This window comes from Mauremys mutica, chromosome 6, assembly GCF_020497125.1.
Source record: "Mauremys mutica isolate MM-2020 ecotype Southern chromosome 6, ASM2049712v1, whole genome shotgun sequence".
Classification (NCBI taxonomy): domain Eukaryota; kingdom Metazoa; phylum Chordata; order Testudines; family Geoemydidae; genus Mauremys; species Mauremys mutica.
In genome coordinates, this window is record NC_059077.1 from 92,550,738 (window position 1) to 92,694,916 (window position 144,179).

A 144,179-nucleotide genomic window follows, 5' to 3' on the forward strand; every position below is an offset into this window, starting at 1 on the left:
TCCAGTGTTGATGTTAAATATTTCAGACCATTTGGAATTTTCATGTCATTTAGATATGACTGAAATTCATTTTGGTGATTGTTCTCCCCCATGGGAAGTTTTTCCATGATAAAGAGTTAGTGCTGTTTAGTCTTGAGGCAGAAGATAGGACCTAGGATCTATTAAGGATTCTGCCACTGACTTGTTTTGTAACTAGGGGAAATTACTCAGTCTCTCTCTGCCTCAATTCCCCAACTGTAGAATGATGTTGCTCAGGTCATCATCTTTGTAAAGTGCTTTAAGATCCTTGAATGAAAGCTAGATAAAATACAAAGTAAAACATGATAAAATAGCTTCAGCCATTTGTCAATCAAAAATATGTAAAATATTTGTCCCTAGAACATTTACTTGTTTGACTTTCCTCTCATTTCTAAACAAGAGTCATATCTTAGTTTGACTGATCTACTTCAGTCACTCGGATTAACACCTTATCTGTTGCAGGGTCATAAGTTTTTTACTAATCCTCTAATAACTGTGTACCACTTTTAGATCTCATCCTATTCAATTTTAGTACTTCCCTTTTACACTGAATCTTAAATTTTGGACATGAAGCAGCCTCCTTAAAATTGAGCAACCTAGTAATAAGGAAGGAATTCAGAAATAGGGCAAAGCTCTCCAAATTTTATTGTAAATGGGGAACTATCATCAAGCAGGTGTGTTTCTAGTGAGGTCCCCCAGGGACTGGTTCTTGGCACTATGCTACTTGACATTTTTATCAGTGACCTTGAAGAAAATATAAAATCATCACTGATAAAGTTTACAGATAACACAAAAATAATGAAGAGGACAAGTCACTGATTCAAAGCCCTCTGGATTGCTTGCACCCAGATTACCAAGCAAACAATATCTGTTTTAATATGGCTAACTGTAAATGTATACATCAGGGAACAAAGAACATAAGCCATCCTTACAGAATGGGGAACTCTATCCTGGGAAGCAGTGACACTGAAAAACATTTGGGGTCAGGATGGATCATCAGATGAACATGAACTCCCATTGTGATGCTGTGGCCAAATGATCCTATGCGAGTCTGGCATACATAAAGAGGGGAATCTTGAGTAGGCATACAGAGATTATTTTGCCTCCATATTTGGCACTGGTGTGACCGCTGCTAGAATATTGTGTCTAGTTTGGGTGCCCACAATTCAAGAAAAACGTTAAATTAAAGAGGGTTCAGAGAAGGGCTTCAAGGATGATTAAAGGATTAGAAAGAATGCCTTGTCGTGAGACTTAAAGAGCTCTATCTAGCTTAACATTGGAACAATTTACCAAGGGCCATAATGGGTAATTGATCATTTTAAATCAAAATTGGTTGTTTTTCTAAAAGATCTGTCCTAGGAATTATTTTGGAAAGTTCTATGGCCTGTGTTATACAGGAAGTCAGACTAGATAGTCCCTTCTGGCATCTATGAATGAAGTTGTCTAAGTAAGCATTCAGCACTAGCAAAACTTGAGAATAGAAGCAAAGAGGATCAATTGAAATTATTTAATGTTGCTTACAAGATTTTTCCTGTAATTACTATGCAGAGCACTTACCTGAAATACCAATTAAAAAGGTAATCAATTATATATCTATTTTAAAAACTTCTCTTTTATTGCACAGGTCTTTTAAGTATTTGTGAGCATTTGAAGTTAAAGCAAAGAGAATTTGTGCTACAATAGGAGGTGTCAAATTCACTATGTATTTGTGCTAATTACGTGTTCTAAATATCTATCAAGATTATTGTCACTTATTTAACAGCTTATTTTTTGTGGGCTGTATTAGTTTCATCTATTACGTTACTGTCTCACTGCTTATGCTCCTAGTAATGAAAATAAGAGAACAAACTGGCATGATGAAAGGGCACCTATGCCATAAAAATATTATCACGATAGGAATCGACTGTGCCTCTTTTGAATGTGGGTTCCCATAATATGATTAAAGAACAGAGATGATTCATTGTGGCCCGGAGATGGATCAGGTACTGACAGATTCTACCAGTGAGCTACAGGGTGGTATTGGCATTGTAGCTAATGTAGAATGAAACAGTGGAAGTGCAGGGGTAGGCGAGACAGAAGAATCAGATACCAAAGGAAAATGTTGAATGTTCTGAATTACAAATGTTCTGAATTACAAACTGTGTGTGTAAGGGTCAGAAAAAGACAGAGGAGAAGGGAGACGGAGGTTCCACTGAATATTTTAGTGAGGTTGGTGTAATTTGGAAACCTATTAATACTTACAGATAGTGACACTCTTCTCTCCTTCCCTTATGCCTTCTATTTTCAATTTTTCCCCTCAGTTTTCCTATTGTAAGGATCGCAGCAGCTCATTACTGGGTTAATTCTATTGCTGCCTCTGGAATGACCTAGATGGCTAGGGTGGGGCCAAAGGTGTATAGATAAGCAATCTGTCTAACACTGTCCCACTGAGGAAGGGGTGTTGTAACCAGCAGAACTGGTGCTGGGGAAAGGTCATCAAGTGGCTTGAACAGGGGCACAAGAGACACAAGAAGCTGCAGAAACCATGCAGCTCAAAGTAGGTGACGCCTATTTAGCTCTCAAAACAAGTAGAGGTTTATTGGCGGAGGAGGTTTTTTCTTTCTTAGCTTGCATGTCTTTAAAGGGACCTGGAACTTGTTGGGGATAGGAGGCAGCTGTGCTTGGCTTCCTTGGAGACATGAGATAATCAAAATTGAACAATCAAGTGAATAGGAAGGTTTGGGTTCACTTTCAACATCTACAAATGACATTGCTGAATTCAGACTGCACACTGGCTCCCTGTTGGTGAATTCTAGCAACCTGAATTCAACATAGTGAGAAATGGATTGAGAGAATTCCAGTGCACCCAAGTATTAGATTCTAGGAAAGCAAATTTTGGGGATGACAAAATCTAGTGAGCCAGATCTGAAGCAAGAAAGGATTAAAACCAACCTAAAGATAAGCTCCTAAATCCATACTTAGGCTCATACATAAGGAAACTGCAGCATCACTTCCTAAAATTAGGCCATTTTTATTCAGGAACATAACTTTAGGTACCCAGGTATGAAATTTTTGGGGTGTCTCCAGTAGCAGATTAGCCACTGGGCACATACCCAGGGGCCCTAGCCAGCTGCAGGGCCCAGAGCCCTGGATGGGAGGGGAAAGCCCCCGCTCCCAGGCAGCAGTGCTGGGCAGGAGGGGCAGCATGGTGGGGGGGGAAAGCTCCCGTGACCGGCAGAGCGCCTCCCATGGCTTGCCACCCCAAGGACGAAGAAGTGGAAGAATTCTACCAAGAGCTTGAAAGAGCCCTCGTGCAAAAGTCCACTTACACTGTCACAATGGGAGATTTCAATGCTAAGGTCAGGTGAAGGAAAGCTGGCAAAAAGTCCATAGGGGGATACGGCAGTGGCAAAAGAAATGAAAGAGGAGAAAGGCTGATAACGATGGCAGAAATGAAAGAACTGCACGTGGCAAACACCTGGTACAAAAAGAAGATTGCAAAATGGTGGACGTGGATCGTGCCAAACGCGAAGAGTAAGAATGAAATCGACTATATTTTAAGTCAATAAAGGGTGCATGGTTCAAGACGTCTCTGTGGTGCAGCCCTTCAACACCGGCAGTGACCATCGCCTGCTTAGAGCGAAGTTGATTTTTGACGAAGTAATGGAAAAGAAAGCTTTACAGATGGCAAACAGGAAACAGCGCCCGAAGACATTCGATGAAGCAAAGCCAAAGAAAGCAATTTCTGGGTTTGACTGGAGCCAGATGGAAAAGTTTGTTGAGGACTATTGTATCTTTGCTGACAAGCTGAGACGTTGCCTAAAAGCAGTTGAAATTGAAAAGATGAAGGCGGCAAAGGGAAAAATCTTGAACGAAATGAAAAGCTTGTTAGAAAAGCGGAGAAATATGAAAAGGCACTTGGATAGCAACCTTGAGTACTCCATTCTGTGCAAGCTTATATGGCAAAAACAGAAGGACGACTGAGAACTTCTGGAAAGAAAAGCTCCTTAAAACAGCTGAATCATGGAAGAGCCTCAGGACTTGCAAGCGGGAACTGGCGCAGTATAGATTGAGCGTAACAGCATTGAAGAACAAGGATGGAGAGACAGTAATTAACAGAGCAGGGATGGAGGACGTCTGCAAGGACTTCTATACAGAACTGTTCAAATCAAGAATCAACATCCCTCTTCCAATGCTCCAAGAGTCAGAAGAACGTGTCCCCCCAATAATCGTCAGCGAAGTCCGAAGCACACTACACCAGATGAAGAAGGGAAAGCTCCAGGCAAAGACGGAATAACGTCAGAAATGATTTCCGCAGAAGGCGAAAAGCTTTGGAAGGCCCTCGCTTTAAGATTCAGTTGATATCTTGAAGAAGGAAAAATACCATCGAGCTGAAAGGAGTCAAATACCATCTTGCTGTACAAGAAGGGGGATTGAGAAAATCTTAAGAACTATCGCCCTATGTGCCTGCTCTCTCATATCTATAAACTCTTTACAAAGGTGATAATGAACCGACTCTCGCAGAGTCTGGATGAACAACAGCCGAGACAGCAGGCAGGATTTTGAAGAAATTTCAGCACGATCGACTATATATTTACCCTTAGCCAGCTTCTAGAAAGAGTGAGGGAATACAAACTCCAGCTGTGCATTGCTTTAATTGACTATGAAAAGGCCTTCAATAGAGTCAAGTTCAACGCACTATTAAAGGTGCTCACAGAGCAGGGCATTAACACACAGTACATCAGTTTGTTGAAGGAAGCAAATATTGGATGTACAACAGACATTCTCCTCAAAACTACCCTCCGTATCCCAATCGAGAAAGGCGTAAAGCAAGGACATACGATTTCACCAAAACTATTTACTGCCTACCTTGAAATGGTTATGAACAAGATCAATTGGAGGAGTGGTGTTAATATAAATGGAGAATGATTATCTCATCTCAGATTCATGGACAACATCGTACTAATTGCCGAAAGCACCAACCAACTGCAGAGCATGCTACGAAAACTCGACAAGAAAAGCAGTCAGGTCAGTCTGAAAATGAACCATTGCAAAACGAAATACATGCGATCAGACGTCTTAAGAAAAGCTCGAACAACAGTAACAGGAGAAGAAATTGAAGAAGTGGAACAGTACATATATTTGGGCCAAGAAGTTAATATGCGCCAAAACATGAATGGAAAACTCTTGCGAAGGATTCGGGCAGGATGGTGTGCATTTAATTATATCAAGGACATCCTCAAAGGATAAATTGACAAGACCACACATACAAATATCTTCAATTCAACAGTGCTGCCAGCCATGCTGTATGACAGTGAAACCTGGGCACTGCCGAAGAGAGAAGAACAGTGGCTGTTGGTAGCTGAAAGGGCAATGGAACGAGCTATGCTGGAAATTTCCCTTCTGGATCGTATCCCAAATGAAATGATTAGAGAATGCAGCGGTGTGAAAGATATTGTCATGGAAAGCAGATATAATAAGAGATGATGGGCGGGCCACATAGCACGGTTCACAGACAATAGGTGGACCGCAATCATTACTGAGTGGTACCCGCGAGAACAGAAAAGACCACCTGGTCAGCCTCCAAGAAGATGGGAAGATGACATTGTTAAACATTTCGGATGAACGTGGAGAAGAAAGGCAAGAATGCAAGAAGAATGGCGGATGTGTTGTAACCAGTGCAGTCTTAATGACAGCTGAAGACCGATCGATCCAGGTGATAAAACTCCCCGTATTCTGGAATAAGAGTGGCTTTTTTCAGTTTAACTTAAACGCCTTTCCGAGCAACACAAAATAAACTGATAAAAAAATCGAATAAGAGTGTCCACAAGGGAAAGCCTGTTGATATCACAAAGATTGGTTTAAGTTCACGCCTTAGCTCATGTTAACATAACTTTCTTTTTAGGCAAACTCTTAGTCCAAATATAATCAGTCAATAACATCTACTACAAAACGTCACCTGTATTGCTCAGCAGAGTGCTTTGAACATTCACACGGAGGGAAGCAACTCTTGCCATCTATAAACTGCAAAATATGTTTAATATTAAGATTTCTTAATTAAATTACTATGCTTGGGTCTCCTGTTGACACTGCTTATGTTGATTAAAAGATTTCCTCTTTGTTTAACAGTTCAGGCCAGCTGCAGACCTGCTGTTAAGCACATGCAACTCCACTGACTTCACACGGGTCTGAATTTGGCCCTTAAAAAGTAACACAAGATTTTTTCTTACTAGGAGCGGGCCCAAGCCACAAAAATTGGATTTCAAACCCCACAGAATCCAAGCATGTTCAGATCTGGAGTTATAGTTAAAGTCCATCTATAACTTGAGCACGAGGAGCCAAATTTTCAAAGTGTTTCCATAGCTACATCTGCAATATTTATGAGGCATCTGTGCATAAGAAAAAACACAAATTTAGTATTCAGCCTCACATGTACCTAATTTACAAGTGTGACTATCCTTTCACACATATAAAAGCAGGTTGTTATACTCCCAGCAAGAGAAATTAAGAAGAGTCTTCCAAAATATGCACCTGAATTTTCCAAATTTCTATTATTAAACTGTTCAGTTTTTCTCCAGTACAGATACCATCTGCATATATTTTATTTGCTGAGAAAGATTCTGATGAACATCTATGTAACATTGGGATCAGTCACTCTAAGATATCTAAATTGCTATGGTGTAAGTTGAATGTCCAAAGGCTAGTGTGAATATTATATGAAGACTTGAAATATTACATTGGCAATGCATAGAAAATATTCTTTTTATATTAGTATCTTTTACTTTAGGTAGCACCAAAAGTGTGCTAGGTGCTAGATTGTAAGGTACATGTGCAATTTCATTTTGACAGGTTAATTTATGTATTGCCTTCATCAAGCAAAGCATTCCAGTTTCGAAAGTGATCACAAGTCAGTACAAACTGAAAGGTTTCATATTAAAGAGTCATATTTTCATCAATATTTTCACATTTTCGCATCAAACATTTTTCTTGAAGGAGTCTGGCATCTACCATAACAGAACATCTTGCATTTCATTAGTTTGTTTTCGATAAGGCTCATTTACAAATGTGTGATATGGTAACACCTTGAAAGAAAAATGATGATACATTATGCCAAAAGAAGGCTCAAATTCAAGGAAGCTGGTATGAACAGTTTTCCTTGTTAAAATACATTAATTAGTGTAATATATAAGGAGAAGACAGAGCAGGGCATGATGACTGACAAGGAATATTGACACCTTTAAGGAAAATACCTTTGTTTCCAAAGCATCATACCACTGAGAGTTGAAAAAGCATCAGATGCCCCAGATTTAGTCAGGACTAAGGCAACCAGCTGTCTACTGGAGCATTTGGTTTGCTTTCTCTGATATGGTCTGGTAGCCACAGAACTGAACTAAGCCCAGTTGTATTTATTTAGACAGAATATATGGGCCAAAGGTGTGAACATAACCCAGTCACTGTTCAACATTAAACAGCCATAAACAAGGTTTGGGGTTTGGTATATCTCAGCTTGGATAGTACCCTGGCAAACATACCATTAAAAATCCTTTTAACATTTTATTAAAGATAAAGAAAAGAAGGAAAACAGTTAAAGCATTTGAAATGTAAAGTATTAAGTAAGGCTTTAACTTGAACAACATCCCTTGTTCTTGTTCTTTGGTTGGAGGGAGTTTTTAGAAGGGAAAAAACCCCTTGTTTAACAGTCTCTTAGATAGTATCTAGGATGGTAGTAAAAGAGAAGAAATTCATTGTGATGGGCTGGAGCTGTTGTTGTTAAAGTCTGATCATGTTTCATCCCAGGTGGTGTTTGGGATTCAGCTGGAACCAGTAGAGGTGGAGACATCATTTGGTCCCTCTCTCTGTCCCCAACCAGTCAGGGCATCTCTCAGGATTAGGATAAAGCTCCAGGGTCCCAGGAGATGGTGGAGGTGGCAGTCATGATGATGAAGCTCCCTCCAGTAGTCAATTTTTCTCCTCAAAGTCTCTTTCTTTAAAGCACCCACAAAGGAGTGGTGGGCAGAATAGCCCATTCCCTCATTCTTTTGTCCACCAGTTTCAGTTCACTGATTTCTTTCACGCTGATTCCATAGAGAAGGACTGGGCAAACTTTTTAGATTTGTCTTTCTTGTTCCGTCCGTAGCCCGGCTCCCCAGTATTGGAGCTGGGGGATCTTGGGGCCTGTGACCCAAGTTCCAGTTCAGGAGGAAATAGGTCGGCCACCCAGACTTGGCCATAGTTACAGTCCATGCACAAGCAGTCCCAGCAGAAATGTCCAGGCTGCCCAGATGCAAAGTTTCCCTCACCGGGCAGATCCCTCCTTGGTCTTCTGCACCGCCTGCCAGATTCAGGGAGAGGCTCTTCATAGGGCCAGCTTCACTTCCTAGGCTTGGGTCCTGGCAGAGGCAAGTTCCCCTATGTCACCCTCGAACTGCAGCCGTGGACTTGTCCTTCTTATATCCCTCTACCTCGCACTCCCTTCTCTGGTCTCTGTCAGCTGGTGTGGGGTCAGGTCTCTGCTATTGGCCCAGTGGTGAGTAGATAATTCTTGGATAACATTACAACCTTGGAGAGGGCTTCGGGGTGGTGTCACATCGCCCACTCCTATCTTCCAGCCCTCAGGATTTGGATAAACTGCTCCAAGATTACTCTTTCAGCTACCTGAGTTCCCATTTTCTCATCAGGCTGGAACTACTGCCAACAAAGTCCTCTTAGACACATGTGCTCACATTCTCCACCCCTCTGTAGCGGGTTTCACTCAGAGGCCAGCAGGTCTAGTAGGCAGGCGATGGCTTGACAGTCTTCCATGCCCAAAGACCTGGGATGGGCTTACCAGCAGTCAGTGAACCCAACTGTCAAACTGCAATCCATCATTCCCCAGACAGATTGGGGGGGGAGGTACAAGGACCCAGACCCAAGGGAGAGACACATGGAGTGACTGGAGAACTGTTTTGTTCAAGTAGACAGTTCAAGACTCAGAGCATGCAAAATCAAATTCAAAGGGCAAAATTATGGCCTCTCTTCCATGCCTTAGACACGTGGCTCTAGCGGTAAGATTGGTTATGCAAATATTTCTTTTCTTGAACAGCATGAGTAGGACAGTTTATTTTCAGCTTATGTTCATACTATTAAAATATTTCATTTTCTCAGCCAAGAGCTACTGTAGGCACAACAACTTATGTTGGCATAGGTGGTGTTTCATCCACTACCAGCCAGGGACTACCTACCTTTCCAGCCTCCAAGAGAGGAAAAGAGAACCACTACCTGGAAGCTTTCTTCCCTGGGCCTTGGGCAGCCAAAAGTGAAAGTTTTCCCATCCACACCAGCACCGTTCCTCTGGTGCTCCCATGCTAGTGTGTTCATGGGAAAGGGGAATGACATACTCCCCCACCCCTCACCCCCACACAGGACTCCTTCCTGCCTTTGACAGGCATCGGTTCTATCTACTTAACCCTTGCCCCAGCTTCAGTATGCTGCCCCTGCAGCCTTTTACTCCCCGCACTCTCAACATCTGTTGGGTGGGATAGCTGTCCCCATGTATTTCTAGGTCTCTTTTGAAGTGGGCAATTGGACCATGTCTCCTATTCCAGCATGGTGGGGAGGGGCATAAAAGTAAGATCTTTCTCACCTCCTCTCTGCTGGATCCATCCTTAGAGGCTGCCCCACATTGTCCCACTGAAGCAGTAAAGCTCTTGATCATGCTGCCGCTGCCACTGGCCTATTGACTCTTTGCTAAGAGATACCACAATAGTGCACATGGCCTAAAGAAAATCTTGCCTCAGGTCTCTCTCAAAGAGCCAGTGGTATTAAGTGTGTTTCAATCCCCTTGCTCCTGAACAATAGAGAGTGAAGAGGTAGCCTAAAGATGGCTCTTCTAGGATTTAGGTGGGGAGCGGGGTTGTTAGCTTTGTCTTTCAGGTACAGAAGCCTCATTTACAAGGGTCTGTGTTGCGCATGTGTGTGTCATTAAAAATCAAACAATAGAAGAATGCAAGAAGGCACGCAAGTGACCAAAACAAAGGATGAAGAAAATGAAAAGCAACTTTCTCCTAAAGTTCTACAGAACAAATCTTTTTTTTTAAAAGAAAGAATAACAAAATCCAATTATTTACAAAACTCAAAGTCCACCACAAAGATTGCTTTAGAACAATGATATAATAAATGGTAACATGTTGGTCTACTAGAGGAAGCCTAAGTTATTTGACCATTAGTATATTTAAACTTGCAACAACAAAAAATGCTTTCCCCACAAGGCCTTTTTGTATGCACTTGACATGAATTTTACATGGTTGAAATATCTGCTTTCAATTAAACAGGATAGAAAACTGGCTGCCAGGTCTCCCTATCACAACCACTGAAAATGACTCACAGTAAATGAGAAAGGATATGAGGAGCGACAGCCCATTACAGGATCGAGGAGATGAAATCAGATTCTGAATATCATAGCATTCATCTCTGACAGCTTGAATCTATTGTGAATACTAATACACCCAATACAAATATCATCCAACGTGCAATAATGAGAACCCAACAGAGATGCTTCAGCACATGCTGTGCGTGAACTTTGAGGGATGTTAGAGTTGGTTGCTAGGAACCTTGAGTCCTAGAGGAGAAGGTGACCAAGACTGAGGATGGAGAAGGGGAAATCCTGAGCGCCTGTCAGGAGCAAGGGGGTAATGTCTGATGGTAGCCATTTAGAGAGACCTTTGGATGGTGGTAGGGGAGATTACTGGTGGCCATGAATCTTGGTTCAAGCACAGATCTTGTTGGGGAAGGCGTAAAAGATAATGGCATGCTACCATGGTATACTGAGAGCCTTTGGAGGAGGGATCAGAGGAGAAAGAAGCTGGACTTTGGGTAGACCGGTCCTGAGGGTGTACCTAGGAGGATGGTAGGGAAGATACTGCAGAAGTCTGGGATGGGAAGCTACGTGAAGTACCAAGAGTTGCTCATGTGGATGGAAAGCTCTGGGGTGTGAGAATTCTGTTGGGATGCAGTGGCCCATAGCAAGGGACTATGCATGGAGAAGATGGATAGTGAGGAAAAAAAACTCTCGTAAGGTTCAACGTGTTGAGTTCAGAAATCTAAGTAGAAAAAGCACATGAAAAAAATCTGCTGAAATAACTGATAAAGTTACAAAGGTTTGTGGTTCCAAGACAGAAGACTATAACCAGAATGGGTGGAGAACAGTCCTGAAACCAGAGGACCAGTAGGATTATGCGTTGGACCTAGCACTTGTATCTCAAGTATTTGTTTGTAGTTTTGCATTTGTTTTAAGCTTTTCATGAATTCTCCTCTATTACTACAAGGAGACAAAGTAGGCATGTTGCATAGCCCAAAGAAATGCAATCAAAACAATTTAATTTCTCTCTCAAGTCTTAACAGTATTTCTTGATCACAAAAGAGAATACATTTTTAATAAATTGTTTTGATAATAACCAGTCCCCTTAAGGGAAAAAGCAACCTGCCTATTGCAGACCAGCAGAACTGTTGCTGTAACAAATGTAAATTAGTAATTCAAAAGCAGGAAAATTCATACTTTACAAACAGCTGTGTTACAAATCTACATATAATCCAAAATGCCTGTGTCTTCCCTCAATCTGACATTAGGGTTATTACACATTGCCATAATTTTCCAAATCCTGATTTTATTTAAGTTGTAGGTATCCCCTAAGATCTTCACACCATCAGGGCTTGCCTGTATACTTTTAATTTAGCAGAGATCAGTCTTAATGAAAAATATTCTTCAGCTGCTCTTGGCTTTAGACTGCATTTGAGTGAGTTATATATAGGGTTGACTATTATGGTAAACACATGCTCAGTTTGCATACTAGTGGGTGTATAGAAGAAACATTTGTAACCAGCCACCTATGTTGGTGATGGCCATATACACTACTCTATTTGCCAGGCCAGTATGCCAGGGAGTTGATACTGGAGTTTTGGATCATTTGTCTCATTACAAAAGCTGGAGAAGCTTTGGTCTAAGCATGGGTGTTAAACTGATTCAAGGTCTGGTTTGTGGAACTTTGGTCCACCTTCTACAGGGGAAAGGGAGTGTATAGGTTGGATGTCCTCCACAGTAGAAGAAGGACCAATCACCTTGGAGACAGGCTGCCTACAGTAGATAAGAGTGGGTTGGGTAAATAGCAAAATGGGAGGGTAAAAAGAGGGAAGATATGGGCATAAAAATATAAAAGTGTCACAGCACACTGTTACTAAAAATTGCTTACTTTCTCATTTAACCATATAATTATAAAATATATCACTGGGAATCTAAATATTGTACTTACATTTCAGTGTGTAGTATAGAGAACAGTATAATCAAGTCATTGGCTGTATGAAATTTTAGTTTGTACTGCCTTCATTAGTGCTTTTTATGTAGCTTGTTGTAAAACTAGGCAAATATCTAGATGAATTATGTACCCCCGGAAGACTTCTATATACCTCCAGGGGAACACATACCCCTGGTTGAGAACCACTGATCTAGATTACCACAATGGTCCCTTCTGGCCTTGATATCTATGAATCATGGCATTCCCCTGGCTGCAGGAAAGATTGCTTCCAAATCATGTTCCATCACTAATATATGGAGAGTTACTTTCTCCTCAAATTCCAACAGATAATGACTTCAGTCAATTCACAACACCCTGGATCTGCAAATGTTTGATAATGCCTTGGCATTATGAAAATAAGCACAGATCTTTCAACCAACACCATTTTCATTAGATAAAGAAATGAGTGTATTGTCATCCAATGAGTTCCTAATCACCAATCTCAGTGTGTACACACAGCAACAGATGCTAAAAAAGTCTGTTATGAAAAATACCACCACTGAGTGGGCTAACCAGTAATCAGCAAAACTAAATCAGAGCTTCAGATAAAAGGAAGACGAAGGGAAACAAATCCATTGATTCACCAAGATCAGATGTTATAGCAAGAAGTCACAACCAATATGTGTGACTGTTTTCAAAGCTATCAGAGCTCAAATTAGGCAAAAGTGATGTTTATGTTTCTACCACTTTTATCATGCCTAGGCTGGCCATTCGGGTTCACAAATCCTGCAGTATTATTAAAGGCAGGAATACCAAACCCTTGAAATGTACAAGGATTACCTTAAACTGTTTGCAGGTAGCTTTAATAGGATTAGTGTTTAAATGTATTCATATAACTGTTGGTGCTAATACCATGCATTGTATATATTTACTGTTCAGCAATGGCAGTACGAGATTACAAAGGTGAACATGCTGTCCTTTAAGAAAAGGAGAATATTTACAGGAGGAGAGTTGAGGAGGGGTAGCCAGAGTAAATGAGCTGCATATGGGGCAGATCGTGCAACCAGGTCATCTCTGCTATTCCCACAGGTATTTCTCTCTGCTACAAACTCCCACAATACCCTCCTCGCTGTGGCCCATCCTACCTCCAAAGAGACTCGTAGTGATGTAGCTCCTTCCCCAGCCCAAAGATGTTGAATCTGATGGAAAATATAAGTAGTGTTACGCTTCCAAACTCTGCCCACAAACTGAGCGCCACCCACTCCAGACAGTACAACAAATTACAGGAGATTGCAGATGTTCACAATATGATTGCAGAAAACCCTCTGGGTTCTGGTGGGCTCCTCGGGCTTATCTGCCCTTCTTTGGGGCTCAGATAACCTAATGGGGTCTCTTGGGTTCCACTCAGCACCTGCGGGGGATTAGCTTGGTTCCCCCCTTCCTGGTGCTTGGATAACCACCAGGCTACAGCTGGGACCATCTGCTTCTGCTCACTGTCAAGTGCAGAGGAGACTCAGATGCCCCACTGGGCTGTGCTCCTTCATGCTGGCTTTGTGATTAAAGCAATCAGATTGCCACTAATTACCCTTTTTTCCTCCACATTCTCCCAGCCTTAGCTCCCAACCTCACCTCCACACGCTCAGCTCACCCAGCCCAAGATGTCACAGCAGATTGTGCAGAACTTCAGAATACTAGCAGCCCTCTCTCTTCTTAAGTGCATTGATCAGGCATGAAATAGTTAACAATGCTGACATTTACCACCATTAAGCTTCAATGTTAACAGGTCAGTGAAACAAAGGGGGACAATTTACCCTTCTCAAAATTAGTCCTTCAGGCTGTTTGCAGAGTCAGGCAGATATTAGTTCTTAGGTTTTGTTTACAAGCATAAAGCTAGTATTTAAAAATGAAAGCTTAAATTCTGGAACACAAGATAGCAGCCACGATGGAAGGATCCTGGCTTGCAGAACTACCATAAGCCAATCCCACTGATTCCCTGTTAACCCTGCTGCAAATGCCAGGGAGGATCCATCCCTCACTTTAAGAATGTCCCAGGTGCACCTTTTCGTCCCACTCCCAAAGCCCTGGTCTATACTATGAGATTAGGTCAATTTAGCCATGTTAGGTCGATTTTATAAGCAATGCGTCTACACAACCAACCCCGTTCCGTTGACCTAAAGGGCTTTTAAAATCAACTTCTGTACTCCTCCGCGGGGAGAGGAGTAGCTCTACAATTGACCTTGCTGGGTTGAATTTGGAGTAGTGCAATTTGACAGAATTTGCCTCCAGGAGCTATCCCAGAGTGCTCCAATATGACCGCTCTGGACAGCACTTTGAACTCCGATGCACTAGCCAGGTATGCAGGAAAAGACCCGGGAAATTTTGAATTTCATTTCCTGTTTGGTCAGCGTGGCGAGCTCAGCAGTACAGGTGACTATGCAGTCCCAGAATCGCAAACAACTTCCAGGCATGGGCCGAACGGGAGACACTGGATCTGATTGCTGTATGGCGAGACGAATCTGTGCAGGCCAAACTCCAATTAAAAAGAAGAAATGCTAATATATATGCCAAAATTGCACAGCATGGTGGAGAGAGAGGCTACAACAGGGGGACACATCAGTGCCACATGAAAGTTAAGGAGCTCAGGCAAGCCTATCAAAAGACACAGGAGGCAAACGGTTACTCCAGGTCAGAGCCCCATACATACCACTTCTATGATCAGCTGCATGGCATTCTAGGGGGGGACCTTACCACTACCCCACCACTGTCCTCGGACACCTACAAGGGGGGAGTCTCACGCAACACGGAGGAGGAAGAGAAGGAGGAGGAAGAGGAGAATGCACAGCAGGCAAGTGAAGAATCCGTTCTCCCCGGCAGCCAGGACCTTTTCATCACCCTGGAGCCAATTACCTCCCAGAGTGAATTTTTCCCGGACTCTGAAGGCAGAGAAGGCACCTCTGGTGAGTGCACATTTGTAACTATACTACAGGGTTTAAAAGCAATTGTGTTTAATGTTTGATTTTCCCTGAAGAATTGGGATGCATTCGCGGCCAGTACAGCTACTGGAAAAGTCTGTTATGTCTGGGGATGGAGCAGGAATCCTCCAGGGACATCTCCATGAAGCTCTCCTGGAGGTACTCTGAAAGCCTTTGCAGAAGGTTTCTGGGGAGGGCTGCCTTATTTCGTCCTCTACGGTAGGACACTTTACCATGCCAAGCCAGTAGCAAGTAGTCTGGAATCATTGCAGCACAAAGCATGGCAGCGAATGGTCCTGGGTTTTGGTCACATTCAAGCAACATTCGGTCTTTCTGTGTTAGCTTCAGGAAAGTGATATCATTCATAGTCACCTGGTTGAAATAGGAGAATTTTTGTAAGGGAACAGTAAAAGGACCCCGTTCGTGCTGAGCTGTTTGCACTTGGCTAAAAGGGATCATCCCTGAGAATAGCCAGGCGGTGGGGTGGGGGGAGGGACGTGCTGCACATCCACCCCAAAACTGCGGTCCCTCCTTTTAAATGGCAAACCCAACCAGCATTGCTTGCTATGGGAAAGAAGGGGGCTGCAGTTTAAAACCATTCCCACATGTTATGAAGGTGGAAAAAGCCAACCTCACATACCCTTTGGCTTACCATGGCTGCCGGGAAACCAAATTCTGTTGCCCAGCCATGTGTGATGTGCAGGCGCTCAATAGAAAAGGCAAAATGTGACCTTGTACCTAAAGCACATGTGCTGTCTGCTGTGAATTGCTTGATTCACTGTGAAAGAGTCTCCCTTTTGTTCTTAGAAATGTATCATCTTAAATTTTACTCTCCCTTTTTATCCCCCTGCAGGTGCAAATGTTTCTATGTTCCCCCTATCATCTCCATCCCTGAGGTTATCGCAGATTAGAAGGCAAAAAAAACCACACTCGCGATGACATGTTTTCCGAGCTCATGCAGTCCTCCCACACTGATAGGGCACAGCTTAATGCATGGAGGCATTCAGTGGAAGATGTCAGGAAAGAATTAAGTGAGCACGAAGAGCAGAGGCAGGACACGATGCTGAGGCTAATGGGGAGAAAATGGACATGATCAGGTGTCTGGTGGAGCTGCAGGAAAGACAACAAGAGAAAAGACAGCTGCTGCATCCACTGTATAACCGCCTGCCCTCCTCGCCAAGTTCCATATCCTCCTCACCCAGATGCCCAAGAACATGCGGGGTGGGGGGAAGGCTCCAGGCACCCAGCCACTCCAGAGGATGGCCCAAGCAACAAAAGGCTGTCATTTAAACATCTTTGATTTGTAGTGTGGCTACAATAAGCAATGTGGCCTTATCCTTCCCTCCTCCCGTACTCCACGTCACCCCACCTGGGCTACCTTGTCAGTGATCTCCCTTTTTTTAATAAATAAAGAATGCGTGGTTTCAAAACAATATGGACTTTATTTCCTTTGCTAGCTGTGGTCGAAGGAGGTAGGGGGATTGGCTTACAGGGAAGTAAATTCAACAAAGGGGGCAGTTTTACATCAAGGAGAAACACACATAACTGTCACACTGTAGCCTGTTCAGTCACGAAACTGGTTTTCAAAGCCTCCCTGATGCACAGCGTGCCTAGCTGTGCTCTTCTAATCGCCCTTGTGTCTGGCTGCTCAAAATCGGCCACCAGGCGATTTGCCTCAACCTCCCACCCATCCATAAACATCTCCCCCTTTCTCTCACAGATATTATGGAGCACACAGCAAGCAGCAATAACAATGGGAATATTGGTTGCATTGAGGTCTAACCTAGTCAGCAAACAGCACCAGTGAGCTTTTAAACGTCCAAAGCCTATAGTTGAACTGCTCCTTACTACTGTCCAGGCTGCCTGTGTACGGCTTCCTGAGCCATGGGAGCAAGTTATCCCCAAGGATAACTATTGACATTTCAACACCCCAATGGTAATTTTCTCGTCTGGGAAGTAAGTCCCTTCTTGCAGCTGCTCAAACAGCCTGGAGTTCCTAAAGATGAAAACGTCATGCACCTTTCCCAGTCATCCCAATTTGATGTCAGTGAAACATCCCTTGTGATCCACCAGTGCTTGCAGCACCATTGAGAAGTACCCCTTGCGGTTTATGTATTGGTTGGCAAGGTCGTCCAGTGCCAAGATAGGGATATGTTTTCCGTCTGTCACCCCACCACAGTTAGGGAACCCCATTGCAGGAAAGCCATCCACTATGACCTGCACATTTCCCAAAGTCACTACCCTTGTTAGCAGAAGGCCAGTGATTGTATTGGCTACTTGGATCACAGCAGCCCCCACAGTAAATTTCCCCACTCCAAATTGATTCCTGACTGACCAGTAACAGTCAGGGATTGCAAGCTTCCACAGGGCTATCGCCACTCACTTCTCAGCTGTCAGGGAAGCTCTCATCTTGGTATTCCTGCACTTCAGGAAAGGGCAAAGTAACTCATGAAGTTCCAGGAAAATGACCTTACGATGCGAAAGTTTCACAGCCACTGGGAATCATCCCATACCTGAAACACTATGTGGTCCCACCAGTCTGTGCTTGTTTGCCAGGCCCAGTATTGACATTGCACTGTATCAACCTGCCCACTGGCGCCATGATGTCCCAATTGCCACATCCCATGCTTTCAGGAACATCTGTGTCCATGTCCTCTTCACAATCGTCCTCGTGCTAACAGCTCCTAGATAGGCTCTTCACATACTGCAGGATAATGCAGGAGGTGTTTACAATGCTCACAACAGCAGCACTGAACTGAATGGGTTCCATGCTTGCCGTGCTATTGTGTCTGCATGGGTAACCCAGGAAAAAAAGTCGTGAAACAATTGTTTGCCATTGCTTTCATGGAGGGAGGAAAGGAGAGAAGGAAGACTGACAACATGCACCCAAAACCACCCATGACAATGTTTTTACCTCATCAGGCATTGGGAGCTTAACCGAGAATTCCAGTGGGCAGTTGGGACTGTGGGATAGCTACCCACAGTGCACCGCTCCGTGAGTTGATGCTAGACATGGTATTGAGGACGTGCTCCGCCGACTTAATGCACTTAGTGGGGACATACACAATCGACTGTATAAAATTGCTTTCTAAAGATCAACTTCTATAAAATTAACCTAATTTCGTAGTGTAGACATACCCTTAGAAGGGCTTCCTATCTCCCCAGCTACCACTCTGTATCCTAGAAAGAGTAAGACTTCCCCAATCTCTGCTAGCATGCCTAACTTTACATCTGAAACGTCCCTCACTCAAAGGACATCACTTATTTTAGAGCCAAAGTTTTCTACATTCCACTCATGCTGGCTACTTTCCTTCATTTACGTATTTATAACACCAGAAATGCAGAGTAATGGATCTGGGGTTACAGGAAATGTTATGTACAGTAAAGAAATGAAATTTCAACTCAGTTACATATCAATGTATTAGCCACAAATAATTTAAAAAAAAAATCACAAATTATTTACATTTTTTTAATCATGAAAGAGGACTAAAATTAAGATGGCTGTCACCACTTTCTTGGAAATTAGTGCTATCTGAATGCTAGAAATGGTACATGAGTTGTCTTTTTAGCATGATGTGGCACGTTTGTTTGAATTTTTAAAAAATGGAAATAGAGGGGTTTTTTTAGAAACAAGTGATTGTCTGTAAACAGAACTGCTAGTAACTAACATGTCAATCAGAACCAATTTTTCAATTAATTAAAAGGTTATGCCATTAAATACCAGTTATTTGGTATATCTGGAATATTCCATCAATATAACTCCGAGAGAGTTTGTGTGAGGGGGCAGGGCTGTGGGTGATAACGTAAGTCAACCATTAATTAGTCCTATTAATTAAATGGATTTACAGACAAAGATTTGTGGACAAAGCCTGGTTACCTTACGTGATCATGTGGCAATTCAAAACCTGAATTCAATTGTCCATCTAAATGACCCATTAATGACTTAGGGGTGTATTTTTTCCACACAATGCACAGTCAACCTTTGGAACTCCTTGCCAGAGGATGTTGTGAAGGCCAAGAGTATAACAGGATTCAAAGGAGAACTAGATAAGTTCATGGAGAATAGGCCCATCAATGGCTATTAGCTAGGATGGGCATGGATGGTGTCCCTAGCCTCTGTTTGCCAGAAGGTGGGAATGGGTGACAGGGAATGGATCACTTGATGATTACCTGTTCTGTTCATTCCCTCTGGGCCACTGTCAGAAGACAGGACACTAGGCTAGATGGACCTTTGGTCTGAACCAGTATGGTGTGTGTGTGTGTGTGTGTGTTGAACAATTCACCCTAAAATACATTACATCAATCATTACAGTCATGAGGAGATCTTTGATTTTAACACTCTGGCCATTTTTACTACCATAGGGGTCATTGTGAAAACACCACCAGGCAAATGGAGCTGGTCAGTTAAATCTGTCACTCTCCACAAAGAAGCAAGTTTGGTGACATTTTACTAGTATGTGAATAAAGTTAAAGAACAAAACATTTCCCTCCAATTTGTCATATATTGTCCCTGTTCACTTCAGCTGTCATTTCCCCCCAGATCAAATATGCAGTAAAAGTCAAAGAAATTCGACTGATCAAACTCTTCCTCAAGCTATGGGGGGAGCAATAAGAATAGCAATTAACTGGGAATCACTCTCACAGTGCCTTGCGGCTTCTATTTTTAGATGGGTTTGTTTTTAAATCTGCTGTGAAGAAACATGTCTCTCATTAAAGAGATCCTGCTGCTAGGCACTTCCAAGGCAATCTGTACAGTCAGCAAGGAGGCTAGTGCTGCTGTTATGAACCGTTGGCTGTATACAGTACACAGCCATCACAGGTGTCAGTTGTGGAACTGGGGATAGGAGTTAGGATGCTTGGCTTCAAAAATACAAGCTTCTCCCACTTAAGCTAAAGGAAAACCTTTTGGTAATAGCATTAAAGCTGATCTCCAGGATCAGCCCTAGACACTTGCAGATCTTATTCCCACCAGGGTCCCCAACCCCATTGTAAGAGAACTTTCAGCGGAAGCAGGAATTAAATTGGGTGCAACCAATACTAAGCCAAAACATTATGCAGAACAATGAAATGGGTTGTTTTCCTAAATACAAATAATAGGCCTATAGAGAAGTGCACTGGTATCTCTGTGGTACCCAGGATTTGCCAGTCTGAGAGCTAAAGCACAAATTGCTATTATAATCTAGCTCTGACTGTTCAAGATTCTGCATCAGAACTATGGCATGATGAATCCTATCAGGGAAAAGAGAAATGGTTTTGAAGACATTAAGCTGGTTTTCTGAAAAGAGAGGGAAAAAGCTGCAAAGCAAAGGGAGAGAACTAGTAGATGTTAGCTAAGCTTTCCTAGTTGGGAAGCTCCAAGCAACTGCTGTATTATTTTACCAAATTATGTGTGGTTCATGAGGAATAAAAATAATCTTCTCGGGGGGGGGGGGGGGGAAATGGCAACTGAAAATTGTTGGATAAAATACCGTCTGATAGTGGAGACAATTCAAAGGGTGGATGGCTGCTACTATTTTGGGTTTTCTTCTCTCTCCTATATAAACAGCTACACATATAGACATATGCACATTTTTTAAAAAGTAGAGTCTATCCTACCGGAAATAGTTACTGAGAGTCATAACATGTCACAACGTGTTAGGCAAGATCTCTTGTTTAGGTGTTCTCCTCTACCCCATTTTATAAGTACTAACTGTGTAATTAGTATATTATAAGGCTACTCAATAATGAAATGTATTTAGAAGGGACATTTTATTCCCTGCACACTAAAGAAGTCATTAATCTCCCACCAGGTTACTTATGTTACAATGTAGGAACTGTGTTACTATAGTATGGCTTGGTTTTGCACTGACAGAATTATTGGTAAGTTTCCAATTACAGCAATTTGCACCTTGTCACAATGAGCAATCTGCCTATATTGGTGTTCTGCCTACAAAAAAAGTCACATAGAACCACATTATTGCTTAATGTGCTCTTTCCTTGTATTCTTTCAGAGCCAAAAAATTTTCATATTATTATGGCCTCAGTTTAAACTGGATCTCTCACCTTTTGAAAAAGCTCTGGGCCTCATTTTCCTCTCATTCATATCTGTCTAAATTAGCAGTAAGTCCACTGACATTCGTAGAGCTACACTAACATAAGTGAGAAGAGAGTCCAGCATTCTATCTTGGACACAAGACGGAAGCAGCAGGCCTTCTCTCCTTGCTGGTTGAGGTAAAGTAAGGAGACAGGCAGGCTCAGCCTAAGCAAGACTGCCCTTTCTCAGGTCTATTCTCCAATAGGATGAAGAAGAAAAGCATTTGTTTCTCCCCTTTTATAGGTGTTAGACTTGATCTCCTACTCCTGCTTCATCTTATTAGGAACATTAGGAAAGGAACAAACTCCACTACCCCCACTACTTCAGGGGGACTAGCAGAAAAGAATCAGGTTGTGAATAGCCCCATTCCCCTAGGGAAGGATCAAACCTGGGGAAGCCCCCAACCCACCCGTCAGTTTCTCTCATTCACTGGTGGAAGGATGGAGTTACAGTCCCGAATGCCTGACAAGGAAGGGAAGTATGCATGGGAGAAAATGACCCACAGGGAGTAGTATATGAAAGCAGGTTGGATAGGTCAGCACAGGTATTAGAAGCATGATTGTATCAACCCTGCCTGACAGATGCCATATCAGCATAATGACCCTCAAGTTGAGTCTGTAGAGCCATTTCTGGTTCCTTGTAGTGTTAGCAGGTCAAATGGCCTCAGAGGCTCAGAATGATCATGCTGCACCATCTTCACACTGCTTTGCAATAGTGGTATCATTGGGTGATGATGTCCTGTCTCAATGACCCAGGGTCACCCTCCAAACATACCATTCAGATGTCTGGCTCTGGCACTATTGTGGCTCTCTGTGGCTTGACATCTCTGCAAGACTCTGGCTCTCTAGTAGAGACCCTGCATTCAAAATGCAGACCTAAAGACTGATATTGTAGTGCCCATATCCAAACGCTGACAGGTGAGGGGCATAGAAGAAAAGTCAGTTTCCTATCTAGGATTATAGAAAAGGTAAAAGTCAAATGCTTTAGATAGTGTGAGTAAAGCAGTCAATTTGACTACAAAAGACAAAGTTCTGTCCTCATATTATGCAATTCCATTGATTTTACTGGAGATGCTTGGGTGTAATTTAAGATAGGGGTTAGCCACATTGGTTGTGAATGATCCCAAGAAGTTATACAATAGCATGTACTTTCATATACCAGTATAAATCCCTGAGGGGAGTGGGAGTTGGGGGAGGGAGGGCTGAGGGGGGGGGGGGTTCTCCCTTTCTTTTATTAAATTTAAACATCACTATAAAGTATTTGCTATAAATGCTTCCATTGGACACTGTGCAGCAGGAAAGTTAAATTATCCCAGGGGGGAAAAGTCCAAGCCTCTATTTAGCCAGCTTTCCTATATTAAAATGTAAAGGCTTTTAAAATACAGATTAATTCTACAGAAGTGTCTTTTTCTCCTTCACATCACTTACCAGGGATCATGAGAATGATTTAACTGTACAGCAAGTAGTCTCTGCACCTAGAACTTTATGATTTAAGAACTGAAATGTTATGGTCTTTCCCCTAGTCTCAAGTGGCCCAATTAAAACACTGAGTTGTAAGTAAGATCACAGTGCCCTCTGCTGAAATATGGAGCTGTGAACAAAAAAACCCATAACATTTCAAAATCACATCAGGCATGACATTACCATGGTTTTTGTTTGACGTGCAAACAGCAAAAGTGGTCTAAAAGGCTTTACAGTACCTGTGGCTTTCCCTTTACAGTAATGTTCTCGGGTACAACACTATCATTTCTCATTCTACATGGAGGCTATATCCACATAGCACGGTTTCAGAGAGTTCGTCTGACATTACTGATGTAGTAGTGAATGTGGGTGGGAATGACGGGGCCAGTAATATATATAACCTCACCTACCTTGTCTGTCTTTTACGGAGGCAGAGGAAAGTAACTGCAAATAAGTAACAGTTGATTTTGATTAGCAAGTATTGTATTAGATTATTGAAACCTTGATTATATTATCCTGCTGAAGGTGCATGTGGAGAAGGTAAAATTAGCATTTAATCCTAACACTTTGAAAGAGGATGAGGTTAATAATAAGTAGGCTTTTACTGACTGTTGGGTTGAATTTTTTCCAACAGGTTTGGGAAAAAACATGGACAAATAAAGATGGAAGTGGGGGAGCTGAGTCTGAAATAATGCACATCTAATTAGTTGTTTAAGGAAGAGTTATTGTTGACTAATGAGCTTTGGGTATTTGACTAATCTGAAAGCATCTGTTCCCACATCTGAAAGGCTGATCCAGGAGCAATATGTGGGGGAAGGGGGAGAAAGGACTGATGTCACCTATCTGGAAGCTTTTTGGTCTGATTAGCTCCTTTTTTCCTTCAATATATAGTAGATTCAGGTTGGTCTCTATAATGCTGGAAAGGAATTATATAAATGTTGATTGAAGACTAAGAAGCACTAGTACTAGGTTTAAACAGAACCTGGCACCAGATATTTGGCAGTATAGTATGGTGGTACCACCAGATGACCCCAAGCTCCTGAGAAAACGATTGAGCCATTCAGTTCTTTTCTATCTGGTGCTTAAGAACTTCCTAAATCTGTTCTGTAAAACAAATAATCTTTGCATCAGATGTGCTCTTTAGTACTGACATATGATATCTGGTGCTTTGTTTTATAAAAAGCTATGCTGGTTTCATTGTAATGAACCAGCAAAGACAGAGGAGCTGAAGAGGGTTGCCAATTTTGGTTGGACGTATTCTTGCGGGTTTCATCACATGACAAACTTTAATTAAAGATGAATCTTAATTCTTGGAGACTCCAGGGCAATCCTGGAGGGTTTGCAACCCTAGAGCTGAATGCTGCCCCGTTTCATCAGAAATCAGTTTGTCCCTATATAGTATGCATTTTCTCCATATCTGATGCAGCAGTCAGCAGCTTTCAAAGGTTTCTTTGGTCTTTTTAATACCCACGTAAATCAGAAGTAGATTTTGTGCAAGCAGAGCTATAAGCATAACACGGTTGTGCTGATTAAAATGTGGCACCCTTTCCTACTTAGAAAGAGGTGGCTGAGTCTGATATTTTATTAAATATACAACATACAGGTTTTGGTTGAGGATGGACATCTGTTGGAGATTTTCAGTAGTGAACATCTGGAACTTAATTCTCTAGACGGAGTGGAGCTAGAGACATGGGAAATCTCTTCTTTAGTCAAAGTCATTTGTGGTGCCTATTTTAATCCATCCCTCACTCCCCCCATATCCCCACCCAAGATATCCTTTCATTCGTATCCATGGCAACACCGCTTTGCATTTCTTTACACTGAAGCTCTGCAAATGGTGTTAACTCAGTTCAACCAAAGGTTATTCTAATTCCCTCCCTCATCGTTTCAATTTAGTGGCTCACATTAACCCAATAATTAAAGTGACCCCCTTCTATTAAAGCAGTTCCCCCTTAATTAGTTAATATGATAAGTCTTTTTGGTCTGTCTCTCCCTGTCTTTGACAGCAATTCTGTTTAGACAACACGCTCTGTTGGGCAGGCGCCAAATGGTAAAACAACAAAAGATCCCCACAGTAAGCATCAGCCAGAGTCCCTTCCTATGGAATTGAGATTACTGTAGCTATAAAACTCCAAGGGGATTTACAGCTCCACACAAAATGGCTGTTATCAGCAAACACTGTAGCTTCCATCCGGCAGATTATGCCAGCAGTTCCTGCTAACGCAAAAGTTGTACAGCAGGGTATTCCAATCCTGGTTTATATAAGCATAAATGTATGAGTCAGAAAGAAAGCACTACTTTCTTCCCTTTTGGCTGTGGAATCACTTAACTATTCCGATTTTGGATCGTTTTGCTATGCTCTCTCTTCCAGTCATTGCCTTCTGGTGAACGGTACAGATACGATATCTGCTTCCATAAAAGCTGTTTTGATGTTGGTGCTCATGTATGTTTACTGTGTACGTAAGGCCTTGAAATGCTCTGTGGGATCTTTTTCCTCTTACACTTGAGCAATTCCGATAAAGGAAATGTTTATTCTAAGTCTTCCTTGTATCTCTTTCATTCAGCACTTCCTGCAATATATGAACACCAGCCAACTGGTTGTACAAATAATGTAACTTCTTTTAATATAATGGCAATGTTCTGCAGTCTTTATGCTCATTTTCCCTTTAACAATTTCCTTAGTAAGAGAATTTCCTCCTTCCAGCTAACATCTCAACTTGAATAAATTTCAGCAGATATACTTTGACAACAAACTGATTCAGCTGGCTGCATTTGTTCTTCCTTAAGCAGGTGCCTTTTCATCCACATTATGATGAGAACATTATTAAATTGTTCTGTACTTGAGAAGTGTATGTTGAAAGCAGCATTAAATTGCTTCATTGCAATAAATTATGCTTTGGCATAACAGAGGAAGGAAATCAGTAGCCGCTTGTCCTTGTTGTGTGTGCTCTGCTGCTACCATGTCCTAATACACTTTGTGCTCTGCCCTGTTTTACAGAAGAAATGTTTCCTGCATGAGAACCTATTCCTGTTTATGACATTTTTTATCTGGAAAAAAAAACATTAACTTTCACCAACGTTCGTAGGCATTCTTTCTATAACAATCATCTGTCATCAGAATCAGAGCTGCTTCTCTTACCGTGTTCTCGGTATTCTGCCGTGGTTGCAGCTTTCTTTATGACTTTCACCACCACCACCCCATCAAAGGGAACCTCTGGAAGAACTCGACTGTCAGCTTGAAAGTGAATTGCCAAACTTTAAAACAAAAGAACTGTTTTAAGATCCTTAACAGAATAAATCAGTGAAGACTTAAACACACTCAGTAGTTACATTTAATAACTGGCTTGGGTTTTTAAAGAGCCTAAGGGAGTTAGGCACTCAACCTATTGAAGCTCAGGTTTAAAACCATGTCTACCTCACAAGTTGAACTGCTTTAGCTATAGTCTATAGTTAAAGCAATACAACCCCCCAGCCCTACTCCCCAGATGTGGATGCAGTTATACCAGCATAAGTGTGCTTGTTCTGGTATATCTTATTCCCTGCTACTGGGAATAGCTACACATTTATATGCACATTTATCCAGTGTAACTGCATCCACACTGAAGGGATGCTGGTATGCCCCTACCCAACATACTTTTATGGGTACAAAAACTGTGTGTAGCCCAGGCCTTAGGCTTTTTTGAAAACCTCACCCAGTGCCTTTATTACATATAGTGAAGATAAACTGTACATGAAGGGGCTTTACATACAGTGTAGGAATGCAGTTCCCTTTTGCACAATGAGGTAGGTAAATAAAGCAAAAGTAACAGATTAAATAGAGCAGAATCAAATACTCTGTCCAGTTGCACACTGCAAAATTCACTTATGTAAAGCTCAAACAATAACCCACATCAAAAACACTGCCACCCACCCACTACACGTATAGTTTCTAAGCCTGCACACACATGCTTATGAGTAATTGCTAAGACTACTCATGTGCATAAGTGATTGCAGAATCAACTCTCTCTATATATTATATATATTAGGGCTGTCAAGCAATTAAAAAAATAATCGTGATTAATCACACTGTTAAACAATAATAGAATACCATTTATTTAAATATTTCTGGATGTTTTCTACATTTTCAAATATATTGCTTTCAATTACAACACAGAATACAAAGTGTACAGTGCTCACTTTATATTTCTTTTTTATTACATGTATTCACACTTTTAAAAAAATAGTATTTTTCAATTCACCTAATACAAGTACTGTAGTGCAATCTCTTTATCATGAAAGTTGAACTTACAAATGTAGAATTATGCACAGAAAATAACTGCATATAAATAATGTAAAACTTTAGAGCCTTCAAGTCCACACAGTCCTACTTCTTGTTCAGCCAATCACTCAGACAAACAAATGTGTTTACATTTGCAGGAGATAATGTTACCCACTTCTTGTTTACAATGTCACCTGAAAATGAGAACAGATATTCTCATGGCACTGTTGTAGCCGGCATTGCAAGGTATTTACATGTCAGATGCACTAAAGTTTCATATGTCCCATCATGCTTCAACCACCATTCCAGAGGACACATGTCCATGCTGATGACGGGTTCTAATCGATAACAATCCAAAGCAGTGTGGACTGATATATGTTCGTTTTCATTATCTGAGTCAGATGCCACCAGCAGAAAGTTGATTTTCTTTTTCGGTTGTTCAGGTTCTGTAGTTTCTTCATTTGAGTGTTGCTCTTTTAAGACTTCTGAAAGCATCCTCCACACCTCATCTGTCTCAGATTCTGGAAGGCACTTCAGATTCTTAAACCTTGGGTCAAGTACTGTAGCTATATTTCTAAATCTCACATTGGTACCTTCTTTGTGTTTTGTCAAATCTGCAGTGAAAGTGTTTTTAAAATGAACATGTGCTGGGTCATCATCCGAGATTGCTATAACATGACATATATGGCAGAATGTGGGTAAAACAGAACAGGAGACACATATTTCTCCCGCAAGGAGTTCAGTCACAACTTTAATTAACACATTCTTTTAATGAGCATCATCAGCATGGAAACATGGCTTCTGGAAGGGTGGCTGAAGCATGAAGGGGCATACGAATGTTTAGCATTTCTGGCACATAAATACCTTGCAATGTCAGCTACAAAACTGCCATGCAAATGCTTGTTCTCACTTTGTGGTGAAATTGTAAATAAGAGGGCAGCATTATCTCTTGTAAATGTAAACAAACCTGTTTGTCTTAGCAATTGGCTGAACAAGAAGTAGGACTGAGTGGACTTGTCAGCTCTTGTTTTGTTTTTGAGTGCAGTTATGTAACAAAAAAAGTCTACATTTGTAAGTTGCACTTTCGCGACAGATTGTACTACAGTAATTGTATGAGGTAAATTGAAAAATACTATACAAATATTTGTAATCAAGAATAATATACACTTTGATTTCAATTACAACACAGAATATAAAAATGTAGAAAAACATCCAAAATATTTAATGTCAATTGATATTCTATTGTTTAACAGTGCGATTAATCACAATTAATTTTTTGAGTAAATCGTGAGAGTTAACTGTGATTAATCAACAGACCTATATATATATAAAAACACTTGAAGGTCCCATCCTGCAGTGAGAGAGAGAGAATCTGTGTTGTCTCTTTAGACTATAAGCTGCTGCACATGGACCATGATCTCGTCTGTGTCCTTTAGAACATCCAGGACATTATTATTAACATTTATATTGTAGTAGCCACACTTAACCAATATGCAATTATTATTAACACAGCCGTTGTAAACAATTTCATTTTTTATTTTTATATTGCAATCTCTTTTACCAAACAGATCTAAAGCTTGTCATAAACTTGCTGTCATTCTTTCCACATCACTCCAACCTTTTTCATGTGCTAACAGTGTTTCCTTAATTTACTGGCCTTGTTTTAGAAATCAGTTTACATGCCACTTTTAACCACGATATCATGCAGTCTGCTTTGGACTTTCCCTAGGAAAATTTAAAAAAACAACAAAAAAAAACCCACAACCCTCAATTAAAGATTTTGCCCTGAAAGTAATGAAAGTGGAGTAGCAAGTAGTAGAAAACTTGACAAAAAGCACCAGCATCACTTTTTTTTGTGTGTGGTAAGTTTCACATCACTAATTCATATCATGCTAATTATAAAACTCTTGTACAATAAGCACACAAGTCAAATTTAACAAGCTAGCCATTTAAGAACAGAAACCCAACCTTTAACCACAGTTTACAATGGGTCTGATATTAAACACATAGCATTGTATACTGAATAGGCAGCAGAGACTTATGTTTTCACAGTGGTTCTGTTCCATTTAATTCCCTCAACTTGGCTGGCTGCGTGACCCTGGCCTGGGGCCAAAGTCTACAGTTTGTTCACTTTCAATAGAAAGTTCTATGTATCTGTACAATGGGGAACACATAGCACCATTGGACTCACACTACATTCTGGATACCAGATTAATTGGAACAGAATTTGTGGGAGAAAGCTCTTCAGGGTAATGGCTCCTTTAAGACAGACTGATGGAACTTTAAAGTGGGTTGTATAGAAAAAGGAGTGGGGAAGAGAGAGCACAGCTGAAAAGGCATCACCATTCCAACTTCCCACAATGATTTGGAAATATCAGTGACAGAGAAGAAAGATGGGCCATTCCTCAGGAAAAGCAAGCGAAGCAGAGCGTTTGAAACACAAGAGATGGAGCTTCCTACTGGAAACAGAAACACTTTCTGGAGCAGAGTTCTGGTATCTTCTCCTGGAGATGGAAGTATTTCCCATCTCCTCTGTTTCAACTGAAAAGAGAGGGACAAAGGAGAGACTTTTAGAGTTAAAAGAAAAAAAATCAGTCAAATTACTTTTCATGGAGGAAAATAAATAGGTTACAGTAATGCATTATCTATATGTTCTCCTTAGTTTCATACTGCATTTTGGCCTGTCACATAAATGCTAGACATCTTTATTTTTGCTCTGTGGTTTAAGGTCACTCATCCCGAATTCCTCTTTAAAGTGTGTTACCACTGTCAGTTACAGGCAGATCCAGTGGTCCTCGTTAGCAGGGACAAATAGGAGACTGAGTGTTAGACTCACAGGCTGAAGCTAAGGCGTGCCCCATATTTCAAGTTTAATGGAATGTTGCACTGCTGTGCTGTAAACCATTTGTTAAAGAGTTAATCATAGACAAGCCTGGAGCAGACAGGCTTCTTTGAAATTTTTTGGCACATAATTTAAAATCCCCTGTGAGCTAGTCATACAACTTGTCACGGATATACCAACTACATTATGGTAACAAAAAAACTTATCAAGAGTGTATGTGTGGTGTGTGTGTGGGGGGGACAGGCAATATTTTAAAATTCTTTTGCACTGTATTTGTGCCGGTGGGTTTTGGGAAGGAAGGGTGGGAGACAAAGAGTCATTAAACAGGGTTGACCTCATCAGATGGAACGCCTTATGTCGCTACGTCAGTGGCTCTCAACCTTTCCAGACTACTGTACCACTTTCAGGTGCCTGATTAGTCTTGCCATAAGAGCTCTGGACTTGTGTTTTAACAAAAGACGGTGTGTTACATGTCAGAAGAAAGGGGAGGTGGGGCTAAGGGGATTCTGTCTGCAAGTCTGACACCAGGAGGGGTCACAAAAAACAGTTTTGTCAGAGGCAAAATTTTACCAACCTGTTAGATTATTTTACATAACTACGGGTATGTCTTCACTACTGGCCGGATCGGCGGACAACAATCGATCCAGCGGGGATCGATTATCGTGTCTAGTCTAAACTCGATAAATCAATCCCCAAATGCTCTCCCGTCGACTCCTGTACTCCAGCTCGGCGAAAGGCGTGGGCAGAGTCAACGGGGAGTGGCAGCAGTCGACTCACCGTAGTGAAGACACTGCGGTAAGTAGGTCTAAGTATGTCGACTTCAGCTACATTCTTCACGTTCCAAGGGTTTGAGAGTTGGCATGTCCTGTACAGAAATTGAGGTCTGTGGAGGCCTGGAAGACCATGCTTGTGTTGCCAGAGGCTGGTTGTTTCAGGGAATTGACCCGCAGCCGTCACAAGACTCCCTCATGCGAGCAACAGTTGAGGATGAGGTGCCTCAGTACCCTGGATACCACTGGGGAGCATCACATTTTAAGACAAGCAGCCAGGTCTGGGGATTAGGATACATATTCCCTTACCTGGAAGGCCCTTAGCAGGATTTTGAATGATAGGATCCATAATTAAAAGCATCACTTGAAACAAATACCTTGGACCAACTCCAAAGTAAATTTTAACAGTTTGATTTGTCACTGCCTTGCACCTTATATAATCATGCTGAATTGGTACAAAATACTACTGAGTCAGAATGGTACATCTGTGCACAGATGTACTTTACTCCTACACAAGGTGAAAGGCCCTGTGAGTTACAGAACAGGATTGAGTCAGGAAACCTTTGTTTCAATGTGGCTCATGCCCTGGCACAGTCACTTAGTATCGGGTTCCTCAGTTTCTTCTCTCCCCACGCCTCACTCTGTAAATCTGGAAGCATATACAACATACCTACCCTCACAAGTATATTGAGGCTTGAGAAATTAATGTCTGTAAAGTTTTTTGAAATCCTTAGACCAGAGTAACTACAGAAATGTATTTAACATAGAAAGAGAATGAAGATGGCCCATCATTTATTGCCTTAAAGTTGTCAGATATAAAATTTATTTATACTCGTCAAATGTTAGTAACATGACACCCTGGATTAAAAGGAACACACATTAGCACAAAGAAGTTTATTAGATCTAGAATGATTTATTGGCAGCAGTTTGAGGTAGCATACTCTGTAAAGTAACAAACAACCATAATTCAGCTTCTCTGCATTTTTCTCTTAAAGGCACAAGACAGCCTTTTCATTTGTTTCAGGAAGACAAAGCATACAGATTGATATCGCCAAAAAGATACTCATTTTAAATGCAAAATGTGAAGTATATTTAAAAGGAGACTCTCATATATAACAATAAGAATCAATAGTACATGTATGAAGAGAGAATAATTTGCATTAATTGTATTTAGAATTGTGGGTACAAGATAGTTCAACCCCTCCCCCACCGTGATGAAACTGGTCTTTGGGCTCTCTGAGATAGTGAAATTTATGTTCAAAGACAAAGGGCACAACCTCCTAAAATCAGTACCTGCATGGGTTGCAATCCTTCAGTGTGGCTTTCCCACAATTTGCAGAAGGATTGACTAGACTGAAAATGAAAAGGATCCAAACAAACCTAGTATATAACCAAAGGTAGGTATCCATTTGTTTATATTAAGAAAGATTCAGACCTACAGGTCAAGAAGCAGCCTGATTATAGCATGAATGAAAATACCACTAAATATAAACAAAATATACAATTAGAGTAGCGCAGACCAAAGGTTTGAGCTGTGGATCTCTCTCATCAATTTCAAAATACAGTAATACAAATTAAAAGTTTAACTTGCATGGTTCAGGTCAGAGATCATTTGCTCGGCACAAGTTGTTATGCTGTTTGAAAACTGAATTTTAAAGAGTTATTTTGTGTTTAAGTTTAATTTGAATTACCAGGAGATTTTCAAGGGGGTGAGAAAAGCAGTCTTCTCATCCTAGGCTGTAGCTGCTTTTGTAGTGGCCCCTGCACATCAGCTGAAGAGAGAGAGGCTAGAGGATCTACATAACTGTGCATCCACTGGCTTTGCCCTCACTCCAGCCCTACACCATCCCATGTATCCCCTGCACTCTGAGGCACAGGCAGTCTCTGCAGAACATAGATTCATGACATGCATAAGGTACAGGCCCCTGCACAGGGTCCTGGAATCCATCCTCTTCTCCCCGTGTGCAGTTGAATGACAGAAATTTGGCTACAGTTAGGGCTCTTTGTACCCATGTGGGTGGGGGAACAGGACTTGCCCCTTAATATCTGGAAAAGTGGGCATGGACCACAACTAGGCTTGGCAGGATTTGATTCAAATAGTCAGTAAACACCGATTTCACCTGACACACAGAAATAAATTAAAAAAAAAATAGCCAGTGGCAAGCACAGCCTCCCATGCCCCTTCAGGAATCCGGTGTCACTGGCCCCACAGGTAGGGTGACCAGATGTCCTGATTTTAAGGGACAGTCCCGATATTTGGTTCTTTTTCTTATATAGGCTCCTATTACCCCCCGCCCCCTGTTTCAATTTTTCAAACTTGCTGTCTGGTCATCCTACCCACAGGGAGCCCCCTCCAGCTCACTCATTCATCAGCTGGGAGTGTGGAGGCTGTCCCCAGGCAGGAGCATGCAACAGCAGGGTGTCTTCCCTTACAGCAGATGGCTCACCCTACTCCTCGTGGCTCTGGCCAGGGATCTCTGCTCTGCCCAAACAGGACTGGAGCCTCCCCAACACCTTGCACCCACTGTGATTCAGTATCCCAAGCCCTGCAGCTGCAAGGGAGCCCCCTGAGAAAATGGAAATTTAAAATGGATACAAATCAGTAGAAAAGGTTAAAAATAAAAACAGAGGCTAACAGTTGAGTTTACGACAAAACTGATTTCTGATGAGCCTACCCATAACTGGCCTGATTATTAAATGTGATCTCAGGAATGTGTAAAACAAACAGGAAAAAGGAAATGCAAAGATGGATTCAAACTGCTTAAGAGACAGATATTTTAATTAATTTTTTTTTTTTAAAACCCTAAGCAATCCAATACTCGCTACCAAAACTTCTCCAGGCTGATCCTTACAAGCATCCTCAATTCTCAGGCTACAAAAGTATTAAAAAAAGGTAACTGTTTTCAGTAAATACAAACATCAGAAAAAAATCTCTGAAAAACCTGTCTATACAAATAGTAATAAATTCTTTAACATTTTGTACAACTAGAAGGTGCACAGACTGGCATTCAAGCGGTCAACATAGGCATATGTCTTTATCAAAACAGTAAAATGGTTTACTTGGGATAAAAGTATAGTTTAAAATGCCATAAATTAAATAAGTTAGTTCACATTTTCTTCCAGCACTTAGTACATCTTAGTCTCTAATGTGCTCTTGAAGCTTGCTTTAAAAGTTCCAAGTCTTTCCGTTTGCTAGAGCTCACTCTGGTGCAGCCATAGTCTTCCATTTGTAAAGGTATAAACTTTTCTATCTGACCTAGGCCCTGCCCAGCAGGACTGGTAAATAGCTTAGCCCAGGAAGGTTTAAAGTTTCCTCTGAAGCCAAGAAAGGCTATGCTCCCTGCAATGAAACAATCCAGAGTTACAGAATCCGAAGTTAGACATGAAAGAGACACCTTTTAGATACAATTTACATGCAAACAGACATTACAACAAGATGACATAGGAGAAAATAAATTCCATTCCCCCACCCCAGATTTCCTCATATAATAGTAAATGCAGCCATCCTCACACCCAGCCAGACACTATGGTTTTAAAAGCCATCACACCACCACTTTTGAACATTTTAAAACCTTAAATTAGTAGTTTTCCACTAACTTCTTTATTATAAAATAAATAGTTTGACATCATCTTAACTGGAAACAACTCATGCAACACTGCAAGAATTTGACTCATCATAAGGAATTTAATAAAAGAAAATGTATGAGAAAATTAAACAAACCCTTGTTTTGAAGATGAGCTGGTTTGGCTGTTCCCAAGGACATTAAAGCTTCCGAAATATTAAGGTTTCTTATGTCACCTCTTGTGCTTAGTAAAACTATTGATCTGTACCAGAAAGAAAGTAGTAAGATGAGGAAACTAAATATTTATTATCACTGCTACTTATATACTTTCCAAATTAGCTTGATTATTCTTCCACTGTATTTGGGGCAATACTTATATAGAGCGCTGATCAAAAATGGTTGGGAAATTTTTTTTTTCCCCAGCTGAGAAGTGTCCTGTTTTAGAAAATGAAATTGTGTGAAAAATTGTGACTTAATTAAAACTTTTATTGAAATGTTATTGGTGGTTACAAAAAGTTTGTCTAAGGAAAATTTAGTAAAAGAAAATGTATAATGCTTTCAAGAAAAAGTAAAAAATTCTGCAAAAATGAAAAATGGACCCATTTTGAAATCTTTTAAATTAAAATTGCAATTTCTATTTTGTGAAGTTAGCTTTTCATTTTTCAACCAGCTTTAGTGTAGGCACCTTATTAAAACGGTTTTAGTGACTTTTTATTACTGTCAATGTATAAATAGAAATTAATAAATCTTCAACTTATTAACAATAAAGCACTTTTGTCAAAATTCTCATGCCACAATGTCCTCAATTAGACCAAGGCTTATTCTTCTTACCAGTGTAAGCTAAAAAAAAGGTGATTATGTAGTGTTTCATTAAAATGAATCCTTTGAAAAGGAAAGCATATTTTTGGGATTTAATCCAAATGTTTAAATTTACCTGGTCCATTTTCTCAAATGTAGTGAAACTGTTCCTTTAAATGTTTGTGTGCTTCTACTTACGCCCTCAATCTAAAAATGTTTTCATAGCAACGTGAAAAGTGAGCTAGAATTGTCAGCCCACAAATACTGTTCTCTGGCAAGAGTTTGACTATCATGATAAAGCACTCCAGTGTATTTCGTACTCCAGTTCAAGTCTATATTTCATGATACGTATTGTAAATAAATGGATAGGTTTACAATAGCATATACCTTTGTGGAATTCCTGTTTTTAAATATTCGTCTATGCTTTTAATGTTTGCTTGAAGAAAATTTTTTTTTTCTGTCACAGTGCCAACACAGGCATCAACTACTAGGGTAAATACACCCACATCTTTGAAGGGAAACTTATTTCCATTGACCTGAAGTGAGAAAAGACATCATAAATCACTGCCTGCTTTTGCCAGCAATTTGCAAGTACAATAATATTCTTCTGCTCCTGTCAGTTGGCCACATTTATCATAATTTGATTTATAGACACAGTAGTGTCCTTTTTGACAACCAATAATTTATCAGAGATTCTCCATTCTTCCTTTTCCAAAAAGACCTGGCTGATGGGACGACTTTATTCCTCAAGGAGCCTTGAGAATCACCTAGCTTTTCCTCAGTTCACTGTAATCACTCTCAAGGACATGAATCCTATCTCAGCCACCACCATTCTTCACAAGGAATGGAGGTAGCTCACTTGTCCTGAGACGGTGCCATGCAAAGACTCAACCACTCCCTCTGTGCACAAAAGCAGAGCATGCAGCCTCCACAGTTGATTAAGTTGTACTATATTTAACAAAGCATCTTACTGAAATTGTTGTTAAAAATAAGCCACATAAAATCCCTCACAAGCTTGGATTTGTTATGTTACAAACACACATGCTGTTATAGCCTGCACTTCTCTGCCTAAATAATTCAGAGTTTTACTATTTCACTAACACAATATATGCATTACTCTATAGGACAAATATAAATTAAAATTGCACCCTTGGGGTGCTGAGAATGCCTGCAAACCCCCACCTCCAGCATCACATACAATTCTCTCTTGGTTCCCAAGTGGAAAAATGGCAACAGACCAAGTGTTAAGTAACATTACGTCACCACATTTATCACCACTGAATTGGAGTGTAAACAAAAAATAATGACCCCTCTCTTCTAATCAGTTTCGAAGGGCTTTAACAGAACAAAATGTTGGAGGACTGGTACTATTAGGTAATAGTCTGTTAGTATAAGAGTTATTTCACTGCTTTGGATTTAACCAACATAGTACCGAGTACCCACCAGTTCCCACTGGCTTCAGCGGAAGGATGCTCAGCACAAAAGTGGTGCTCAGTATGATACAAGATTGCACCAATGTGCAGCTGCCATAATTCAAACTGCTAAGGAAAAAGTGGTTAAAGGAGGCCATAAGAATACTTACAGAGATAAAAGATGGAAGACTACTTTGTAATTCTACTTTGCTGAGTGACTGAATCTGCACAAGGAGGTAGGTTTTGTGAGGATCGCTGGTAAATGCCATCTAGATGTAAAAAATAAAATGTTAACGTTTACACTCCCCCCCGCTTTCCCAGAAATGCTCAACAGCAAGTCTTATTTTAAACACTAGACAGCATACTGATAATCAACAATTATTCTGATAGACACTCTAGACTGCTAACTGGAAAAAACAAGATTAATAAATCAATATAGTGTCAGAATGCATGGATACTTTTAGACTGAAAGCTCTTCAGGGAAGGGGAGCTATATAGCCATAAAGTGCCTAACAGATTTTGGGTGCTATTGTAATATAACTGTATTAGTATGGATGAAAACCAGCACATTAATGTATTCAAGTCTGAGCAATGGCACTTGGTTCTTACAGCATCTCTTGGTGTCTTGCCCCCAGGCTGTGCTGGGCATCAGTTTCTGAGCCACTTCTGCTTTTTTTGGTAACATAGCAGAAGTATGAAGTAACGTATATGTTGGAAAAAAGGAGCAAGACAGCAATGAAGACACCAAACAGGTGCCTGTAGCCCTAATCTTGTAATCTTTATGCTAGCGATATTCCCACTGATAGCAATGGGAGTTTTTCCTGAGTAAAAATTGCAGCATTTAGACTCACATTAATAGTTAGCATTCTGGGGGTGATGGTAGTCTGGGGAAGAAACTGTATGACAACAAACTGGAAACTGAAAGATGAAGAAGTGATGAATAAAGTATATCACCATAAAGCAGACTTAACTGTAAACATTACATTCACAGAGAGAGAGAACAAAACCTGGCTCACTGCAGTGAAATGAGAAGGGTGACAAAAAGATCTAAGTGGCAGAAAAGAAATGGTAAAAAAAGTCATGAACTTATTTTTCATGTTCTGTTTTTGTCATGGGAGACAGAGAATGAGTTATGGCTGGGGTCCCCAACCTGGCGCCCGCTGGGGCATCTAAGTGTGCCCGCGTACCGGTCGGCAGACGAGCATCCGCCAAAATGCTGAAAATCGGTGGCGACGCCTCTGGATGATGCTACTTGTTGGTGGTATTTTGGTGGCGACGCCTACTGATGTTGCCGCTTGTCGGCGGCATTTCGGCGGATGCTCATCCGCCGCCTCGGTCCTCTGTGGCTCATTGTCTGGCGGGCGCCAGACAAAAAAGGTTGGGGACCACTGAGTTATGGAACGCGATAGGGGTATGAACATTTTATTGAACTGGAAAGAAAATACATTTTCCCTGCCAAACAGAAGTAAAGAAAAGGATGAGGAAAATCCAGTTACTACAAAAGGGGAAAAAATACGTTATAAGTAGAGAAGCCAAGCTCTTTAAGTCTTCTCTTTGAAAGAGCAGAAAGGAAAAATCTTGAAAACATGTTACTGGAACAATGGAAGGCTAAGCAGCAGCACAATGGGTTAGATCCTCAACAAGGGCCAAATTGCATCTGATGCAAGTCAAAGGATGGGAGGGACAGCTACTAATGGCCCCCCAAGGGCTGAAACCACAGGCAGTGTTTGGTTGTAGGGACATTCCAGCCATGCCCCTTTTCCTCTTGCTATGCCCCATTTCCCTGCTACTTCACAAAGGGAGCCTGTTTGTGGCACTGAAAACAAGTATAAGGTCAGCTTCTCTGAAGTAAACAAGGACTGGGAAAGCCCTAGAGATCAGGCTGTAACTCTCATCATCTTAATTGTCTCCAATCTCATCTGTTTTATCATTAGAAAGACCCGACCCCTCAAAGAGGTTTATATGAAACTGGAGCAGGGCCTGATGATTTAAGTCATGGTTGTCCATGGAGCAATACCAGAGACCATGATTCTGGCAGCAGAGTCTGAGGGGGTCATAAACTGCTCTCTGTAAATATCTCACTAGTGTTCTACCCTCAGTGACCAAGCTCTTAGCTGTTTTCCTGTGTGTGTCTAGTAAGGAGTCAGTGCATGCTTAATTGAATACCATAATGCATAGCTATATCTGAACAGGGCAGCTTGATACATCTCTACCCCGATATAACGCTGTCCTTGGGAGCCAAAAAAATCTTACTGCATTATAGGTGAAACCGCGTTATATCGAACTTGCTTTGATCCACCGGAGCGTGCTGCCCCACCCCCCGGAGCGCTGCTTTACCATGTTGTATCCAAATTTGTGTTATATCGGGTCGCGTTATATTGGGTTAGAGGTGTAATTTACCACTTGGAAGCTCAAATAAGCAGAATAATAGAGTTTTCCTCCAACAGCCTCCAGTTTATGCCCCTCTCTATCTCTATCTGAAGACGCAGTCAGGGATGCACTGTTACTTTTGCAGAGTTCCTGGGCTACAGAGACCAGCTTTGAATTAGCCAAGGGACATTACAACAAACAACAACAAAAACTGAGGACCCTCCAAGGGTACAGGAGGCATACAGTTAGCTCTTTTTGGTACTGGTAGTGAGGACAGAGAGATGTGTTCTTTAAGCTTTAAGTCAAGCAGTAGCGGTATAGCCAAAAGCCTTGACAGAGGCCCCCCCTCTCCCCCCGCCCCGTCATGATAGGGGAAATCAACTGTCAGAGGTATGTGAAACAGCAATGTGCCGCAGTCACCTGGCACCAGAGCCTCAAACAGAGGAGAATTGAGACTAATAAGGAGGCTCCAAAAGTGACGTGTTTTTGGAGAAGGAGAACAATGCCCCATTTGGTGGATCAGAATGCTGCTTCTTTTCCTTCGTCCCTGAAACAGGGACACAAAAAGATTTGGAAGCCTGATTCCTCAGAGTTGATCTGTGCTGATTAGAGCATTGAGGGAGATTTTGATGGGGGCTGCAGTGCCAGACATCAGGTGAGAGGCACAGGACCAACAAATGTGTGCTTTGGGGAGGTCATTCTTAGGCTCGACACCAAAGCTGGGGTGGTAGGGTGTGTCTCATGACTCTTTACAGAAGACCTCAGCAAAGAAGAGGACTTGGAAATTCCTGATGGAGTGCTAGAATGATCCGGTTGAAGGCTCAAACAAGCCAAGTGCCCCTACAGTTTTAAGTGCCTGTCCTTCCTCATCTGAGGAGTGAAGTCATGGTAAATTTTGCATTGGAACCCATGAGCTTCTCCCAGCAACACCAGGCATCAAGCACGTATGTCCCTCCCTGGAAAGATGGCTGAAGAGGATGCACCCCTTTTGAGTCCTCTACAAGATCCTAGTATGACACAGCATTGGAGATAACACAAGGCGAGTAGCCCCAACTACTCTAAGAGACTATAAGAAGACACACTAACTACCTTGCAGACAGAAGAGGCAGTTCCATTTAGCTCTCTGTGGCAGTGAAGGAACTGAGATGGGTGTGTGTGTGTGTGTGTGTGTGTGTGTGTGTGTGTGTGTGTGTGTGTGTGTGTGTGTGTGTGTGTGTATAAACAATGTCGTCATATTAGCATGAGAGCACTCTCTAGCAGGAATGGCTTTGTTATTTACAGTTCCATAGCCTCACGCTAGACACACCAAAATCCTTAACTGAAAATGCAGAGGCCCTTGAAGTACATCAATATTCAGGTTGAAAAACACTACAGAGGGCTGTTCCCTTTGGACTTAACATTTTTTTTAATTGGGTCATTTTTGCAAAAACTTAAAAAAATAAAAACAAAAACAATTTTGAATACATTTGAACTGAACTGAACTGACTTACCCTTTATTTAGTAAACAATATACACAATAGTAGAGCTTTCTTCCAGGTTATATCTGCTTCTGAAGTGTTTTCACTCCTTCATGAAAACCATATTTAAGGCAATTACGTGGAAGTTAATATCTACTGGTAATTTACATTCACGTTTATGAATTTTTTTTACCTGGGTTGTGCCACAATTTTTACACTGTGCAGTAGTTTTGGCTGGCATTGGTTGTAGAACAGTTGGTGCTTGGTAGTACTTTGGATAAGCTTTTGTCATGCAGTTACTGATCTCTTTTGACTGAACAGTGGCCTGAATCTTGACCCTTTCACATCCCTGAGCTGAACAATAACTGTGACCGTCCCTATTGTATTTGGCTTGAAGATACAAAAACAGCAATCTAAACACAAAACAATACAAGAGATTAGAAAACTAGTTGATAAAATACAGAAATTTACATAATCAAAATCTCCTCAAATATACTGATTAGTGAACATAGGAGACCTCACACTGCAAGCTTTTCAGGGACAGGGTTTTTGTTTTTGTCATGTGTTTTTGTTTTCTAAATCTCCGTAAATTTACATGCATCCGATGAAGCAGGTATTCACCCACGAAAGCTCATGCTCCAAAACGTCTGTTAGTCTATAAGGTGCCACAGGACTCTGTGCTGCGTAAATTTACAGTCCTCTGTAAATGTTCCATAATAACTACTATAATAGGAAAGTCTTCAGTGATATATATTAGAACTCTCCAACTGTTAGAGAAGTCATTATGACAGGATTTGTTTGAACAGAGAAAAAAAAATTACCCACCATAAATCACCACCCATCCTCCCGCCCCAACCAGTAACTTTCACACCAAAAATCTTAACAAATGTTCACTCAACTTGCTATTTGGCAATTAACATATCAGACATTAACGAAAAAAAAACCAGTGCTCTTATTGTACAATATGCAAAAATATTAGTGTAATTTAGAAAATAAAGAGCTTTATTGCTCTGAGTGTGCATAAAGCCCAATAAACACATCCTGACTGGAAGACTGTTATATTGATAAGCTCTACCAGCTTTTCTATAGTTGCTTGTCACTGTAGTTTCTAGATGAAAAAAGAAAACCTAATTGATATCAGACTACATATATCTGTTTATCTACACAAATATCTCAAACTAGTTAATAAGAAATCCAAAAAAATCTTATACTAATATTCTGATTATAATTAAAAGAAGGGAACAAAAACAAAATAAAAAACCACAACATGCAAAAAATGTATACATAGTTGTTTTTTTCTAGGGAAGCTTTATTAAGGTCTTCAGTGGTAACATTCACAAAAGTGCTTAAGTGACTTAGGAGCCTAAGTCCCATTTTTGAAAGTGACAAGCCTAAGTGCCTAAGTCACTTTTGAAAACTTCACTCCATAGTTTAAGAAAATGTGTCTGATTCCTTCTGGACCAACAGGAATTTTTTTAAACTCTGTTGAAGAGGGCAAACATTTACATTTGAGCCATACTAAACTAACAAAGCAGTTACTTGCCAAAAGGTACCTCTCTGTGGTATTTGAGATACCACAGTTTCCCCCATTCTTAGAATAGGAAATAACTGCGGCAGCTGTGGTATACGTTTACAAGTGCTGATCTGATGGCCACTACATTTATAATTACAAGTTATGTAGATTACTCTTCCAAATGTCCATGGCGACATGCTTAGTGTTTCTCCATAAGATTTTCCTTCTTAAGCAGCCATCAGAGCCAATTCTTAACACTACTGAACTTGCAATTTTACTATTAAAGTATCCTTTTATTATCAACCTATATACAATTACCCAGTGCTGTTGTCAAAATAAAACTTCTTCTCTGATCGATTTTTCTGCAGCTCCATCATCGAAGTTACTGATGTATAGTCCTCCACACTATAGAAAGCAGATGTCTGCCTTTGAAAGACATCAAATGTTACTTGAAAAGTTGTGCTTGATGGATAACAGAGTCCAACCCGAATCCAGTCATTCCTGGAAATAGAGTGAAACAAAATTGAAAACATTCATTTGAGCAAGTTTCTTGTTTTTGTGGTTGTGGAAACAAATAAATAGAGTATCAGAGACAATATTTTCATTTCAGTTTATTCAGCAATTTCAGTTCAATAACTAATTGTTCAAAGTTAAGACACCATTTGGGAGCCGAAAAAGCAGAAAAGCTGTTTTTCTCTTCCAATCTATGAATAAAAGCTGTATGTGAGAGGAGGAGGTCCACTAGTTCTAAAATATTGAAGGACACTGTGACCAGAAACTAATGACAGATAATACTTCCTGTGTTTAATAAATCAGTGTTTTGGTAAAAAAACAAAAACAAAAACAAAAAACACTTTTTTTTTTAAATGTAGCCAGCACATTCAAGGTAGTTTTAGTTAATAAAAAAATTAAATGTTTTTGTGCATTTTTAACTAAATTTCAATTTCCATCCAAATTGAGCTTGACATGGCTCTCAAGTGGGGGGTGAGGGGGTACAACCAAAAATCAAATCATCCAACTGAAAGTTGAGCATATCCACTTAAATATAGAGTATCCTCCTGGTTAGCAAAAAGCAGCATCAAATTCAGTGTAAAAAGGTAGATTTAACTGCAAATCAACATGTTTTAATGATTATCAACCAATGGGGGAAAAAATGATTTTAGGAATGTAACTAAAGTACAAATGCAAAACATGAAAAAAATTTAAATCAAGATTTCCTGCTTGCTGATTTAAATCATGATAAAAATTTCAATGATTTAAGTCACTTTGATTTAAATCAATCCACCTTGTTTGGATACAAATTTTAAGTTTTCCAGTTTGACATACAGCATCTTATTCAGATGACTTAACAAGGCCAGTGATAGGTCGAATCATTTGTGGTTCTACTCTGCACAGCTTCAAACAGTAATAAAGCAATAGGGCTTTTCTTTAAATACCACTTTACAGCGTTTTCTGTATAGCTCTACACAGCTTTTGGCCTAGGTCTCCAGTACAAATTTTGCTTTTAATATTTTCTATTTCAAGTTCCAGTCTTACTCGTGGTTGTAATTTTGAATGTATCCCAACTATTTCTGCAACACAGTATTCCAATGGTGTCTTTTGTATTAGAGGCAAAAATGAAAGGAAACATACTTGTTAAAGTTAATGAGATAAAGAAAAGTGCTTTGGGGAGCTTGTCCATTCCAATGTATCGTATAGCCCTTCTGAAGCATCATTACAGGCTGGTACTGTTGAAAGGCAGCTCGCTGGTTAATACCTCGGAGTGCCATGGGGCTGAAAGGGTATTCGTCTCGTACTATGGTCATAGTAAGGTTCTGTGGGTTCCTTGTCTGGATGTATAGCTTTAAAAAAAGCATTAGACAGAAGAGGAGGAGAGATTTGAAGTAATCTGACGATTTTTTATCAGTTTCACTAGAAACAATATATATGAGGGAAAATACAGATAAACAGTGTAAACGGAACCCCTAGAAAATTAGATGTCATGCCTAGAGGCCCCAGTGAGCTTGGCACTGTGCACACAATTAAAGACAGCCGCTGTCCTGTAGAGTTTACAGCCTAAATAGACAAGGCCGGCAATAATTTTACCCATTTAACAGATAGAAAACAGAGGGATTCAGTAACCTACTTAAAGTCACACACACAAAGTCTGTGACAGGCTAGGAATTGATCCCAGCAGAGGGGTTTGTATTCAGAAAACTATATTTCACATTTTTAATATTGTGAGAAACAGAACTGCAAGTATAAGAAAACTCCCACACTTAAAAGTTTTGGCCAACAGGACTGCGGTATGCAGATGATGGCAAGTCAAATCACTGCATAAAGATTCGCTTTATTACATTTGCTATCATAATCCCCTCCCTTCCCCCAACAAGTTGTTCAGAACCATCTAGAAGGCAAAGTAAGTGCAAAATAAATTTTTAAAAACCTAAAGAGGAAGGGCATTTCAGGGTTTTGATATGTTTTTCGTCAAGTCTTGTCAATATATATAAAATATAGAATTCACAAAACTGCAACAGTTCCAACCTGTGCATAGGTCCCACTGCAGACCACACCATTCCATTGTGTAACATTAATGCATTTTGGATGTCGGATCAGGAAATTATCCATTCTACCAACATAAGTGTCTTTGTATTCAGCCACAGAACCATCTACATCATGGAATATTGAGTTCTTGTCACCGTCCAGCTCACTGTCTTCAAACCAGGGACCAGGTTTACCAAAGAAGACTTTCAGAGAAACCTGACCATAAAAGGGAAGTGAAACATTCCAATTAAGTCTCTCACACAAAGCCACTAATTTCAGTAGTGCTACTGCATATATACAGTTAGTAACACACTGATAAACATTTCCATGTATGCAAAGACAATCAGGAGTCTGACAAGGTTTATGAGCTGAATAACTTCTCTAACAAGGACAACATAGTCTTGCAAAACAGAATTTCATTATTTTGTAGTAGACACAGTTTTCAGTTAACACATGAAGCCCTGTTGGTTCAGGCTTCTGCTAAAATGTTTCAGAATTCTATGTTAATATTTATGACTGCAAATTCATTATTTCAGCTGCCTCAGGTCCTAAAGAATCTTGTCTCATTATTATCATTACACATCTACAATCACTTGTTTTTTATCTCAAAGCAAGCATTAAAAACCCAAACTAAAACCCCATTGTTGTCTATACCCTGTCTCCACAGCTGAGTTTGGGTTGGGAGGCACCGGTCATTGTTTTCATGCCTCACTATACAGTTCTGTCAGCAACTGCACAGCCTAATAGGAGTATTCTTCACTGTACTATGAATTCTATATTAGAATTCAAAGATTTAAATAACTCTTGTAACCAGAGTAAGCAAGCAAGCAAGATAAAAAAGAAAAGTTAGTTTCCAGAGTAAGAGAATAAATATTGGTAAATGTAATTGGCTACAGAGAACAGATTACTCTAAAATTAATGATGTGCAAATTTCAAAAAAAGTCTGGAAGCTCTGTTCTGAATAGAAGTTGGGACTGGAAACTCTTTGGGCTAGAAACCTCACACAAACAGGCACTTGTTATTTCCTGAACTTCCTGGTAAGCCAGGAATAGTACAAGAACAGCACTTCTCATGAGATTTTAGTACAATCATTTCTGGCTGAAATCAGGAAGTTCAAAGGCATGTGTCAATGGAGGAAAGTATAGTTTTCAACCCTCAAAGGTCCAATTCAGTCTTAATTGTAAGCCAAGGCAGGAGAAGCTGGTTGACATTTTATCCAAACCCATCCATCTCAATGCTAGCATGGGACAGACAGCAAAAATGGGAAATGTAGGACATGCATATGTCTCCTAGAAGTTGCTTAATCTCACCTCCTCATCTGCCAGCCTTTTCAATGTTTCTGGAGCCTTCACCTTAAATGTGGCAGACACCCCTTCTCCAAACTACAACTCCCTTGCTCAGCAGGCATTACCTGGGGCACCTCAGTTTGGGCACATTCACCTGAAGAGAAGCAGGTACTTGCAGGGAAGCAGGGAAAAGGCAACCCAGGCCCAGTGGTGGCAGTCAGCACAGAAATGGGGCAGGTGGAGGCAATACCGAGAGTGCACATAGGACTCCCCTTTGTTTGAAGAAATAGGAGGACATCACCAAAATTCTCTCAAAATAAGTCTCCTGCATGGGACACTGTACACAGAATTCATCCTTCCCCACTCCATGAAGTCTCCCTTTTCCACCCCATCCACTGAAAATGAATTTTGCAATAAGCTTACATTTGTATCAAACTTAACGAGAGAAATGTTGTTTTTAGGTGTCAACTGCCAAGGGTTTTTCAATAGGAATCCAATTGCACTGGTGTATCTATCAGCAGTTGGCACAAAGTTTTTGAATGTGCATTTGGTAAGATGAATGGGTCCATCGTAAATCTGAAAACCTCTGATTGGAAATGTCCTGTTAAAAACAGAATATGTTTAATACACACACACATGCATACGTGACCTGTTAGAAATCTTGGTTCAGGGTCCCTGAGAGGCAATGCTTCCCTTCATTTAAAAGCATTAAGAATGCAACGCTAAGACAATGGTTTGTAGAGTGGGACACTAGAGACAAAGGAAGTCTTCCCTCCACTATTTACTTACAGGTAAGAACCTACACTTCAAATTCTAGAATTAGAAAAGGGAGCCAAGCTGTCTGCAGTCCACCCAACTATTCCCCTTTGCCTCTCCCTCCTAGGATGCTGTGGGACCCCTACAGAAGTGCCCAATTGGGAGTCCCATGTGTTTGGGCAGGCAGGGAGCCTCAGGTTTCCAGACCATCTTAAACTTCTCAGATGGCCCACCAGCACAGAGGTGCCCTAAGCTGAATCTGCCCTACACCTTCTCCCTTCTTATGTGAGGCAAGAGGTGCTATCTGGCTGTGGGTGAATAAGTTTCCCAAGACAAGCCGTTGGGGAGATGGAGCTTGTCTGACACAGGGAGGGGAGTTGGAGCCAGGGATGGGGTGCCTCAATAGGCACCGACTCTGTGGGTGCTTCAGGGCTGGAACACCCACAGAGAAAAATTTGTGGGCGCTGCTCAGCAGCAGCCACTGGCAGCCAAGCTCCCCCCACACCTTTCACCTGCCGGTGGCTCCACTGACCAACAGCTGTTTCATGGCATGGAGGAACCTCTAGGAGGGAGGGGGAAGAGCGGGAATGGGGCACGCTCAGAGGAGGATATGGGGAAGAGATAGGATGAGGGAGGAGCGGGGGCAGGAAAGGCGGGGTGGGGACATGGTGGAAGGGGTGGAGCACCCTCTGGCTAAAGGGGAAATCAATGCTTAGGGGCGTTCCTCCCCTGGTTGCAGCAGATCCTGGCAGGGTGGGTTCCCTGAGCGCCTGTGCAGTGCTAAATAGGCTGCTGCATGGCCACATAGCTTATAAGGAACTTAGGTCCACAGAGGTCCCCAATCTTTACAGAACAATTGGAAGGACCGTGGCCAACTGAGGCCCTATAAGACCGTGTTCTTGTTATGAACAAAAAGAGTGTGATGAACTTGAAACCACAGAGAACTCCCTGGGTGGGTTTTGAAGAATTAATCACGTGACTGAGTCTACGTCAGAGTTGGGGTGATCTCTGGTAAGCTTATTTGCATACATGTATGTTTTTTTGTTGTTTTTAAGGTTCCTTCTGTAGTGCTTTTACCTTAAGAAACAAATATGTTTACTTAGAAAGAACTGTACGATAGCTAAATCACTGGGGCTGATTATTAGTCTCTGATATTAAAGCAAGCCGACGTGCTTAAGCAGACTGGCTTTTGCTGGGAATAACAGTGAAGGCAAGGAAATGTCCAGCCTGGAAATACACCGGTCAGAAGGGAGAGAGGAGTGAGTCTCCATGCAGGAGAGGAGACTGTTGGGGAGCTGGAAGCCCATAGAGGGAGAATACAGGTGCAGTTGCCCTAGACCGTGACACTGTTAAACCGATCGCCCAGGAGACTGAAGTCCTTTTATTCATTAAATACTGGGCAATATCAGTGAAAGATTTCCCACACTGCTATGTTAACATGCCTTAACTGTGCCTCTGGAAGGACCACTCCTCCATCTGAGAGGATCTACGGAGGGTCAATAAAGGTGCAAATTAGCACCAACTGTGGTAATAGTTTTTGGGATGAGAACACCTGTTCACTGGAAACAGGACTGAGATGGTCAAACTAATTTGACAAAAGCTCCCCACCTTCCATCAGACTAACAGTTTTTAGTCACTACTATTCTTGGCTGGATTCAAACTGCCAGCCCAGAAGCAGAAGGTGATACATTCTGTCATCAAGTCCCCAAACCATGCAGACTCCCTTGTAGCCATGTTTTATCTTGGAGTATTTTTTTATTCCATGCAATGTAATACTAGTTCTAAATTTATAGTGCTATTTTCAATCAGACTGAAAAAGTAAATTTTGGAAAAAGCAACTTTGTTTTGCACACTGAAACACTTACCGATTTCTAGGGAGAGTGCGATTTTTATTATCTATTCCTCCAGTTCCTGAGTATTTGTTTTGGCCACCGTGGAAGCCATAATTCCTGCTCTCGCCAACAAACAAAGATTCTGATACTTCCTGGCTGGAGCCTTCATCTTTTGGGAAGCTTCCGTCACTATCAAAATGAAGTCCAAGATTACTGATATGGTACTACAGCAAACAGGAAAGTTATATTGTTCTGAAATAAAAAGACATCCTACAAATTCTAACTATTGTTTATCTTTATCTAAGCAAAGCAGGCTAAGCCTTTTGTTTAGAAGTGTATTGCAATATACAATTTAATCCCTGCTTTTCAAAAATCCTAGCCTTAAAAAACAAAAAAGTCAACTGTATGTGCATTAAATCAATTAATTGTAAGTATTACATTTTGTTGTTCCCCTTGACCTCCTGTCCGCTCTTTAAAACTTGTATTTTCAGTATTAAGAACATTTTAATTATACAAAGGTGAAAAGCTAGGATATTGGCAGTGGTTCTCAAACTTCTGAACTGGTGACCCCTTTGAGATAGCAAGCCTCTGAGTGCGACCCCCCCCCTTATAAATTAAGCACACATTTTTATATATTTAACACCATTATAAATGCTGTAGGTGAAGCAAGGTTTGGGGTGGAGGCTGACAGCTCACGACCCATGTAATAACCTTGTGACCCCCTGTTTGAGAACACCTGTTGTACACTCTCCTAGAGTTCTGGTCATGTCATCTAATTATCTAGTATCATGACTCGATGTATCAGAGCTTCAGCAGAAGTAGACTCAGGGTCAAAAGTGGTGAGACATTCCCCTTATGTAAACCCTCTTGGCCTTCTTGTTGTCATTTTCACATTTGTAATTTTTTTACATTTGGGTTTCTAAATAGCCCCAGTATCACGTCTACTACATATTCTTTGACATATACTGTGAAAAATTAAGCTAGGAAAACTGAACATAGCGATGAAATCCAGTACAAAAATACTCACCTGGCAAAAGTTAAACCTATTCCATTGTCAGCAAACCTACAAGAGAAAATTATTTTTGAACAAAGCAAATTTCAAATCATGTACAATACACTTAAATGTTCATGAAATGTGTATTTTTATTTTGGTTTCTCAAAGGATCAGAGCAGAATCACTTCAAACTGGATCGAATCTTAATCTATGTATGAAACGAAACTTACCAAAAAAAAAAAATCACCATTGCTATTATACTTAGCGATTTCTGGTGTTTTAAAATGAATATAACTGTTTCTATTTAATTTTGTTTAGTGGCAATATGATAGCTTTAGAGAAACCTCAAATATACTAAGTCAAAAGTTTTAAAAGTACTTTCTATGGTCTCTATTAATATTTGGATTTAACTTTTCTCTATCATGTCATTTCAAATCCTTGTTTGCTTCCCATTTAAATGAAATTCCCATGTAATCTTGCATGGACTTAGTTTCAACCCATTAGTGGAATGAGACAGTTGAACAGCTTCAATAGTTTAGCTCTGACATTCTCTCTCATAATCCTACTTTAATATAGGCTTTTCCCGACTTTACAACTCACCACTTCTTCTAGCTTTTATACCGTTATCCAAGAGAATGTCTTTTTATAGCACATAGAGGTTTGCTCTTGGATACCTACCCAGAGTTCTGAATGATGATGTCCCCTCCTCTGACCCAAGACCCATGATCATTGTTTTTAAAAGCGATTAGTCTGTCAATCAGAGCAGCAACTCGGGGCTTCTCAGGGTCGGCATCTTGATGAGGTCGAAACCTTAGAAAGGGAGGGAAAAAAAGAAAAAAAACACCTGAAAGGAAGGTATTGGATTTATGCTCTGTGCACACATACACTGTTGTGATATATACCAAGATATAAACGCTTGCACTCACTGAACAGGCAAAATCAGCTCCTGCAACATGCCTGAGGCAAAAAGGCCCACGCTGAAAGATGACAGAGACTAGAACCCTAAATTCACTATGAGTGCCCCCCCCCCAAGTCTCCATTCCCACAACAGTGTCTTCAGAGATCTGACCATCCTATTCTTGGGAAGAAGCAATAAAAGAGATGGAGCATTAAGCTTCCCTTCCCTTCCCAGAAGGGCTAGGATGTCTCCCACTATGGAACCCCATCCTATTTTTCCTGAGCTGCGACTTCCTGTTCCCCAGCTCCTTTGTCCCACAACTTGAGTCTCACCCCCTTCTTCTCTCTTGCCTTCCCTTGTGTCCCCTTCTCCTTAAAGCATTAATCAGAGGGGATGGAAAGAGAGAGGAGGAAAATTGACACTGCCACTGAAAGGGCACGTGGGGCTGCGGTTGCACTAGACAGAAGGCTGGAAGGATGGGTGCTGACTGCTCCCTCCTATACCTCTCAAGTGCACCTAATTTTATGGAGTGCTCTTCATTGGGGTAGGATAAATGTTTCTCCACTCCTCCATACCTGCTGCCCAGCTGGTCCCACATAGTGGCAGCTGCAGCCTATTTTTGACTCAGTGTAGCAGTGTACTACAAACACAAAAGCAACAGGGAGGATGGAAGAAATACCCTGAGTACAGGCTGGGGGTGATGCCAGTCGGGGAGCCCATGAGAGCCCAAGGGGCTTAAGGCATATTCGGTTCCCCTGTTTTAAGCTTACTGGAAAAGTGGAAGATAATTCATACCCACTCTGTATTTTTACTGATTTGATCACAAAAGTAACTAGACAGAATCAAAAAAGGTACAGGTATATTTGTGGAAGGGTGAAAACCCACAAAATAACTGCTATGAAACTTGGCCCAATCCTACACATTAGGGAGCTCTCTGCACCAATTCTGAGAACTTAGCTATTTTAAAATTTTAATATGCATTCAATAGTATTGAAAGAACAGATTTTACCTCGCATTGTTGTCCAGACAAAGATATTCCCTTGGATCCTCAGCACTAGCATTGGTGGTTTTTACACCTTTATCAATAAATAAGCCAGCCTGAAACAAGTGAGGAAAGAAACAAAATTTACCTGACCCAGCCCCAGATAGCTTTACAAAATTATCTTTCGCGATAAATCTGAAATTGAGTTCACAAAACAGTGAGTCACTACGTGTATAATCCTGGGTTTGTTTGTTTTTTTAAATGTACTCTCTTTAGCTCTCTATTTCCCTTAGCTAACATAGCCTGGGGAAATATATCTCAAATAATACTTAGTGCTATCACAGGACTGAAAATGTTCATGGAAATACTATAGTTTAGAATTCATTAAAAACATTTGAAATCTGTTATTTTCAAAATGCAATTAACTCTTCTACTGCATAGTTACCTCACAAAAACTTGAAGTCTTGGCTTAGAATATTCCCTACCTTCAACCACATTTTAGTATAAATAGGAATGTGTGATTTGGTTTAAGCACCTCTATTATAATATACTTCTGATTTGAATACACATTTGTCCAACTCTCAATAATTCCCTTCAATTTTCAAATAGAACTGTTTTTAATGTACAGCCCCCATAAAGTTGTGCATCCATGCTGTGATACTGTCACTGTTATTTGGAGCAGGAAAGACTATTATAACCAGAAAAGTAAAAAAGAAAAAAAAAGTCAGTTTCTAACATCCCAAAGTATATGGTATGTAAAATTTACTGTTTAGGACTTGACTTTCAGAGAACTCTTACGTCACCTTTAAGCTAATATAGATGGGTAAAGAAATACCTGGATGGTTTTAAGTATCAGAGTGGTAGCCTTGTTAGTCTGTATCCACAAAAACAATGCGGAATCCGGTGGCACCTTGAAGACTAACAGATTTATTTGGGCATAAGCTTTTGTGGGTAAAAACCCACTTCTTCAGACACCTGGAAGAAGTGGGTTTTTTACCCACGAAAGTTTATGCCCAACTAAATCTTGTTAGTCTTCAAGGTGCCACCGGACTCAGTGTTGTTTTTCTAGATGGTTTTATAAAATCAAGATGTAAATCACCATACAGAGCAGCTACATTGAAATTATAATGCTTTTTACTGAAGGGCTCACTGTGAATTTATAAGGCAAAAAATATAGAGGAGACACGATCTTATTTTGTCAACTGAATTTTACTAATTTAAATAAATTGGAATGACTTTCAATGGCTCAAGAGTCCCTTGCGTGTACCCACTGGTACCATAGATCTGAGCTGTCGCCAAACTACCATATGAAATGGTCTATGGGCTTCTCAAGTCAAATACTATGAGACGATAAAGAAGCACTTGAAATGTGTGTGTTAATGACCCATGGAAACAGGTCACTGACAGTTTATGAACTACAACTTTCAGTTCATAGCCACCCTGATCTGTGGTTCTCAAGGATCATTGTACTTCAAAGCACCAAATGACAGCCTTAAAACACTGAGCAGTTTCTCAACATTGAAATCTGAGATACTAACAATTTCTGTCAACACATTATGCAAAAACTATAAGTTACGGATTTTTGTTTTCGGTGTAATTCAACAACTCCCCACCTTTTAAAAAAGAGAATATTAAACACCAAAACTACTTTGAGGATGAGCATAACAAGAGACTGCACAAGTACCTGATTATACTATGTACTGCAATACTAGACAACCAATTTCAAGAAGAGCAAGCTTTCAGTCACCTCTCTTTGCCATTATGATTTTTTTGTTTAATCATGCAGGTCTTAATATTGAGATATTATAGTTATTAAAGCCCAGGTATCAAGCTATTAGTACACTACCTTAAAATTAGAATGAACTCTGTTGTTATAGAAGATGCCTAATGGTGTAAGCTCTGCTTTGGTTTCAGGGTATAAACCATGAGAATCTCCTGTTGAACTCTTGTGGAACAAATACCATATTCCAGCATCCTGCAAATAAGAGGGTGAGAACACGTTTTAAAAGTGACAAATGATCTGTCTAGCGCCAGCATGTTTAAATCATCATTACTGCTATATTGACTTCTCCAACAAATCAAATGCATTTTAAACGTAATTTACATATCTCAAACAATAATTAAATGAAAACACAACCGATATCCTTTCACAATGAATTCCACATTAAATCGCGTCTGAAAAAAGAACTGACTGCAGTATAACTAAAACTTTTTTTTTTTTTTTTTTTTTGCAAAAAGGCTGTATACACCATTACAAGGTTACACAGAAAAAGGAAAATTTTAGCCACAAAAGATCTCCTAATTTTGAACATTTCAAGTCTGAACTCAAAGTCACTAGGAAAAATTGTAACCTTTTGCATTTCAATGACACATTACATTTCTGTGTACTCAATCATATTTTTGTTCAGCTAGCTAGCAAATCATTTTATTGTAGAATATATACAAATATTTTCCACTTATTTGTCTTTAAGAATTGCTCATCACTATGCCAATATCAAGATTTAATGATACAGCCAAAAAACTCACAAGAGCTTTCAAAAAAATTGAGAAGTCTGGCCAGTTCACAGCTCTGAGCCAATAATATGCAGCAATTATTTCACACACCTCTCCATCTTCTCTCAATTCCCCAAGCAACCACTCTTAAAAAGGTGACATTTACCAGTTAGCAGAAGCCTGCAACCCTCCACCCCGTATGTTACCCTGCATGAGAGGTGGCCAGGACACAGTAGTTGAATAGAAGCCTCTGCAGTCCCAGTACACCAGGGGAGAGTTCCATGCCATCTCTGATTGTGTTAATATGGTGTGGCTAAAAGATCTGAGCTCTTAAGTAAAACCCTCCTGTAGGGAATGCTCAAGTGCAATAGGGATGCTCTAGCCCAAAAGGCTTGAATAGTGGCTATAGAGCTGCTGCGTTGTACCCTACAATTTGCCACTGGGGAGAAGAGAATGGTTTTAAGTCACCAAAACCCTGCTCGTGTTCTATATCTGGTGATAGAACGGTCTCATCATTCTAGGATTTGTGTTCCGCTTGTCACAGCATTTTAGGTATCCGTGTTGAGAAACAACAGACTAATGCATAGCCAAGACAATTAACACACCTTAGTCCACTGTAATAAAAAAACAGCACAGCTATTTTGGATTCCACTGAATATGACCAAAATTTTAAGTCCTGAACAGTAGCTACACAATATAAACTACAGAAAATATCGAAGCCTTAATATTAGCATGGATGTATTCATAGGATCCCTTGTTCACAAATGATTCACTATACACACTGTCACAAATATATTAATAATTCAGAAAAGGAAGAATTATCTTCTATTCTCTTCAGAACAGAGATGTTCAGTAATTTTCAAAATGCCCATTTAGAAGAGACAGCTTGCATGTAAAATGCCATTGTACTTCTACACATAAAAAGAAATACATCTACACGTGAAACTTTGACATGCCTACCTTTTTAATAGTGTATGCCTTAGTTATCTGAAATATGAATAGTTTGTGTCAAAGAATATCTATGTGCCTCACCTGTGAGCCTGCTGCTGCATTATTTATAAGATGATTGTTGGGATGAGCAATCCAGAATGTTGAAACAGCCCTGCAATACATTATTCAGAAACAATAAATAATTCAGACGCTACAAATGGTAAAATCCCTACAGAAAACTTAGCATTCATATCTAGCAAATTAGTGATAATTTGACATACAAAGCAAGTCTGTCATGAGCTTCAAGTAAGAAATCATGAAGAAAGCCATATTTTCCTAAAGAAAATTGTCTCCATGTCTTTCAGAAGTCCTCCTGCAAGCTCTTGTTTAAGTGGTTAAAATACTACATGCAATGATAAACCATTTTGGTAATAAGTGGCATAATCTTATTTGGCTTTTACAGAAGAAATCAGATACCTTAATTTATGAATTAAGCATTAAAAATGGTTGTTTCAGAGAGTCTGGTACCCTTGCATGAAAATAAGGAAATAGCCTGAAGAGAAGTCTGCTGAATCAGGTACCATATCAAGTCGTGACTGTATTTCAAACACAGTTTTTCATATATTCTATTTGTGTTTTTCAGATTGTTAATGCTTTTTTCTAAATAGCAATGTTGTATTCCAGCTGTCCACCTTTGGTAGCCTACATAAAAAAAAAATCTTGCATATTTGTAGAGCAACAAGAGATTTTCAAAAATGTAATTACTGCAACTAATTTGATTTTCTTTTCTTAGCCAGATACTCACATGCAGTCTGTGGCTGGCACTGGAACATAATTCCCATACACTTTATCCTTAATGGCCATACACATGGTGCTATTCCTGTCTGTGGGAAGAAGAGTGCCTGGTTTGGTGACTAGTCCAAGGTTGTGGAACAGAATATTCCTCTGTTCAATGCCATCCTCTATGAAGAAACAGTGGCCTAGTGTGTCATAACCAATGGTGTCCTTTATCTGCAGAAATACAAGTTCATTATGTCATTAGCTATAGCATTCATTGAGATTTATTTGACAAGTGCCATTTAGTTTTACTATCTTGGCATAACTGCAAAATGAAGTTTCAATATCAGCAATAATGGCTAAGTCAAATGTCAAGTTTTATTTGTTCCCCAGAGACTTTTTCTGAAGATGTTGGCTCACTGTAAAGCTCTAAAAATTCAATTAGAAAGACCAAGACTTGTCACAAAAGTCACTGTTTACACCAGGTAATTATGTATTAACTTTTTAGTCATGTCGTGCACATTTAAACTGAAAAACCGAATAAAGTATTTTCACACCGACTGTGCTTTGTAACATTTACTTTCAAACAATTTGAAATGGCATCTCTCTCATGGCACCTACCAACAAGCCATTAGTCGCATGAATTGTCACACATCTGGAGAAACAATGATGAATGGAAAGGCCTTCCAGATAAGTCCTGAAGCTATAACCTCCTTTTTCATCCACATCCCCACAGCGGTGGAAGTGAACAGGGTAACTTCCCATCAGTTGCTGGCCCATTTGCCTCAGTTCCACATGGGAGAGATGAACAGATGTGAAATTCTTCAAAATCTGGAGTGTGTAACAAGAAGATTTGACTGAATAATCAATTACACTTTTAAATTGGTACAAGTTTAAATTTAAAGCCACAGTGAACTGATTTCCTCCAGGCACAAACAAGTACAGTGGAATATTACAAGAATCAGTCTGAAGAATCTTCGTGTTATGATTTATATCCAGATCTATAAAATCAGTGACCTTCAGAAACAAGAGACATGCACATAAGCAAAATGTTCATGTTACCAAAACAAAAAGTTTCATCAGGAATTTTATTGCTACAGCAAGTCAGTTTTAAATGGCTCTTACTGGAATTCTCACAAATCACACACTCTTTATAGACAGCTAAACGGCATTCAAACAAGAAAGAATTTTTCTCCTTATATACACAAAAGTTGTATTGATTTAACTAAATTGGATTAGAAATTGATTTAATTAAACGTGCAATCATATGGACACTCAAACTGGTTAACTAATTTAAGTATCTCCACAAGGGGATTGCACAGTTTAGAAATGGAATTAACTTGGTGCAACTTTCTTGTGCACATAAGGCCTTAGAGAGATAATAAAATCCAGTTACTAATCTGATCCTTTAAAATGACTCCTCTGATTACTATAAGCAAGGGACAAAACCTGAACTCTCACTATAAGGGACTTAGCAAAACCAGAAGACTTCTAGACTTGCATTTTATTACAACATTCCTTGAAGCAAATACTCTAGTTTAAATTTCCAGTAGAATTTTGTTATAACTGCGCTTTCAATTACTCGAATTCCCAAACAATTCTCCGTTTGAATCCCCTTTACACCACAAGTGAGGATTGTAAAGGAGTAAGAATCCATTCTGCATCAAAATGACACACTAAACTAAAACTAAAACAAAATCCAGCTATACTAGCTCATGTGTGGCCAACCTTCACAAAGGAAGTTACTATGCAAGTCTTTGTCTACAGCTCTAGCACTTTTGTCAGTAAAACTTCTGTTGGTCAGGGTGTGAAAAAAAAACACACCCTTGATCGACATAAGTTTCACTGACCAAAGTGTCGGTGTGGACAGCGCTATGTCAGCGGGAGATGTTCTTTCACTGACATAGCTACTGCTGCTCGTTGGGGGTGGGAGAGCACTCTCCTGTCAGCATAGAGCTGCTACACAGGAGCAGTGCCACTGTAAGATCTGTAGTGTAGACATAGCTTAAGTCTGCAGTTTTAGATACAGAGGTGCTCTTTTGCTACGTGACAATGGGCAATTCCCTCAGAACTATGGACTTTCACATTAAATTGCATAATTGGCTAGTACACAGCTAAGTATTGTACATCAAAGTTTTTAAGGTTATGGAATTGCACAAAACAATTGGGCAACTGCAAATATTTCTTCTTCCTTCTGTCTTAAAAAAGTAAACTAAATGCAAATGCTTAGAGTTATGTGAAGTTAAGTTTGCAAATTTAACAACAAATCAAGAACTTTTTAAGTTCTCATTGTAATATTAACTTACCCACATTGCACATTTGAGGGCTTGTGAATTAGATGGTCAAATATAAATACCTTAACACACACAATTACATCTTGTGGGCAAGTTGAAGAAGCAGTGATTGACCATTTCAACTTTTTAGCTGCTGAGCTTAGATTTACCACCTCGTCTCTCTAATAGCTTTATTGAGAGAGACAAGCTTTCGAGCCACACAGAGGCATTTAGGACCACTGTAATGCTGAGGGCTGACAGAAATCAGGCTGGCTGTATTTGCTCCCAATTAACACCAGTTGAGGATCTGGCCCTTAATGTTTAAGCACCCACAGTAATGAAACATTAAAGCTACAAATTAAGGCCTGATTTGGATATCTAGTACACCACTTATACCATCTTTCCATGTAAAGGGGTCTTATCAGCCTGTAGTTTCTGCTGAATCCAGACAGACATTTTAACTAGTTGTAACAGCCTATTTTACCCAAATGTACAAAATTAACAAAAGCTGAAAAATGCTTAGTGGTAGAGGTTTTTATAAACAAATGCTAATGTAAATTTAGCAACATCTGCCCAACTATTCAGAAAAGACTCACAAGAACAATTTAACAACTCTGATGTCTCAGAAGAATATTTGTTTTCTGTTCCATCTTCATCCATCTGAGGGGCCCACTCAATTTGAGTTATTGCAGCAGTCAAAGACCGGCTTTGTAATGCTCACAACTTGTCAACATCCTTCTCCACTGCATTATCTTAATCACAACAGAAAACTTAAAACCCAATTTATTCCCCTCCCACAAACAAAGGCTGCAGCACAAGAGACTGTAGGTCTTTCCCACCATTATGAAACTTAAATCTATACCCCACACTTAAAAAAGGAGACTAAGCCTGTGACAAAAAAACCACAGTGAAAGCAAAGCAATTTGCATTTAAAAGGATGAAGCCTCAAACATTTCTAACATCTACTGGACACCACCATAACACCTCAATCACTCCTTGCATTTAATCCCATTGGAATGAATATGACAAGTTTCATCTTTAACCCAGCTTCCCAAACTGTGGGTCTCAACTCCAAATGGGGTTGCACCATCAGCAAAGGGGGTTGAGGCGATCCCTAGTGTGGGGAGGACACCATTCTACTCTGCACTGTGACCTTGCATGTATGGTGTGTGTGAGGTCACAGTGCATGGGGGACACCATCTTGCTCTACAAAATAGTATCCTCCATACAGCATGACCTCACATGCATCATAAATATGAGGTTCCGCTGTGCGGAAGAGTCATTTTGTAGAGCAAAATGGTGTCCTCCATGCACCATGACCTCACGTGCAGAATAATGTTCCTTCTATATATCTTTATTTTAATAAGTGACTCTTGGTTTTGAGTGCCCAACAGGAGATGCCATAAAAGGGCCCAAATTTTCAGATGGTATGTGCTCAGCACTTTCTGAAAATCAAATTCCATTAAAGTGTCTCAGGTTGGGTACCCAAAACCAGTCACTTTTGAAGATCTTGCCCTTTGTATATTAAACCATCAATGCATTGAACAATACACAATATAAACATAAGCAACAGGCTTCTAATAACATTACACATATTAACATTTCTTTGTCCCTGATTCTTCAGTCTAATTCTTGGCAAATGAATTCCAGTTTTAGGAAAGCGGAGAAGAAATATCGATAGAACCACTCAGTGATAATTTAGTGAATATCAGGTTAGTGGATATTGAAACAAACTAGCCCCACCTCCCCAAATTTAGAATTAATACTTTGGCTCAGAAGCCATCCTCAATGTAACGAAGCTACTTAAAAGTTTTTCAAACCTTGATTTGTCCACCAAATGTATCATAATTGAAGTATTGACACTGATTGCCAGCATAGCAGGACTTTTCTGTCTCTCCCTTGATTAGGATATTCCTAGTGAGAACTCCAACCTCTGCCCTCATGTCCACTCCATCAATGACATCTCCCATATGAAGGAACTGGGGATTTTCTGTTAAAAAAGTCAGTTCAAGAAAAGAAAAAAAGCATAGATGACCAACTTAACTTCTCATCCATTAAAACCAAAAATGCAACTTGTTAGCTTACATAATATGCTCACTTAAGCAAGTAGAAGATAGGGCAGGCAAGACTGTATTTTAAAACCTCTTGGAATACTGGGCACCTGAATCCTAATGTTCTGATTGGTTAACAAACACTCCTCATCAGAGATGAAGAGTCCACTAGAGCAGAGAAAATACACATCACTGGCAGGTGATAAACATCAAGCAACAAATACCTGTTGCCATGGGGTTCTGTACAGAGGGCAACACTCTCTCCACGAGGCAGAGGGCTGCTGAAGAGGAGGCTGGGTACCAGGAACAGCAGCAGCTTTCCTATAGCCAGGTTTTTAGATTGTAGCCGATTTAATGATACCTAAGCACCCAACTGTGCACTGAGAGAACTACTAGGGACTAGTATCCTCCCCATAGGGGAAAGGAGGGGGGGTCCTAAGGAGGATGAGTGCTGAAGCTCCCCCAATGAGACTGAAAAGAGGGCGGCAGTAACCTTCCTTTAATCAGGAAATAGAAGTGAAGAAATGGAAAAGATTAAGGATGTTTAAATTATTAAAAACATAACTTCAAAAAACAGTGAGATTTCAAAGGAGAAGTTGCTTTAAAAAAAAAAGTATCAATTGGCTAATCTTTCCCACCCAGAATAATCAGAAAACCTGGAAGTGTGAGATAACTGATTAGTAAATTCAAACACCTTTTCAAGATCAATGGCCTGGATCCTGCAAAGACATGTGCACATGCTTAGTCTTACTTGCTGTGGGTAGCCCCACTGACCTCAGTGGGACTCCTCACAGTATATAAAGCAAGCCTACATGCAGAACAGTGCAGGAGCTAATTCAGCAAAAAACTTTAAACACTCATTAAAAAACTAATGAAAAAATTCCCAGACTCGTTGCTCCATTTATTTTTCTGACTAATTTGGCTCCTTCCTAAACGGGAGAAACAATGCCATCACAGTTAAAAATCCTAATTAAAAGGTCTTTAAAAATTTTTTAAAAACCCAAGAACAAAAGCTTTCATCTATTTTGGTCTTCACACACAAATTCCTCTGAATTTTTCCATTTATCTCTGTATTTAAAGGCAATTTCTCCCCTCAACACAAATCTGACATCTCTGTCACAGTTGCCTCTGACTGCTACAGAAAGAGTCCAGCTGAAAATTTTCAATAGGAGCACTTCTCATACTATACCTGATGTTATGTAAAACTGACCAGAAGTGGTACTTTTTCCTTGCAGCTGACAATCTTTGCTCATTCTCTTCCCCACCTCTCAAAAAAGAATGATGGAGAGGAGACAGGAAAGAAAATGGAGGCATTCTTCAAAAAAATATTTTCCCCTAACTTCTGTATCCTACAAGTATTACATGGGCTACCAGAATTTAAGGAAGGGAAATACTAAAAATTTTCCTTTTGGTGGCAAACTAAACTATCAAATTGTTTCACTTTTTCATGTTTGTACAAGATACAAATAGCAGGTAAGAAGAGACCTATTCAAGGCATAATGGAATCATACTCCCTTTCCCCACCCCTCCAAACAGGGGAGAGAATTTGGCTTGACAAGTTTTGCATGACTTAAAAAAAAAAAAAAAAAAAAAAGCCTTGCGGCAAAATAAATTTTCCCTTTACTGTCTGCCTTACTTGGTTTCAAACTACTAGAAAAGAGCACTCGAGTTAATGCTGAAAAGTAGTAAGATCGGCCAATTTACCATTTTTATGAAAGTGCTAATTTAAAGCTCCGAATTACTCTTCCTTTCAGAAGGTGAACACATTGTACTTGACTCCCTAGTATAAGCCCTGTAAAAAATGTTACTGACAAGCTCTGTAAGAGCAACTCTAGAGTGAATCATACATGGACTAAAAGGTACGTTTTCCAAGGTGAAAAGTATTTATAAATACTAAGTTTAGAAGGTGACTGAAATACAACATGATTTCATATAGTGAATTACACACTGTATCCCAAATTTTGAGTTAAAGAATAGCTTCAAAGTGGAAAAAAAAAAGAGGGGGACAGACAAGGAATACATTTTGGATGATGTGAAAAAACACATGGCGATTCAGTAAGGAGAGGAGATACAAAAATGCTGTCCCAGATGGCAAGACAGTACACTTTTTCACCAACACTGGAAAGACATTTTCAGAACAAGAAAGAGGAAATTGGATCCAGAACAAATAGGAAGACAGACCTGTTTAGGAGGGGAACAATTTGGTTGTACTTCTTCCATACATGAGAGCAAATGAGGAGCAGCATTCCACAGATGCTGGAGACTGGAGGCTAGGACTCTGAGGCTAGAGAATTAAGTTCTTATAGTCAAGATGAGAAGATAACATGTGTTTCACCGGAGGCACAGAGGCAGTAAGAAACAGAGTTGCAATCAGAGGAGAAAGAGGAAAGTTCAGGAAGTAAGGATGATATTATGATTACAAGCAGTGGAAACAAATAAGAGTTCGGAGTCTAAAAGAGAAAGAGGGGAGATAAGAGCTGTGTTTGAAGGTGCTCATATTGTCCAAGGCAAAGTCATAAATCTGAGAGGCCAACAGGACAGACAGAGGTATCCCTAGGTGTCAGATTATATGGTGAGTTGATCAATGTTAAAAATGATAGCTAAGGGTAACGCCATGAGATGAAGAGGATGAAAGCTCAAGATCTGAGACTTGCACGCCCCTCCACAGAGGAAAAAAGTTTTGGCTTGAAGGGGGAGCACAGAGGCATAAGAAAACCAGAGATGCCCATACAGCAGTCTCAGAGGATGGAGTGGGCTGCAGAGGCAAAATGGGGGGTGGGGTCCATGTTCCCTCTGCCCAATTTTTGCCAGGGTTTGCTGGCCCTGCTTGGTCACATTGTGCAGCCGTGCCCATGCTCTGCACGGCAACAGCTAGAGCTGGCAAACTGGGAGCTGTACTGTTGCTGTGGGGAGAAGCAGCAGCACACAGCTGGGAACTGCAGAGAGGGGCTGCTGAGAGTAAGGGGGGGGGGGACGTGTAGGCAGGGGCATAACGCAAGCTGTTGGGGAGGGCACTTTAAATTGTGGCCCCCCCCTCACCCCGCACTATCAGCAGGCACAAGTCATCTCTGCACTGCAGAGAAGTCAAACAGAATGGAGTCGTAGGCAATAAAAAAGGAAATGGTCAACTACATGTAGGCGAGACATTTCTGTGTTATGCCCAGAACGAAGACAATTTGCAAACAGTCAGAGATCCGCTGCATGAGAAGAGATCTGAGATATGAGTCACTTGCATAAACATTTTGCTGAAAAAGAAAAAAAAAGATTTACAAAGAAAATCAGGGTCAAAGGAAGGTTTTAGTTAAAAAAAGGGAGAGAGAGAATAAGGATATCTCACAGCACATTTAAAGAGCTAACAAAGGCACTAAGAGCAAAGGAATTGAAAATCACAACAATTCAGGGAGCAAAGGTGGGGAGACAGAACCAAATGAGAAAGAAGGAAGGTGAGAAGTTATTTTTAGGACCAGATTGTTTGAAATATCCACTGAGAAAAAGTAAAAAGAGGAAAAAGGAAAAGAGGCAAACTGCAGTGTTAATGGGTGTGAAGTTAACATTGTCACAAATCAGGACAACTGTATACTAAAAGAATGAAATGTATTCCTCGCATATAGCTGGGGAAAGTCTGGGAGGGGAAGGAGAGATGGATGAATGGTCTGAGCCTGTCACTGGGAAGAGTTTACTGTTCCCAATATAAGAGGCCATTTCAGGGCATTATCCTAATTAGTACATATTACAGTCACATTCTACATACCTTACATTTTCATCAGTCTCCTACCTTTGACTTTGACCTGATATCTGCTACACTCTGGACAGGGAAGGAGAGTGAATTCCTCTGCTTGGTACATTGAATAGTCGGTGCTTGCAACTACAATCTGGTCTTCAGGCTCCCACTTACTAACATCCTCCAACAGATGTAGTATCACTCCATCTATAGCCTCTACCTGGAAACCTGAACGTGGGACACCTAAAAAAAGGAAAAATGATGCATGCAGCAATATATAAAGCTATAACTTCAAATGTCATCTACTTTACAAATACTTTGTTATTTTAACTAATAAGGAACTCAGATATTTAACTAACATTTTCCAAAATGTAAGAAGTCTTCTAGTATGGTACTGCTCTGAAAAGGGATTATGTAAAATGGCCTCGAGGGCTTCGTGTTTGGTGAGTCTGATTCAGATGCAATGATCTCATTTTACTAGTAGAAATGATAGGCTGAAAGGCAGAAAAACTTACGTGTACAACCTGGGATTGGAGAACAAAGCCGAGCACTTTCCTTATGCACCACCACCAGAAGAAAGACTTGGCAAGCCAAGTGATACTTGTGCAACTACACACCCTTCACTGAGTTTGCACAGATGCAGGGACTCAAATTAATTCTGTTGATACATGTGCAGGAGTAGAATACAGCTCTAACTCACTTAGCAGTACAGAGCCAGTATGGCTAACAAATAAAAAAGCCAAACATACTTGTTACTGAAGTGGGCAGATACAACTCAATATACATATTCAACAGATGGTGCCATTTTTCCATAGTCACTTTTCAGAGAGACTTTAAGCAATTCAGAACCAATATTTTGGTCATTATGAAAGCAAACTGTTAATTCCCTTCTCATACCTTGCCCATCACCCATAAGAGTATAATCTCAAAAAGAATAAAAGATACATAGTAGCCCTCGCAGTGAGGGAAAACATCATAAAAAGAACTACCGGTATTTTTAAATTTAGATCTTGTTAGACTGAAAAAGATGTGAAACTCCTTCACTTTAAAAGTGATAAGTTAATTCAGTTGTTCCCAAACGTATGATGCTAGAAACTAAATTAGTTTTCTGAAAGCTGCCAGGGAAGTGAACTGCCTGGCAGAGAAGTGATGTTTAAAAGAAGTAAGCAGGACTCTGGAAGAGAAAGTGTGGTGAAATGGGAGTTTAGTGACCCCCAAAATATGACCAGACAAAGAGAGAGTCTGGAGCTCCATAACTTCTTGGACAATTTAAGAGAACCATTCTTAGGAAATTAACAGTTCCATATATTTATGGAACTGGAGTAGGGAAGATCCCTGAGGAATGCAAACTCAGACAATAACAAGGGATAAACAAAGAACAAAAACTTATTGGGAGATAGACCTTTCATGGCAAACATCCTGGATAATCAGCTGAAGAACAGCATCTAACACTAACATAACCAGTTAGGGTATCCCTGACCTTGAAAAACTAATCCCCCAAGCATATCTATCTCATAAGTCCAGTAGACCTTATCTGCATGGGTATCCCTTCAGTCTGATAATTAGTCCAAGAATATTAAAGGACAAAGACCAAACTGCAAACAGACGAATGTGACTGTACTGAGCCACTGGTTAAGAGGAGAGTTTTGTAAATCCAAAAATCTATCAGAGCTCCAGTATAGAGGCTTGGGCTGTGTCTACACTGCCACTTTCAACAATAAAACTTTAGTCATTTGGGGGGGTGAAAAGACACCCCCTCAAGCGACAAAAGTTTTAGCGCTGATACAGACAGTGCTTTATCACCAGGAGTCAACAACCCCCTCGTTCGAGGTGGTTATTTTTTAATCGCTGGAGAGCTCTCCCCCAGCTGCTGCGGCCACGATGTAACATGGGTAGTGTAGACATACCCAGAGACAGATACACCTCTACCTCGATAGAACGCTGTCCTCGGGAGCCAAAAAAATCTTACTGCGTTATAGGTGAAACCGCGTTATATCGAACTCGCTTTGATCCACCGGAGTGCGCAGCCCCGCCCCCCGAGAGCACTCCTTTACCGTGTTATATCCGAAATCGTGTTATATCAGGTCGCATTATATTGGGGTAGAGGTGTATTCCTTGGCTTTGTGATGAACACAAAGGCCTTTACTACCCATGACAAAGATGCTACATCAAGGCAGAGCCATATATTTAATGGGGATCCTACAATGCCCTCACAAAGTACAAGGGGACTTGCGGATATTTATAGGTCACAGGCCTTGGTGAAGATTTTCCTGATCAAAACTAGGCTGCAAACAGCCACCAGACTCAGTGACCTGCAATCATTTTTGTTTTCTAAAAGAAATAATGATAAGATTGAGGGTTAGCATCATAAAAGATGACAGTGAACTCCTAGTACCGATAACATTTATTGCCAAGGAATTTGACATCAGAAGCAATTTCCTTTTTCTAATCAGCACCAAGGCCATGGAACTAAGAATAAGAAAAGCAGTTAAGGATTCAACACCACCAAAAATATTCGTGTGTGTTCAGATACTGACTACTACCAGACCAACAGACTGTCAGAAGTATGCATGTCAGAATAATCCAACTAATCAGAGACACTTTTGTGAAAAATAAAATCAGCAATGCTTAAGAATTCTCCAAACATCACAAGCAACAACAACAATTAACACAATATTCTATTAAGACTAAAGATAAGAAACCAAAAAGGCAAACATGGAAAAGATATACACCTCTACCCCGATATAAGGCGGGCTTGCATACAAGGTGGTAAAGCTCTGACACGTTGCTCTGTGCAGTGTGTTAAGGGTGCTGGGCCAGGTTGGGGCCGAGGGGTTTGATAAGGGGCAGAGGGTCTCGGGGGCGATCCAGGGCTCCTCCCACCAGGGTCTGGGGGGCAGGAGCTGTGGGAGGGCATCTTTGGGGGCCCCAGAGTCCCAGACTGGCCCAGGGGATTGGGGAGGGCAGGAGCAACCTGCTCTGCTTCCCTCGCCTCAGCCCCAGTCGTGTTGCTCGGGGGAGGGTGTTTGGGGGATGGGATCCCCCCGCACTCACCAGCAGTGGCGGAAGCGGAGCAGCCCGGCCCCAACCCGCTCCACTCTGCCAGCTTCCTGCCGCAGGTGAGTATGGGAGGGCGTCCTTTCCCCAACCTCTCCGCACTCACCTGCGGCAGGAAGCAGAGCACCATGGCTGGGAGGTGGCGGAGTGGAGCCGACTGGGGCCAGGCTGCTCCGCTTCCCGCTGCTGCCGGTGAGTGCCTGTCAGGGGGTGGGAGAGATAGGGGTCGGAGCAGTCGGGGACAGGGGGGTTGGGTGGGGGTGGGGTCCTGGGGGTGATTAGGGATGGGGGTCTCTGGAGGGGGCGGTCAGGGAACAAGGAACGGGGGGGCCAAAGCAAGTTTGATATAACGCGGTCTCACCTATAACGCAGTGAGATTTTTTGTCTCCCGAGGACCGCGTTATATCGGGGTAGAGGTGTATAAAAACCCACAAGCCTGTCAGATCTCCAGCCTCCAGTAGGTGATTTTAGGTTTTAGTATTTCTCCAGGATGCTTGTATAACTAAGTTCTTTAATTTAAGTATTAAGGATACAGTTTCCTGTGTCCCCTGGATGGTATGTTGGATGCCCACAGCACCGAAGCAGAGAAGGAGATTTACATTTTAAAGTTTTCATTTTTGATACAAATCAAAATACAAGGGAATGTATTTCATCCAAAAGTTAGGCAACATTAATGGTAAACAGACAAAAATAATTGCAGTAATTAGGAAGTTAGCTTGCATTAATAAAAACTGTTCTAGAAAATAATCAATACACATTGTTTTTTTAAAACAATTTTGCCTATGAAGATTTTAGGGAAAAAACAAACACACACAAATAAACTTTCCTACCTTCATTCCATTCACTAAAAGCTCTCACAGCAAACTTCTGACCATCCACTGTGAAAAATTCTCTTTGAGCAAGAGCTTTTCCCCCAGTGCTATGATTTTCATAGTCTCTCACAGATTCATTACAGGAGGAATTTCCACCACCTATAACACCAACTAAAGCCCAGGCTTGCCTGCAAAAAAAAAAAAAAAAAAAAATCCTCTTAAATTAAATTCTTTGCAAACAGACACTGTATACAACAAACATTTATTCTTTTGCTTCTTTTCCAAAACTCTTTAAAAATATAATTCCAAAATGCAATAGAAGAATGGGACCTCCTCATGCAAGAGATAATTGAAGATATTTGGTTGTTCCCATATGCAGGCTGGAAAATGCTCCCCACTCATTTCTACTCCCCCCGGCCTCCTCCTCTTCTTGCTTTATTTTTTTTAGGATTCCAGATTTCAGAAAAATATTGTTAATACTTTGTCCAGTGTCCTCAAAGTATTTTACAAACCACAAGATCATGTAACAAGTGTTATTTTGTGCATAAAACAAAGTACAGAGCGATTCAGACCTTGTCTACACTAAAGTTTCCTACTATGGTAGTGCTAGAGTATAGCAGTTAAGGCTTTCAGACAAACCTGCTCTAACCAGCCTGGAGACCTGTCTCCATAATGCCAAATCCACTACTGAAGCGGAACTCGCAGTATTAACAGGGGGAAGTTTTTAGCTAAATGTATACATATACAGTACATACACTTTACACTGACCCCCCCTAAATGACTTGTCCAAGGCCACAGTGAGTCAAACAGGAGACTGAAACAGAAGCCCAGACTTCCACGCTCTACTTCGCCACTTTCACTACATATCCTCTCATATAATGTGCTTTCCTTCATCGTTAACCCCTGCGTTTCTTCATGTGTTCTGCCCTTTAATCAAAACTGGGGTCTGACTTATTGGAATTTATAAGCACAATTATTCTGAGATTCCTCTTCCTCACTACACCCCTACGTACTCCAATATCACAGACACCTGAATCAAACTTTCCAGTAATTTTTTTTAAAAAGAGTATTGCAAGCTATTGAAATTGGAGTACGATGTTGTACACATAGCAAAACCTGTTAAAAAGGGATAACATTTTAGTAAGCATTCACTGTTCCATGCTATGTTTATTACTTGCATAGTTAGCACTCTCAATCATCGGTTTGAGACAAAAATCCTATTGTAGCTCTGAGACTCAAATCAAGCATGGTCACATCACTAAGTCAGCAATCCTTATTCCTAGGACTACTAATTAGATGATTAAAAATCTAATTCTGATAAATACCCTATTATACCAAACAGAATCTGTGCCAGCCAGTCAGCTTGCTGGATGGCCAATCATTCATAATTAAAGGCAAAAATTAAAACCTTCAACCCAGACACTAGTTTATTCATAAGCATAGACTTTTTTTTTTTAAAACAAGTATTTTTACAGGTTAAATCCCATAACTGCTGTATTCTAATCTAATCACAATGATGCAAAGAATGTTACACTGAACATGTCTTTCTATAGCCTCACTATCCAAGTCAAAATAAGCATTTAACAGAAAGAACATTCAAAGAGATACTGTCAGACTGAAGATCTCTTATTTTGTGTGGGAGGGAAGTCATCTTAACTTTGCTTTTTTTTTTTTTAAACTGACATGAGACATGAGTGACTATTACTTGCGAGTGCCAGCAGAAGAGACATGGACTGTCACTGTCTTCTGCCGCTGGGAGAATGGGAAACAGAATTTTATTAAGAAGGGAGTCTCAGCCTACCTGTGAAAGCAGCCAGGAATCAAGAAGGGGAGGAATGGGGGGAAAAACCTCCTGCTCCCTCCCGGCACATGAGATAGGGAATTTCTCAATTTCAGATGAACAAATGCTGATACAAATGAGGAGGTACAACCCTCCCCCATCCCGCACACCCCAGTAGGTCACAGGACAGATCTGGGCACCTTGAATCCGAGGGGTCCTCCTCCAATCACTTCATGCTCACAGGAAGAGATGTAGGATCCCAGGTGTCTGTCTACACAAGGGCACAACCAACCTCTGACTGAGTCTCTACTGTATCCAGGGGCCTGGTGCATATTATGGTATGCTCTACTGCCCCCACATTTGCTGATCCTATAAAAACTTCTGAGGCTAGAATCCAGACTTAGGAAAGCCTCCCAGTCCCAGGTGACTAGATCCTTCTCTGAGGTTTCAGAGGGTTCTTTCTTGCAGGAAAGGCCTTTAAAAAGGCACCCAAGTCACAAGGATATTTCTAGGACAACAAACACTAAATGGTATTTTGTCAAGGCAAGAAGTTGGAACCCTGACATTTTTCCAGAACTGCTGAAGCAGAGGGAGCATAATAGACAAAGTCTGAATATGGAGATGTGACGGTGGGAGGGGGAGGGCGCACAAAGACACAAAACCAAAGACACACTATTGACTTACTATTAGATAAATATTTTAACAATAATATTATTCTAACAAATCCCAATGCAAGCTGGAGATTGGGTTCTACTCAAGCTATCATAAAAAGAGGAACAGACACAGCTGGAGACTCAGAGATTTTATATCCTTGGCTTTCGAATGCACACTCCCTAATAGGCTACAACACACTTTCAAATGGGTTCCACCACCAGGGGGCCGGGAATTGTGATCTGTAGAGACCACATGATGAAGGAGAAGTTGAGATGCCAAGCAGATGCAGTGTCAAAATATTGGTTTCTTATTAATTGCCAGAGAAAAGTGCTGACAACAGAAGAATGCAGCAGCTGTCTGTATCACTTTTTACTCTCTCTCTTTTCTGTGAGGCAGGGAGGAAGTTAAGTTTGTTTGGTCTGATTAGGGCCCCTTTTTTGAATTTGGTTTCTAATTTGTCACTTTTTATCCCAGAGGTATTAGTAACATGCATCAGATGCCAACAACTGCTTTTGATTTGTGCACTTAAAAGAAAGACAAATTCTGAAAACATGCACTATATTTAACATACAATTATATTTAAAAAGTTATGAAGATTGGTGCACTAGGAGTACGTGTTAAAATTCACTATATATACACAGCTATAAGTGTTATAATAAGCACTTACAGGCCTTTACACTGTTAAATAATGTACTAATTAATCCTCCTCAATACTTCTGCAAGGGATTACCCGTAAATAAGACAATTATTTGCATACTGTACCAGTGTGCAGAGCTTTGGAGGACAGATCTAGGGTGAACAGTGTTAGATTGTGAAAAAAATAGCATACTTTCTTAAGGTTTCACAAATCCCTGTTCACAGGATATCTACATCTAGTGGGACTAAGTGGATTTGAAGTGAAAACAAAATTATTTACCTGTAACTCAATCCTTTGACAAGCTTACTTCCCAGAAGATTTTGAATAGTGAATCTGGTTTCGTCCAGGAGATTTTTAGCAGCTGAATCTCCCACAGCAATAGCAACAATGCGGCCAGGATCCTGACCTTTTAAAAAATCCTGAAGTCTCCTGCTTTCGTTTTGATATTCATGGGTATCAAACTTATCAACAACCAAAACTTGTGCTGTGTCCTGGTCAATCACTCTCACATTTAGCCCTCGGGAAAAATTCCTTTCAAATGCATAAGAACCTGAGGCCAGCCCTGAGGAATACATAGTCTTGGACAGCAAAGTCCATGATAACTTCTGAGTCCCATGCAATTCCAGTGTTCCATCAGAGCCAACACCAATAAACTTTTTGCCAAATGTTGGCACATGATCACCTTCATCTGATTTGCCATACAAGATTATAGTTGCTTTGGATTTATAGCGACAGTTCTGTGCTCCAATATGAAGCGCTCCACCATCCTTTATCAGGATAAAGCGAGTTTTCAAAGTGATATTTCTGGATCCATCTTTATCATCACCAAAGACAAGCAATCCTATAGGAAATAATATTTCAGTATTAAGTTATGTTTTAAATAAACAGATTTTGCTTTAAAAAAAAAGTGTAAGCCAAACCTTGCAATAAAAAAAAAAAACCTAAACATTAGTGGAAGTTAAATCATTTTGGTTTCTAAATGGATTTAGGAAAGGGAAATGGGTTTTATAGGAAGTCATATGTTAAAATCTAACTGGAACAGAATTGTAACTTCTAGTATAATGACATTTTGACAAGCCGTCTTATAGTTTTATTAAGAATGATAATTGCTAATCTGTTCTGAAGAAGTGGTTTTTTACTTACGAAAGCTTATGCCCAAATAATCTGTTAGTCTTTAAAGTGCCACCAGACTCCTTGTTGTTTTTGACACCACCATACAGGCACATTGGCTGCTGTGGGCAGCTTGCATGTGGTGTGTGTGTGTGACAACCAGGGTCCAGACATCCCAAGGGGCAAAGAGAAGGTTTAAACTCCAGCAATGAACAGTTAAAACAACTGACTGCATACTGTATTATTGTACTATAAAAAACACACATCAGGTAAGGTCTTTTATGAAAGCTTGTAATGTACACAGGCTGTGGGTATGAATTTACATATTTGTGTATGTAGAAAACTGCTCAGTCTGTGGTGCACTTCAGCTATCTTTCAGCAGGGCAGTGAGTAGTTAAGCAGGGAGGGGCATCTTCCAAGCCTGTTGTTTATACAAAACCCCGCCTCAAGAAACTATCCATTGTCCAGCCCAGAAAAAGACAATGATGGACCATTAGAGTTAAGGGAAAGACAGTGAGACAATTTGAAACTGAAAAGAACATCCTGGCTCCCCACACTGATTAACCATGAGTCACCACGATGGGCAGGAGGAGTGGGGGATTAAAGAAGCCTTTTAAAAAAGAAGGCTTTGAATTGAGGGGGTTTTAATCCAGAACTTGGGGAACAGACTCAAGGGGGAATAGCTTTTGGGGGTGGGGAAGAATTGCTTTAAGGCAACAGGTAACTCTTATTAGAAAAGGGATTTTATCTTTAATATGAACGTGCAAAAGCCTGAGGTTGCCTTTTTATGTTGATTTTCCATGTGACTTGTATATGTCTGCCTTCCCCTACTAATTCATCTTTGAATCTGCATTTATTTAAAAAAATATTTAGTTTTATCCCAGGCAGGTTGCTGCTGTGCAAACTGTGTGGAGTGCATATGCCTAGGGTAGCAGAGAACAGTTTCAGGCCTTCAGGGGTGACGAGCCACAGGGAAACAGTCTGAGTGTCCAGTAATTAAGAATTTGAGGAACAGGTATTTGGGAAAACTCGGGACTGGAAGAGCTGTTGGTGTCACCCTGTAAAGAGTAACTAGGCTGGTGAGACCTTTTGTTTGTGAGCTGGCTACTGGGTGTCAGGGAACGGAACTTTAGCTGCACAGCACAAAGTCCCCCAAAATTTCCAAGACAGGCAGTGACAGAACCTCTGACTGATCTGTCTAGTCCCCAAAACATCACAACACATTACTCTTAACACACCGAGATATGCTACAGAGCCTAAGCATGTTACCAGTAGAGATGTGCAAAAATGTTAGTCATTTAGCACCAGACAACTTCACAACTCAAAGTGGTCATTTTCATAAGAACATAAGAAAGGCCGTACCGGGTCAGACCAGAGGTCCATCTAGCCCAGTATCTGTCTACCGACAGTGGCCAATGCCAGGTGCCCCTGAGGGAGTGAACCTAACAGGCAATGATCAAGTGATCTCTCTCCTGCCATCCATCTCCATCCTCTGACGAACAGAGGCTAGGGACACCATTCTTACCCATCCTGGCTAATAGCCATTTATGGACTTAGCCACCATGAATTTATCCAGTCCCCTTTTAAACATTGTTATAGTCCTAGCCTTCACAACCTCCTCAGGTAAGGAGTTCCACAAGTTGACTGTGCGCTGCGTGAAGAAGAACTTCCTTTTATTTGTTTTAAACCCTGCTGCCTATTAATTTCATTTGGTGACCCCTAGTTCTTGTATTATGGGAATAAGTAAATAACTTTTCCTTATCCACTTTCTCAACATCACTCATGATTTTATATACCTCTATCATGTCCCCCCTTAGTCTTCTCTTTTCCAAACTGAAGAGTCCTAGCCTCTTTAATCTTTCCTCATAAGGGACCCTCTCTAAACCCCTAATCATTTTAGTTGCTCTTTTCTGAACCTTTTCTAGTGCTAGAATATCTTTTTTGAGATGAGGAGACCACATCTGTACACAGTATTCGAGATGTGGGCGTACCATGGATTTATATAAGGGCAATAATATATTCTCAGTCTTATTCTCTATCCCCTTTTTAATGATTCCTAACATCCTGTTTGCTTTTTTGACCGCCTCTGCACACTGCGTGGACATCTTCAGAGAACTATCCACGATAACTCCAAGATCTTTTTCCTGACTCGTTGTAGCTAAATTAGCCCCCATCATGTTGTATGTATAGTTGGGGTTATTTTTTCCAATGTGCATTACTTTACATTTATCCACATTAAATTTCATTTGCCATTTTGTTGCCCAATCACTTAGTTTTGTGAGATCTTTTTGAAGTTCTTCACAATCTGCTTTGGTCTTAACTATCTTGAGTAGTTTAGTATCATCTGCAAACTTTGCCACCTCACTGTTTACCCCTTTCTCCAGATCATTTATGAATAAATTGAATAGGATTGGTCCTAGGACTGACCCTTGGGGGACTATCCAAGATTTTAAAATAGTGTACATTTTCAATGCAAAAGTATTTGTTGGAATGATGTTCAATTCTGAACGTTCCTAAAAGAACAGAACCATCAGAGTAAAAGAGCCCCATTTTTTAAAAGTACAAATGCTAATTTTCAAAGTTTTTCACTAAATATTTCAAATGAAATGCAAATAACGTTCTCACATTTCATTGCTTGGTTTCTGCACACATTACTAATGAAGAAGAGCAAGTGTTTTGATAACACCTGAATGGGGAAAGGGAAGTATATGTTTGTTTGCATATGCCAACTTCCCTCCCACCCAACACTGTCACACTCACCTACACCTGTCTAATGTGCTTTGGACATAAATCAGAAACGTGTTAAAAATGGGACATAACAGTTGATTGAAGCACATGGCTTGTTTTGCCATTACACACCTCCATCCTGTATGACTATAGAATGCACTGTAGCATCCATATTCAGACGAAACAAATCCCCCTTTTTGATGATAACTCTCTTTCCAGTATCTTGTCCAGGGTTCCAATTCTGAAGACGAGGGTTCTGATCTGGACAATTCTCTGCAATAACCAACTCAATTAAAAACACCACAAACACATTAAGAAAAGACATTGCCATATAAAGTCAAAAAACACAAGTCAGGGGTTGTCCTCCCTCTATAGCAACATGAAGGTTTCATTTATTAGGAACAAGTGGGTATAAGGCATATGATGTTTCTTTTTCAAATTAGATGGAATGGGATCAGAAATAATGGATGGCCTTGTTTTTCTGTTTTCCTAAATTTACCATAGAAGATACTGCAGTTAGTTGCATCAGGGTTCAAACTTACGCAGCAAAAACAGTGACAGGATATGTGAAGGCTGTCTAAGCTTTAGTAGAAGGAATGTATTCTTGTTCTTAAACTGAGCCACTTAGCGCAATAAAGAGCATTACAAAATGCTCCTGCCAAAAGGGCACCAATCATTTAGATACCAAGGTGACCTGTATGCTATCAGCTAAAGTTACAAAAACCTATAATTCTCTTCTCTCAACAACTGGGTTACGATTGTTAAAATAGCTGCCTACTGCAGCAGTAGAGCCCAGCCTCTTCATAGCACAGGGGTGGGGAGACAGAGATTGGAGAGACACTCTCTAAAGCATCTGGAAAAGGAGATATTGGGAGCAGGAGGGCAAACACGATAGATGCCAAGACTAACAGGCCAGCACCCAGTGTTGGAACAATGGTTGGATGGTTCCATGTTAATGGAATTAATCCATGTAGCCTTCTCACTTCTCCTTCAGAGACAATCAAAAGGGAATTTATTTTCAGAAAATAAACGGGCATGTAAGAATAGACAATTGTAAACACCCCATCTAAGGAAGTGGGATAGCCACCCTGTAATGAAGTAGTATCTATTCATCTCATCTTTACTGTGATCATTAGTATTTCTGATTTATATTTTGTAACTTATTTAACACCATACTCTCACTTCAATCCTTTTCTATACTGTGAATTCATATCAATCCTTTTCACAGGAGCCAAGATTTGACTGAGAAAAAGATTAACACAACTAAATATGTAAATACATGGCCAGAAGAAACCTAAGGGATAATATAAACTCTACAAGAAAACAAAGGAAGGAAACATCAGGGCAGGAGAGAGTTGTTTAGGGTGGTCCAAAGTAGTGATGATATAAAACTCAACAAATGAATGAGCTAAATAGCAGGAAGCATTTCCTTAATAGTAATATCTGCTAGACTGTTGATTAATCTCCAAAGGAAATGGAAGCCCCATTATTTCAGAATTGGACTGTACAAAGCTGTAGGGAAAACACACTGCCGGGGGCACCAAAGGGAAATGTAATAAAATGATCCAATGAGATAGTAAATGTATTACAAGTTCTATGAAAAGATCTATAAAGTGCAATGCTAAGGACTGTAACTTCAGTGCAGATATAGGAAGGAGGGGGATAAGAGAGCAATTCTAAAATTGAATGTTTTAGGATCTCCAATTAATTAGATGGTGACAAAGGAGATATGAACATCACAGGCACAAAATTAAGTTCCTCTAACATAAATATGCATCTGAATGTGCATCTGTTCTCTGATGACTGCGATGAAGAAAATTAAGACTTTTTTCCGCCAGCTGGTACTGCATTGAAAATCTTCCTTGACATTCAGGACAAGGGACCACAATGAAGCACCCAGCATTTAATATCACACAATATATCACCCTCCAACGTCATCAGTTATGTTTTACACAGATACACTTTTCAGTATATATTCCTGTTTTCAATTATTTGCAACTTTGGCAGATAACTATGCCAAACTAACCATTCAGGCTGAAAATTTTCCAGGCTGGGTGGTTGCTTGATTTTAAGTTTCAGCAAAAGCAGTTCAACTATTTCTGAGAACAAGTTCAAGGAAAAAAATATGCTGTTTTCCAAATGTAAAAAACGTATAACTCTTTAACTGAGAAGCTTCGGAGCAATAACTTGAAATTTGGCAGAGGGCTGAGTAGGCACAGTGGTGACACCCCTGTGGTCACATAGGAACCTTTCATTGTCCCCACAAAAAATCCCTCAAATTTAGGGGTATACGCCTCTGGAAAAATCACCACTTTCATATGCTCAGTAGAGGCTTACAAGAGTCTGGCAGCTAAATTCTCTGAAGATTCTGTCTACCCTTAGCATGATGCAGCCCAGGGCTGCAAGTGCCAAGCAGAATTTCTCTACATTTGCTCATCACTGAAGCCAAGGGTCACTTGTAGTATGAGACAGTGGTACCGAGAGCAGGGAGATTGTCTCTCTTTGTGCACTCACTGGTCTCCCTTGCTGTACTAAAATAGCCTGACTAGAACATAGGGTGAGAGGAGCAAGGAGGAGGGTAGAAGCAGAGAGGGACAAGCTGGGAGGACAGGACAGCAAGGGACAAGCTCATGGTGGGACATGCTAGAGGGGAAGGGTCTAACCACTACAGCACACTGCCCTCACCCCCAAAACTTGGAATTCAACCCAGGGTTCCCAAGTCTCACTTTTTCTCTATTAAATAGCTGTGAAAACTATTGACAAAATAGGCATCTCATCCCACTTCTAATATTCACAGAGGATACCAGCCTACTTCTTCTACCAGTTACTCCATAGCTCGAGTGGTAGACACAAGTCTTTGCTGTGGATATAAAGATTCCAATACTGCTGAAAAACAATGAAGGGGAGGAAGGGATGCAGATTTCAGCATGATTCCACATGACGGAATGTTTGGTTTTTAAAAAGGGGCGTAAATGGAATTCTCCTTTAGATAGATACTTGGAAAATTCCAGTCAATGTGTCATTTATTTTAAGACACACAGAATACATTTAGGCAGGCAGAATGTAACTAGCTGTATTGGAAATGGCCTAAATTCCAGGATTAATACTTCTGCTCTTGTAAAGAGAGCAATGAGATCTCTAATAATGCAAGTAGTCAGGACCTGGTTTTAGATCTCATCAGAAGATGACTGGACCTCAAGGAATCCAGTGCTCACTACGGTATTAATGAACTGATTAAGGTAGAACTCAGAGAATAGTGTCACCTACTGAATCAACACCTCTTCCTACAACACCTTGCCTTTCCTTGGAAGTCTGCCAAGTACTGATCAGGCACAACTCTATTTAGGGTGCAAAATTCAACCAGTTCAAAAGTCTGATGAAGGAATAGCTACAAATCAAATAAATATCATCTTGAAACAAGCATATGAACACAAAAGCACACTAAACTCTTCATAATTTTACAGATTTTAAGGCAAGAAGGGACCATTATGATAATCTAATCTGACCTCCCGTATAACCCAACCCAAAGAAATTTACCTAGTAAACTCTTCAACAAATCCATTGCTTTTTTTAGAGCCTCCACTTTACAAAGTCTCCCAATCTAGATTTTAAAAGATTTCTCAAGTCACCTCCTCTTAACCTTCTCTTGGATAAACTAACTAGATTGAGCCTCTTAAATTTTTCACTGTAAGGCAGATTTTCCTAGAATTTGAATAATTCTTGTGGCTCCTTTTGAATCCTTTCCAATATCTTTTTTGAAGGGTTGACACCAGAACTGAATTACAATGGGAGAGAGCATCTCCTGACTCTCATTCAATAGTCCCCTATTTACACATCCAAGGATCCCACAGCACTGCACTGGGAGCTCACATTCAGTTGACTATCTCTAAGTTCTTTTCATGGTCACTACTTTCCATGAGACAGTCCCACGCCCTGTAAGAGTGGTTGACTTTTGTTGTTCTCACATATATGACCTTGCTGTGACATGGATAGACTGGTCAACTGGCGTATGACCCATAACAACTCCACAGGAGGTACTGAAATGATAAACAGAGTCCCTGGCCATTCCCTGCAGGTAGTTATCAAAGCCATGTTAAGTAGACTAGAAACTTTAATATATTTACTTAATATAGTTAGAGAATCAAAGGGTACATGCTAATTATATTTGTCTATGTTTACCTATATCTTGTTAGAAGTTTAACAATGTGATCTAATTAGCTTGTAGATGCTAAAATTCTGTTCCTGTCTCATAATGCTTCATTACGGAATTCTATTGATTCAGAGATCAAAAAAGGGATATTATCATTTAGATGGGACATATGGTGTAATAATATTATTGTCCTAATTTCTCTTTGAAGCTTGTAAATTCCACATAGTAAACTACCTCTGAATATGCTAATGGTTACCTGTGTATGCATAGGAAACAGAGATTAGCTTCAAAGCAACAGTAGACATTACCTATTCTTCATCCAAGAAAGGTCCTGCTGTGATTGATGGCTGGCTGCAACTATAAAGAAAGCTTTGCGCCTGATCCTTTTAAATCTTCTATCTGCTTAAACTTTGATAGGGAAAGTCTAAGCCCACAAGACTGAGGTCTGCAGGTCTACTCTGGATTAACTCTGGAATTCTCATGGAAGACTTTGAACAAACTCAGCACAGGGACTGCCTATTGGACTATAACCTTTTAAATTGATTCCAGAATGACTCTTACAAATCAGCAGCCTCACCATCTCTGCTATGAAACTAACCTGAGAACTTTACTCATATGTGTATGTATATTGATCTTTTAACCATAGCAACTCTCTTCTTTCTTTTGAAGAATAGATCTTAGGTTTAGTTAATAAGAATTGGCAGTAAGTGTGCATTTGGGTGAGATCTGAAATATTCATTGACCTGGTAGGCAACATGTCCGGTCCCTGGGGATTGGCAGCACTTTAAGTATGGTGAATCAGGTTTTTAGTAATCTCTTGCTATATTAGACTTGGCTGTCTGGATGGGAGCCAAAGGCTAGATTGCTTAAAGGAGACTGTAGCTTGGCTTCCTAGTAATCAGTGTGGTAATACAGAAACAGTTTGGTTACTGGCTTGGTGAAATCTAATTATAGAATAAACCACCAATGTGGGGGACTGTCTGCCCTATTCCTTGCAGTTAGCCCGGAATGTGGCACTCTCAGTGTGGCCCCTCCAGGCACCACGGTCACACTTGCATTTGGCTGTTTTAAACCACATGTTGTTCAAATGAGTCCAGGTTACCACCAAGTGATCAAGGTCACACTATACAACTGACCTGACATTTATCACTCCAATTTTTATTTTCTTCTATATCATTGAAGAAAGATACTGAATAGCACTGGGTCAAGAACTGATCTCTGTGGAACCCCATTAGAAACACTACCACTGGATGGAGGTTTGATTTCAAAAAGTAATTGTAATCAGTCATCAATTTTTAATCCATTCAATTTGTGCTGCATTGATTTTGTACAGTGCTAATTTTTAAAATCAGAATGTCCTGCAGTAAAATCAAATGCCTTCCAAAAGTCCAAATATATTACAAGTTACCTTTACCAACAAAACTTTAAATTTCATCAATTACTTTGACAATACCCATTTTCCAAAAAAAACCAAACTGATCCTCATTAATTATGCTATCATCCTTTAATTCTTTACTAACTGCATCCCCTATTAGCCATTCCAAGATTTTGCATGAGATTAATATCAAGTTTAACTACAGGACAGTTAACCAGGCCATCCGGTTTATCTTTTTGAAAATACTGGTGTATTAGCTTTTTTCCATTCCTCTGGAACTTTAACATATTTTGGAATATTGAGAAAAACCCAACATCAATGGTTCAAAGAGCTCATTCGGCAATTATTTTAAAACTCTTGGTCACCTGGTACTGAGATTCAAAAATGTTTAATTTTATTATGTGCTGTTTAACATCCTTCCTAGTTATGGTTGGAATAGAAAATATTATTGCTGACCTATGAAATCATCCAGCCTCTCCCCAAATACAGAACAGAAATATCTGAACATTTCTGTCTTTTCTGCATCACTGCTGACAATTTTATCATCCCTAGTAACAGATCTATTGCACCACTAAGATTTCTTTTGTTCCCAGTTAATTAAAAGTTTCCTTCTTATTGTCCTTCACCCTACAGGCCATATAGTTTTCATGGATACCTTTAGCTCTTCTTATAAATTGTCTTCTTATAAATTGTCTTCTTATAAATTGACCTATTAACATCACTGCTATCAACTTCCCCTTTTTTACCCATGTGTTATATTATTTTTAAACAAAATATATTTGTTAAACAGATAAATATCAACATCAAATATATATATTTATTTTTAACATTAATACTGATGATTGTTAAACTATATTCATAGGCAGTTTAACTTGTAATAAGAATTCATTTACACAACAACTTACCATCTGGTGCATATTTTGAAGATATTCCCAAGATAACTGCCAGCGCAATAAAAAATGAAAAGCTAGAAATGCCAAAGCAAATGAGAGTATTTTTGTGTCTTTTCTTTCTGCTGGTTTCTGCTTGACGGCGCTGCTCCTCTGGCGAGAGGGCAAATGTTGCATGAGCTTCTTGTCCTGCAGATGTAAATTTGGCTGAAGTTTGGCTCTTTGGACGTGGGGGTGGACGAAGAGGAACAATTTTCCCTGGAACATAGCCAGATGATCGATGACTGCTCCCATTCTGAGGCTGAAGGAAAGCAGGGGAATTCCCCCGGGGATCAATGGCTTGCATGTTATAAGGTCACTGAAGGGGGGGAAAAAATAAATGAATGAATATATGAAAAACAATCAGATAGTTTAGGTCATGTGTGTTGCATGACTATGTGTGTGTCTCTCTGCTATCACTATACTGTACCAATATATGATGGCAAATTCTGGCTACTACAATAACAGTTCAAAACATTAGTGCATAAATGAAATAAAACTTTAACAAGAAAAAATTTGCTACAGGGAATCTAATCACTGACAATTTCTCAACATTTCAACACAGTAATTGCTGATCCCCACTAAATTTTTAATTAAATGTTTTTGTGTATAATTTTGTGATTAAGAAGTGATTGGTTAAAAACGGTAAGACAGCTATGTCAGCACAATCCCCACAACAGTTATGCAGAGAATGCCTAAATGTATTTCTACAGTATGCAGAAACTGAATCAACTCTTCATTGTTCTCCCTTCAATAAATGAAACATGAACTCCCTTCACTTCATATTTTAAATCACCAAAAAGACCCCTTTTCATTTAACATGTACTAATCTCAGACAGAGTATATTTACACCCATTCCCCCTTCCTTAGATGCAGTTATGGTAACATGTATAATCAGGACAAGCATAGATGATCTGCATGCAGTAATTTTTACTTACAGCACGACTTTGTTGTTAGGAAAGGTGTGTCCGGAATGGCTTTATAAGCAGATCACCTGCATCCTGTTCAGCAAGGTCTCATGATACTTCTCTTTGCCAAGCTGCGTGGGTTGTGACACAAAGTCTGGGAGCTACATGACCTCTCTAGACCCTTGCACTCATCACCCAACATAGAGCAGAATTTTTGTTCCAGTTGCTAGTAACCCTCTCTCTGAGGGAGCTAGTGACAAAGACCCATTAAAAATATGGTTCCCAGACCCACATCATTCTTGCCAGTTGTTCAGAGCTGACAAATCTTAAATTTACGGTTTGCTTTAAAAGATACATAATTTGCACTATATTTCAATTTGTCTAACATTTATTGCAAGCAGTATTCCGAAAGTCAGCATGTATCCCATTAAAATTGCCAGTAGTGGGATATTTGAGAAAGCTGAGTAAATTGAATACATGTGAAGCTTGATCTACTAAAGACTATAGGTGCTGTTAACTAACACATACTGATGAATGATAGAAGTAGGAGCTTACCACTAATGAGACAAAGACCCTTTATTCTCCTTCACTAACAAAGAAGTCCTAAAGTATATATTCTAAATGCCAGGCACATTGATGAAGGAGAGAAATTACAATGGTAATCTTATTCTGAGAAATAGCAGGGAATTTTTTGTCTCACATGCTGCAAAATCTGATACTTCACAGTTCCAGGGTGAGAAAGGCTGTTACCGAACAGGCTGGATTACCCTTTTATAGAAGACAATGCATCTCCTATACGCATAATGAAAGCGAAAAGCATTGAAACACTAGCTAGAGAAGGAACAGCAGAGGGCAGAGCTCAAATCCTCTAGAGACTATCCCAATGTTCCTTGCACCTGCTCCTTGTGGCAAATGGACTTTTCAACATTCTTCCTTTTATTTTTTTCATAGCTGTTTCCCAAACTCATTTACCTAATCCCCACCCCCAGATTTACTGTCCAATGTTTCATGAGCATTTGAGAAATGGCTCTCTTAACATATATGCATTTTAAACTAAACTCAACTACTAGACTTCTAAATAAAATACTGATTCAGATTTTACTTAAGAAAAATCAGCATGCAGTCTTAAAATCAAATTACTCTGAAACCTCAGCCTTCTTTACAAAAGACAGCACCTATTGCAAACTAGGTCAAACAAAGATATCCTCTAGTACAGTATCAGAGGGGTAGCCGTGTTAGTCTGGATCTGTAAAAGCAGCAAAGAGTCCTGTGGCATGCATCCGACGAAGTGGGTATTCACCCACGAAAGCTCATGCTCCAATATGTCTATTAGTCTATAAGGTGCCACAGGACTCTTTGCTGCTCTAGTACAGCGGTTTTCAAACGTTTTTTCTGGTGACCCAGTTGAAGAAAATTGTTCATGCCCGTGACCCAACAGAGCTGGGGTTGAGGGGTCTGGGAGGGACTCAGGGCTAGGGCAGAGGGTTCGGGTGCAGGGGTGAGGACTGCGGGGTGGGGCTGGGAATGAGGGGTTCAGGGTGTGGGAGGGGGCTCTGAGCTGAGGTGCGGGAGAGGGTCAGGGCTCTGGGCGCAGGCTTTGGGGTGTGGCCAGGGATAAGGGTTTTGGGGTGCAGGAGGGGGCTCTGGGTTTGGGGTGGCTCGGGGCAGGGGATTGGGGCATGGGCTTACCTTGGGTGCTCCCGGTCAGCGGCGCAGGAGGCATGCTAAGGCAGGCTTCCTGGCACCGCGGACCGTGCTACACCCCGGAAGCAGCCAGTTGCAGATCTGGCTCCTAGGCGCGCAGGGGGGAGGGAAGGCACAGACCTCTGCAGGATGACCCCTCCCCAAGCACCAGGGCGCAGCAGTGTCAGAACAGAACAGGTAGGGACTAGCCTGCCTTAGCCAGGCAGCACCGCCAACAGGACTTTTAACAGCCTGGTTGGCAGTGCTGACAAGAGCCACCACGACCCAGTGCCTTACATTCTGCGACCCAGTACTGGGTCACGACCCGCAGTTTGAAAACCACTGCTCTAGTACAATAATTCTGATCAACCTGATGTGTGACATTTTAGAGCAGACTCATAACCCAAAGACATGAACCTGGTCTGAGAATTTTTAGATATAAAAGAGTAACACTTAACTATAAGATGAAATGTCTGAATTTATAACATTCAAATCACAAAAAGTTTAAAATAGTGCAGGGGGCGGGGGCAGGGAACCAAACTAGATCCACCAGTTAATACTTTTTATTATTTAACAGTATTAAACCAAACCCAGAGGGGGTATTCAAAGTTTATTTTATCTTTGAGTTTGAGCTAATAAATATTCTCTAAATAGTGCCATTTCACAAAGGAGACCATTTAATAAAGTTTTTCCTCTATTTTGAACAAGAAACGTAAGCCTCTTTGGCACACAGTCGCAAGACAACCTACAGTAATTGTCTGAAAATAATTCATTTCAAACGTTTAGGAAATGTTGCAGGAAGTCAATTCAAGTATATTCTGTCATATCATAAAACTGATTTTAATACTTGCTTGGGAACAGCATTTTGCTATTTGTAAAAGTTTCAGAATTTTCCATTCAAGGGCAAGTGATGTTGTTCTTCCAGGGTCAGGTGGGAAAGTGATGCTCACAGAACCACCGAACCCCTCCAACTCCCATCCCCCCCCACAAATATCAAAATTAAATTAAAAAAAAAAAAGAACTACCATGAATGAGAGGTCTTGTACAATCAACAAGTTTACAGTGCAGCTCTGCTCATTCCTCTTTGCCATATAGCAATTATTTAAACATTGTGAGTTTCCTTCTTCCTTTTTGGCACCCAGAGACTAACAAATTTATTGCAGCATAAGCTTTCGTGGGCTACAAAGCTTATGCTGCAATAAATTTGTTAGGTGCCACAAGTACTCCTATTCTTTTTGCGGATACAGACTAACACGGCTGCTACTCTGAAACCTTGTTCCTTTTGTCATTTTAAATTCTATGACAAAAAGAATGGTTTTTATTTTTCAATTTTAATCCTTTACACCAACAATTTTATGTTACTGACTTTTTGTTTTAAAGTGAGACATCACATTTGAAATGGTTGGTTTTGTTGTTCATTTATACTTTATGGATGATTTTAGACAGTAACACATCCACCCAGCTACACTGCAATTAAACACCTGTGGCTGGCCCGTGCCAGCTGACGGGCGCACAGGATTCAGGCTGTGGGGCTGTTTCATTGTGGTGTAGACATACCGAATCAGACTGCAGCCGGAGCTCTGGGACCCTCCCACCTCACAGGGTCCTAGATCCCAGGCTCCAGTCTAAGCCTGGACATCTACACGGCAATTAAACAGCCCTGCAGCCCAAGCCCTGCAAGCCTGAGTGAGCTGGCCCGGAGCCAGCGGCAGGTGTCCAACTGCAGAGTAGACGTGCCAATATATACCAAGGCCCTGGGCACAATATAGCAGTGCAAATGACTGCATTGACACGTTCTGGCTGGAGGTACAGCCTAAATCCTTCTATACTATAGAACGTGGACATTTTCCTGCCAGCTCCTGTTCAACTCAGCTTGTCCCCCCGCTACCATTTTTGATTCACTTTCCACATCAAGCATGTTTCCCCCACAATGGGAATTCACTTTTTCCCCTTCAGCAGCCCCTGTGTCACCACAATTACAATGGAAGAAAGCAGAACAAGAGAGAGGTTCTTTGCAATTCAAGGCAGCAATAACAGTGGCCAGAGCAGCAAGAGCTATAAACACTGATTTCATGGGGAGTTAGGGGAGGTTTGAAAGAAACACTGGCTGGCATCTCAGGCTCCTAAACTACACAGAAGGAGGAGCTTTTTATGAAGAGTTTCGTGCTCTAGCCACCGATCCTTGATGTGCAGCTCCTAAAGCAAGAGTCCTCTGATACAATTCCAATGAATTAGATTCACTGGTTATCTATTTTTACTTTACGGTTAATCTTTAGAATTATTCCAGTACAAGTGAAAGTTATCAAACGATTTTGTGAATTAACATAGCTGTCACAAGTTGTTCAGAATTCACCACAAATCTGCCATATAATTTAGGTGTCAAATGTTACACAGTACAGAGGGCCCTGCATGTAAGAATGCTCAAAGTTATACTCCTCTCACCCACAACAGAAAGCTTTGCATATTTTTATCCATTATATATTAAAGAACTCTTTTCAGAGCAACATTTAAGCACATGCTTAAATACCACTCGAGGGGTCAATAAGTATGTGCTTAACAGATCATTAACTTTAAATACATGCTTAAGTGCTGTTCAAAATAGGAATGTTTTCCTAAATTGGAACCTAAAGCACCAGAAATTGGTGTTACTGCTCTGACAACCAGAAAAAGAAGTCTACCTCTACTTCACAGGGGAAGATTAAAATAAAGTTAAGAAAGAACGAAAGAACACCCTTGCAAATATGTTAGTCACTATTGCAACAACCAGAATTACAGGGAAATAAAAGTTTTACCTTCAAACATGGGTGTACCTAAAAAGAAAAGGCCTATTTTCAGGAGTGCTGAGAACACACATCTGCTGTTAGCATCAGTAGAAGTTGCAGATGCTCAGCGCCTTAGAAGCTCATGCCACACTTCTTTAGATGATTAAGTACAGATTTAGATGACCAATTTTAGGCACCTTTCTAACATTGTACTAGCACCCTTTTAAGAACGAATTTAAAGAATCCATTCTGGGAACATGGTCTGATGCTAACCAAGATGAGGAGCCAAGTCCTCTTCTGGCCTTGAATGAGGGTAAACACTTACAAACCTTCAGAGTCACTATTCCAGAGCCCTCCCAGCATCCAATCCTGAGAGACTATTTAAAAAAGCAAAACAAATTTCCTTCTGAACTCCACCATAATGTAATGCTTCTTTAACACACAATATTGTATGGATTTCTAGTTTGCTCAGATCATTTAAAAAAATAGATGCTAATCCTGTTGCTCTTGGCTATAAAACATTACAATTCCTGTTCATGAACTTTTCACACACACTGTAATCTCAAACTGAACAGAACTCAAAAAGAACAAAGACGACATCAAAGAGGGCATCTCTTTCGCATAACAAAATACTTGCAATGGTCACTACAGCTTCCTTGGCACATAACCAGACACTTGTTTGGTATGGAGCAATGAGATTAAAAGGTAGAGATGGAAATCCAAACTGTAAGAGAGGTGGAGGGGGATGAACAAAAGGATGCAAAAATGGTTCACAATTAGCAACAAAGTCTGACATGTTAAACAGAAAGCATGGATGATTTTCTGACAATCTGACATGTATAAATTCACCTGCTGGAACCTAGTTATCAGCTATCATAGGGATTTTATCCGAACAAAACAAAACATTAGTCTTCAACAACTTCTCAAATATATCAAGGCTCCAATTCAGTAAATCACTTAAGAATATGCTTAACTTTAAGCATATAAGTAATCCCAATGAAGTCAGACTAAGCACATCTAAGTGCAAGTATGCTTCCTTCTCAGGCACACATTTTCCTTCACCGTTTTTAATTTTAAAATGTCTATATACTGTAATGATAGACTGTTTAATAAGAACCTATACTTACTTATCCACATTTATAAAAGCAAGGAAAATAACCCACTAATGCTGCAGGTGCATAAAGAGACACAAATAGTAGGGAATACAGAATAAAAAAATATTTTTAATAAATAAGAAACCCTGATGGGCATCATAATGTGTAAAGTTACTGTGAATATTTGATGTCACCCAGTTTACTGAACATAATTTAAGATGGTTTATTTTCCCCCAGATGGTGGTATTAGAAAGTCAGATGACATAGAAAGAGTATAATCAGTAAGCTGTAGAGAGTCTCAGACAAGACAGAACAGACTTTTCAATAGGTGATCCAGCAGAAAAATAAACTGCATCATGTAAACCCAGACTTTTTGAAGGCTCAAAACTCTCAGATGTTTTGCACTGTCTCAGTGAATGAATGAGACGATGGCATTCAGAGGAGGGATTATGTTTATTAGCCCTGGTCTACATTATACACAGCTCAGCTTAAGTTTTAAGTGTAGACATAACCTTAGGAAACTTTTGGGAAAGGAGGAGCCTATACAGGAGGGATAGACTCCACCTAAACCAAAACAGAACCAGATTGCTGGCATCCAAAATTAAAAACGCCCTAGAAGAGTTTTTAAACCAAAGGCTGGGGGAAAGCTGACAGGTGTGGAGACACATCGCTTAGGGTATGATTTATTAAAGAAGATACTCTATATCCTAGCAAAGAGGAGAGGATAGAAGATGATCAAATAAAGGTAGGAACAGAAAAGAAACAGCCATCAAAAAAAGAGTCCCATTCAATTACATCACATGAAAGCATAAAAATAAATATTGACAAATTTTATAAGTGCTTGTATACAAACGCTAGACATGTAAATACTAAGATGTGTGAACATGAGTGTCTCATATTAAAAGAGGATATGGATATAAACAGATGCCACAGAAACTTGATGGAATAATAAAAATCCATGGGACACAGTGATAGTAGTACATACCTAAATGTAAGCAAGTAAATAGTCCCATTGAAGTCAACAGGATCATTAAGTTAAGTATGTATTCAGGCATTTTGCTGGATCACAGCCCTAGAAATCCCCCAGTGGAAGATACTACAGAAGTGCAAAGTAGTATAGAATAATGATCTTCTCTGAACAGCTAATCAAAAATGAGGCTCATGAGAAACAGTATTTATGAATGGCTGAAGTCTTCAAAAGAACAAAACTCCAGGAGTGCAGGTATCCAAGGTAGCCAGACAACTCAGGACCTACTAACTGTTTAAAAAATATGTTTCAAAAGTAGTGATGACACTCTTTAAGAAGAGAAGACCTGGTTCTGGCACTTTTTGGGTGACAATAATGTATTCAAAGTGAGAGGGAGATCAGACCACCTATCTTGTGTATATGGCTTGCAAGAAGAAAGGACCAGAGCCCATGTTCAATTATGGTCCAGGGGCAGAATATAAAAAAGGAGGTCATACTCCCCTCAAACCATGACAGAGCTCCTCCTAATGTTGGAGGTTTACAAAGAGATCAATGGGAAAATACAGCTTTTATGTATTAACCAAAACTTTTTTTATTTATTCAGTATCATTCAGCAATAGAACCCACTTCTGTTTTATTTCTTCCTTCTCCATCTCTCCCTGTTCTCCGCGTCTCCTGTTTTCCTGTCTTTTCAGGGAGCCATTCCCAACCCACACCTCTCAAGTGCTTCACTCCCACTCCCTTTCCCTGTCTATCTGCTAATATAGTCAGTAATTAAACAGTTAATATTGGCATTTAAGTGTCATCACTGGGCTTTAGAGTTGTCACTCCAGTGAGATTAATAAAAAACAATGATTCAGGCTGTCTGCAGACTTGGACAGATGTCACTGCAGCATTTACACTGTTTGCTTTGGCAGGTTCTCTCTGAAGCCATGAGGACTAGAATTTTTTTTAAATGCTTAGGTCCAAAATAATCTGAAGCTGTCACGTAAATACATCAATGTTCAGTGCCCTGCAAATTATGTACGATGGAGTCACTAAAAATGGGGATATAATCTTTTTTCTTCTATTCTTTTATCTTTTTGTAACATTCTCTAGGAGCAAGAGAGACAAGAAAAGTGTTCTGTAAAAAAAAAAATCACACGAAAAGAAAAGGAAAAAGAAAACATTCAATAGATGATAGCTGAAATAAACACTTTAAAAAACAAAAGTTTTAAATCTACTGTTAAGTTTTCATTCTGGTAAGATGGCAGCTGAAAGTAATAATATATTTTGCATTATCTTGACACATTCAATTTGAGGAACTCAAAGTACTTGCACACATTAGTCAAGTAAGTCTCACAATATCCTGTGAGGCATGGTATCTAGTTTTTTCCAATTGATGGTACTACACTTTTTTTCTAGTTTATCATCATGTGTGTCAAAGTTAGAGGAAACTGCTAGTCTGCCCCTTTGTCAGCTTGCCTTGCAATAGCGACCAGAAAAGTTTATTTAAACTCCAAAGTAAGTTATCTTGAACATCCTCCTAAGATTGCTGCATTCATAACATTTTCTTTAAGCTATACAACTACCTTTTGCATTTCCCTTCCAAATATTACTGTTAGCAAGAAGATATTTAAATAAATGCTGGTCTATAACAGAGTATTAAATCATCCTAGCTTCCTTGCTGAAAAGACTCTTTCCAAAGCAATCTGCTTTTTTAAATTTTTAAATAGAGTTAAATTGGTTAGTATTATATACTACTTCCTCATGTTACATTTGTGAGAAATTATTGGTATCGGCATTTTGCTTATCCCAGATACTGTATAGAATTAGTAAGTGTGATGCTCCATTGAGGTACGGAGAAACAACTTCCAGATTAGGAAACTGGAGTTGTAGGTAGGGAGTTTCAGGATGTGTGCCTGCACGTGGACATGGCAATATTTCCAGCACACACAGAAGTAGCTCTGATTCACAGCCAGGAACAAGCATTATCAAAGTAATGCCATTTGGACTCTCTACAAGCCTATAGCCTCAAATTTTAATCACATACCTGACAGTAGCAGCCCTGAGAGTCTCAGCAATACACCATCTATCCATACCTGAACTGGCTCACCTGGGGAAAGTCTTCTCAGGACATCACTAATAGCTCAAACTGGTTCTCAAACTCTTCCACTCTCTGGGACTGAAAAACAGGTATGCTAAATCCTACCAACGCCAAAGTAATTGGCGGAGCTCATAAGAGCAGTCTTAGACTCTGGCCAAGGCCTTCCTTCCACAAGAAAGATCCCAGACAATTTTAAGCTTCATTTCAGACATCAAAGAAATCCACACACCATTGCAAAAACTTGCCGAAAACTAGTACACCATGTGGACTCAGGCACAGAAGTAATACCTCTTGACTTCACCTTTAAGGCTGGCTGAGGTCAGTGTATAGTGAGACGTACCATGGATATTCAACTCATGATTTCTACTGTTCTAGTCTCCCTAAACAGGTGGATAAATCCAGACAGTCTGCAAGTGAGTTCCCCTTCCACACTCTTGTTCCCTGCCTCCCCCCATTCCTAGCGACTGATATTTCCACACACAGAAATGGGGAGCTCATCACCCGCAATGGCTGTGGACCTCTCAGGTAGCTAGGCTCCACAGAAACATACAGGAGCTCAGGGTAATTTTGCCTGGTATGCAAGGCTTTCAGTCCCATGCCAAAGGAAGACACCCTCCAGATTCCAAAAGACAACAGGAAGCATAATTCTCACAGTCCTTCACTTAAACAGGCATAAGTAACCACCTGGCACACCACCTCAGTAGAAAGTACTCAGAACATCCCAAGTGGTCTCTGCAGGATTTATCCCTTGTTGACTAATATATGTTGGCTAGCATATAAATCATAGAATCATAGGACTGGAAGGGACCTTGAGAGGTCATCTAGTCCAGTCCTCTGCACTCAAGGCAGGACCAAGTATTGTCTGGACCAGGGGTCAGCAACCTATGGCACATGTGCCAAAGGTGGCACGTGAGATTATTTTGAGTGGCACTCACACTACCTGGGTCCTGGCCACCGGCCCTGGGGCCTCTGCTGCCACCCGGGGTCCTATCCGCCAGCATTGCGCGTGTCGTCTGTCGCGATTTTTTTTTCCACTGAAAGTTGAGGGGTACATTTGACAAAATGTCAGCTCCTAAGAAAGCAAAGTTGGATGCCCATTCATATCAGCCTTTTTGGACAGACGCATTTGGACTTATTCAAAAGAAGGACCATGCTGTTTGTGCTTTCTGTTGTGAAAGTGTTGATTGTTGCATATCAAGTGTTCGACGATATTTTCAAATGAAGCACGAGAAAACCTTTCTTGATGAAGCAGACAAGAATGAATTGATCAAAAATGCAGTAGCAGGTTATGAGAAGCAAAGCAGTGTTTTTAAATGCTTAAGTGTAAGTAAAAATCAAGCCACAGAAGGAAGTTACAAAATTGCACAGTGCATTGCAAAAAAACTGAAAGCCATTTACAGATGGGGAATATATAAAAAGTTTTTCTCAGCAGTTCAGGAGTTTTGTTCAATGATTTGCCAAATAAAGATGCGTATCTAGAATAAAAGAACTGCCTGTCTCTGCCAGAACAATTGAGAGACGCATAAACCAAATGGCAGAAAACATTAACGAAAAGGAGATAACTACATTAAAAGACACAGCAGTGTTTAGCGTTGAAGTTGATGAGAGCGTGGATATAAACTACGTTCTATGTTTGGCAGTTTTTGCAAGATATTGTGCTTCCGATGAAATCCAAGAGGAACTTTGTTGCCTAAAACCCCTGCGTGGCACAACAAAGGGGGAAGATATAGTGGAAACTTTTGTAAACCATTTTGAAGAACGAGGAGTTGACATCAGAAAAATACTGTGTGTGACAACAGATGGTGCTCCTGGGATTTGTAAAGTTACCTGAAGATCAAATTGGCTGCCCAACAGCCCGACAGCCATGCTAAAAATTTTAATTCAGAGCTTAATAATGTGATGAATACAGTGGTGCAAATTGTGAATGTCCTTGCTGCTCGATCTGCTTTGACTCACAGACAGTTTCAAGCACTGCTAAAAGAGATGGACAGAGCTTATAATGACATTCCACTTCACAGCAACATTTGGTGACTAAGTTGTGGCAAGGTTTTGGTGCACTTTGTAAACTGTTTTGATGCAATCAGAGCCTTTTTGTCGGAAAAAGGACAAAACTACCCCGAACTGGATGATGAAAAATGTCAGTTAGAAACATGAGCTTACACAGCCATCACCGCTCACCTAAACGAGCTCAACCTCCAGCTCCAGGGTGCAGGGCAAACTGTTCTGGATCTTTATGAAACCTCAAAGACATTTGTTGTAAAACTAGCAGTTTTACCTCGGAATATTCGAACACTACATTACAGATTGGAATGTACATGCAAGAACTGGAATTAGAATTTTCTAACAGATTTCAAGTTTTCCAGCGATCTGGCCCAATGCTTTCTTTTCTAGTTAAACCTGAAAAGTTCAACAAAAGCAACTTGGATTTGTCTGTATTTCAGTGGATAAGTGTTGAAGATTTCGAAATGCAGCTCATTCAGTTAAAAAGCTCAGAATTGTGTGCAAAGTTTGGAGATCTGCGGAGTGCACTTAAAGCTACCGAGAGAGATCATGGGGCCTCTATTCTGACCTGCTGGATGTCCCTGCCAATGAAATTTAACTGTTTGAAGAAAACTGCATCTGCAATGCTTTCAGCATTTGGATCCACATTCCTGTATTTTCACATATGAAATCTGTCCTCTGTCCCTTAAATTATCCAAATACATGCTAGACATTGGAAAACTCAGCAAGGAAAAGCAAGGGCGAGGATCACACTAAACTGATTGTCTCTCTCTATAATATATAACTAAACTTTCTAAAAACATTAAAATATATTACTGGCACGCGAAACCTTAAATCAGAGTGAATAAATGAAGACTCGGCACACCACTTCTGAAAGGTCGCTGACCCTTGATCTAGACCATGCCTGACAGGTATTTGTCTAACCTGCTCTTAATAATCTCCAATGATGGAGATTTCACAACCTCCCTAGGCAATTTATTCTAGTGCTTAACCAAACTGACAGTTAGGAAGTTTTTCCTGATGTCCAACCTAAACCTCCCTTGCTGCAATTTAAGCCCATTGCTTCTTGTCCTATCCTCAGGAGGTTAAAGAGAACAATTTTTCTCCCTCCTCCTTTTACATACTTGAAAACGTATATGTCCCCTCTCAGTCTTCTCTTTTCCAGACTAAACAACCCCAATTTTTTCAATCTTCCCTCATAGGCCATGTTTTCTAGACCTTTAATAATTTTTGTTGCTCTTCTCTGGACTCTCTCCAATTTGTCCACATCCTTCCTGAAATGTGGCGCCCAGAACTGGACACAATACTCCAGTTGAAGCCTAATCAGTGCAGAGTAGAGCAGAAGAATTACTTCTCATGTCTTGTTTATAACACTCCTCCTAATATATCCCAGAATGATGTTCAGTTTTTTGCAACAGCATTACACCGTTGATTCATGTTTAGCTTATGGTCCACTATGATCCCCAGATCCCCTTTCACAGTACTCCTTCCTAGGCAATCAGACCCAGAACTGAAATATAGATTGTATTAATAGTATGCATTATTCACACCATATATTAGCATGCATTAAGTACTAACAACATTAAGAACAAATACTAGAACAGTGATATGGCCTAAAAAGGCCTATATCATAAGCCACGCTAGTATTTGGCACAAGCAAATAGGAAACTTGTCAAAATGAAGATACATTCATTCTACGTCTTAGTACAAGCTTCACGGATCAGTACCTGGAATACTAGTATCTAAAACAAAGATAAGGAAGGAACAGAACAAGTAGTTAGGGAACTGGAACAAACTGCTCGACTAGATTTTAGTCATGTGTGAAGACATATGTAACTTGTAAAATCATAAATAATACCAGCTGAAACTTGTAATTCGGGGAGCATACATTCTGCGTAAGGTGTATGTAACATCGCTGCACAGGACTACTGTTCAGAAACAGGTATCATATAGAACCTTTTTCCTGTACCATATTAATAAACCTGACTGATATTGGTTATTTCGTCTGAAGTATATTTCATAATGAAATAATGAACCAAAGTCTGGTCAAGCAAATGACTATACAATTTATCAACCCTCTGAAGGCCATTTCTCCATGAGGTTCTCCAATGATAGACCTGTTGTTCAGCAACATTGCAAACAAGTGCCCCCTGTTCTGTTCCAAAGAAGGAAGAAGTCCCAGCTATCAGACACTTTTCTCCTCTCCTGGTCAAAAAGCCTATTATCCACCTTCCCTCTGGTTCCTGTGATCCTCAGAGTCACCACAGAGATCATACATTATGCAGCCAGAGTTTTCCTCATAGTTCTCTCTTGGACAAGACAATTATGGTTCACAGAGGTGCTGCACCTAGTGCAAGACCTCCACACCCAGGATATTCAAGAGTGGGACTTTGTTCAAAATCAAGGTCAGATTTTTCACCCCCTCCCAAAGTATCTGCACTTCACAGCACACTTCAGATGGCTGAGCCACACAAACAGGATTTGTTCTTCAGAGGTATAAGACATCTCAGCTAAAACAGAAAACCATCCAGCAGAGTCCTTTACAGAAGAAGTGGAAACAATTCTGCATATGGCCCTCCCAAAAGATCATGTTTGTAAATGCCTATGTTTTCCAACTAAAAACAAACAAGACTCAACACCACTTCAGTCAGAGTCCACTTAGCTGCAAACTTCACTGGTCACCCTCCAATCCACTCTTCCATCACCTCATAGTGATGAAGTGCTTTAAAGCCCTGAGCCATGCCTTTCCACCAACCAGAGAACTACCTCCACCCTGGCACCAAACTATCGTCTTAACCATTCTTATAAAACCCCGATTTGAGCTAGAAATGACTATTCACTTTACCATCTCTCCATAAAGATTCCTTTCCTAGTGGCCATCACCTCAGCTAGGAGGGTTAACAAGATTCAAACTTTAAAGCAGACCCACAGTATACAGGATTCCATAGAGATAAAAAGAGGTTGAGGTCTCACCCCAAATTCTTATCTAAAGAGCTTTCCAAATTTCACATGAATCAGTAAGTCAGTCACTCATTTCTTTGCTAAACCCCATTCAAACCATTGGGAAGCTAGATTATACACATTAAATATAAACAGAACCCTTTGTTACTATCTACAGAGAACAATGCTATTCAGGATCTCTCTTATTTGTAGCACACAGGGACAATTCTAGGGGTCAGTGTGTTGAGAGATTGTACATAAGAATCACCATACTGAGTCAGACCAACTGTACAAGTGAATTGGGCAGCAGACCTATACTCAATACAAAACACTAGGGCCTTTCCCCTCTCATGGGTATCCGGGTCCATTCTACTAAACCTAAAGCGGCATACATGTTACCCCAGATTTGAAGGGTGCATGTACCCCAGAATTTGATCAAGTCAATTGAAACCATATTATGTGCATTCAGCCACCATGAATTAATAAAAATAGACCACCACCTACTTAAGGGTTAATTTGAACAAGCAGAGTTTCTGGAGGCAAGGTCAAATACATTTGCAGGCTTGCAGTCTCTGCTAATCAGAATGGGAGGAGGGGAGAGAAAAAAAGTCAACAATTGAGATGAAAGCAAGTAAGTGGACAAGAACCTTGGAGTTTGGGCGCCTTTGATATAAAAGTTTATTATGACTAAGATTGTTAGGAATGTTTGTTGATAAATAATGTATTGACATTAGATGTGATGACCTAGTAGGGGTCATTATGATCTATGTGTTTTGTAAAACTTAGCTATAGAAGGATTAAATAATAGAGTGTACTTTGGAACAGTCCTCTGAAGCTATCCTGAGAGGAGGTTTTCCTGACACTTTATTCCCCGGCAGGGAAGCAACCAGCCATTGCTGAACTGCTGCAATTTACTCAATACCATCCGATTTTAGGTAAATATTTGGGATGTTCTAAACCTATTGTTTTGTGTCTGTGTGTGCTTAAATCTAATAAATTGTAGTTTTAGATAAGAGCACGCTTACTTGTACTAATCTTTCATCAACCGGAGCTCTGTGTTCCCACTGATTTATTCCGGACACTGCCTGAAGTGAAAAAGTTAAGTTACCACTGCTGTGGGTTCTGAAAACTCTGGGTAACATACCCTGCTTACCTTAGGAATGTTTCTCTTCAAGAGATTCGCTGAGTGGCTACCTGTAGCTTTATCCACATATCAAAACATTACTCATGGGACCTGACATCCAGACCAGACACCAACTTCACAAAAATGTTTCTGCATTTTATTTAGCCAGAACTCTTAAGACTTTCCTCCTATCTGGTCTGGGAATTGCTTACTAGTCACCATGAATGGGACCCAGACACACAGAAATTGAAGGAAAAACAAGGCCTTTACCTTACAGCAGTGTTTCTCAACCTGGCAACCCCCTTTAGACTAAAAAAAAATTGTGAACGTCCCCTACTAAGACTTGAAAAAATTGCAATCCCCTAATTAAGTAAATTATGACTAATACTCAGGGCCTGTGTTGGGGGATGGCAAGCAGGGCAACTGCCCAGGGCCCCATGACACAGGAGGCCTCACAAAGCTAAGTTATATGCTTCAGTCCCAGGCAAAGGGGCTTGGCTTCAGCTGTGGGCAGCGAGGGGCTGAAGTATGCAACTTAGCTTCCCAGGGTCCCCTGTAATGTATGGCTCCTGGCAGTTGCCCTGCTTGCCATCCCATAACGCTGGCCCTACACTTGCGATCTGCCCCAACCTGTCCCACAATGCCCCCGGGGGTCATGACCCCCCCATTTGAGAAACACTGCTAACCTGTAGTTCTTTGAGATGCATGCCAATCCTATGACCCACCCTCTTTCCCCACTACTTCAGAGTCCTCCTATACAAATAGGATTCTGGATTAGCAAGCAAACAGAGTGGTAATTGGAGGTGCACTCCTCCTGTAGTCCCTCCGGTAAGGGGGCATGAAGACATGCAGAGCACACGTGTCCCCAACACTGCTGGCCAAAAGATTTTAGACTTGTGGATTTCCACAAGTGGGACCTCCAAGGACAAAGCATTTCAAAGAACTAAATACTGCAAGATAAGAACCTTGTTTTTTTCCTTGTTGCAGTACAGTCCTAATTCTAATGAGCAACAGGTCATCCTACACCAGTAAATTCAGATGCGTCAGTGCAAGTCTATTTATACTATGCACCAAAGTAACTTTCTTGACTGAAGCTTCTTCAAAAGAAAGGCTATCACTGTCTAGCAGATCAAAGATCTACTCTTCTCAGCGTAGCATTATAAGCAGGACCGGCTCTAGGCACCAGCACATGTGCTTGGGGCGGCACAATTCCAGGGGCAGCATTCCGGACATTCTTTTTTTTTCTGTTGCTTGGGCGGCATTCTGGCAAACCTAGAGCCAGCACTGATTGTAAGGGGTTTTTTTGTTTGTTTTAGTTTATGTTACTTACCAGCCTTTTGTTACCTTTTTCCCTTTAGGCCCACATAAAACTGTCTCAACTTTAAGTGAGGGTAATATTGCAGGGTAATTATCCTCACACACACCAAGACAATCTGCAAGGTATTTAAATATGAAAAATATTGTGTAGCCAGTTTTTCAGAGACCCTAAAACATATTCTTTAATTCCAAGGATTTAGCTGTACAACTCCCATTATACTTTCATGGACATCCCTGTGCTCATAAATTATCCCTTGGGAAAAACATTTTAAACTTGATCATATAGTATACTCTAAACTCAACAAAAGTTAATTAAGATGATGTAAAAGCTGCAGGCACAGTGATTTCATGCATATTACCTTTCAAGAAAGTTACAGTTAAGAACTTTAATATTAGAAACACAGGAAAGACAGAATTAAGGCTACACCTAAAACAGGCACCCAATCTGTGGATGTATTGAAAATATGCACCACATAACTATTACAATTTGTTTTTTTTACATACATGTCTCAAATGCTAAGTGTGATGCTTTGTCACCACACTAATCTTTGTTCTTTTCACGCCAGTGCTCTGAAAGCACAATCTACCCATGAGTTCTATGTATAAAGACATGCTACCTCTTTCTAGCAACACTTGGATAATTGGCTGCAACAGAGTGTAACCACAGAACCTTTACCTTGTGAGGTGCTAAGCAACCCCATCATCTTGCATGACCAGGTGTTTAATGAAGCGTGATCGTTCTGAAACTTTAAAATGACACTATATTTATCAACATTAACTGTTTCACTGATGATCATTGTAGCAGGAACAGCTTCTTAATGTGTTTCTCCCACAATCCATGTCTACCATATCTAAAATCCCCAGTTGTTTAGCCATTGTCAAAATCTGCCACATATTAGAAACAAAGTAGAAAAATAAACAAGGCCTACTCTGACTATTTTTCGTTTTTGTATTTAATTTAATATCCTCCATTCTGTTCTTACCATGTCGAGTAGTAAAGCACCACAAACTCAGTATAACATCAAATGGAAGATAACAAGTCCATCACACTAATTCACATAACCTTTGCAAATTACTGAATTTGGCAAATTCCGTGCATATGAACAATCAGAATAAATAAGTCACAAAACAAATTTTTTTGTTTGGTTGGTTGTTTGGGGATTTTTTGTTTGGTGGTGGTGTTGTTAATCATAGTTCACTTTCAAGCATTTATGATAATGCAGCAGAGGTTTCTAAATTTTAATTCATGGACCACTAGTAGTCCAGAGCAGTTGGTGGTGGTCGATGGAAAGCTGGCTGGTAACATGGTGCAGGCTCCACTATTTGTTTCCAACTGATAAGTTTCATTAAAAGAAGCTAAAACTATATTAAGTATTTTCCTAATATTACTTTTATGTAAGTGATTGCTGAAGATATCATATGAACATTATATGATCATGAATAGGAGAGAATATGTCCATATGTTGCAAATGGGAAGGGAGGTAGCCCATGAGATTAAGATAAGGTCCACGCTGAAGATATCATATGAACATTATATGATCATGAATAGGAGAGAATATTGTCCATATGTTGCAAATGGGAAGGGAGGTAGCCCATGAGATTAAGATAAGGTCCACGCTATCAGAAAAATAAATTTGAGAACCCCAATGTAAAATACTTGTTAAGGTTAGATTATTTTTACAATGCAAGACCCTGCTACAGCATCAATTACCTGCTGAGAGGTGAGAGCACCCTGTCAAATTTGTTGTGGATTATTAAAGAGGTTCTAATGCATTCAATAGTTTTGTTAGAACAAAAATGCACTTAAAATACGAAAGTTACAATAAATCATTATCGATCTGGTTTAAACAAACAAAAAAACCTGTGGAATTCAAAGTTAAGGCAGCTAATTCATCCCGAACTCACTGCATTTGCGTACTGCTGCACATGTTGAGGTCAGTTCTAACCATGTGCTGGGAATTTATACATGCAATAACCATCAGTGGAAGAATTTACTTGTGGGTATGAAAGATTACACTCTGTTCAGGGACTCCATCAATATCTAGGATACAGTGGACTATTACATCTAACTAGAATTTAAAGTTGTGAATTTCCTAGCTCTCTCCCTAACCCCCAAATTTAAGTCAGGCTCTTATTTTTAATATAAGCTTTTTCAAAAGCACATTTAAATAGGTAACATGTTACATCAAATGATAACATTTTTATTTCCTTTCAGGGAAGTCTACAATACCAGTTGCTATTACTACTGTGACACACAACAGTATCAAACCTAAAACAGTATTTAAGTGCATGTGAATTTTTAGAGACTTCCCAATTTAGTTTAAAACACAAGGCATTAACTTTCCATTTCCTTATTAAAACTGAAATAAAGGAAAGCTAGGATTTAGTTTAGCAAAGATAAGCATGACCAGCCAAGAGGTAAAACTTGGGGATACAAGTGTAACTTTCTTCCTAAGCAAAGCAAAAAAAGAAAGAAAAAAAAGTTGCTTACAAATTGATTTGTCAATAACTCAACCCAATTTAAAAAAATGTGTCAAGATAAGTTATCACCTTTTAAGTAACAGTTTCTTCTCTTAAAACAATCTTCTTACGCAGTCCAGAAAAGGGTGCGGAAAAATGTTTTAGTTCCGCTCCTAACTTAGGCTGTTTCATACAAACTTTTGGGACCAACAGGGCTACAACCCTGCAAACAATTGTTTTGTGCTGCAGATGAAACTCTGATTTGTTCATTTAAACTGTACCTGAGTTTGAAAAAATCAGGGGCAAAGAAAATAGGGACCCGAGGGCAGGGAGCAAAGGGAAAGGAAGCAGGGAGTGAGCAGCGTGGGGCAGCTAAGCAGCAGGGGGTGCCGGGGAAGAGGGCAGCAGGGCTGGGGTAAGGAACCCTGGGCACAGAGGGAAGCCAGCAGGGGGTGAAGTGTCCGGCGCTCGGGGGGACAGGCGGAGCCAGCAGGGGGCGAGCTGCCGGAGCTGGGGGGCGGAAGTCAGCAGGCGGAGAGCTGCACGGAGCTCGGGGGCGCTCGGGCGGCGGCGGGGCTGGCACTCACCTCGGCGGCGGGCGGCGGGCGCTACCGGTCAGGGCGGCATGGTGGCCCGGCTCCCCGCCCCGGCTGCTGCTTTTACGCAACTGGCAGCGGCTCCTGCCTTGGGGCCTGGAGGGGAAACAGCCCGCCCCGCCCCCGTCCCCGAAATGACGCGGCTCCGCCCGGCCGCCCCTTCCCCGCCCAGCCCGGCTGCACCCCCGCTTCCCCGGCGCCGAGGGGCTGGGCCGGAGGAGGAGCGCCGGGGCCTGGGCTGCCCTGCCCCGCCCGGCACGGAGAGGAAGGCCGGAGGCGCCGCGGGGGACAAGCCCAGCCCCGTGAGCCCGGAGCTGGGCCCCCGCACGGGGTGTTCGCCCTGCGGGCTCGGGGCCCGGCCGGCGGCAGCATGTCACGCCCCTCCCACGCGAGCGTACCCGGGGGGAGCCGCTGCGTCCAGCCCCCCTGCAGCGCTGGTGTCTCCCCGCGGCCTCTCCCGCGTGTGCGCCCCCCCTGGACAGCCCCCGCGAGTCCTCTCCCTTTCCAGCACCTTCCTCTGTTCTTACCCCCACACAAGTCCCGTGAGCTCCTTCTGCCTCCGTACCCCATGTTACCCTGCCCCCTCCTGCTAGTTCCCTACATCCCAGCCATGCTCTTCTCCCCTCCAGTCCCCTTGTATTACCCTCATTCTCAACTAGGGTGACCAGATGTCCCAATTGTCGAGATTCTGGGGTCTTTTTCTTGTATAGGCTCCTATTACCCCCACCCCCGTCCTAATTTTTCACACTTGCTGTCTGGTCACCCTAGTCTCACCGCTGGACCTCTTCAGCCTCCCTCCTGCTTCCCCCTTTTCATCATTTCCCGGTGAGCTCGCCCGCACACCACTAATCCGCCCTGTTCTGCCGTTAGGGCATCTTGCTGTCTGTCACACTGCAGACCAGGAGAGCATCTACACTACAGGGATAATTGCAAGTTTGAAGCCAGCAGCAGTTGTGAGCACATGTGAAGTTTTCAATAACGCTTCCTTGGGGGGTTGGGTTGGATGCTGTTCCAGAGCTCGCAGCAGGAGCTTCTCTCATTCACTGGCTGGGATTGGAAAATGATCTTATGACCAATTAAAACCGGAGCTATGTCCCCACAGAGCCCGTCCGTCCACCCCAGCATGCAGGTAGTATATGTGCAAATTCTGCACCTACACCCATCGCCTCCCTCCCTCCATTCAGTGCTCATCCTGTTTCCCTCTTACCATCTGAGCAGGGACTTGACCTTCCCCATGGAGATGTGGGCAGCATATAGGTCATTTTGTGGATTACCAGAATTCAAATAATAATCACTTTGTGTTATGTTGTGGGGGAAGTTGGGGAACATTCTGCAACACACACACACACGACTGACTGTAAGGGAGAGGAATCGGAGAGAAGTACAACCTTGCACTGCTTGTCATGCTATAGCGAGCCACACTCCTTCTCAAATAGGGGACTATTAAAGAAAACTATGAACTAAAGACAAAGAGTTCCACACAGCTTGAGTTCTAACTAACTCTTTGTTTACCAGGACCAACGCCATGTCTGAAATGCTGTATAGCAGAGGAGACATCTAGTGGCTGGGTAGCATGCTGCAAGTAAACATTACAGCTTAAAGCAGGGTTCGGCAACCTTTCAGAAGTGATGTGCCGAGTTTTCATTTATTCACTCTAATTTAAAGTTCCGCATGCCAGTAATACATTTTAATATTTTAGAAGGTCTCTTTCTATAAGTCTATAATATATAACTAAACTATTGTTGTATGTAAAGTAAATAAGGTTTTTAAAATGTTTAAGAAGGTTCATTTAAAATTAAATTAAAGTGCAGAGCCCCCTGGACTGGTGGTCAGGACATGGGCAGTGTGAGTGCCACTGAAAATCAGCTCACCTGCCGCCTTCCGCACCCGTGCCATAGATTGCCTACCCCTGGCTTAAAGCAACAGGTAGCTCCAGTTACTTACACTTAGGGTGACCAGATGAGAGGGAGAAAATATTGGGACACATTGGCGGGGGGGTGAGTGTCCGCCGGTGGAGCAAAAAAGAAAAACAAAAACCAAGTGCTGCCAGCAGAGCAAAAAAAAAACAAAATAGCGGGACAAATTGTGTCCTGACCAAAGATCGGTCGGGACGCGGGACAAACACCTAAATATCGGGACGGTCCCAATTTTAATCGGGACATCTGGTCACCCTACTTACACGTGAGCCACTCCACTCTGATTTAGCCTCACTCAAGTGAGAGCTGCAAAACTGCACTCAAACTACACAGAGTGATTTGATTAGCAGCACAAAGTGATTGGACTAGCATCTGATAAATTATGCTAACTTCAGCTATCGTCTGTAGCTGCATACCTATGATATTACTAGATCTAGTATCTGCAGCTCTCAACAAGCTTCAACTCATACCTCCATGGGCCAGCTAGCTAGAGTTTAATATACCACTTAACCCACTTAATATACCACTTAACTCACCCAAAGATTAGAGCTAACGCTCAATTTATACCTTGGAGCTAACACTGTAGTGAAGACAAGCTGTTAGGTATATGGATAAGGCAGCATTTTCCCCTTCCTTCTTCACTCTAGTTAATTATACTAGTCTAATTATTCCAAATTATATTGGGCCCAATTTTTTCAAAAGTCAAGTTCATAATTACATGTGCAAATATGTTCATAAATCCATCACAATTATGAAAAATGGACATGCATAAGGGCATTTTCACTTACAAGTAAACTGACATGCCTCAGCTGAAGGAATTGCAAGGTCATTTATTTTTGTTTGTTTTAAACAATGGGAGCATCTTAGACTTATACTATGATAAACAAAGCGAGCATGAAAATCAAGGGTGTTTCTATATACAAAGTCCCCCATTTTAGAAAATAAAGTATACCATTGGGCATATAATTTATACATGCAATTACTGTTTGCCTATGCAATGCAGGTTTTGGGCATTCAGATTTCCACTTAGTCTGACCTGAATTATTTATTCAATCAGAATAGGTGCATGAGCATATTAGGCTCATAATTGCATGCACTTTTATGCCTGACCTTTTACATCAAGAAACTTTCAGTGATCCTTCTCTCTGACTTAGAGGAGGAGAGCTAAGGAAGCTTTGTTCTAACGCCCCTACTCTACTTGCGCTACATTGATGACATCATCATCTGGACCCATGGAAAAGAACCCTCAAGGAATTCCATCATGACTTTAACAATTTCCATCCCATCATCAACCTCAGCCTAGACCAATCCACACAAGTGGTCCATTTCCTAGACACTACTGTGCTAATAAGTGATGGTCACATAAACACCACTATATACTGGAAACCTACTGACCACTATACTTACCTACATGCCTCCAGCTTCCATCCAGGACACACCACACAATCCATTGTCTACAGCCAAGTACTAAGATACAACCGCATTTGCTCCAATCCCTCAGACAGAGACAAACACCTACAAGTTCTCTATCAGGCATTCTTAAAACTACAATATCCACCTGCTGAAGTGAAAAAACAGATTGATAGATCCAGAAGAGTACCCAGAAGTCACCTACTACAGGACAGGCCCAACAAAGAAAATAACAGAACTCCACTAGCTGTAACCTTCAGCCCCCAACTAAAACCTCTCCAGCGCATCAAAGATCTACAACCTATCCTGAAAGATGATCCCCTCACTCTCACAGATCTTGGGAGACAGACCAGTCCTCGCTTACAAACAGCCCCCCAACCTGAAGCAAATACTCACCAGCAACTGCATACCATAAAACATAAACACTAACCCAGGAACTTATCCTTGCAACAAAGCCCGATGCCAACTCTGTCCACATATCTATTCAAGTGACACCATCATAGGACCTAATCACATCAGCCACGCCATCAGGGGCTCGTTCGCCTGCATATTTACCAACGTGATATATGCCATCATGTGCCAGCAATGCCTCTCTGCCATATTCATTGGCCAAACCGGACATTCTCTACACAGAAGAATAAATGGACACAAATCTGACATCAGGAATCATAACAATCAAAAACCAGCGGGAGAACACTTCAACCTCTCTAACCACTCAGTGACAGACTTGAAGGTGGCAATTTTGCAACAACAAAACTTCAAACACAGATTCCAAAGAGAGACTACTGAACTTGAATTAATATGCAAATTAGATACAATTAACTTAGGTTTGAACAGAGACTGGAAATGGTTGGGTCATTACACTAATTAAATCTAATTTCCCCCATGTTAAAATATCCTCACACCTTCTATGGGTCATCTCGATTATCACTTCAAAGATTTTTTTCTCTCTCCTGCTGATGACAGCTCATCTCAATTGATTGGCCTCTTACAGTTGGTATGGCTACTCCCACCTTTTCATGTTCTCTGTATGTATAAATATCTTCTCTCTGTGTGTTCCATTCTATGCATCCGAAGAAGTGGGTTTTAGCCCACAAAAGCTTAGGCTCAAATAAATTTGTTAGTCTCTAAGGTGCCACAAGTACTCCTGTTCTTTTTCCTCTCTGTGGTCTCCTGTAAACAATGATAAATCTGAAATATTCCCACTGAGCTTCCACTATAAAAAGTAAGCTCATGGAATTTAATATCAGTACTCCCTGAACTCTATTAAATATTTAGGACTTAAGCTTTTCCTCTCCTTTGAGAAATTATACTCACTAAATGCAGTTTTTACAAAAATCAATAAAAAGGAACTTGGCCAGAGGGATATGCTTCCTGCTTTCAGTGAGCAGAAGGACCTACCTCTTAAAATGAGTTGTCCTCCCAATGCTCATTTCTCTTTAATACAAAGCATTTCCCATCCATCCCTAAAGCAAAGTTTCCAGTAATGCAAAGAACGGTTTACTTTTATATACAGGTATATGGCAAATTAAGAGATCAATAATTCAGTTAAAATACCCCAAATACCTGCAAAGTGCTTCAATTTCAATGGGACGACATGTGGCAGCGAGCCACTTCAGTTCATAAGCAGCGGGGAGGGTGAAATCTTAAAAAATTACTGAATGTTTTCCAAAATTTACTAAATAGGATCAGGGTTGGAGGGGGCAATTGAGACACCCTGGGGAGTAGAAGGGGAGGGTTTGGAGGCTGGAGCTGGGTAAGTCAAGGCAGGCAGAGGATGGGCCTTACCAAATCTTATCCCGATTCCTGAGCCACAAAATTGAATTACTGCTGGTACTTTTCTGCACCATCCACTTTGCTCCTCGCTAGTGCCACTGGACAGCCAGACTGGACCCTTTGCTCCAGTCAAACATCTGGGACAGCCAGCCTTACCCCGTGCTGCCTCTGCCATTCCTAGGGGACAGCACTGGAATTCAGACTCCTGGGGTGGGGGGAGGCTTGCACAGACTACATAGTTAAACAAAACAAAATTTCTGGTACCATTCCCCAGGCCACCAATTGCCCCCTCTCCAGAACCAGCACCACTACAGCCAGCTCCTCAGCATCCTCCCTGGCAGCGTGTGGGAAGCCCCTGAGAGGCAGCGCCACCCCTCACCAGCTGGCAGCAGTAGCAAGCCGAGTTCTTCTGCTGCCATTCTCTCTGGGCAGGGGGAGAAGACCCACCAGCTTGGCACAAAGCTGCCTTTCAGGCCACAGCAGCACTACCAGCTGGTGGACAAAATTTTACCAAATGTGTCAGGAGTGGGGAATTTCACCCCATCTGTCCCCCTCTTCTGGTGTCCCTGCTTGTGGGAGTAGGGATATGTGCATAGGTAACTCTTTGCAGGCCCTATAGCTCTTAACCTGCAAACATGGACATACGTGTTTAAAGTTATTCATGCTATGTGTCAGTGTTTGTAGGATAAGGGCCTATGTTTGTCAGAAGGAAGGGATGAAATGGGAATACCATAACTAATGTTTATTCCGCAGTTTGAAGCTAAAAAGTAGTATTTGTGAAGCCTCACAATTCAGGATTAAAATTAATTTTAAATAATAAGGATTAAGATGAGATTTTCACTGAAGGTCCAGATTATATCCCACATCTGCATGTGTGGGTTTCTTGCATTTTTCTGTGAAGCATTTGGTGCTGATCACTGTCCGAGACTAGAATTGCCAAATTGGCTCAAACCTAAGGCTCATTGAATCCAATAGCCTAAATTCCTATACCTGTGATCTTGTGACGCTTTCCTCAAGGAACCCAAAACCGTAAATCACTGTATTGCCTCCCTGCCTCAGCAAAGACATCTTTGCTGGAGCTTAAACTGTGACAATTCCCTACCACCCACTCTATCTACCTCACCACCAAACTCCTTGAGACTCGACAGTCTAAACTTTGCCTTGCAGGTAACGTTCAATGCACCCAGTTCCAAGTTACCTAGAGGCATCTCTCTGAAATGTCCAGTCCCTCTCATTGGACACTCACAGAAAATAAGCAAGTCCACTGCCACACCAGCCTGTTGGCTCAACTGAGGATGCACACCCCACTTTATTATAACAGCACTGAGATGATCTACAGCATAACTAAGCATAAATTTATTAATAACATGAATTTAAGCGACAAAGAGGCATCTTATAGACTAACAGACGTATTGGAGCATAAGCTTTCGTGGGTGAATACCCACTTTGTCACATGCATGGCAGACTATTCACCCACAAAAGCTTATGCTCCAATACATCTGTTAGTCTATAAGGTGCCACAGGGCTCTGTCACTTTTTACAGATCCAGACTAACATGGCTACTCCTCTGGTACATTAATTTAAGCCATACTAAGCAAGAAAAAAAAGAGTCAGGAATGATTACAAATAAAACAAAATAACACTTTCTAGTGACTAAAGCTTTACATTAGCCGGTTACAATCTTTGCCTAAGCAGCTTTTTAACTTCCATCAAGCAGTGTGTATCTCCAGCCCTTCGGGTAGAAAGATCCACTGTTCACAGAATCAAAGAATCCTAATTCTCTTTGTCCACTAAGTGATGGATAACTAAGGGTTTCTCTCCCCTTCTTATAGTTCAGTAAACCTTTGAAATGTATTATTTTGGAGTGTATCCCCAGATAAAGCTTTTCTCCTGTGCTGCTTGTGCTCCAGGAAGTTGACTCCATGCTATGTTCCAGTCCTCGCCCTTCTCTCAATTGCTTTTCCTGTTGACTCAGATGTAAATATAACTTCCACTGTCTCTGGCATCACCTTGCTCAATTTACACTGGAGACACAGGGAAACAGACAAAACAGCATTCCTTTGTCTAGGACAAATTGCTTATCAGCTCTACTTGGATTGCTTGGTCTAAACATATTTTAGTAATGTAGTTCTAGCACACCTACATAACTTTTTACATGCTAACCCCATGTAACACACTAAAATATGAATTATCTGAGTGTCACCAGTTTTCATGCAATACGTTACAAGATACTTTTTTGATAACTATTATGATAATGGTTGTGTTATGTGTAGAGGAGTTTGCCACGGGGTCAAGACTATCTAATAAGAATAATAGATAAGCAATCATAGTGCAAAAGGAGGAATGTGTCAGGTCTGATGATAGTTGTAGTTACGGACAGTGAGCCCTTTGCCAGTGGGCATTGTCGGGCTTATAAGGTCATAGTAATATATATACAAACACACTATTGTTATTAACTGTTCTGCAATACACAGTTCTGGTTTATCATCCAGACCCACTTTAATATTATGCCCTGGCTATTAATCAAAAATAAAATTTTGGAAGCCAAATAAATTAGACAATGTTGAAAACATACAGTCTCAAATTCCTGTCTTTCACAAGAAACCCAAATTTAACATTTTAATTTTCTTTTTAAATTATGTTAAAAGTCACATCAAACTTAACAGTGTGGAGGACTGGGGTCCTCACAAACAATATAGAGCATATGTGATGGTCTGTCATACTAATTGTATTAAGACCTCCGTGTGATGACAACCATGCTCCCAAAAGCCACAAATTATGTGGCCATTTTTAAAAATGCCAGTAAAAACTTTATACTATATAATACCGTCACATGCTTTGCTTATACCAGATATTTTACAGAAAAGAGATTTTAAAAACTTTAAAGAGCACTTGTATTATTCATGGCCCTACACCTGTTAAGTCTAGTTGCCTTAGTTCCAGATTTTACGAGATTCTTTTAAAAGAGTTTGTTCTTTTTAAATATATTTGTATAAAAGGTATTATTCATATTACGAGTCATTTGTTAAGATGAAAGACAAATGCACACTTAAAATATAATGTAAAAAACCCCCAAAGAACATAACATAGTCACACATCAAACGTCAAATTCCTCCCTGTTGTAATTTTGAATGCATTTTGAATTTTAACTTTAAAAACTGCTGACTTATTAGAAGAGGGAGTAATGGAATATTATTAGACTTTAAGACATCCAGAAATAAGAAAAAGGAAATAGTACATTTTACCTCCTGTACTTCGCAATCATCTTTGGTGATATGGATTTTCAAGAGCATTTAGAAGTCAATGGGAATTTTACTGTTGATTTCTGTGGCAGTGGAGCTAAGCAAATGCTAAGTGTTTTTGAAAAACACCAGTGTCTCTGTGACTCAGTTCCCCATTTTCGCACCCTTTGTGTTTGTCTATTTACAATGTGATCTCTTCTGCACAAGGACTGCTATGTATCTATGTCTTACTATGTGTTTGTATGGCATAATGGTACTCCTGTCTTTGTGGCCCTGCTAGGTACTATTATAATGCAAATGAAGAAATAATAACAATAGTAGCAGTAGTCATGAAGGGCTTAATTATGCCTTAATGCTGGGTCAGCTGGGAGACTGGGTGGTGGAATTACAGCTGCATGGATCCACAGAGTTGGTGCAGTCAGCAGATGTAAGGGTCAGGGCTGTAGTACCTCCATGGAGTTATTTTCCCATCATTTGGACAGACTTCTCCAACAGAGAGCTCAAGTACTCAGGCTGGGTGTTGAGTCCAGGTTTTACCATTAAGATTGGGCAAATTCACTAAATTAAGCACTTGGAGAGAGACATGATATAAGAACACAGACAGACAGATCCTTAATAGAACAAAACCCTACATTCTCTTTACACATCTTCAGTCCCCAACTCTTATCCATCACAAGTGCACATACGACTTATGAGTCAACAGGAGTCCCCAACTAATTATCAAATTGCAGTAGCGATCACAGAATGATCAATTCACCTTGTCTAGCAAAGTGAGCCTTTCGTATATTGCAATATCGAACAGAGCATTGATCCAAGTGTCCATCCAAAGGGTTGCAAAGCATTAGCTTCTCAACTGTCACTGATCAAGAAATTCTTTTTCTGACTTTGAAGTATGTAATTTTGCAAACTTAATGCTCTCAACATTTTTTTGTGTGGCATGTATTTAAATTGTATAGTTAATTGCTTGACCACACTTTGGTTCTTTTTTTTCTTTTAATGAAATATACTCAAGAGATCAAATAACCAATGTCAGTCAGGCTTATTATTACGGTACAGGGAAAAGGTTCTGTATGATACCAGTCTCAAAGAGCATCAATGTTACATTCATCTTACACAGAAGGTATGCCCCACAAAGTTACATCCCTAAAACCATCTTTTTATAACCTACTTGTTTACCTGTAAAAGGTACTATATACTTCACCTGAAACTGAACTCAATCCACTTTTTTACCTTGTTTTTTTCTGGTACCATGATGTACCCCTTTATCTTTTGTTCTGAACCCATGCATTCCAGGTCATGATGTAGCCTTATCTTTGTTCTGAGCACATGCATTCCAGGTACTAAGAGGCATGAAGACACCTCCTAGGCCTGTATGAGAATAAATAGGTTTGTGAGGGAAACTCCCTTTCTGTTGCTATGAAGAAACTATTATATGTCCTGATACTGACAGTTTTCCTATCTACCTAAGCCAAAACTTAACTCCAGCTAATGCAAGTTGTTATGGAATACTTAGCATAAGTGAACAGGATTATAATAACGGTACAGGCCAATTTGGCCTATATAACTGCTATTAATACTTAATATGTATACTTAAATGCTTGGAATATATATGGCAGTATATATATATTATCAGCTTAATTTATATGTATGCTAGCCAGAATATATTAGTCAACACATGTATAATATTAAGTTATGTTTGTTTTATGGTTACAACAGTTGTGAATAGGATATGTGAAATGAGAGCAAGTATTCTAGCTGACTGTCTACCTTTCAGGTGCACATGGTTATTAAGATGGTTCCTGTGGAGCACTTATTCTCAACAATTTGTCTAAAATCTCTTAAGCAGAGCTAAGGATCTCCAATAACTTTATCTCCAAATTAGAGGCCTATGACCCGTGTTTCTTTTGGAACAAACCATTACCAAGTCCTTAAGTCAGGCATAAAGAAACAAAAAAGTTGTTTTGTTTGTGTTTTTATTATTATTAAGCTATCATCCCCTTCAGGCAGAGCCTCTGCAAGAAGGCTGCTGAGGGAATACAGAAGATACATGGGGAGGGAATGGAGATGAGCAAGGTGTCAGAGGACCAAATGACATAGATGGAAAGCAGGAGATAGGGGAGGAGACAGGAGGGCTTGGAATAGTCAAATGTTATTTTTCACTTTACATTCCTCTACCAAGTGGCACCTTCAATATAGGCACAAAACATGCAGATGCATAGTGTGATATCATTTAAAGTTGTCGAGGTAAAACATACATAATTGTGGCATCTTAGTATTGAATCAGGGCCCAGCTCTAGTACATTTATTGACTGTTTAACTACCCTAATGTGAACAAAAATAGATATGCTCTTCCCAGCAGTCATGTGATCCATTTCCACACACTATTAAAAATGTATAACCTATTTACATATCCTACTTAATTATATACATGTGTGTTGTGGAGACTACAGCTGGATGAAAACTTTAAAAATATTTTAACGTTTGTTCTAATAAAAATTATATTTGTTTTGTTGTGTTTACCCCCTTGTGTTAGCTTTCTGCAAATATTGTAACAAATAAATTTACTAGCAAGAATATTTGTTGAAGCAATAAATTTGAAGTAAATATTAAAATATGAATTGAAAATGAATTTTGAATGAGTGTGAGGATTTGTACCAGAAACTTAAAACTAAAGGTTATGCTTATCCAGTCAGGGAACAGAAACAACAACATGTAATTATATACGTACAATCAAGACTATGTCTATATTGGAGACCTTACGGCAGCACAACTGTACCACTACAGCAGCACTGCTGTAAGGTTTCCTGTGTAGCTGCTCTATACCAATGGGAGAGAGCTCTTTTGCCAGCCTAATTAAATCACCCCCAATGAGCGGTGGTAGCTATGTCGGCAGCAGAGCGTCTCCCGCCGACATAGTGCTGTTGACACCGATGCTTTTGTCGGTGAAACTTATGTCGGTCATGGGGGGCGGGGTGGCTTTTTCACATCCCTGACCAACAAAAGTGCTAGTATAGCCATAGCCCAAGATAGCTTGAGTTTTGAATATGAAATACTGTAGTCACAATGAAATGCTCAGCAACAATCTACAGCCCTTTGAAGCATTTGTTTAAATTATTTGGTAAATAATGAATTCAAGAAAGTTACAAGCTGCTTATAGGCATTTCGCAAACTAAAAAGGAGGTTAAATTTGGCAGATATATAATTTACTAAAAATTATTTACCTGGCTTTAGTTCAAACTATCTAGAATCTATGGTACAGTTTGTGTTTTACATCATGGACTTAATATAATTACTTAAAATAAATTTTCCAGTTTAAAATCCTTACTTATAAACATTTCATCTAATAAGGCTGTGTTCCTAAACTTTCACTTTTATTTGATCTTAATAGAAATTGATTTTGCCATATGTTCCATGGAATACAACTAGAATTGAGCCTAAGAGTTACATGTTTCTGACCTCAATCCAAACTATATACAAAAGCAGACAGATTTGTTACAACATTGTGTCCTTTTTGTCTCGATTATGTGGAGACAGATTGATTCTTTCACACACAAAAAAGCATTATTGCTTTTTTTTTTAAATAAATCTGCCTTTTTTTATAAAGTTAAGTTAGCAACTATAAATTTGATAGGAGTACAGTGTAAATATTTTTACAAATTAAAATGTTTTAAAATGTATATTAATTATAAAACATTAACAAACAACTCTGGAAAAAGCAGAAAGATGTAATTCTTCTTCTTGATTGCTGGCAAATAAGAACAGCTGCCAAAAATGCTTAAATCTGGATTTAGCTTGTAACTCACTTTCTCTGAGAAAAAAAACTTGTCTGTAGCAGTGTTTTATGTATTCTTGAAAATGTAGTAAGTAAATTGCAACAACCTTGAGATACTAGAGCATTTCAAGGGGAAGTACTTTAATGGACTATTTCAACCAAGTCTAAAATAGAATACCAAAAATCAATACAAGTGAAAGAACCATCATGCAAGATGACCTGTTAACACAAAGCATTTTACTGTTGTTTTGTCTTTCAGTTGCCACCTGTAGATTCTGAGGTGTTAGTTCTCCAAATACTTCTATATTACATTACCAATATAACAGGAAATAAACCAGAATGTAATCCAATTAATTATATTACATATTGTAGAATAAAGCTTCTTTACAGCTTACCTTGTTTATTTTCACTGCAGGAATACCCAAAGCAATTATAAAAATGCATACAACTGACAGGATTTTCTTCCAGTTAATTTGCAGTGTTCTGGCAACATAGATGGCCAACAAATGGCAAACTGAACCCTTTTCCTTTTGGGAGAAGAATGAATATAAAGAGTAATCACTGTTACAGGAAGAGCATTATCTGTAACATGCTCTGCTCAGGATATCATCCTGCCCTCTTGTTTTCTGACCTACAAAAACAGGAATTAAAGCGTCTCATACAAAAGACTGTTGTAAGCTAACGGGTACAAATGAGAAGACTATCACTTGAGATTATAGGTTTTAAGATCACTGCTCAAAATTTTCAAGCTTGTCGGTCTAAAATGAGAAACATCTTTAGGCAGCTAAATGGAAATGGCCTAATTCTCAGAGAGACTGAGCGTGCACAACTTTAATTGGCTTCAAGTTAAGGAATAGGTGCTCAGCACCCCTGAAAAACATGCCACTTATTTCAGTGCCCAAACCTGGATTTAACTTTAGGCATCCAAGTTTAAATATTTGGACCTCTGAATTTATACTCTGATTTTACTAGTGTCAGTTATTTGTATTCAATCTATAGCAGCTGATTTAAAAAAAAAAAAGACTGAGATGGCTATGAGCAAACAGCTTTGCATGTACAGGTGGACAGCCACCTGTTCCCTTGAGTTTATTACAAAATGATTAAGAAAAAGGTATTAAAGATTAAAGCTTCCCACTGAACTGATGAGCACAACATATCTGCCCACTCAAAGGAATTTATATTTCTCATAAATCCACAGACTCCCCAAAGTCTAAGTCTAAGAACTACATTAAAACTCAGATCTGACCAGAGCTTCCTGCAGGATTCTTAGTGTGTTTTTATCTTTTGCTGCCATGCCTACAAACATTCAACCTGAACAGGAAAGCTGAAATGGCTCTGATGTAAACTAGCTCATAGCTCTCTAGAGAGCTTCACTGACGATATTCCGTTGAGACATGCACCCATTCGTCAAATGCTTCATACAAAGAAACAATAAAACCATGACAGCTTCAGAATGCACAAAACCTTTGACCGAAACATATCATCAGTTCCGTATTGCCCTTTTGAAACATTAGCATTTAATCATAGGATGATTAATAGCCCCCCAAAAAAATAAAATACAGGAAAAATACCTAATAAAAAATGTTGGGAACATGACAAAAGATTGAGACACCCTACAGCCTGTAATGCAAGTTTGATTTCCTTCCAGTATACTCACAGAAGGCTGATCTCCAGCAGAGTGAGAAGTTGTGGGGATAATGGGCTTATTTTGCTCATTTTTCTACAGAGTCTATGTCTACTCATTAATTGAGTTTCTTTACTTTATTACTTTCTTCCACTTCCCTCCCCCTTTCTACTGTTATATTGCTGCAGAAGTACACTTACTGAGCAAGCCAGATGTACATATTGGACTGATACCAACATTTTATAGTTAAATCCTACCTCCACAACACTTCATGGGCTTAGCAGTGTGCAGCAGAAGACAGGCTGCAACCAGCAACAGACTAAACTTGATTGTTAATACAACTAAAGCTCAAAACAGCAAACATCTCCAAGGCAATGATATCTAAATTAAAAATTCAGGCTGAGCACACAGATGTTATAACAACATATATTCACCAAAGCAATTTTCTTCATTCCAGTAATACACAGAGCTCAGACTTTATGGAAATGAGAGATCTGGTAGTAACTCAAGCCAGGCTAGGGGAAAAAAATATTACAGTTGAGATCTAGAAAAAATACAACAAATGTATAAGAGATTCTGGGGAAATGCCCAGACACTGAACAGAAAGACCTCACAAAGGTTCATGCATTACTTAGACCTTGCTGTAGGGCGTAGTTCTGCCAACACTTACTGCTAAGCTCAGTGTTTACTACCACAGGTATTATTTACTTCAATTTCAGGCACATCAACAACATGTGGTGAAATTCACCCCTGTACAGAGCTTGCACAATACCTAGTCACCTCTTAAATACTCAAAATAGAGTTCCAGTGTAGTTAGACCTTGTTGTTCTTTGTAGAGGTGAATTTCATTAATAGATTGGACAGTTTGGGAGTGGAATTTTTTAGGTCAGACCTCCCCTTCCAGGTCTTTTTATGTGAAAAAGGGAGTATTTGACCCACAATATCTATTCAATTAGGCAGGAAATATGTCAATCTTATTTTTCTCATCTCATTTAGCCAGTGTCAGTGGTTTTTAATCAGTACTATTATCCTGTTTTGACATTAACTGCTTTAGCTGATGTTAGTTTCAGTGCTATAGAAAAACAACAATGAATGCAAATTATTTAGCACCTTGACTTTTGTGGTCTGCATAAGCATACTTAAAGATACGAGAGCTCATGTGCAAGAATCTCTTCTGTGAAAGAAAAGGAAATGAAACTTCTATTTTTAAACTGACTTGGATAGAAGTGCCACCTAGAATGACTTTCACTGAAAGAGACTGGAGGAAAAAATAGTTTCCCACTTTGTTTATTTATTTGACAAAAAAGTTTCTGTCCAGTCAGTGTCCGGCTTTCACATGCGAACAGGGAAAGAAAAAAAATATTATCAGGAAAGAGTGATTGTGAAACCATAAACTGGCAGGGGGAACTCAAGGGCAGGTACAATATCTAAAAATACTCATAATTCTTTAAAAACCAAAAACCAGACTTGATTTCAAATTGTAGACATCCTACTACACATGAGGAAATGCGTGCAAATGTGCTATTTATTCATTTCTAATGTCCATAAAAAAAAACAACCCCAACAAACCCCCCGTATATGATTAATGCTTCCCTCTCACTGCTAGACATTATAGCAGGTCTAGTTGTGGTCAGGAGTTGTTGGCACAGAGAATGAGGAACTCAAGCTTCCTTCTTCAAATTTAAAGTCATCTCTGCTCTGAACCAAAAGGGGGAGGAAGAAGAGGAGAGGCATTCCCATCTAGTTCCAAAAGCCTCAAATGCCTCTGAGTCCCATAGTTAGATGCTTTGATCTTTCCTTGCATGAAGAACATGGTGGATTCAAACTCTGGCCCCATTGAAGTCAATGGAAGTTTAGCTACTGACTTTGATAGGTCCAGGATTCCACCTGAAGATTTTATTCTCAGCTTGGTTGTAGGATTTCCAGCCTATCTTAAACTGTTGGTCTAGGACTTTAAAAACCAATTATGTGAATTACACCTGAAAATGAACAGGAAGCCAGTACAGAGACATGAGCACAAGTGTTACATGTCCACATTGGTTAGGAGGCAGGTAGCTGCTTTCTGCATAAGCTAGGGTTTCTGAGTGGTTTTCAGTGGTAGCCCAAAGTAAAGCAGATTTAAAGTAGCAGTAGATTAAAGCCTGGAGGTAACAAGGGCCGGGATAGCCATTGCAAGGGCTACAACTGGAAGCGACTGCTCTATCTCACATAGGGTGTAAATGATAAAAAGAAATTCAGGAGCAACAGTGGATACGACAGTACCCTGAGGCTGCTCTAGCCATATTGGTGAAAGGTGGGTATATGCCCTCAATAGCTCAGGAAGGCAGCCTCCAATCCACTCCTCCAAATGCATTAAAGATAGAAGGGCTAGGAGAAACCTTCTAACTTGCTCTTTATTCTACCTACTCTCTTTTCAGGGACAGCATATTATTCAAGTTGGACCAGTGTTTTTCCTCTCAGTTACCTTACAAAATTCCAAAGGGAAATCAAATGCATCAGTAGCAGAGGTCACATAGTGAATGTACATGTATGTAGAGGCATTTCTGTATTAAAAACAAACCATGTTTTTTGAGTCCTCACACAGTTTTTTAATAATGGTGTTGTTGGTCTTGAGCCCATCCACTCTCCCTTGCTGAAAAGACTCCTAACAAAATCAGTAGGGAAGTAGAGAACCCTTTATAAAACTTTTTAAAGTTGCACTTTAAATAAAATTCCAGAAATACTAGTTAAAGGCTGCTCTATCAAAGTTTGATTTTTTTTAAACTGACAGCATCCCTGTACAAGAGAAGAGCTCTGTGTAAGCTCAAAAGAGTGTCTGTCTCATCAACAGAAGTTGGTCCAATAAAGATATTACCTCACCCACCTTGTCTCTCTAATATCCTGGGACCAACATGGCAACAATAACGCTGCATACAGCATCCCTTTAACTCACAGTATGTCTATGTCATGCAAACTGTTTTATAACACAAAGAAATATAGACATTAAAATATTGTTTAAAGGGACTGGATAACTAGGAGGGAAGGCCACCTGTTCAACTAGTGTACTGGTTGATAGGTACTTGCTGAACATTTCATTCATTTTTTTTTGCTAACTTTAGTTTTCTTTCTTTTTTCTTTTTCTCCATAGAACAGACACAGCACAAGCAATAACTGTGTGAATTCCCCATATCCGGGGGCGGCTCCAAGCACCAGCACGCCAAGCGTGTGCCTGGGGCGGCAAGCCACGGGGGGGAGGGCACTCTGCCGGTCGCTGCGAGGGCTGCAGGCAGGTTGCCTTCGGCGGCTTGCCTGCGGGAGGTCCCCGGTCCCGCGGATTTGGCGGCATGCCTGCAGGAGGTTCGCCAAAGCCGCGGGACCAGCGGACCCTCCGCAGGCATGCCGCCGAAGGCAACCTGCCTGCAGCCCTCGCAGCGACCGGCAGAGTGCCCTCCCCCCCGTGGCTTGCCGCCCCAGGCACGCGCTTGGCGTGCTGGTGCTTGGAGCCGCCCCCGGATATGGGGAATTCACACAGTTATTGCTTGTGCTGTGTCTGTTCTATGGAGAAAAAGAAAAAAGAAAGAAAACTAAAGTTAGCAAAAAAAAATGAATGAAATGTTCAGCAAGTACCTATTCAAGCCAGAAGTATATATATACCCAGCACAAAGAATACCATTTGCTATATTTTTCTGATTGCCTAGACAAATATAACCACACACACATCAATTTATCACATGCAAAAGAGACATTCAGATTACATACATAGGTGAGTCTAACAGCAGATTTTTTTAATTGAACTAAAAACTGAATATACACTAGTACTGTGCACTTACAAGATTGCATGTCTGAACAATCTATTCACTCCTAGTAATACAGGTATGTGTCAGCAGAGGGCATATACTCATTTAGAAAGATTTAGCAGCAAACTAATCTTAAAAAATACCCTTAAATCGTCTCTTTGTAATGGCTGCATTTGATTTTGTTGTTGTTTTGTTTTTAATATTTGGTGTTCAACTTTGCTTGAAAAGTCTGCATTTCATGGTTTGTTATAGCAAGGGAATTTGATATTAGTCAAAGTAACTTACTAGAGTTATTAGTGTGTCAGCTTAAGGGTGAGTTCTGTGACTCAAGTCTATGCACACACACAACTTCCATTATAATTATAGGGACTTTAGCATGCATAGCCATGACATAACAGACCCCTTACTAAGGTTAACTTTTTTTTTTTTAAGATATCTCTAATCTAGAAATATATTCTTTGTGAACCACTGTGACGGCACTTTAAAGTTTTAAATATATCATGTTGAAGGCATAGCACAAAGAATATACTGAACTCAACAGGGCAAATCACATGAGTAAAGTTATGCACGTGCTTACACGTCTTGCATGAATGAGGGCAAAGTCAGAAAAAGGACTATTGAAACAGCACTTTCTTATTAATGGTGATTCCTTAACAAGCTAAAGGAACACACCTAGATTTGCAGATCCCAGATTTTGCTGTCAGAGCTGGAGGTTAGAAGATAAGAGAAATCACCAAGAGAGAATATGTTTTGAGCTTATGATGTCATTTTTATAGATATTTTTCTGACTACCGCCCCACTTAGGGGAGTGCTGTTAAGTGCAATAGTCATTTTAGGCAGCCTTGAATCTTGGGGTGGTCAGCAATTCCACCTCTGTGCTGTGCTCAGCATTACCACATTACTAGCATTTGTTTTTATATACAGCAGAAGTGAAATCAATTTTGCAAGTGTTCAATTCATTTCAGTAACATTTTATCATGAAAGAAAAAACCGTTACTTACCTTTGTAACTGTTGTTCTTCGAGATGTGTTGCTCATATCCATTCCAGTTAAGTGTGTGCGTGCCGCGTGCACTTTCGTCGGAAGACTTTTACCCTAGCAACCTCAGTGGGTCGGCTGACCGCCCCCTGGAGTGGCGCCATAACGGCACCACATATATACCTCAGCCAACCCACCCGACCCTCAGTTCCTTCTTGCCAGCTACTCCGACAGTGGGAAAGGAGGGTGGGTGTGGAATGGATATGAGCAACACATCTCAAAGAACAACAGTTACAAAGGTAAGTAACCGTTTTTTCTTCTTCGAGTGATTGCTCATATCCATTCCAGTTAGGTGAATCCCAAGCCTTACCTAGGCGGTGGGGTCAGAGTGAGACGTGGCGGTATGCAGGACCGCAGAGCCAAAGGCTGCGTCACCTCTCGACTGTTGGACCAGGGCGTAGTGTGAGGCAAAAGTATGGACGGATGACCAGGTCGCCGCTCTGCATATCTCTTGTATGGGTACTTGCGCCAGAAAGGCAGCGGAGGACGCCTGGGCCCTGGTAGAGTGGGCGGTGAGATGGCCCAAGGGGACATTAGCCAAGTTATAGCAGGTGCGAATGCACTCTGTGAGCCACGAGGAGATTCTCTGCGATGAGACAGGAAGACCTCTCATCCGGTCAGCAATTGCCACAAACAGTTGCGGGGATTTGCGGAACAGTCTTGTCCGATCAACGTAGAAAGCCAACGCCCTGCGAACATCGAGGGAGTGAAGCCGTTGTTCTCTCGGAGATGCGTGAGGCTTTGGAAAGAAAACTGGCAGGAAGATATCCTGGTTAATGTGGAAGGCGGACACTACCTTCGGGAGAAACGCCGGATGTGGACGTAGTTGTACCTTGTCCTTATGGAAAACGGTGTATGGCGGGTCCGCCATGAGCGCTTTGAGCTCAGAAACTCGTCTGGCGGATGTGATAGCCACGAGAAAAACCGTCTTCCATGAGAGGTACAGCAAGGAGCAGGTGGCCAGCGGCTCGAAGGGCGGAGACATGAGCCTGTTGAGGACCAGATTGAGGTCCCAGGTGGGAGTCGGATGACGAACCTGGGGGTAGAGACGATCAAGGCCCTTTCTGAAGCGAGTAGTCAGCAGGTGAGAGAACAGCGTATATCCCCCCTCACCGGGGTGGAAAGCGGAGATGGCCGCTAAGTGCACTTTGATGGAGGACAGCGCAAGACCTCGTTGTTTTAGCAACCAGAGATAGTCCAAGACCATCGGAAGCGGGAGTTCCGAAGGAATAGCGTCACGTGCTTCAGCCCAGCAAGCGAAGCGCTTCCACTTGGCCAGGTAGGTAGATCGAGTGGAAGGCTTTCTGCTGCTCAATAAAACGTGCTGCACGGGAGCAGAGCAGCGCAACTCCGTCTGGTCTAGCCACTGAGGAGCCACGCCGTGAGGTGGAGGGCCAGCAGGTCCGGGTGACGGAGAGTGCCGTGATCTTGTGTTATCAGATCCGGATGAAGCGGCAGAGGAATTGGGCTGGCTACCGACAGACGGAGCAGCGTGGTGAACCAGTGTTGCCTGGGCCACGCTGGCGCAATTAAGATGAGACGTGCCTTGTCCCGACGGAGCTTCAGAAGGACCTTGTGTATGAGGGGAAACGGAGGAAAGGCGTAGAACAGGTGACGAGTCCATGGAAGGAGGAAGGCGTCCGACAGAGAGCCCGGTGCCAGACCTTGAAAGGAGCAAAACGTCTGGCATTTGCGGTTCAATCGGGACGCAATCAAGTCTACGTGGGGAAACCCCCACTGTTGGAAAATGGCATGAGCGATGTCTGCTCTCGGCGACCACTCGTGGCAGAGAAAGGACCTGCTCAGGTGATCCGCGATGGTGTTCTTGACGCCAGGAAGGAACGACGCCACCAGATGTATCGAGTGGGCTATGCAGAATTCCCACAGTAGCATCGCCTCGTCACAGAGGGGGGAGGAGCGGGTCCCGCCTTGCTTGTTGATATAGTACATGGCCATTGTGTTGTCCGTAAAGACACAGACACAACGGCCGTGGAGGCGAGTCTGGAACGCTTGGCAGGCCAGGCGTACTGCCCGGAGCTCCCTGACGTTGATGTGCATGTTTAATTCCTGTAGCGACCAAAGACCTTGAGTCTGAAGCTCGCTGAGATGGGCTCCCCATCCAAGGGACGAGGCGTCCGTTGTCAGAGACAGGGAAGGTTGAGGAGCCTGGAATGGGACGCCCGCACATACGTTGGACGGGGTCAGCCACCAATCCAGGGATTGAAGGACACCCGCTGGGATGGTGAGTATGGTATCCAGGAGATCCCTGTGTGGGCAGTACCTGGAATGGAGCCACAGCTGAAGCGGGCGGAGGCGGAGCCTGGCAAACGGGGTGACGTGTGTGCAAGCCGCCATATGACCGAGGAGGTGGAGGCAAGCACGGGCCGAGGCCATGCGAGAGGCCTGAAGGTCGCGGATCAGCTGCGTAAGGGCCTGGAACCGGACCTGCGGAAGGCAGGCTCTGGCTAGAGAGGAGTCCAGGGTCACGCCAATAAAATCCAGCCTCTGAGTTGGAACTAAGGTGGACTTCTCTATGTTGAGAAGTAGGCCTAGGCGCGTGAATAAGTCCTTGATCTCTGTGACATGTTGCTGGACCGTGGCCTGCGAGTCCCCCCTGATGAGCCAGTCGTCCAGGTAGGGAAAAATGGAGATGGCGCGTCGACGGAGGTGGGCGGCGACAACGGCCATGCACTTTGTGAACACCCTTGGGGCCATGGAGAGGCCGAAGGGGAGTACCGCAAACTGGAAGTGTAGGTGAGCGATTGTGAAACGGAGGAAGCGTCTGTGCGGTAGGAAGATGGCGATATGAAAATAAGCATCCTTCATATCGAGGGCGGCATACCAGTCTCCTGAATCCAAAGTAGGGATAATGACCCCGAGGGATACCATGCGGAACTTCAACTTCAGCATGTATGCGTTGAGTTCTCGCAGGTCGAGAATGGGACGGAGGCCTCCTTTGGACTTGGGGATCAAAAAATAACGGGAATAAAACCCCTTGCCGCATTCCGCGTCCGGAACCTTCTCGACCGCTCCGATGGCTAGGAGCGAGTGCACCTCCTGTAAGAGGAGTTGCTCGTGAGAGGGGTCCCTGAAGAGGGACCGGGAAGGAGGGTGGGAAGGTGGAGGTGAAACGAATTGGAGTTGGTAACCACGTTCCACCGTGCGCAGGACCCAGGCATCGGTGGTCAGCCGGGCCCATGCCGGGAGGAAATAGGAAAGGCGGTTGGAAAAAAGCAGGGAGGAATTGGGAGGAAGAACTGGTATGTCGTCCCCGGGCGCATCTTCAAAAAGATGGTTTAGGCCCCGGTGGTTTAGAGGGGGCTCGCCCTTGGGACGGTTGGTTGCCAGGCCGTCGCCCACGGCCGCCACGACCCCGCCGTCGACCAGAGTCTTGCCTGTAGCGAGGCATATAGTAAGGGCGGTTAAATTGAGGACGGAACGGACGCCTCTGGGTAGCAGGGGTATGCATCCCCAAAGTGCGGATAATAACCCTGTTGTCCTTTAGATTTTGAAGCTTGGAGTCCGTCTTTTCTGAAAAGAGCTCCTTCGAATCAAAAGGAAGGTCCTGGATGGTATATTGGACCTCAGGGGGAAGCGTCGAACTCTGAAGCCAAGAGATCCGGCGCATGGTGACGCCTGAGGCTACAGTACGTGCCGCCGAGTCAGCCGCGTCTAAGGAGGCCTGTAAGGAGGTGCGTGCTACCTTTTTGCCTTCTTCTACAAAGGCCGCAAACTCCTGTCGGGAATCCTGAGGCAGGAGCTCTTTATATTTTTCTACGTCAGCCCAAGTGTCATGGCCGTAGCGGCTGAGCAAGGCCTGCTGGTTAGCCACACGGATCTGTAGGGCACCGGCAGAGTAGACCTTGCAACCAAGCAAGTCCATGCGCTTGGCCTCCTTTGACTTAGGCGCCGGGCCCTGCTGGCCGTTGTGCTCTTTGTCGTTGACCGACTGCACTACTAAGGACGAGGGGGTAGGATGCACATACAAATGTTCGTATCCCCTGGAAAGGACCATGTATCTGCGTTCCACTCCTCGGGCTGTGGGCGCAATAGACGACGGAGTCTGCCACAAGGTATCGGCGTTCGCCTGGATAGTCCTTATGAAGGGAAGAGCTATGCGGGTTGGAGCGTTCGCGGACAAAATGGTCACTATTGGATCACTGACTTCCGATACCTCCTCAGCCTGGAGATCCATTCGCAGAGCCACCCTGCGAAGGAGCTCTTGGTGCGCCCTTAAGTCAATTGGCGGGGGACCCGCTGATGACGAGCCTGCCACCGCCTCATCTGGGGGAGAGGAGGAGGAAGTAGTGCCGGGCAGAATGGCGTCTTGATCAGCATCCAGGCCCTGTAAAGGTTCCTGCCCCAGAGGTTCCTGGGCAGGCTGAGCCCCTTCGTCCGCACCGGGTGGTACCTCAGTGTCAACTGGGGGGCGGCTTACGGTAGCCTCTGGGACGCGTGGCTCATGCGATACAGTGTGCATAGGAGGCACAGCAGGGCCTTGGCTTTGGTGGTAGGCCCAAGGAGTCCAATAACCCCACTGATTTGGGTCCTGGTCCGCAGGATGGGATTGCCGGAAAACTCCCGAAGGGACCTGAAAGTCGTGGTCATCGACATAGTAGCTGTCAGCGTGTGAGGAGGCCGAAGCGTGTCGAGAGGGCCAAGGAGGAGCAGATAAGCCTTGCGCCGAAGTGCCCACAGATCTCATTTCCCGCCTTTGTGGTGAACGGTGCCGGGAGGCATCTCGGTACCGAGAATGGGACCTGCGACCGGTGCGGTGCCGGGAGGTCGATCGGGATCTCCACGATCGGTGCCGGGAGCGACTCCGCGAGTAGCGGCGGCCATAGCAGTACCGAGAACTTGATCGGTGCCGGGAGTGACGGGTCGGAGATCGAGAGAACGACCGGTGCCGCGAGTCCGACCGGTGCCGCGTGGTTGAGCGGTGCCGGGAATGCGAGCGGCGGTGTGATTGACGGCCAGATCGGGATCGGCGCCGAGAGTGGGAGCGGGATTGGCGTCGAGAACGGGAACGGGTTCGGTGCCGGTCAGAGTCGGTGCCAGCAGGTGGCCTAAACATGGACGGCTTGCCCATGGAGCGGGGCGCCCGCACCGGCGGCGCCGGGGGCGGTGGCACAACCGGTTCTGTCAGTGCAATGAGGTCCCGTGCCGCCTCGAAGGTCTCAGGAGTCGATGGCAGTGGCATCTCCACCGCGGCCGGAGCCAGGGAGGTTACAGGTGCCGGGCTCGACGGCCTCTCAGGGGCCGGAGTCGCCGGTGCCGGCAGAAGCGTCTGCGGCAGAGGACCCGGTGCCGCGGCAGGTTTTGGTGCTGGGCGGTCCGGACAGGGCGCACTCTGTGGCTTCGGAGCCGGCGGTGCCGTGGAGGCAGCGGCCTTTCCTTTCTTCGCCCTAGGCGAGAGAGAGCGTCTTTGGGCCGGCTTCGGTGCCGAAGACGTTTTCGGTGGCACCGCAGAGTGGCCTGGCGCCGTGGCGGTGCTGCGAGAGTCCTTCGGGGCAGCGGGCGGTGCCGCGGCCGGAGGGGTTAAGGCTGCCTCCATTAGGAGCTGTTTCAGCCTAATGTCTCTCTCCCTCTTAGTGGGAGGCTTGAAAGCCTTGCAAATTGGGCACTTAGTAGATAAGTGCGACTCTCCTAAGCAGTTTAAGCAGGAGCTATGAGGATCTCCTGTAGGCATAGGCCTGCGGCAGGCCGAGCACGGCTTGAAACCTGGGGAGCCGGGCATACGCTCCGGTCCCGGGTGCGGCTAACCCCCGAACCCGCTAACTATCTACACTAAACTGATTTTAAACTATCAAAAATAAGAAAACCTAAGCTAAGATAAGAACTATATACAATTTTTTACAGAGAAACTATGAGGAAGCTAGGGAAGCGGAGGTCAGACAAGCTGCACTCCGCTGTTCCAACGACCAACACGGGCGGTAAGAAGGAACTGAGGGTTGGGTGGGTCGGCTGAGGTATATATGCGGTGCCGTTATGGCGCCACTCCAGGGGGCGCTCAGCCGACCCACTGGGGTTGCTAGGGTAAAAGTCTTCCAACGAAAGTGCACACGGCGCGCACACACCTAACTGGAATGGATATGAGCAATCACTCGAAGAAGAACATGTGAAACTGGTGTCCAAATCGCTGCCATTCAAAAATCAACATACTATTTACTATGTTGTATTATTTGTGCAATATTTCTGTATATTATTCCCACTATTCAAAGTTCCACAGGAAGCAAAATAGCAAACATGCTGCTAATTGCAGTGGACTTTGTTATAATAGGCCTGATTTTCAGATGCGCTAAGCCCTTACAGCTCCAATTGGCTTCAACAAGAGCTGTGATGCTCTGCACTTCTGAAAATCAGGCCCCCTATGATTTGTTCTTCCAAATTGCTAAGACCAAGACAGAGATAATTTACAAGATTTCAATTTGCCCAGACTGAATTACCGAACATTTCTTCTTTCTGTTTCACTTCATATATTAGGCCTTACTTAGGAAAAGGGCTGAGAACCCTCAGCTGCCATTGTCAATGAGAGTTGTGACAGCTCTAGACCTTGAGGGAGAAGCCATAAGTCAGATTACACGATATGTCAATAATTGCTTTGAGAAGGTCTGTGGAGAACTCATTACCTAGCTCTAGAAATCTTCTTATATTCTGTCCATAGCACAATGCTTGAATTGGAAAAGAAATGTAGTGGTGCCTCTTCCCTCAGGGACATGATAAATCAGAAGTCCCATTACTCACCTTTATTCCTTCTTTCAGAATCACTTTCCTCCTCAGGGAATATGTGGAAATGTGGAAACTAGAATAAATTGAAGGGGAGGTAAATTTGTGTATATTCTCTTGTTGTCATTTTTCTTTCACTTTCCCTTCTTCCTCTCATGCTGTCTGGAGTGATTCACCCCGTGAATGCTAACCTTAGGGTAGACTGTCAAAAAGCAGGGCAAATGCTCCAAAATGGTGTGTTCTATAATTATATTTCATCAACGCAGTAACAAACGTGAACTCCTGAAGCATGATGACAGTCTTATCATGGAGTCTTAAAACAATCCCCTTGGGCATTCTAGTCTATCTTGCCACCAAGGCAAACTGGACTAAGTTATAGCTGGTTGCCACACACCAAAGATCACAAAAGATTCAGGTTACTTCCAGTCCGAAGGGACCAATCAACTTACCACAGGTCAATCTGTACCTCAGATCTCACACCAAAGACCATGTTTGTATTCAATCCTATAGTAAACTAATGAAGGATTTAACAACTAGGAAAAAGAAATGAGAGTTATTTACAGGTTAAAGCAGTCAAACGTATATACACAAATGAGTTACAGCTTCTGGTTCCAAAAGGTGACAGAGTTGCAGTAATCTGTCAGCACTGAATGTCTTTCAGGGCTCACTCAGGTTGACTCTTGAGATTTCTGCTTTTGTTTCCTACCTTCAGCCCTGTGGCAATCCAAACAACAAAGAGATGAAAAATGTTCATGTCAGCAATCTTTATTTCCTTCTTCCAGCATTCATGCTGATGGGATGAGCCTTCTTGCACGTAGCACCTTCCTGGGTGTTAGAGGGTGTAGATGTGCGGACCCACCCCTGTGGCACCTCCTGCTGGTGACTTCCAGGAATTAGCTCTTTATACAGCCAGGAGCACCCTCTGCAGGCTGGTGATCCGCCTGTCCTCTGCCCCCGTGTCCCGCCCTGGACCCTGGTGCCCCTTTAGCTGGGGTGCTGCCCCCTGGCAGTACCCCACCAATCTGAGTCTGCCCTCCCTGGGGAACCCCCCCACCCACTAACCCTACTTCGCCTCAGAATATGGCTACTGCCAGTCACCATCTAGCTCCATTCACTAGGGCAGACTGCTGTATCAGCCACTCATCATAGGCGAAGGGGTTTGGACTGGCTGCCTTTGCCTACCCCTGGGCTGCCCTCTGCAACCCCCAGTACCGGTTGACCTTATGCTAGGCTGCAGCCTGGGACTTTCTAGGCTGGAGCTTCCCCAGCTCCTCTGCCTTTCCCCAGCTCTACTCCACTCCGGTACCCTGCCTCTAGCTCCCTGCAGCCAGGCCCATCTCCCTCTCCAGGCAGAGGAAGACTGCCTGCTACTGGCTTCCCTGGCCTTTTTATACCAGTCAGCTGTGGACTGCTTCCCCAATCAGCCCAGCTCTTAGAGCTGCAGCTTTCAAGCCCTACCAGGCTGCTTTTTAAACCCCTCAGGGCAGGAGCGGGTAACCAACCCGCTACAGCGGGCCACTAACTCAGTCTTTGTATCATGATGTTCCACAATGGCTCATTTAGTTTTGATAATGATTCTTGGTGGGCAGGGGAACCACTCCTCCTGCCTGGGTTCACAAGTTCAGAGCAGGCATTTTTACTGTTATAAAGCAAAATTTACATACTACCTTATAATTGCGAGATACAGACATTACAAGTAAGATAAGAACATAAGAACGGCCATACTGGGTCAGACCAAAGGTCCATCTAGCCCAGTATCCTTCCGATATTGGCCAATGCCAGGTGCCCCTGAGGGAATGAACAGAACAGGTAATCAGCAAGTGATGCATCCCGTCGCCCATTCCCAGCTTCTGGCAAACAGCGGCTAGGGACACCATCCCTGCCCATCCCAGCTAATAGCCATTGATGGACCTATCCTCCATGAATTTATCGAGTTCTTTTTTGAACCCTGTTATAGTCTTGGCTTTCACAACATCCTCTGGCAAGGAGTTCCACAGGTTGACTATGCATTGTGTGAAAAAATACTTCCTTTTGTTTGTTTTAAACCTGCTGCCTATTAATTTCATTTGGTGGCTGCTAGTTCTTGTGTTATGAGAAGGAGTAAATAACACTTCCTTATTTACTTTCGCCACACCAGTCATGATTTTATGATCTCTATCATATCCCCCCTTAGTTGTCTCTTTTCCAAGGTGCAAAAGTCCCAGTCTTATTAATCTCTCCTCATATGGCAGCCTTTCCATACCCCTAATGATTTTTGTTGCCCCTTTTCTGAACCTTTTCCAATTCCAATCTATCTTTTTTGAGATGGGGCGATCACATCTGCACACAGTATTCAAGATGTGGGCATACCATAGACTTATATAGAGGTAACATGATATTTTCTGTCTTATCTATCCCTTTCTTAATGATTCCAAACTTTCTGTATACTTTGACTGCCGCTGCACACTGAGTGGATGTTTTCAGAGACCTATCCACAATGACTCCAAGAGCTCCTTCTTGAGTGGTAACAGCTAATTTAGACCCCATCATTTTATATGTATAGTTGGGATTGTTATACTATTATATTATATAAGATGAATGCATGCCGCAATCTACAAGAATTTTATAGAGTTTAAAGACTAAACACATTTTTAGAAATCGAACACCTATCTTGAACAATACGAACATACAGGTGAGCTGGACTGCTTTCCAGCTAAGAATTTGTCAGTGCTCAGCTGACACCTACAACCATGGCAAGAGCTGGCATGTGGTCTACCAGCATCACATGTCCATCTCCCACTTCAATTCTGTTTTTTCTTTTCAATCTTTTCTGCCTATTGCTTCTCATCTCACTCTCTAACTGATTAACCTGAGAGCATTGTCATGGCAGGAAACACTGTAATAAGCAATCAGTTTGATAGCATAGACTTAATGATTACAAGTGATTACTTACTGAGTTCAAGATTATTTATTTTTGTTGCTTGACCATGTATGTGCTTTTCACAAAATAAACACCCTGGGCTTGACTACACACAAGTTGTATCACTTCCGTGTATTGGCATAATTTAAATGGTACAACCTCCCTCACCCCAACACACACATACACATCCCACTTGGATGCAGTTTCACCAACATAAAGATGCTTAGACCAGTGTAGCTGAAAATCACCAACTTTACACCATTCTCAAGAAATTCAAGGACACAAAATTAAACACAGTGATGGATCAGTACTTTTGCTGATATATTTTAATGAACAGTGTGGTCAAATTCTATAGCCTACTTTACATATTTGTGGTCATTTCTCTTTATCAAATTAGCTGATGCTCAATGAAGACCTTCCCTAAGAATAATCCTGATCCTACAAAGCTGAGCTACACTATTGAGCCTGCACAAAGCCCCAGTACATTTCAGTGTGACCCAGCTGTGTGGGTCAGCTATGGCCTACCTTGCGCTGGCACAAGAACAAGCCTGTGAACCATCAGACATAGAAAAGTATTAATACAAATAGGGCTGGTTAAATTGTTCATTGTGAATAAAGGACCAGATTTTCAGTTGGTGTAAAGCAGTATAGCTCCATAGGCTTCAACAGAGCTATGCTGATTTACACCAAGTGAGCTTTTGGCCCAAAGTATCAGCCATACTTAGTCACTTTTGCTGTTTGTGAGCTGACCATGATTTAAATATTTTTTATTTGTAAGTATTCACCAAATATGTATGTGAATAAATTTTAGCCTGTGAGCTGTATACATCTGATCATTTCAGCATTTCACTGTTGATTTATAGTGTGTAATTGTTCACTTAAGACATGCGCTTCATGGGTGTGTGACAATTTTTAAAAAGAACAACAAATTTTCGTTTGGAAATATCTATATTCTCATAGAAGTTCTCGGTCAGAATAGGGGCTCCATTGCGTTGGGAGTTGTACAAACACAAAAGAGAGACAACCCTGCCCGGAGTGCTGGTGATTAATGAATAAGAAATAATGAAAAACGAGTCATACTTTGTTCATGCATGAATAGCCTTGTGCATATGTGGGCATTTATTTGAAGAACAGCCGTTCTCCAAGTATACATGCAAATAAACCTGTTCGTGCACATTTTTTGCAAAAGACAAATAATGGTCACAATCATAGTCCATCTAAAGGAGATTTGTAATTCAAATAGATATTTGTGAACACTGTTTTATGTCAAAAGAGCTCCTTCACCTTACCAAGTGAAAAATTAGTCTGAAAATAATAGGTAATATGCCTGAAATGCCTTTTTTTTTTTTTTTGCAGATTTAATCATGTGTGACCTCTGTGTTCTTCTTCTGGAGGTGAGCAGATTTGCACATTTGTGGTTGTCTGCTCTCATGATTTTATTGCAAACCTCATAGTATTTGGTGTTTTACTTAAAGCCCCAACTACTGATAACAAAAGATGATCAAAATCTCAGCTTTCATAACACTAAGGGCTGAAATTTGGAGTTAGCATTGGGAAAAGGAGCTAGTATGACAGTCCACTCAATTAAGCCATAATCTTTGTGCATAAGCTTTTGTTAACATATTCTTGTACTGTCTGCATTTTCACCTTGGATTGTTTTACTAAAATCTCACAGACTGCTTCTTGCACCCTTAACTGGATTATACAATTGATTATCATAATCTTTCAAGTGGTAGTGGTCCCTATTCAAATTTATGCTCGACAGGAAATATTTCACAGTGCAAACATACAGCTGGTTAGAGTTCATGATGTAGCACATGGATCCATTTGTACACTAGAGACCTCAAACTGTGCTATAAAGCAATAGCCTAAATGTTAGTAGGGGAATGGTGGAATAATCTGTGTTTAGCACCAGCTCACATTGCTGGTTTTACGGAGGAACAAGTAGACCTCGGTGCCAGCAAGTAGATCTTTTATTACCCTCTTTTTAAAGAGTGCTTATAGCACCTTTAATTCACATCTGGACTCACCCTATATGGCTGGGAATGTCACTGCTCAGACAAACAATAGCATCTCTGTCACTCTGTTCACATGAGAAAAAAAAATAGACCATTCTAGGAAAACATTTAAGACTCTTGGCTGCCACGGTTTTGTCCCTACTCTAAACAGGTCACAGTACGGTTTAAATAGTTCTTGAAAACTTACCAGTCATTAACCTGCTAAACCAGAGGAGGGGTAAAGCCACCCTAATTTAAACTTTTTAAAAATCAGGGTTTTTTTAAATACAGTAAATGATTTTCTAGCATGACTTTTTATAGTTTAGACAAGACATAACAGCACAGAATATGTGCTTCTCATTCAGTACTGCATTGCACTCTCAACATTTATTATTGTCCCAAATCCTGATGTTAGGTCCAGATCTGCAAAGGTATTTAGGCTTCTAAGTTCCATGGAAATCGATGGAAGTTAGGAGCCTAAATACCTCTGTGGATCTGGGCCTTTGTGACTACATAATCTTCTGCCTCAGATTGTATGTCTTGCAGCATCTTGCAATTTAAACAATATTTAGATTGTAAACATGGTTAGGGCAGTGCCCTTGTCTTATCTCTAGTCGCAGTGATTTTTACACCCATTTCTTGGTGCTTGGAAAAAGTCAGACCACGTGGCCTAGCCTACTACATGCAGTGGAAAAAAGTTTTAAATAGGGCTGTTGATTAATCGCAGTTAACTCATGCGATTAACTCAAAAAAATAAATTGTGATTAATTGCACTGTTATAAAATAGAATACCAACTGAAATTTGTTAAATATTTTTGGATTAAATATTTTTCTACATTTTAAAGTATATTGATTTCTATTACAGCACAGACTATAAAGTGTACAGTGCTCACTTTATATTATTTTTGATTATGAATATTTGCACTGTAAAAATTATAAACAAAAGAAATAACTTGAAAAATACTACCTCATACAAGTACTGTAGCACAATCTCTTTATCGTGAAAGTGTAACTTTCAAATGTAGATTAGTTTTGTTATATAACTGCATTCAAAAACAAAACAATGTAAAACTTTAGAGCCTACAAGTCCACTCAGTCCTACTTCTTGTTCAGCCAATCACTAAAATAAACAAATTTGTTTACATTTACGGATGATAATGCTGCCTGCTTCTTATTTACGACAGCTGAAAGTGAGAACAGGCATTCACATGGCACTTTTGTAGCCAGCGTTGCAAGGTATTTACATCCCAGATGTGCTAAACATTCATATACCCCTTCATGCTTCGGCCACCATTCCAGAGGACATGCTTCCATGCTGATGATGCTTGTTAAAAACATAATGCATTAATTAAATTTGTGACTGAACTCCTTGGGGGAAAATTGTATGTCTCCTGTTCTGTTTTATACGCATTCTGCCATATATTTCATGTTCCAGCAGTCTCAGATAATGACCCAGTACATGTTTGTTTTAAGAACCCTTTCACTGCATATTTCACAAAACGCAAAGAAGGTACCAATGTGAGATTTCTAAAATTAGCTACAGCACTCAACCCAAGGTTTAAGAATCTGAAGTGCCATTCAAAATCTGAGAGGGACGAGGCATGGAGCATGCTTTCAGAAGTCTTAAAAGAGCAACACTCGGATGTGGAAACTAAGAACCCGAACCACCAAAAAAGTAAATCAACCTTCTGCAGGCATCTGACTCAGATGATGAAAATGAACATGCGTTGGTCTGTTCTGCTTTGGATTGTTATCGAGCAGAACCCATCATCAACATGGACGCGTGTCCTCTGGAATGGTGGTTGAAGCATGAAGGGACATATAAATCTTTAGCACATTACTTTAGCATGTAAATGTCTTGCGACGCCAGCTACAACAGTGCCATGCGAATGCCTGTTCTCAATTTCAGGTGACATTGTAAACAAAAAGCAGGCAGCATTGTCTCCTGCAAATTGTATCCAAATTTGTTTGTCTGAGCAGTTGGCTGAAGTAGGACTGAGTGGATTTGTAGGCTCTAAAGTTATACATTGTTTTATTTTTGAATGCAGTTTTTTGTACATAATTCTACATTTGTAAGTTCAGTTTTCATAATAAAGAGATTGCACTACAGTGCTTGTATTAGGTGAACTGAAAAATATTATTTCTTTTGTTCTTTACAGTGCAAATATTTGTAATAAAAATAAACTGAGCACTGTACATTTTGTGTTCTGTGTTGTAATTGAAATCAATATATTTGAAAAGGTAGAAAACACTAAAAAAATATTTAAAAATACATGGTGTTCTATTGATTAATCGTGTGATTAATCTCATGATTAATTTTTTAAATCACTTGACAGCCCTAGATTTAATATATGTTGCTTGTAACTCCTAAATAGCTTAACGTGTGCATGTTGAGGTGGCAATTTGGTAATAAGGATGTGAAACAAAACTTGATTTTTGTTTCAACTAATTATTTTGTAAAGTTGTCACCTTGAATGTAGATAACAGTTTACCGAGTTCAGAGCCTGTCAAATGGTGGTAATCATGGTATCGATAGACTGGGAAGTGGTAATGGCAACTTAGTCAGCAACTTGCATGTAAAAGTAATATTTGGAAGATATTTATTTTTTTAACGGTCTTTCTGGCTATTTAGCAGCTTGAAACAAAGAAAGGGAACACCATGTGACCAGCCAGCTCTGCACAGACTGATCAAGTTTTTACTACAGTTGGGAATTACTACTTTACAGCATAAGTCACACATTTACGCTAATAAACTTTGTGAGCTGATAATTATGTTAAAAATTCATTGAACATATGAAACGCACTGCCCTAAGATATCATTGAAGTAAAGAGCATTGCAAAAAGGATTAGCATTATATATAGATATAGATATATAGATATATACACACACACACACGGAAAATAACATCTGGATTTTAAAAAATGGAGTATATAAACACCATGCTCTATAAACCAACCATTAATTGACAGGGGAGAAGAAATTTCCTGCTATATGCACAGTTATTTCATAACTGCCCACTATGTGATTTCATATCTCTTCCTCAGAAGCATCTAGTACTTAACATTTTCAGGAGGGGTACTAGACTAGGTGGATAACTTACTTGATCTAACATGCCCATTTCTACATTCCAGTGGTTTAAATCTTCACACACTTAACCACTTCCCACTCCAAGCATAAGGCACAATTCTCTGACCTGGCCTTTACTAACAAATATACTTGTTGCTAGGTGTGTATTAAAAAGTCTCTACCAAAACAATAGACGCTAACACACGTTTCTACCCCAGGGAACTAAAGACCGAACACTACATGACAGAGGTTTAGTTATGTTGCTTAATAAACGACTGAAAGGTGCTTAGCTTCTACAGTAAGGAGCACCATATAAGAACCAATATGGGCTAGAACATCTGACACACAAGATAGGAGCCTGCTGGAGGATCCCTCTTTGTATCTTTGGCCTGGTCTACACTAGGCGTTTAAACTGGTTTTAGGAGCGTAAAACCGATTTAACGCCACACCCGTCCACACTAGGAGGCACCTTATATCGATTTTAATGTCTCTTTAAATCGGTTTCTGTACTCCTCCCCGACGAGAGGAGTAGCGCTAATATCGGGATTAACATATCGGAATAGGGTTAGTGTGGCTGCAAATCGACGGTATTGGCCTCCGGGCGGTATCCCACAGTGCACCACTGACCGCTCTGGACAGCATTCTGAACTCGGATGCACTGGGCAGGTAGACAGGAAAAGCCCCGCGAACTTTTGAAATTCATTTCCTGCTTCCCCAGCGTGGAGAGCTCATCAGCACAGGTGACCACGCACAGCTCATCTGCACAGGTAACAATGCAGTCTCCTGAGAATCGAAAAAGAGCCCCAGCATGGACTGCACGGGAGGTACTGGATCTGATCGCTATATGGGGAGAGGATTCAGTGCTAACAGAACTGCGTTCCAAAAGACTAAATGAAAAAGTATTTGAAAGAATTTCTAAAGCTATGACGGATAAAGGCCACAGCAGGGACTCAGTGCAGTGCAGAGTGAAAGTTAAGGAGCTCAGACAAGCCTACCAGAAAACCAAAGAAGCAAACGGAAGGTCCGGGGCAGGTCGAAAAACATGCCGCTTCTATGCTGAGCTGCATGCAATTTTGGGGGGCTGCGCCACAACTACCCCACCCCTGACCGTGGATTCCGAGGTGGGGGTTGTAATCTCTGCCATGTCTGAGGATTATGCGGACGGGGAAGATGAAGATGAAGAAGAGGAGGAAGACCTAGCAGAGAGCACACAGCACTCCGTGAGCCCCAGCAGCCAGGAGCTTTTTCTCACCCTGACGGAATTACCCTCCTCCCAGCCCTCCCAAGCAACTATCCCAGACAATGACGCCATGGAAGGGACCTCTGGTGAGTGCACCTTTGCAAATAGCAAACATTGTTTTTTAAGCAAGCGTTTTTTAATGATTGATTTGCCCTGAGGACTTGGGATGCATTCGCAGACAGTATAGTTACTTAGAAAAGTTTGTTAACATGTCCGGGGATTGAGAGGAAATCCTCCAGGGACATCTCGATGAAGCGCTCCTGTAGGTACTCCAGAAGTCTTTGCAGAAGGTTTCTGGGCAAGGCAGCCTTGTTCCGCCCACCATGGTAGGACACTTTACCACGCCATGCATGTAGCAAGTAATCAGGTATCATTGCATGGGAAAGCATAGCAGCGTATGGTCCCGGTGATTGCTGGCATTCAAGAAGCATCCGTTCTTTATCTCACTGTGTGATCCTCAGCAAAGTGATATCGTTCAGGATAACCTGGTTAAAAATCAAGAATTTAAGTAAGGGGGATGGCCATTTTCCTACTGGGTTCGTGGACTGCAGCAGCTTAAAAAAAACCCTTTCCTGCACGTAGCCAAGCGGGGGGAGGGGAGGAGTGAAATGCTGATGATCTTTTTTGTGTTTGGTCACCGGCGATCTTCCCCAAGCTACCAGCCACGCAGTGGGTGGGGGGGTGGGAAGGGTGTTGATTAGCAGGGAGCTAGCGTGGTATTAGCCATGCATTGGGGGGAGGGGTAAATCACTGCAGAAGCCGAAAGACAGTGGCTTACCATGGCCGCATGCAAGCTGAATTCTGATGCCTGGACCTGTGTCTGTGAGATCTGTAACTCCAGAGCTGCAGGCACTCACTATTAAGATGAAAAATGCGACCTTGTAGGGAAATCACATGTGCTATGTAAGGTGAATAGTGCTGTTCACTGTGAAAGAGTATAACCATTGTTCTGTAAAATGTATCTTTTTAAATATTTCTCTCCCTCATGCAGCTGCAAATTTTTCAAGCGTCCCTCCTCCATCCCAAAGGCTATCACAGATAAGGTGGAGGAAAAAGAAGACGAGAGATGAAATGTTCTCGGATATTATGGAAGTTACACGCAATGAAAGAGCTCATCTGAATGAGTGGAAGGACGTGGTATCAAATTACAGGAAAGATGCCAGTGAACGTGAGGACAGGAGAGACACCCGAGATGAGAGGTGGCGGCAGGAAGACCGGCAGGAAAATCCGAGGTGGCGGCAGGAAGATCAGCGGTGGCGGGATGCAACTCTGGGGCTGCTGCCTGATCAAACTGACATGCTCCGGCGTCTGGTGGAGCTTCAGGAATGGCAGCAGGATCACAGAGTGCCGCTGCAGCCCCTGTATAACCACCCTCTACCCTCACCAAGTTCCATATCCCCCTCACCCAGACGTGTAAGAACGCGTGGGGGGAGGCTCCGTGCACCCGCCAACTCCACCCCCGTGGACAGCCCAACCAGAAGGCTGTCGTTACTGTGAAATTTTTTTAATGGCCTTCTCCATCCTTCCTATCCTCCTCCCAAACCACACCCTTACTTCTCTCCCTGTTTTTATAATGAATTAATAAAGAATTCATGATTTTTAAATGAGAGTGACTTTATTTGCATAAGTAAGCTGTACTCGAAGGGGGAAGGTGAGTTGCTTACAGGGAATGAGTCAATCAAGGGGGTTGGGTGTTCATCAACAAACACAGCAGTCACACTGTACCCTGGCCATTGATGAAGCTCGTTTTCAAAGCTTCTCTGATGCGCACCGCTTCCTGGTGTGCTCTTCTAATCTCCCTGGTGTCTGGCTGCGCATAATCAGCGGCCAGATGATTTGCCTCAGCCTCCCTCCCGGCCATAAAAGTCTTCCCCTTACTCTCACAGAGATTGTGGAGAATACAGCAAGCAGTAATAACATAGGGGACATTGGTTTGGCTGAGGTCTGAGCGAGTCAGTAATGTCCGCCAGCGCGCCTTTAAACGGACAAATGCACATTCCACCACCATTCTGCACTTGCTCAGCCTGTAATTGAACAGATCCTGACCACTGTCCAGGCTGCCTGTGTATGGCTTCATGAGCCATGGCATCAAGGGGTAGGCTGGGTCCCCCAGGATAACGACAGGCATTTCAACATCCCCAACTGTTAATTTCTGGTCTGGGAAGTAATTCCCTTGCTGCAGCCGTTTAAACAGAGTAGTGCTTCTGAATACACGAGCGTCATGAACCCTCCCTGGCCATCCCACGTGGATGTTTGTGAAACGTCCCTTGTGATCCACCAGTGCTTGCAGCACCATTGAAAAGTACCCCTTCCGGTTTATGTACTGGGTGCCCTGGCGCTCCGGTGCCAAGATAGGGATATGGGTTCCATCTATCGCCCCCCCACAGTTAGGGAATCCCAGTGCAGCAAAGCCATCCACTATGGCCTGCACGTTTCCCAGAGTCACAACCTTTCGTAGCAGCAGCTTAGTGATTGTTTTGGCTACTTGCATCACAGCAGCCCCCACAGTAGATTTTCCAACTCCAAATTGATTCCTGACTGACCGGTAGCTGTCTGGCGTTGCAAGCTTCCACAGGGCTATCGCCACTCGCTTCTCTACTGTGAGGGCTGCTCTCATCTTGGTATTATGGCGTTTCAGGGCAGGGGCAAGCAAGTCACAAAGTTCCATGAAAGTGCCCTTACGCATGCGAAAGTTTCGCAGCCACTGGGAATCGTCCCACACCTGCAACACAATGCGGTCCCACCAGTCAGTGCTTGTTTCCCGGGCCCAAAATCGGCGTTCAATGGATAGAATCTGCCCCATTACCATCAGGATCTCCAAAGCGCAGGGGCCCGCGGTTTGAGAGAATTCTGTGTCCACGTCCTCATCACTGTCATCGCCGCGCTGCCGTATCCGCCTCCTCCTCGCCTCGGTTTGAAGGTCCTGGTTCACCATATACTGCACGAGAGTGCGCGAGGTGTTTAAAACATCCACGATTGCGGTATTGAGCTGAGCAGGGTCCATGCTTGCTGTGCTATGGCGTCTGCACAGTTCACCAAGCAAAAAAGGCGCGAAACGGTTGTCTGCTGCTTTCAGGGAGGGAGCGGTGAGGCTGTACCCAGAACCACCCGCGATAATGATTTTTGCCCCATCAGGCACTGGGATCTCAACCCGGAAATTCCAAGGGGCGGGGGAGGCTGCGGGAACTATGGGATAGCTACGGAATAGCTACCCACAGTGCAATGCTCCAGTAATCGATGCTAGCCTCGGACCGTGGACGCACACCACCGAATTAATGTGTTTAGTGTGGCCGCGCGCACTCGATTTTATACAATCTGTTTTGCTAAACCGGTTTATGTAAAATCGGAATAATCCCGTAGTGTAGACGTACCCTTTGTTTCTACTCTTCTTCCCCGCCCCCCCAGAGAGGCATAGGAGGGATCGAAAGAGCACTTTAGCTTTCAAAGGATTTAGCAACTCAGCTCACTGGAAAGAGAAGCAAGACCTCCAAATCCACAGTTTTAGTTCCATGTAAAGCACATTGCAATAGTCTAATCTCAAGATGACAAATTATAAGAATGAGTCCTGGAGTCCATATCAAATGTCACAATCTTGCCAAGTTCAGATAAAGCACTCTTGGCCACAGCTGCTACACTGTCGTTTATTAGCATCATAGGCTCTAACATAGATCCCATCCAGACCTCATAGGACAGCAAACAACTAACATCTTAATTCACATGTTTTACTGAAGTACTTCATCTTGATAAAGAATAGTTTATCCAAAGTAGGGATGACAACCTAAATGCTTTTCTTGACTAGAAGTCTACCTGCTTGTCTTATGATAATGGCACCTCAGAAAAAACTAAATTAGCTATTAAAATGTTAATGCTTATTGCTTACAGATAAGAAGCTAAATACTGCCATTTTGCACAGCTTTCAAGAACAAACAAGACAGAAAATTCTGAACAAAGAGATGTGCTCTTTATGCATATGCATCTGAAAAAATTCCTACTTTGACTATTCATAGAAAGCTATAATTGACCATGAGGATGAAGGAAAATTTATTCTTCACAAAATAGCAGTTTCCATGGGGTAAAGTCATAACTGCTAATGACTAAAGAAACATCAGACATCTCAAAAAAATTGGGAAATGTACTTTTTAATATACTCGTTCCAAGTCTGAGTAAATGAACTGCAATTTATTTTCCTCTAAAGTAGTTCTATACTTCTCTATCCATATATCTGGTCATCCAAAAATCTGGACAAAAATGCAATAATTTACTTCATATAGTAAGTGAAGAATGGTTATTTACTATAATAGTGGTTCTTCAAGATGTCATAGTCAGTACAGATCCCACAGTAGGTGCATATGCACCTTGTGTGCAATATCAGCTTTTTTTTTTAAATGGCAATATCCATTGGGCATGTATCCTGCTGCCTTTGCTCTTGAGAGGAGTGACCTCAACCCTCCCTCGCACTTTAATCCCCAGGACTCTGAAAAGTGGGGATGGAACAGAAGTCATAGGATCTACACTATCAACTTCTCAAAGAACCACAGTTACTGTAGTGTAAATAACTGCTGTTCTTCAAATATGTCACTGTGGCTCGTTGTAGGTGATTGGCAAGCAGTATCCCCTCAAAATGGTGTGCATGAGGAGTTTCAGCTGCATCATTCAAACAGCAATAGTAGTATTGCTCTCCTGAATTTGGCATCTCACTCAACTGCAAAGTTGAAGGCATAGTATTTGAGAAAGATCAGTGGCTTACTCCACCCCACAGCCTTGCAGATCTCAGATACTGGCACATTTCTGAAAGCAAGCAGATGTCACCTGAACGCTGATGGAGTGAGCCTTGATGTTCGGTAGATGTACACTCACTAACTGATAACAGACACAACGATGATTTGTGCAATCCATTTTAATATTCTTTGAGGTGAGATGGCCTGATCTTTAGAATGCCTCGCATCACTCCAGGCAGCTATAACCAGAAATAGATTGGCCAACAGTCTGAATTGTTGTGTCCTGTCCATGTAATAAAACAGAATCCTAAACATATCTAGTATGTGCAATTACTTTTCTCCTGGTGTTGAGCATGGTTTACTGGAGACAATGAAGTTCTGAAACCACCATGGTGATGAACTGTAGATGAGGTTTCAGCACTACTATGCCCCTATCAAATGTTGTATAGGGAGGGTAACCCATAAGCAACTGAAGGTCACTCATTCTTTCAGCCAAAGTGATAGCCCCTACAACAGTCTTCAGAGTGAAGTGGTGTAAGCAGCATTCTAAGAGGCTCCAAAGGAGGCTTCATGAGTCTCAAGAGAACTGCCTGGGTTCTCCAATATAGAAGTGGGCTCTCTATTGGTGTGCAAGTGTGTAGTAGGCCTTTAAGAAACTTATGAAAAAAAACCTGAGCATAATTGTACAGGTGGGTGCTAAGCTGAGATCACTGTGAGATGGGTTCTAATAAAGCTGAACTCCCCCCTCCCCACCCCCATACACACACTCACATAGAAATCCTGTTTGAGATGCAGTAAATAGTCAAAGATCTTTGGCATTGAGGCCTGGATTTGATCCAGGCAATTTTTGGGCTGCCCATATCAAGAACCTCCTCTACTTGGAAGAATGTATTTTCTGGGAAATGTTTTCCTTTGTATCAAGATTTCCTGGACATGCAGAAAGCAGTGCCTGTCTACGATGCTTAAGCACACAACAGCCACGATGTCAGATGCAATGATTTTGGGCTTGGATTGAGCAGCTGGCTGTGATGCTGAGTGATCAAACCCAGGAAATCTGAGAGCTGGCTCAGACACTGAATGGACCATCTGTAGTAGATGTCAACCAACACTGCCTTGGCCAGTATGAAACCACCAGAACGACCACAGTTTTGTCTCTTGTGATCTTGGAAATCACTATGGGAATCGGTGGAAAGCTATACAGCAGGGGTGGGCAAACTTTTTGGCCTGAGGGCCACATCTAGGTATGGAAATTGTATGGTGGGCCATGAATGCTCACAAAATTGGGGTTGGGGTGCAGGAGGGGGTGAGAGCTCTGGGGTTGGACCAGAAATGAGTTTAGGGTGCGGGAGAGGGATCAGGGCTGGGGCAGGGGCACAGGAGGGGGTTAAGGGTGCAGGCTCCGGGCAGCGCTTACCTCAAGCAGCTCTTGGAAGAAGCGGCATGTCCTCCCTCTGGCTCCTACGCAGAGGAACGTCCAGGTGGCTTTGCACACTGCCCTGTCTGCAGGCGCCACCCCTGCAGCTCCAATTAGCTGCAGTTCCTGACCAATAGGAACTGCAGGGGTGGGGCTTCGGGCAGGGGCAGCACACCAAGCCCCCTAGCTACTCCTAAACATAGGACCAGGATGTGGGGGGACATGCTGCTGCTTCTGGGAGCTCCAGTACACGTGCGGGGAGCAGCCTCCAATGCCACTCTGAGCATGGGAGCAGGGTAAGTCCCAGACCCTGCTCCCCAGCAGCAGCTCGAGGGCCGGCTGTGGCCCCTGGCCACCGTTTGCCCACCCCTGGTATACAGCAAGCCTGTGTTTCATTGCAGGACAAAGGCATCCATAATACACTTGGACTCTGGACAACTCTTAAGCAAAAGTGACTTTTTTATTCGTTCATGAAAACCTGCATTACATAGTTTTGGAGGACAGATTGGCTTGTAATAGCATTCCTATCTGATGACTCCAAGCTCTAAGAATTAGTATACAATCCCATGTAGTGTCACATATCTGCATGCTGACATTTGCTCTAACACTCTGAGATGTATCCATACTGTCAGTCATTTCCGATGTTAATAGGAGTAGGAATTCTAGTAGTAACCGGAATACTAGGGCAAGTACACTTTCTGATCTGGTTTTGATTAGGGCTACTATAAACTATCACGTGTGACAGGTAAGTGATGATTTTTTGTATTTCACTAGAAGGCCGAGCCAAATAAATATGAATAGAGTATTCAAGGCTTACTGCTGACTCCCATTTTGACTGTCCTCTGTTCAGAAAGTGGTCCGTGTAGGAGATGTGAATGCTTTGTCTTCTCAGGTGCTACCACACCAAGGCATTTTGTGAAGTCACTTGGTGTTGTGGAGAGCCTGCACAGAAGTACCTTGTAGTGGTCATGATTTGATCCCACCATGAATGTGTGGTCTAGGTGGAAGTAGACATTTTGCAAGCTGAAAACCACAAACCAGTCTTGAGCCCATAGAGATGGAGGCAAGTGTTACCATCCTGAATCTGAGGCAGCAAATATATTTGTTCAGTCTCCTCACGTCTAGGATAGGATAAAATCTCTCCTTCAGGTTAAGGAAGTACAGCGAGAAGCCTTTTCCCCTGTATGCTTGTGAAACCTCTTCTACAGCTCCTCGAAAGAGCATCAAGACCCTTTCTTTTTGTAACAGGTGCTCATGAGAAGAGTCCCTACAGAGGAACAGGGAGGTGAGAGTTGGGTCTGGATGGACTAACCATGGGCAACTATTTCCAACCACCATTGTCCAAGGCAATAATTGGACCAAGCCCAATGGAACACGGCAGGTAAGTTCCCGCAAGTAGTTGCTGACCACTGATTAGCTCTGATGTAGCTCCTTCCATCCCCATCAAATCTGCTACCTGGTTGATGGGGTGGTGTGTGTATGTTATGGAAGACAGATTAAAGGCATCTTCTGTGGGTACTGTGACTGTTCCCACTGGGGTAAATCTGGTTATCTACGCTGGGTCCAGGTGAGTCCATGGCCTCTGCTGGGACAAATACTTGCAGGGATTCTTGTAGGTGATTGGGAGTATATACTCCCAGAGATGTGAGGCAGGCCCTTGAGTCTTAAGGAATGGAAGACTTAGCCAATCATTGTGTGGAAGAGCTCCATTCCCTCAAATGGGAGGTACTGGATAGTATCTTGGACCTGTCAGTATCCTAGAGGCTGACAGCCAGTGAGCTCATCTTGTAGTCATGGCTTTGGTCATGATCCTCATGGCTGTCTTAGAGCATCCATGGCTATATGCAGGCCTGTTCTGGTAATTCTTTGGCCTTCTTTAATAGTCTCCTATAGCACTTACCTAATGTCTTATGGCAGACTGGCTAGAAAGGAAGTTCCCACATCAGGAAATTATACTTGGCAAGTAATGCCTGATCGTTTGCCAGCCAGAGTTGAAGCAAGGCTGACAAGTAAGCTTTGAGCATTTCCCAGGGGTACCCAGGGATGCAAGCACTCGCTACCACCTGCCCTCAGCATGAGGAAACTTTGTCTGTTATACTGGGGGGTCAGTTCCCCAACTCCACCAGCCTCAATTAACAGATGCTGGATTTCTACACCCCACTCTCTCTTTACAGGTTAAAGATAGGTACACTCCAACCCCCAAGTCCTCAGCCTCCCTCTGGACTGCCCAGCCCCTATTCCATTGGACACAGACAGAATTTGCATATCCGCTATTCCCAAAGGAACAGTATGCATTAGCTTAGCAGTTATGCCTCAGTCACCGCTCCCCTCAACTCACATTACTGATTTGTTTAGAGAAAACAAGTAAAACGAAGCAGCAGATAGAAATAATGGAAACAAAGGGTCACACAAAATCGTAGTACTGTCTAGAGTCTAAACTTAATAAAATATTGTCATGTCACAGAGCAAAAGCTCACCCCAAACCTTCCAGCTTATTACGGCCAGGCTTGGCTATACTCCTCCATTCATGAGACAAGTCACTGTCCTCTCACTTTCTCAGTGGAAAGAAGCAGAGAGTGTCTTACAGTAAGAATCCAAAAATCCATTATCTTCATTTGCAAATAGGATAACCTCCACTACTTGCATTTCCCTGCCTAGAATCTTCCCTGGAAAAAAAAACTTTGCAATCGCTTGATTAGCATTTTCCTCAGACTGTAAATGGGGACCCATTGTGAACCATACAACAATTTACATAAGCAACTTTTGGCTAAAAGAAGCCTGTCTCATCTTCTGGTGACAAGCCCCAAACCTTATGAAGTTAGTTTTCCGTACATGTACATAACTCATTAGTTGTACTTACATTTTGCAATGATTATGGAGGATCAATGTGACACACGCTTTCAGAAGAGACCTCACATGACACATTTTGGCAAACTAGTACAGAGATACCAGACCCAGGGGATCTCTGTAACCCCCAAGAAATCTCTGGATCACAGCATCCGACAAGGTCCAACTTCTGAGGGCCTTTTTCATTATTTTGACTTTTCCTGCATTGCTGCTAAAGATCTCTGGTTTAGGTGGGAGTAAAAGTAGTCAAATTTTTTCCAGGGGCACTTGATAGGGCTTCTCC

At 41.5% G+C, this 144,179-nt stretch overlaps 1 protein-coding gene across 3 annotated transcripts; it reads right to left on the reverse strand.

The window, feature by feature from the left end:
* Positions 1-33,385: 33,385 nt before the first annotated feature.
* On the reverse strand, positions 33,386-100,562 carry CEMIP2 (cell migration inducing hyaluronidase 2). 3 transcript variants are annotated; one of them, XM_045021648.1, is made up of 24 exons: positions 100,427-100,562; positions 80,475-80,817; positions 74,177-74,317; positions 70,487-71,048; positions 67,155-67,324; positions 63,322-63,510; positions 59,316-59,485; positions 55,844-56,053; positions 55,251-55,456; positions 54,548-54,617; positions 52,869-52,997; positions 51,050-51,138; positions 49,821-49,952; positions 49,176-49,211; positions 48,182-48,337; positions 45,984-46,161; positions 44,275-44,490; positions 43,384-43,592; positions 42,070-42,252; positions 40,432-40,651; positions 36,582-36,680; positions 35,387-35,535; positions 34,360-34,463; positions 33,386-33,978 (listed from the first exon to the last, which is right to left on the reverse strand). In XM_045021648.1, exons 2-24 carry the CDS (start codon positions 80,803-80,805, stop codon positions 33,782-33,784), a joined length of 4,146 nt encoding a protein of 1,381 aa, XP_044877583.1. In that variant the 5' UTR covers positions 80,806-80,817; positions 100,427-100,562; the 3' UTR covers positions 33,386-33,781. The 3 variants fall into 3 exon arrangements, with proteins under 3 accessions (XP_044877583.1, XP_044877586.1, XP_044877585.1); XM_045021651.1 differs by lacking the exon at positions 100,427-100,562 and adding an exon at positions 81,437-81,457; XM_045021650.1 differs by lacking the exon at positions 100,427-100,562 and having other exon boundaries at positions 80,475-80,944.
* Positions 100,563-144,179: the final 43,617 nt, after the last annotated feature.

What these genes read in the sequence shown, in the direction of transcription:
- CEMIP2 (XM_045021648.1), bottom strand. Translation starts at nt 80,805, where the DNA reads ATGCAAGCCATTGATCCCCGGGGGAATTCCCCTGCTTTCCTTCAGCCT. An exon ending in TATAGTCATACAGGATGGAG is followed by an intron (nt 71,049 to 74,176) that starts GTGTGTAATGGC and finishes TATTTCCTATAG; the next exon opens with GATTGCTTGTCTTTGGTGAT. An exon ending in TTTTAGTGAATGGAATGAAG is followed by an intron (nt 63,511 to 67,154) that starts GTAGGAAAGTTT and finishes TCCTTTTTTTAG; the next exon opens with GTGTCCCACGTTCAGGTTTC.